At 46.9% G+C, this 144179-nt stretch overlaps 3 protein-coding genes and 1 long non-coding RNA gene across 4 annotated transcripts; 2 read left to right on the forward strand and 2 right to left on the reverse strand.

Annotated features, from left to right (window-relative positions):
* The first annotated feature begins 57615 nt into the window (after positions 1-57615).
* LOC123133712 (uncharacterized) lies at positions 57616-59185 on the forward strand. The gene has a single exon (XM_044553134.1). It carries the CDS (start codon positions 57740-57742, stop codon positions 58973-58975), a length of 1236 nt encoding a protein of 411 aa, XP_044409069.1. The 5' UTR covers positions 57616-57739; the 3' UTR covers positions 58976-59185.
* A 1060-nt stretch (positions 59186-60245) lies between these two features.
* On the reverse strand, positions 60246-85894 carry LOC123133713 (calreticulin-like). The gene is made up of 8 exons (XM_044553135.1): positions 85770-85894; positions 85588-85674; positions 85440-85497; positions 85251-85318; positions 85056-85151; positions 79605-79652; positions 60640-60684; positions 60246-60540 (listed from the first exon to the last, which is right to left on the reverse strand). Exons 1-8 carry the CDS (start codon positions 85890-85892, stop codon positions 60418-60420), a joined length of 648 nt encoding a protein of 215 aa, XP_044409070.1. The 5' UTR covers positions 85893-85894; the 3' UTR covers positions 60246-60417.
* Positions 85895-89379: 3485 nt separating this feature from the next.
* Positions 89380-95008, reverse strand: LOC123136067 (UBX domain-containing protein 4). The gene is made up of 12 exons (XM_044555354.1): positions 94691-95008; positions 94407-94554; positions 94225-94320; positions 93608-93684; positions 92889-92962; positions 92325-92385; positions 91500-91567; positions 91328-91409; positions 91035-91121; positions 90611-90691; positions 89821-89940; positions 89380-89730 (listed from the first exon to the last, which is right to left on the reverse strand). Exons 1-12 carry the CDS (start codon positions 94856-94858, stop codon positions 89557-89559), a joined length of 1236 nt encoding a protein of 411 aa, XP_044411289.1. The 5' UTR covers positions 94859-95008; the 3' UTR covers positions 89380-89556.
* Positions 95009-131318: 36310 nt separating this feature from the next.
* Positions 131319-132160, forward strand: LOC123133714 (uncharacterized). The gene is made up of 3 exons (XR_006465362.1): positions 131319-131360; positions 131477-131695; positions 132112-132160. It is a non-coding gene; the product is annotated as an uncharacterized lncRNA (long non-coding RNA).
* The last annotated feature ends 12019 nt before the right edge of the window (positions 132161-144179 follow it).

Raw genomic sequence — 144179 nt, forward strand, 5'->3', positions numbered from 1 at the left:
TGTTCACTTCCCCTTGAATGACCCCCAATGATGTTGAGGAGATGCCACATTGCGAGTGGTCATGGTAGGATGTGGATCCACATACTCCTTTTGATCATGATACTCCTTCCAAATCTTTGTCCAATAGGTGTTCCCATTCTGCTCGGTGCCGCATATTGGATTCATCGTTGTGGCAAACCAACCTTTGACCAACAAGATGTCCTCAAATCTTGAGAATGCCAGACCTCTTGCCTTCGGCGTCTTGGTCTTCGTCTTCTTCTTGCTCGGATGGGGATCGGATGTTGTTCCAAATTCAAATGCAGTGGTGGCCTCCAATTCATACTCCATTTCGGTCGGATCTTCATTGTCATTGATCATGTTCGACACGAACGCCTCCTACATGATTATAGTTTACAAGCATTGGTCATGAGCGAAATGAAATAGTGGTCTATGCTAAAATCTGATCCGAACTAACTCTTGTTCGGTCATTCCGCCGAACATGTCGAGGGCAGCCCGAGCACTGCCGGAGCCTGTGCTCATCCCTGCCCGAACGAGCTGCGGCGAGTCACACACGTCGATCGTCGGCATCTGCGTGTCGCAAAGCTCTCCGGAATGGCCCAACAGGCGGTCGGATCATCGTCTGCCCCAACATGGTCAGGCAGAGTAATCTGCGTAGGCACTCGGAGGGAAGGGATGTGGGGATCCGGGTGTCGGTGTCAAAACTGGCGGATCTTGGGTAGGGGGTCCCGATCTGTGCGTCTAGGCTGATGGTAATAGGAAGCATGGGACACGGATGTTTACCCAGGTTCGGGCCCTCTCGATGGAGGTAAAACCCTACTTCCTACTTGATTAATATTGAAGATAGGGGTAGTACAAGAGTAGATCTACCACGAGATCGTGGAGGCTAAACCCTAAGAGCTAGCCTATGATGGCATGATTGTAATTGTGATCGGCCTTCTAAGGACCAACCTCTCCGGTTTATATAGACACCGGAGAGGGCTAGGGTTTACATGGAGTCGGTTACAAGGAAGGAAACACAATATCCGGATCGCCAAGCTTGCCTTCCACGCCAAGGAGAGTCCCATCCGGACACGGGCCAAAGTCTTGAGTCTTGTATCTTCACGCTTCAATAGTCCGGACGATGTATATAGTCCGACTGTCCAGATACCCCCTTATCCAGGACTCCCTCAGTAGCCCCTGAACCAAGCTTCAATGAGGATGAGTCCGGCGTGCAGTCTTGTCTTCGGCATTGCAAGGCGGGTTCCATCTCCGAATACTCCAAAGTACCTATTACAACGAATAGTGCCCGGCATCCCGTCAATGTTGTACTCCTCGGCTTTAGTGTCTCAATAATGACCATCTCCACGCGTCGAGCGAATGCAAAGAGTCAAGGCATTTTTGCATTTACCACCCTCGATCCTCCGGGCTGACCGTCTATTTGAAGGGACCGGGATTCTCAGATCCAAACCTCACTCTCCCTCCTTGAGCTAGCATCCAATAGAGCGCTCCGCGAAAAACCATTCCAACATGGCCGGCCGTCGCAGCTCTTCTGCTCGCCCTCCTCCTTTCAACTCGAGGGATTGGGGAGAGTGTTTAGTTCCTCATAGCCGTTTGATAGAGTTACCAACCCAAGGGTTTCTCCCACCGGCGTTCATGGTCCCTGTCCGAGCCGGAATAGCCACTTATGACGGAGGGGAACAAGCGGAGGGATCTCCAAATCCATCTCCAGAGGAGCGTATATGCCTCATCCCGCATATGCTAAGGGGCGTCGGGTTTCCCATCCACCCATTCCTTCACGGGCTCCTGGAGTTCTACGGCCTCCAATTGCACAACCTTACCCCCGCCTCCGTTCTCCATATAGCGGGATACGTCGCCCTTTGCGAGCTGTTTTTAGGCTGCGAACCTCACTTCGGGTTATGGAGGAAGTTGTTCTGCCTTGTCCCCCGCACCCAGGGAGAATCCCTAGGTCAAGTGGGCGTGGCAGAAGTATGGCGCATTGCAGAGACCGGATACCTGTCCGGCACTCCTAAGAAGGCACCAGAAAACTGGCCTTCAGAGTGGTTTTATATTGATGACGTTCCCCTTCCGGATCCAGTCCGGATAGGTCTCCCCAAGTTCAGTAACGCCCCGCCGAGGGCACGCCAAAGCTGGCGCCCTCGGGGCCCTCAAGAAGAGGACACGAGGCAAATACACTTCCTGATGAGCAGGATAAAGTTACTGGCCAAATTCGGACTGACGATAGTCGAGGTCATGGCAATATGCATAATGCGGGGAGTGCAACCGCTTCAATATCGAGGGAAGCCCATGTGGCACTTCAACGGGGAAGACGACGCCACCCGCTGCAGCCGTCCGGACTCCGCCACTGTTTTGGCAAGGATATTGTCCGATTTATACAAAGGGGAAGAGGAGGAATTCCTAAGCATTAAACCGCGGGATAGATTCTCCATGTACAACCCCCCAGAGTGGGTAAGTCGTCACTCCTTTCCCCGTTTTACTTAATTTAGCGTTCTTCTGCTAAGATTACCTGCATCGATGTTTTCGAGCAGGAACTGAGAAGGGCCGTAGAAGGAATCTTCAGCCCCTCCCCGCAGCCAGAGGACCCCGGAAGGGCCCTAGATCCAGGACTCAAAGAAGATCCGGATATTACCGTGGAGCTTGTCAATGGGGTATTTCATCAAGAGAGCTGGGATGGTGCCTCAGTGTCCATTACGGCTGACTGTCCCGGACTGCTCCATGTGTCGCGTGTAAGCCTAACTAAAAAAACCTATCCTCCGAAGAGGACTCCCCTCAGGTATTATGATTTACCCTTGAGGAGTCGTGCCATTTGCAGAGACGATGGTCAGAGCGCGGGCCCGAGCCCCTAGGGAATTGTCGACCACGGGCGTCCGGATCGGACAAGCTCAAGAGAAAGGCGGTGAGGGTCGACACACCGCTGTAGAGGTAAAGTGATAACCTGTCCTGTGATTATAGTATTTAAAATATGACAACGCCCTTTGTGTCTAGCAGGAAGAGGAGCAGCCAGACTATATCCGGGGATCCCGCCAATCACGCCTCCTCCAGCCGGGTTCCAGAACCGGCTTCGAGGGCGGAGGCAGACACAGGGCCAGTACCGCATAGTTCTCCGGCAGAGGATGCGGATATGTTTTCGGCCACGAACTCCGAAGTGGAGAGCGCCATGAATCACCAGCGCCGGAGGGCCGTGCTTCGGAACAACATCTTTTCCGAAGAGGCTTTTAATGTCTTCAATTCGGCGGACACATACGTCCGAGCTGCTCAAGGCGGGCTTGCCCAAGCGACGAACCAGTATACCAAAGATATACGGGTAAGAAATTTTGATAAGTATGTATAGCAGTAGCCCGTGAGACTTGAAATAGTTGGAACAACGGTATGAAGGATCAATTTATGCACAGGTTCTCGCAGATAAGAATGAACAATTGGCTCGGGAGCTGGAGGAATGTAAGGCCCAGCTGAGGGACGCGGTTGCCAAGTTAGAGGGACCCCAGAAGGCCTCCGCTGGTAACATTTGTCTCAATTGTACTAAGATGCACCAGTTAGTAAATGGTTGATATGACAAATCTAACAGAAAATTCTGCAGATAATCCTGGGGTGAATCCGGAGGGCAGAAGAGATGACGACTCGCATCTCAAAGGGCATATAAAGGCTGGCGAGCGCATTCTCACGCAAGTTTGGCAGGAGAAGAACAATCTTCAAGATGCCAATGTCCGGCTGGACATGGAGTTAAAAGACGTCCGCGCCCAGCTGGCGGACTCCGTAAAGGAGAATAAAAGGCTTCGACGCGGCATTTATGGTGAGTGCCTAGACGAACTGTATGATAGTTCGGCGAGGAAGTGCATTGAAATAACTTTGCTTGTAGGAATGTTAATGGGTCGCCCCGAGGAGGAGATGCCCTCATCTACAGGTGATGTACTACAAGAACTTTCACAGTTGCACGAGCGAGCTCGGCAGGTGATGCACGACATTGCTCAGGCCTTGTGGCCATCAAGCCTCCTGCCAAATGGCATGGGGGAGCTTGTGGACCTACTTCAAGGAGCCCGGCGGCGCTTCCGACTGTGGAAGATATCAGCGTGCCCGCAAGGTGCAAGAGAAGCCTGGGCAATGGCGAAGACGCGCTGCACCAAGCTGGACTCGAACCATATTGGCCGAAGTAGGACCGGCAGAGCCCGATGGGCAAGAAATTCCCGTAAGTCGTGTGTATGACCAGGTAACGTTAGCCGCTAAGTATTCTTAACAGGATTGTAAGCTAGATAGCCGGTTGGATGGTATAGAGGAAGAATATAGTCAGTCCAAGTGACTATGTAATTTAATGGGCACAAGTAGCCCCTAGCCGGATTAAAATCATTTGTCATGGCGGACCTTTTCGCTTCAGCCCCCGGATCCTACAGTCCGGGGTGTGTCCGAATACCCGCTCAGTTATACAAAACCGGGGTATGCGTGGAGACCAGGCGTGGGGGTCATAAGTGCTTGAACAGACAAGTACCCAACTAGTTATGTTATATTACATGGATAGCAAGAAACATCTTCTAGGGAGAATAGTTCCGTTAGGGGTTCCTTTCCCTGGGTATGCATGCGGCAATGCACATGTCCGGACTGCGAACGATGACGCAGGATACAAGATTTCTGGGGATTTACATTGTAATAAACGAATACATCTTTTGCTCACCGATTGAATATTCTCTTAAGGAAACTAGCTTTCGGCTTCACCCAGTCTGAGGTACACATCTGGCTGAACCAGCAGTAACAATCGCAGGAGGTGCTCCCCTTATGCCCTAGCCGAATTAACGGGAACGTAGGGCATAAACACAAGAGCCAGGCAACCCAGCTTGGCCACATCTTAAGTCATATCGATGCATATAATGGTGAAGAAAAGGCACATATGGAAAAGAAACTCATATGTGATGGGCAAAAAGCCATTTGAGTAATTATTTTTAGCTTCCGTACGGGAAGCCCCCAGGTATTGCTTACACACATAGTGTGGCTAGAGTAATCCGGGAGTACACACTGTATTAAGTACTTTGTGTGAAGAGAAAAAAGGTCAAGAAAGGAAAAGTGGGGTGGAGCATAAGTAAAAGGGAGGGAGTAAGGAGACGAACACTGAGTTCGGCGTTAGGCGTAGAATCTCTGGAGTCTGGCCGCATTCCATGGGTTCGGCTCGAGTCTGTTATCGGATGCATTACGTAAGCGGTACGCTCCTCCGGTGAGAACTTTGTCAATGACGAAGGGACCTTCCCACTTGGGTTTGAGTTTGTCCTTCTTCTTCTCCGGTAGGCATAGAACAAGCTCGCCAATATTGTAAGTTTTGGCCCGCACTTCTCTGCTTTGATATCATAGAGCCTGCTGCTGATAGAATGCGGAACGGGCTTTTGCGACATCGCGCTCCTCCTCCAGGGCATCCAAGCTATCCTGCCGATCTAACTCAGCTTCCTTCTCTTTGTACATGCGTACGTGTGGCGAATCATGTATTATGTTGCAGGGTAGTACTGCTTCCGCCTCGTACACCATAAAAAATGGTGTATATCCGGTGGTGCGATTCGGTGTGGTCTGCAGCCCCCAGAGTACGGAGTCGAGCTCCTCCACATAGTGTGTATCCGACTCTGTCAAAGATCGCACTAGCCTGGGTTTGATGCCGCTCATGATGAGACCGTTTGCCCGTTCGACCTGGCCGTTTGTTTGGGGATGGTAGACGGAAGCGTAGTCGAGCTTAATGCCCATTTTGCCGCACCAAGTTTTCACTTCATCGACTGTGAAATTTGAGTCATTATCAGTGATGATGTTGTGTGGGACACCATATCGGTGTACAACCTCGGATATGAAGTCTATTACTGGTCCGGATTCGGCCGTTTTGACTGGTTTGGCTTCTATCCATTTGGTGAACTTTGTCCACCATGACCAATAAGTATTTTTTCTTATGGCTTCCCCTTTAAGAGGTCCGACCATATCCAGCCCCCAAACCGTGAAGGGACAGGTTATGGGGATTGTTTGGAGAGCGATAGGGGGCATATGACTCTAATTGGTGAAGAGCTGGCAACCAACGCAATGTTGGACAAGGTCCTGTGCGTCTGCTCAGGCCGTCGGCCAATAGAAGCCTGTACGGAAGGCCTTGCTGACTAGGGCTCGAGTCGCAGCATGGTGTCCACCCAGTCCGGCATGGATTTCAGCCAAGAGTTGCCGCCCTTCCTCTTTGGAGATGCACCTTTGGAGCACTCCGGTCGCGCTTTTCCTATAAAGTTCCCCTTCATGGACTTTGTAAGCTTTAGAACGCCGAACGATGCAGCGTGCTTCATTTTGGTCTTCGGGGAGCTCCTGCCTATTTAGGTAGGCCAAGAAAGGCTCAGTCCATGGGGCGATTACAGCCATGATTTCGTGGGCCGAAGGTGTTATTTCGGTGGCAGAGCCTCCGATTGTGTCTGATGGTTCAGAATCTGGGGGTGTGTTCGGATCCGTGCTATTATTGCCGCACCCCCCTTCCCATACTACGGATGGCTTAAACAACCTTTCCAGGAATATGTTAGGTGGGACAGGGTCACGTTTAGCACCGATGCGGGCGAGGACGTCCGCCGCTTGATTGTTTTCTCGAGCCACATGGTGGAATTCGAGCCCCTCGAACCGAGCTGACATTTTGAGGATGGCATTACGGTAGGCCGCCATTTTCGGATCCTTGGCATCAAAGTCTCCGTTTATTTGTGATATTGTGAGGTTTGAATCCCCATGCACTTCCAGGCGTTGGATGCCCATAGAAACTGCCATCCGAAGACCATGCAATAGAGCCTCATATTCGGCTGCATTGTTGGAGTCTGTGTATAATATTTGGAGGACATACTGGACCGTGTCTCCGGTGGGAGACGTCAGGACTACACCTGCTCCCAATCCGGCCAGCATTTTAGAGCCGTCAAAGTGCATGATCCAGTTGGAGTATGCGCCATACTCTTTAGGGAGTTCGGCTTCCGTCCATTCGGCGACAAAGTCATCCAGTACTTGCGACTTGATGGCCCGCCGTGGTTTGTATATTATGTCGAGCGGAAGGAGCTCGATAGCCCATTTAGCAATCCGGCCCATAGCGTCGCGGTTATTTATTATGTCACTGAGTGGTACTTCGGAGGCTACTGTAATCGAACACTCTTGGAAGTAGTGTCGTAGCTTCCGGGATGCCATGAAGACCGTGTATGCTATTTTTTGATAGTGTGGGTATTGGGATTTGCATGGGGTGAGGACCGTGGATACATAATAAAATGGCTTTTGGAGGGGGAATTTGTATCCGTCACCCTCTCGTTCAACGACGAGCACTGCGCTTACAACTTGATGTGTTGCAGCTATGTACAGCAGCATAGGTTCGCCGATATTTGGCGCTGTTAGGACTGGATTATTTGCCAATAAGGTCCTTATTTCATCGAGTCCGGCAGCGGCTGCATCCGTCCACACGAAGTGTTTTGTGCGCCAGAGAAGGCGGTAAAGAGGTAATGCATTTTCTCCTAACCTGGAGATAAAGCGGCTCAAAGCAACCACGCATCCAGCTAGTTTCTAGATGTGTTTGAGGTCTGCTGGTATAGCCAACTGCGACAAAGCTCGGATTTTTGCCGGATTAGCTTCAATTCCTCTATTGGAAACGATGAAGCCCAGAGTTTTCCAGAGGGAAAACCGAAAATGCATTTTTCTGGATTCAGCTTGATGTCGTATGTTTGGAGGTTATCGAACATAAGCCTCAAGTCATCTATTAGGGTTTCGACGTGTCTTGTTTTTATGACTACGTCGTCCACGTATGCTTCCACTGTTTTGCCGATTTGCTTTTCCAGGCATTGATACATCTCCGTCGTATCTACTTTTCCAAACACTTTTGCCCTTGTTTTGGACTCTAACTTGTATGATTTGAATGGAACTAACCCAGACTGATGTTGTTTTCAGCAGAATTGCCATGGTGTTGTTTTATGTGCAGAAAATAAAAGTTCTCGGAATGAGCTGAAACTCCACAGAACACCTTAGAAAAAACAATAAAAAATCCTCGCCAAAGATGAAGACCAGGGGGCCCACACCCTGCTCACGAGGGTGGGGGCGCCCCCCCTGGGCACTCCCCCTACCTCGTGGGCCCCCTGGTGGCCCTCCGACGCCAACTCCAACTCCATATATTGGCTTTCGGGGAGAAAAAAATTGGAGAGAAGAAATCATCACGTTTTACGATACGGAGCCGATGCCAAGCCCTAATCTCTCTCGGGAGGGCTGATCTGGAGTACGTTCGGGGCTCCGGAGAGGGGGTTTCGTCGCCGTCGTCAATATCAACCATCCTCCATCACCAATTTCATGATGCTCACCGTCGTGCGTGAGTAATTCCATCGTAGGCTTGCTGGACGGTGATGGGTTCGATGAGATTTATCATGTAATCGAGTTAGTTTTGTTAGGGTTTGATCCCTAGTATCCATTATGTTCTGAGATTGATGTTGCTATGACTTTGCAATGCTTAATGCTTGTCACTAGGGCCTGAGTGCCATGATTTCAGATTTGAACCTATTATGTTTTCATGAATATATGTGTGTTCTTGATCCTATCTTGCAAGTCTATAGTCATCCAGCAACCCCGAAGTGACAATAATCGGGACCACTCCCGATGATGACCATAGTTTGAGGAGTTCATGTATTCACTATGTGTTAATGCTTTGTTCCGGTTCTCTATTAAAAGGAGGCCTTAATATCCCTTAGTTTCCAATAGGACCCCGCTGCCACGGGAGGGTAGGACAAAAGATTTCATGCAAGTTCTTTTCCATAAGCACGTATGACTATATACGGAATACATGCTTACATTACATTGATGAACTGGAGCTAGTTCTGTGTCACCCTATGTTATAACTGTTACATGACGAACCGCATCCGGCATAATTATCCATCGCTAATGCGGTGCCTACGAGTTTTCCATATACTGGTTCTCGCTCATTTACTTTTCCATTGCTACTGTTACAATCACTACAAAATACCAAAACATTACTTTTGCTGTCTTTACTTTTGTTACCGTTACCACCACTATCATATTACTTTGCTACTAAACACTTTGCTGCAGATACTAAGTTTCCAGGTGTGGTTGAATTGACAACTCAGCTGCTAATACTTGAGAATATTCTTTGGCTCCCCTTCTGTCGAATCAATAAATTTGGGTTGAATACTCTACCCTCGAAAACTGTTGCGATCCCCTATACTTCTGGGTTATCAAGACCTTTTTCTGGCGCCGTTGCCAGGGAGCATAGCTCTATTCTTTGAGTCACTTGGGATTTATATCTGCTGGACACTATGAAGAACTTGAAAGATGATCGAACTACTATTTTTCCCTCAACTACGAGGGGAGGTAAGGAACTGCCATCTAGCCTTGCACTAGATTCTCCTTCTGTTATAAGTAAGCTTGCGACACCTAAACCTGCTACTGCTATGAATTCTGATATGTCGCATGTTATTGATGATGCCACTTCTGCTATGCATGATACTTATGATGAAACTACTTCTATGCTTGATACTACTGTGCCCCTTGGTGAATTTCTTGATGAGAAAATTGCTAGGTCTAGAGAAAGAGAAATTATTGAATCTGAATACGATGATGATAGTGATGATGAGAATATGCCTGCTATTCCTGAGGGTTATCTTTTTGATGCTGAATCTTCTGCAGCTATTTTTGCTCGTCAGGATAGATATGAACTTAAGAGGTTGCTAGTTAAATGGAGTAAAGAATCTTTTAGAGATAGTGAGGGAGTCCTGGATTAGGGGGTGTCCGGATAGACGAACTATCACCGTTGGCCGGACTCTTAGACTATGAAGATACAAGATTGAAGACTTCGTCCCGTGTCCGGATGGGACTTTCCTTGGCGTGGAAGACAAGCTTGGCGATACGAATATGTAGATCTCCTACCATTGTAACCGACTCTGTGTAACCCTAACCCTCTCCGATGTCTATATAAACCGGAGGGTTTTAGTCCGTAGGACGAAAAACAATCATACCATAGGCTAGCTTCTAGGGTTTAGCCTCTCTGATCTCGTGGTAGATATACTCTTGTACTACCCATATCATCGATATTAATCAAGCAGGAGTAGGGTTTTACCTCCATCGAGAGGGCCCGAACCTGGGTAAAAACATCGTGTCCCTTGTCTCCTGTTACCATCCGCCTAGACGCACAGTTCGGGAACCCCTACCCGAGATCTGCCGGTTTTGACACCGACATTGGTGCTTTCATTGAGAGTTCCTCTGTGTCGTCACCTTTAGGCCCGATGGCTCCTTCGATCATCAACAACGACGTGGTCCAGGGCGAGACTTTTCTCCCCGGACAGATCTTCGTATTCGGCGGCTTCGCACTGCAGGCCAATTCACTTGGCCATCTAGAGCAGATCGAAAGCTACGCCCCTGGCCATCAGGTCAGATTTGTGAGTTTGAACTACACGGCTGACATCCGCGGAGACTTGACCTTCGATGGATTCGAGCCACAGCCAAGCGCGCCGCACTATCTCGATGGGTATGATCTAGCTCTGCCGCCGAACAGTGCCCTGGAGGCCGCACCAGCGTCCGCTCAGACCCTTAGCTCGGAGCCGACTTTGTCGATCGAGGACGAGTGGCTGGACACCGCCTCGGGGGCTACTATCTCTATGGCGATTGAGCCGAACACCATCCCTGCCCTTTGCAAAGCCCGTGACTCCAAGGTGCCGGACTCCTCTCCGGACTCTGAACCTCCCGCGCCCCTGCCAATCAAATCCGATTGGGTGCCGGTTATGGAGTTCACTGCCACGGACATCTTTCAGCACTCGCCCTTTGGCGACATCCTGAATCTACTAAAGTCTCTCTCTTTATCAGGAGAGCCCTGGCCGGACTGTGGCCAGGAAGGTTGGGATGCGGACGACGAAGAAATTCAACGCCCACCCACCACCCACTTTGTAGCCACTGTCGATGATTTAACCGACATGCTCGACTTCGACTCCGAAGACATCAACGGTATGGACGACGATGCAGGAAACATCCAAGAACTAGCGCCTACAGGGCACTGGAAGGCCACCTCGTCAGACGACATATACATGGTGGACACCCCAAAAGATGGGAATGGCAATGGAACAGCGGAGGATGACCCCTCCAAGAAACAGCCCAAGCGCCGGTGTTAGCGGCGCCGCTCTAAATCCCGCCACAGCAAAAACGGTGATTCCGGCACGGGAGATAATAACACCCCGGACAATGCCGAAGACAACCCCCTCCAGCAGGATTCAGCATAGGAGGAGGGAGAAGCCAGCCCTCATGATAGAGCGGCAGACAGAGAGGTAGAGGACGATAATTATATGCCTCCCTCCAAAGATGAAGCAAGCCTCGACGACGACGAATTTGTCATGCCCGAGGATCCCGTCGAACAAGAGCGTTTCGAATGCAGGCTTATGGCCATGGCAAGCAGCCTCAAGAAAAGGCAGCAGCAGCTTAGAGCTGACCAAGACTTGCTAGCTGACAGATGGACCGAAGTCCTCGCAGCCGAAGAGTATAAACTCGATCGCCCCTCCAAGAGCTACCCAAAACTCAGGTTGCTACCCCAATTAGAGGAGGAAGCACCCAAACCTACATCACCAACGCATGACGCGGCCGACCGGCCACCTCGTGGCCGCGACAGAGAGGCCTCTAGGCCCTCCACTAAAGCCGCACCCCGGCGTCGCTCGAAAAGTACAAAGCCGCGAGGAAATGCGCCTAACTTGCGAGACATATTGGAGGATAAGGGAAGGCAAATAAGATCAATCTATGGATCGCGTGGGCACCCCACGACACGTGATGACAACCGTCACGCCGGATACAGCAATTCTGGCCAGGCCGAACACAGTAGACAAAGCTCATTTGAGCTGCATCGTGATATAGCCCAATATAGAGGCTCCGCACACCCACTATGCTTCACAGACAAAGTAATGGATCATCAAATCCCCGAGGGTTTCAAACCCGTAAACATTGAATCATACGACGGCACAACAGATCCTGCGGTTTGGATCGAGGACTATCTCCTCCACATCCACATGGCCCACGGTGATGATCTACACGCCATCAAATACCTCCCACTCAAGCTTAAAGGACCAGCTCGGCATTGGCTCAACAGCTTGCCAGCAGCGTCAATTGGTTGTTGGGAAGACCTGGAAGCCGCATTCCTTGATAACTTCTAGGGCACATATGTGCGACCACCAGACGCCGATGACCTAAGCCACATAATTCAGCAACCAGATGAATCGGCCAGACAATTCTGGACACGGTTCTTAACCAAGAAAAATCAAATCGTTGACTGTCCGGATGCAGAGGCCCTTGCAGCCTTCAAACATAACATTCGCGGCGAGTGGCTTGCCCGGCACCTAGGACAGGAAAAGCCGAAATCCATGGAAGCCCTCACATCACTCATGACCCGCTTCTGCGTGGGAGAGGACAGCTGGCTAGCTCGCAGTAACAACCTGACCAAAAGCCCTGGTAGTTCGGATACCAAGGACAGCAATCGCAGGTCACGTCGCAACAAGCACAAACGCCGCATTAACAGCGATAATACTAAAGATACGGCAATCAATGCCGAATTCAGAGGCTCTAAACCCGGTCAGTGGAAAAAGTCATTCAAAAGAAATACTCAGGGCCCGTCCAATTTGGACCGCATACTCGATCGCTTGTGTCAGATACATGGCACCCCCAAAAAACCAGCCAACCACACCTACAGGGATTGTTGGGTATTCAAGTAGGCAGGCAAGTTAAGTGCTGAACACAACAACAAGGGGCTCCATAGCGATGACGAGGAGGAGCCCCGGCCGCTGAACAATAGAGGACAGAAGGGCTTTCCCCCACAAGTGCGGACAGTGAACATGATATACGCAAGCCACATACCCAAAAGGGAGCGGAAGCATGCACTAAGGGACGTATACGCGATGGAGCCAGTCGCCCCAAAGTTCAACCCGTGGTCCTCCTGCCCGATCACTTTTGATCGAAGAGACCACCCCACTAGCATCCGCCACGGCAGGTTTGCCGCATTGGTTCTTGACCCAACCATTGATGGATTTCACCTCACTAGAGTCCTAATGGACATTGGCAGCAGCCTGAACCTGCTTTACCAGGATACAGTGCGCAAAATGGGCATAGACCCCTCAAGGATCAAACCCACAAAAACGACCTTTAAAGGCATCATACCAGGTGTAGAGGCCAACTGTACAGGCTCAATTACACTTGAAGTGGTCTTCGGATCCCCGGATAATTTCCGAAGCGAGGAATTAATCTTCGAAATAGTCCCATTCCGCAGCGGCTATCACGCACTTCTCGGACGAACCGCATTTGCAAAGTTCAATGTGGTGCCGCACTACGCATACCTCAAGCTCAAGATGCCAGGCCCTCGAGGAGTAATACGGTCAATGGAAACACCGAATGCTCTCTCCGTACGGAGGAGCACACGGCGGCCCTTGCGGCGGAACTACAAAGCAGCCTATTAAGGCAATTCTTGAGTCCGACTACTAAACATCCGGACACCGTCAAGCGCGCCCGGAGTAACCTACAACAAGACCGCCTGGCACATTCCGAGCACGCGTAGCAATGCGGCCCCAACCCCAGCCCTCGCGAAATCGCGAGACCAGTGCCACGCGTACATAACTATGCTCTGGAGATACCATGGGCATAGAGGGAGGGGCACGACCACGACATGCCCAGAGTGCGGCTCAACCGCACAAGGGGCTCCCAATTGTGTCGTTCCTTTTTCTTTTTTTTCTTCTTATTCGCAGGACTTCGTTTTCCAGAAGCCCTGTCCGGCAGTAGAATCACCGAACTCAAGATGCAATATCTAGGGAAGCAGAAAAGCTACGTCGAGTGTCCAGGTGGTCTCTATTACGAGCAGTATACCTGTTTTACATACTATCCTGTAGCCTACCCCTGGAGGGGGACATGTTAAATAGTCCCATCCCTTGCTTATCGCACTATCTGTATCGTTCTGCTTTCATTGCAGTATCTTTTGAATAAACAATACATAGCTTCTGCTTATTATTGCTTTTCCTTTTTCTTTATACATGTTCATCTATGACATGTTGCACCCGTACAATTTGGTACGGTCAATACACCAGGGGCTTAAGTACCCCAAAACATGGTGTGATAAGTCTGAACACTTTCACAAGTGCGGCACCCCGAACTTATAGCATTATATGAATCGGCTCTGAATCATGTCTTGGGTCAATAGTTGGGTTTGCCCGGCTCCCATGTTTTGGTACCTTACGTTCCATTATATCGGCTAAGGTAGCGCTAGGAGAACCACTGCGATTGTGCCCCGGTTGAGCTGGGTTGAGCACCTCAGTGGAGAAAGCTAAAACTGACCGTCATGATAGGGCGAGAGCCGGTCGCTGTTCGAGAGGTTTTTCGGGTCCCTAAAGACTCATGCCGCTTAGAGCAAAGAGTCGGCATTGTCCGGCCAAGGCGTGGATAGCGCCCCGAATTCGGTCTTCCGAATACCAGGGGCTTCGCCAAAATTTAAAATTATAGAATTCTATGGCTAAGTGAGAGTGTTCAAGCATTATAGTCCGGTTGCCTCGTTCGTTGTGTTGAGCGCCTCCCTCGAAAGGACCCAAGAATGGGAACAAGAGCGCTCAAGTTTATCCCGAACACCCCAGCACTCGTGGCATGGGGGCTGAAGCCAACGACTCGCCATCTCTCAAATTTGATAAACGGCCGCACAGAAGGTAATATTTTAAATTAACAAGCGTTGCTTAGCACATATGAACAAAGTTTTTAGCGTACAGGATAACAAATGCGAGTCTACTCAAAAATTACATCTTTGGAGCATTCACCCGCTATAATGCGGGCACCCTTCAGGGCGCCCTTATAGTACATCTCGGGCTTGCGATACTCCTTGCCCGGCGGTGGCACGTCCGTCACAAGCTTCTCAGCGTCCATCTTGCCCCATTGCACCTTAGCACGGGCAAGGGCCCGACGGGCACCTTCAATGCAGGCGGAGTGCTTGATGACTTCAATCCATGGACAGGCGTCCACCAGCCACCGCACCAGACCAAAGTAGCTCCCAGGCATGGCTTCCTTAGGCCACAGCCAAACTATGAGGCCCTTCATGGCCTATTCGGCCACCTTGTGGAGCTCGACCAGCTGCTTCAGCTGGTCGCTTAGGGGCGCCGGATGTCCGGCCTCATCATATTGAGACCAAAACACCTTTTCCGTCAAGCTCCCCTCCTTGGCTCGGTAGAACGCGGCAGCATCAGACACACTACGGGGCAGATTGGCGAACGCTCCTGGAGAGCTCCGGATTCGGGTAAGTAACATATAATTCACTTTCATATGCTTGCTTTGCATAAAGAATGCCTTACCCGCCGCTATCTTCTTTATCGCCTCGATCTCCTGGAGGGCCTTCTGGGCTTCGGCCTTTGCGGCTTTGCCACTCTCAAGAGCCAAGGCAAGCTCAGACTCTCGAGTCTTCGAGTCACGCTCCAAACCCTCGTGTTTTTCCACAAGAGCCTGGAGCTCTTGCCGCACCTCCGCGACTCGCGCCTCCTGCTTCTCTCGCTCGGTGCGCTCCAAGGCCGCACTGTTTTCGGCCTTGGACACCACTTCCTTCAGGGTTGCCACCTCGTTCGTGGCCCCTATAATACCCACGTTATTCCTGTCATTTTTTGCAACCAAATCCTTTCTATAAGGTATTACTTTAATAAGGTATTACTTACCTTCCTTGTCCTCGAGCTGCTTCTTGGCAAGGCCGAGCTTGTTCTCGGACTGCTCGAGGCTCTGCTTCAATGTGTCGACCTCCGCAGTCAGTGCGGCAGAGGTTAGCAGCGCAGCCTGCATTCCCATATTGACATATTTATGTTAGACTCCTGCGTATATCTTTTTGGATCCTCAGCTCGGCTTTTCTTTCCGAACAACGAACTAAGCATCAGGGCTACTGTCTATGCGGTAATATTCTTACATATCTTGAAAACTTACCTCAAAGCCTGTTAGAAGGCTGGTACAGGCTTCAGTTAGCCCGCTCTTGGTGGACTGAACTTTCTGTATCACCGCACTCATAACAGTGCGGTGCGCCTCGTCAATGGAGGCGCTATCAAGCGCCTCCAGCAAGCTATCCGGTGCCTCCGGTTGGACGGAGGCTGCCGGCGTCGCAGTCTTGCCCTTCTTATGAAGGGGTTGCCTGCAAGACTCCGGAACCACTGAAGGTTCCGGTACAGAGTCTGGCACAGGGCCAGACTTAGAGCCCTCTGGGGTTTCCCCCTTTGCGCCCGGAGTCCGGGAGGTCGCCTTGCGGCACCTCCAGGACCACCTCCTCCTGGTTGGGCCCCTTTTGGGACTCCACCACGGTGTCTTCTGCGTCGCGAGGGGAGGAGGCCGTTGGAAGTGAAGTGCTATTCACATCCGATGAACCCAGGGAGCCGCTCGAGGAAGCGGGAAGCTCGTCCTTGGGTGGGCTACATGGTTGTATTCGGCGTTAGAAGACACTATGCGACAAATGAAAAATCGTGAGTTATTCTGGAATCCGGACACTTACGATCTCGCCAGGGGCTTGGCCCTCGAGGGCCACTCCTCTTCGTCATCGTCGGCGTTGGTGGAGTAGTCCGGAGGAAGGGTCCTTCCCTTCTTGGACCCTCCGGCCTCCCCAGTTGGGGAGGCCTTCCTTTTCTTCTCTCCCCCCATTGGGGGGGAAGCCTCTTTCTTCTCCTCCTCGCCTTCGTGGGAGGAGTCCGCCTCGGAGTCATCGGATGATGAGTCTGATAACACCTGACGCCGAGAACTCTTTCGAGTTCCCGTGGCCTTCTTCTTGGCCTTCTTCTCCGGCACCACGTGAGGTGCCGGAACCAGCAGCCCTGTTAAGCGGGCGTCCGCTGGATCTTCTGGCAAAGGAGCCGGACAGTTAACCTGCTCAGACTTCTTCAGCCAGTCCTGTCAAAGGCAAGGGAGTTTAGATCCCACATAGAGTCAAACTATGAAAAAGTGTCCTGTAAAGGGTAAAATAGCTTATCTCGTCGGCTTGACGCCGCGAGCTGAATCCGCGATCTTCGGTAGAGGATGCGGGAGCCTCGGCGTCCTTGAACAGCACCTTCCAGGCATCTTCGTACGTAGTGTCAAAGAGCCTGCTCAAGATTTGGTGTTGTGCCAGATCAAACTCCCACAATTTGAAGGCCCGTTGTTGGCACGGGAGGATCCGGCGTATGAGCATGACCTGGACTACGTTGACAAGCTTGAGATTCTTGTTCACCAGCTTTTGGACGCAGGCTTGAAGTCCGGTCAGCTCTTCCGAATCTCCCCACGTTAGGCCCGTCTCTTTCCAGGAGGTGAGCCATGTGGGGAAACCAGATCGGAATTCGGGGGCCGCCACCCATTTGGGGTAGCGCGGCTTGGTGATGTAGAACCACCCCGATTGCCACCCCTTTATTGTCTCCACAAAGGAGCCCTCGAGCCATAGGACGTTCGCCATCCGGCCCGCCGTGGCACCTCCGCACTCCGCTTGGCGGCCGCCCACTACCTTCGGCTTGACATTAAAAATCTTCAACCATAAGCCGAAGTGGGGATGGATGCAGAGGAAGGCCTCGCACACGACGATGAACGCCGAGATGTTGAGGATGAAGTTCGGGGCCAGATCGTGGATATCGAGGCCATAGTAGAACATGAGCCCCCGGACAAATGGGTGAAGTGGAAAACCTAGTCCGTGGAGGAAGTGGGTGAGGAACACCACCCTCTCATGGGGCCGGGGGGTAGGAAGGAGCTGCCCCTTGTCGGGGAGCCGATGCGCGATGTCGCTAGATAAGTATCCGGCCTTCCGTAGCTTTTTGACTTGTTCCTCCGTTACGGAGAAGACCATCCACTTGCCTCCCGCTCCGGACATGGCTGCGTAAGGTTGAGGCGAGATGTGCGGACTTGGGCGCTGGAGCTCGAGTGCGCGAAAATGGATAAGCAAAGGAGGAAGAAGGCGTAGGTAAAAAGGTGGATCCTTATCCCCTTATATGGACGGACGAAACTATGCGTCCCCACCAGCCTGATAAAACTCGCTTATCTCCCAAGCGCCGTAATCAATGGCACGGTTGGGTTACCCACGCCCGTATTGATGAGAATCCCGGAATAAGGGGACACGATCTCTGCTTTGACAAGACGTGCCAAGGAAACCGCCTCGCTAAACGCGCTGAGGTGGGACAGTAAAAACGATTGCAGTAAAGGCTTGGCCGTGATGTGACGTCACGCCGTAAAATACGTCAGCAGATTGAATTTGTGTAAAGATTATTCTCTCTACGGTGGTATGTGGAACTTATTTTGCAGAGCCAGACACTATCCTTGTGTTCAAAATCTTCTATGAAGTATTCGGAGGAGGAACCTGCCTTGCAATGCTGAAGACAATATGCTCGCCGGACTCGTCGTCATTGAAGCCTGGTTCAGGGGCTACTGAGGGAGTCCTGGATTAGGGGGTGTCCGGATAGCCGAACTATCACCATTGGCCGGACTCCTAGACTATGAAGATACAAGATTCAAGACTTCGTCCTGTGTCCGGATGGGACTTGCCTTGGTGTGGAAGACAAGCTTGGTGATATAGATATGTAGATCTCCTACCATTGTAACCAACTCTGTGTAACCCTAACCCTCTCCGGTGTCTATATAAACCGGAGGGTTTTAGTCCGTAGGACGAAAAACAATCATACCATAGGCTAGCTTCTAGGGTTTAGCCTCTCCGATCTCGTGGTAGATCTACTCTTGTACTACCCATATCATCGATATTAATCAAGCAGGAGTAGGGTTTTACCTCCATCGAGAGGGCCCGAACCTGGGTAAAAACATCGTGTCCCTTGTCTCCTGTTACCATCCGCCTAGACGCACAGTTCGGGAACCCCTACCCGAGATCCGCCGGTTTTGATACCGACAGATAGAATGAGACCCAACCCTGCTTTTGCTACTTCACCTATATGTGTTCCCGACAAGGATTATTATGATTTTTCTGTTGATCCAGATATAATTACTTTGGTTGAATCTGATCCTTTTTATGGCTATGAATCTGAAACTGTTGTGGCACATCTTACTAAGTTAAATGATATAGCTGCCCTGTTTACTAATAATGAGAGATTGCGCTACCTTTATTTACTCAAAATATTTCCGTTCTCATTAAAGGGTGATGCTAAGATATGGTTTAATTCTCTTGATCCTGGTTGTGTGCAAAGTCCCCAGGATATGATTTATTACTTCTCTGCTAAATATTTCCTTGCTCATAAGAAACAAGCTGCTTTGAGGGAAATATACAACTTTGTGCAAATTGAAGAAGAGAGTCTCCCACAAGCTTGGGGGAGGCTTCTCAAGTTACTTAATGCTTTGCCTGATCATCCTTTTAAGAAACCTGAAATACTTGATATCTTTTATAATGGACTAACTGATGCTTCCAGAGATTACCTGGATAGTTGTGTTGGTTCTCTTTTCAGGGAAAGAACACCGGATGAAGCTGAAATTCTATTGAATAATATGTTGACAAATGAAAATAATTGGGCACCTCCTGAGCCAACTCATGAGCCAGTTCTAGAGCCAATTACTGAGCCTATTCCTAAACCAACTCCGAAAAAGGGAGGTGTTCTATTTCTCAGTCTCGAAGATATGCAAGAGGCAAAGAAATCTATGAAAGAAAAAGGTATTAAAGCTGAAGATGTTAAGAATTTACCTCCTATTGAAGAAATACATGGCCTTAATTTACCGCCTGTTGAAGAAGTATATGATCTCAATTACTTATTTACTGAAGAACCTCCCGATAACCCGACATAGGTAGTGAAGGTAAGTTCTCTCTATAGATATGATAAAGCTGAAGTCCCCCCTACTAAAATTGCTAGTCAGTGCTTGGATGAGTTTGATGACTTTATGTTTAAGCAAGATGACTTTAATGCTTATTTTGGTAGACAATTAAAACAGAATACCTTTATGATTAAATGCTTGGGTGATTATATGGCTGATATTAGAGGTGAACTTAAACTTGTTAGCAAACATGCTCTATGGTTACCACTCAAGTAGAACAAGTACTTAAAGCTCAGAAAGAAGTGCTTGATGAAATGAATAGTAAGAAAAATGATTATGCTGTTAGAGCGGCTACTAGAACTGGTAGAATGACTCAGGAACCTTTGTATCCTGAAGGCCACCCTAAGAGAATCGAGCAAGATTCTCAGAGAAATAATATTGATGTACCTAGTTCTTCTAAGAGGAAGAAAAAGAAAAATGATAGGACTTTGCAAACTTCTAGTGAACCTATTGCTGAACCACCTGAGAATCCAAATGATATCTCTATTTATGATGCTGAGACACAATCAGGTGATGAACATGAACCTAGTGATAATGTTAATGATAATGTTCATGTTGATGCTCAACCTAGTAATGATAATGATGTAGAAGTTGAACCTGTTGTTGATCTTGATAACCCACAATCAAGGAATCAACATTATGATAAAAGAGACTTCGTTGCTAGGAAACATGGTAAAGAAAGGGAACCATGGGTTTAGAAACCCATGCCTTTTCCTCCGAAACCATCCAAGAAAAAGGATGATGGGGATTTTGAGCGCTTTGCTGAAATGATCAAACCCATCTTTTTGCGTATGCGATTAACTGATGTGCTCAAAACAAATCATTATGCTAAGTATATGAAGGATATCATTACTAATAAAAGAAAGATACCTGAAGCTGAAATTTCCACCATGCTTTCTAATTATACTTTTAAGGGTGGAATACCAAAGAAACTTGGAGATCCAGGAGTACCTACTATACCATGCTCCATTAAGAGAAATTATGTTAAAACTGCTTTATGTGATCTTGGAGCCGGTGTCAGTGTTATGCCTCTTTCCTTATATTGTAGACTTGACTTGAATAAGTTGACACCTACTGAAATATCTTTGCAAATGGTTGATAAATCAACTGCTATACATGTCGGTATTTGTGAGGATGTGCCTGTTGTGGTTGCAAACGTTACTATTTTAACGGACTTTGTTATTCTTGATATTCCCGAGGATGATAGTATGTCTATTATTCTTGGAAGACCTTTCCTTAATACTGCAGGGGCTGTTATTGATTGCAACAAAGGCGATGCCACTTTTCATATTAATGGCAATGAGCACACGGTACATTTTCCGAGGAAACAACCTCAAGTTTATAGTATCAATTCTATTAGAAAAATTCCATCGATTATATTTGGAGGTTTTGAATTTCCTCTCCCTACTGTCAAGAAAAAGTATGATATTTTTATTGTTGGGGATTTTCATATCCCCGTTGAGGTAACTTAGTGTTATTCAAAATTTCTCCGGTTCCGTGATTATTCGGAATGAGTTTGTTAACAAGACTTGATCAACCTTGTTAGTGGGTTCATTTTGATGATCAGGAGATGGATGAAACTAGAAGCACAACCTTCTGTACCCTTTTTATATTTTCTGTTATTTAGTAGAAATAAAGTAAAATAGTATTTTTCTATCTGTCTCCTCACTTATCCGTGCAATATAAAAATATCCCGAAAATAAAAGTCCTCAGAATGCCATGCCAATTTAATATGATTTTTTCGGAAATATTTGAGAATTTACTGTGCAAAAATTACCGCGTGGGGAGCTGCCACCTGGCCACAAGGGTGGAGGGCGCACCCTACCCCTTGGGCACGCCCCCTACCTCATGGGCCCACGGTGGCCCTCCTCCACTTATCCCTGCACCCATCTTCTTCCTCTGCCTTACACAAACATGAAAAACCAACTCAAGCACGAGTTCCAGCCCCCGTTGCTGTGATTTTTGTGTTGGGGAACGTAGCAAAAATTCAAAATTTTCTACGCATCACCAAGATCAATCTATGGAGAGACTAGTAACGAGGGAAAGGGGCGTGCATCTACATACCCTTGTAGATTGCTATGCGGAAGCGTTACAAGAACGCGGTCGGTGGAGTCGTTCACGAAGCGATTCAGATCGCGGCCGAATCCGATCTAAGCACCAAAGAACGGTGCCTCCGTGTTCAACACACATGCAGCCCGGTGACGTCTCCCGTGCCTTGATCCAGCAAGGAGAGAGGGAGAGTTGGGAAGACTCCGTCCAGCAGCAGCACAACGGCGTGGTGGTGATGGAGGAGCGTGGCACTCTAGCAGGGCTTCGCCAAGCACTGCGAGAGACGGGGAGGGAGAGGGGTAGGGCTGCGCCAGGGAGAGGGAAAACTCATGTCCATGGCAGCCCCAAAAAACCCCACTATATATAGGGGAAGGGGAGAGGGGGCCGCCCCCCTCCAGATCCCATCTAGAGGGGAGGGGTGGCGGCCAGGAGGGGAAAACTTGACCCCCAAGCAACATGGAGGCGCCCCCTCCCTTAGGGTTTCCAACCCAAGGCGCCTTGGGACCTGGTGGAGGGGCGCACCAGCCCACCTGGGGCTGGTCCCCTCCCACACTTGGCCGACGCAGCCCTCTGTGGACGGTGGCCCCACCTGGTAGGCCCCCGGGACCCTCCCAATGGTCCCGGTACGTTACCGATAGCACCCGAAAGTTTTCCCGTGACCAAAACAGGACATCCCATATATAAATCTTTACCTCCGGACCATTCCGGAACTCCTCGTGACGTCCGGGATCTCATCCGGGAGTCCAAACAACATTCCGTAACCACATACAAACTTCCTTTATAACCCTAGCGTCATCGAACCTTAAGTGTGTAGACCCTACGGGTTCGGGAACCATGCAGACATGACCGAGAAGCTCTCTAGTTAATAACCAACAGCAGGATCTGGATACCCATGTTGGATCCCACATGTTCCACGATGATCTCATCGGATGAACCACGATGTCAAGGATTCAATCAATCCCGTATACAATTCCCTTTGTCTACCGGTATAGTACTTGCCCGAGATTCGATCGTCGGTATCCCGATACCTTGTTCAATCTCGTTACGGGCAAGTCTCTTTACTTGTTCCGTAACACATCATCCCGTGATCAACTCCTTGGTCACATTGTGCACATTATGATGATGCATTACCGAGTGGGCCCAGAGATACCTCTCCATCTCACGGAGTGAGAAATCCCAGTCTCGATTCGTGCCAACCCAACAGACACTTTCGGAGATACCCGTAGTGCACCTTTATAGCCACCCAGTTACGTTGTGACGTTTGGCACACCCAAAGCATTCCTACGGTATCCGGGAGTTGCACAATCTCATGGTCTAAGGAAATGATACTTGACATTAGACAAGCTTTTAGCAAACGAACTACACGATCTTGTGCTATGCTTAGGATTGGGTCTTGTCCATCACATCATTCTCCTAATGATGTGATCCTGTTATCAATGACATCCAATGTCCATGGTCAGGAAACCATGACCATCTGTTGATCAACGATCTAGTCAACTAGAGGCTTACTAGGGACATGGTGTTGTCTATGTATCCACACATGTATCTGAGTTTCCTATCAATACAATTCTAGCATGGATAATAAAAAATTATCATAAACAAGGAAATATAGTAATAACCATTTTATTATTGCCTCTAGGGCATATTTCTAACATTTTGATCTCCTTTCTCAAAGCACCTCCCGCAAAACTGCTTAGGGAGATTGTTCCTTGGTATGTGACTCCTCCATTGGTCCAATTAGTTTTTGTTCTAGTGCTTTATTCATTGCAAATTTGTGTTGCATAGGTGACCATGTTCTTGAGCTTTCATGTCAAATTTATATGGTTCCAAGTAGTTCCAATGCTTTATATAGGCTCTAGGCACTTGTTGGAGTTGTTGCTATCAATTTTATTGAAGTTGGTTCACTTTTATTTGAAGTTACTAAAAATTTCAGAAATTTTTTAGAGGAAATAATATGTTTAGGAGGATGTTCCAAGGTGGTTCTTCGAGGAAGCAAGGTCCCAGACTTGCAATACGTGATGCTGACGAGGAACCACCAAGAGACGCTCCTATGAGGCCCTATGAATGGCCTTCGGAAAATTTTATGAATCAAGTGGGAATCAAAGAAGAATTTAGTGCATATTTGAGTAACGCTGGTCTTGAGGAGTTTGAAGCTGACAAATGCCCCCAGTGTCATGATCTCACAAGTTCATTTGTGAGGAGGTTTGAGTTTTCATCTTCGCGTAATTCTCCTTCAGTCATGTTTGACCTTTATGACAAATCTTATACCATGGACTTAGAGGATTTCACTTCTTCTTGCAAACTTCCATCTTGGGGTAATGTCAAGGATCCCCCTAAATCTGAATATAGAGACTTTCTTGCTAGAATAACTGTGAGGGAGTCTAGAGATATAACACAAGCCACTATAGGGAGCGTTCACTTTCCTGCTATACATTATTTTGCTCTCTTCGTAGGTAGATGCATAAATGCTAAGGATGAAGCATGTCACATGTGTGTCCCTGATCTCAGCATTCTCAGGAGTGCTGTGTTAGGAGACCAATCTTATCATATGGGAGCCATTGTGGCTCGCAGGTTGCATCAGAATAGACATAACGGAGATTTCTTTGGAGGAATTTATGCAACCCGCTTAGCTAATTTTCTTGAGATAGACATTCGTGAGGGTGATATGGAGTTACCCCCTTCTTATTTAGATTTTGATTCTATGGTTTCCCACCAGTTTGTTGAGAGGACTGAACCACCTCTCGAGTATCGACTAATCTTTAACAAACGTCATGTAGTCCATATTGCTCTTCCTGCTCCTGCCTTCTTTGATTTTCAGACAAACGGAAGATATATTATTACCATAGAGGAGGTAGATGAGTACGAGAGGAGAGCGGAGGCTGCTCAACGCCACACTATAGCTCAGGCGGCGATAGCCGCTGCGTCACAATATGACCCCAGCTTCACCTACGGGTATCCGCCAGGCTATCCCTGGCAATAGACCAACTTAGGCCAAAAGCCTAAGCTTGGGGGAGTACGTATTTTCCACCGACATTACATTTATGTTCACACACACTTACTGCTAGATGTCGGTGCTCATACTCTTTCACTGTAATATCCATGCTAGTTTATTTTCTTTTTCCTGCTTTCTTCTTGTGTGTTTAATAAACCTTAAGAAAAAACCAAAAAAATTAGTAGTATTTTATTTCTCTGTTGTAGTAATTAAAAAGAAAACCCAAAAATATTTCCCGTTCTTCTTTTGCTTGTTGGGAGCTTTCCCGTGTAAATAGTTTCTTTTCCTTTCTTTGGGGGTCAAGAAGACTATATTGAAAATGCTTAGTGGCTCTCATATGCATGACTGCTTATTTAACTTAGAGCCCATATTACTTGTCTTCTCTCTTGAGTTGAATGCTTGCAGATTCCAGCTTAGTCCCATGCACGTGCACTCTTATTATTATACACATCGTTCGGTCGTGCAAGTGAAAGGCAAAAATGATGATATATGATGGACTTATTGAGACGAGAAAAGCTGGTATGAACTCGACCTCTCTTGTTTTTGTAAATATGATGGTTCATCGTTCTTGAGTCAGCTATTATGAAGTGAACATATTTGCAATGACATTTAGAGATTATAGTTGCTTGTGCCATGCTTGATTAGCTATGAGTTATAATGGTTTACCTTGCGTGCCAACATGCTATTAGAATGATTATAATGTGCTATGATGGGATGGTATCCTCCTTTAAATGAATTGAGTGACTCGACTTGGCACATGTTCACGCATGTAGTTGAATCAAATCAACATAGCCTTCATGATATTTATGTTCATGGTGGATTATATCCTACTCATGCTTGTATTCAGTGTAAATTAATTTTAATGCATGTTTACGACTGTTGTCGCTCTCTCAGTTGGTCGCTTCCCAGTCTTTTGCTAGCCTTCACCTGTACTAAGCGGGAATACTGCTTGTGCATCCAAAGTCCTCAAACCCCAAAGTTGTTCCATATGAGTCCACTATACCTACCTATATGCGGTATTTACCTGCCGTTCCAAGTAAATTTGTATGTGCCAAACTCTAAACCTTCAAATAAACATTCTTTTTTGCATGCTTGATTAGCTCATATGTCAACTAGAGCTGCCCTTATCTTCTGTGTTAGGCGGGTTATTCTCAAGAGGGGTGGACTCCGCTCCTCATTCATGAGAAAATGGCTGGTCTTCGGGATGCCCAGTCCCATGCTTTATGCAAACTAAATCAAAATAACTGCAAACAAAACTCCCCCTGGGACCCATTGAATGTTGGAGGCACTCGTTGTTTCGAGCAAGCCATGGATTGATGCTTGTGGAGGAGGGGGAGTATAAAATTTACCATTCTGTTTGGGAACCGCCTATAATCTGTTTAGCATGGAAGATATCGTCGTCTTTTAGTTGTTATGTTGACAATGAAAGCATGCTGCTCAAAATATAATTTATATCTATTTCAAAACCGAGCTCTGGCACCTCTACAAATCCCTGCTTCCCTCTGCGAAGGGCCTATCTATTTACTTTTATGTTGAGTCATCACCCTTCTTGTTAAAAAGCACCCGCTAGAGAGCACACTATCATTTGCATTCATTATAATTGGTTTATATTGGGTATGACTTGACTGGATCTCTTTTACCATGAATTACAATGTTTAGTCAGTCCTTGATCTTTAAAGGTGCTCTGCATTTATGTTTTGCGGTCTCAGAAAGGGCTAGCGAGATACCATTTTGTTATATCATGTTATGATTATTTTGAGAAAGTGTTGTCATCCGAGTTTTATTATTATGGCTCGCTAGCTGATTATGCTATTGATATGAGTAATTGTGAGACCTACGTGTTATTGTGAGTATGGTTAGTTCATAATAATTGCTGAAACTTGAATGTTGGCTTTTCATGTTTACAACAACAAGAGTAAACAGAGTTTGTAAAAGTTTTTCTTTTTCTCTTTCAGTTTGTCAACTGAATTGCTTGAGGACAAGCAAGGGTTTAAGCTTGGGGGAGTTGATACGTCTCCGTCGTATCTACTTCTCCAAACACTTTTGCCCTTGTTTTGGACTCTAACTTGTATGATTTGAATGGAACTAACCCAGACTGACGTTGTTTTCAGCAAAATTGCCATGGTGTTGTTTTATGTGCAGAAAATAAAAGTTCTCGGAATGACCTGAAACTCCACGGAACACCTTAGAAAAAACAATAAAAAATCCTCGCCAAAGATGAAGACCAGGGGGCCCACACCCTGCTCACGAGGGTGGGGGGCACCCCGCCCCCCTGGGCGCGCCCCCCTACCTCGTGGGCCCCCTGGTGGCCCTCCGACGCCAACTCCAACTCCATATATTGGCTTTTCGGGGAGAAAAAAATCGGAGAGAAGAAATCATCGCGTTTTACGATACGGAGCCACCACCAAGCCCTAATCTCTCTTGGGAGGGCTGATCTGGAGTCCGTTCGGGGCTCCGGAGAGGGGGATTCGTCGCCGTCGTCATCATCAACCATCCTCCATCACCAATTTCATGATGCTCACCGCCATGCGTGACTAATTCCATCGTAGGCTTGCTGGACAGTGATGGGTTCGATGAGATTTATCATGTAATCGAGTTAGTTTTGTTAGGGTTTGATCCCTAGTATCCATTATGTTCTGAGATTGATGTTGCTATGACTTTGCTATGCTTAATGCTTGTCACTAGGGCCCGAGTGACATGATTTCAGATCTGAACCTATTATGTTTTCATGAATATATGTGTGTTCTTGATCCTATCTTGCAAGTCTATAGCCACCTACTATGTGTTATGATCCGGCAACCCCGAAGTGACAATAATCGGGACCACTCCTGGTGATGACCATAGTTTGAGGAGTTCATGTATTCACTATGTGCTAATGCTTTGTTCCAGTTCTCTATTAAAAGGAGGCCTTAATATCCCTTAGTTTCCAATAGGACCCCGCTGCCACGGGAGAGTAGGACAAAAGATGTCATGCAAGTTCTTTTCCATAAGCACGTATGACTATATACGGAATACATGCCTACATTACATTGATGAACTGGAGCTAGTTCTGTGTCACCCTATGTTATAACTGTTACATGACGAACCGCATCCGGCATAATTATCCATCGCTAATCCGGTGCCTACGAGTTTTCCATATACTGGTTCTCGCTCATTTACTTTTCTGTTGCTACTGTTACAATCACTACAAAATACCAAAAACATTACTTTTGCTGTCTTTACTTTTGTTACCGTTACCACCACTATCATATTACTTTGCTAGTAAACACTTTGCTGCAGATACTAAGTTTCCAGGTGTGGTTGAATTGACAACTCAGCTGCTAATACTTGAGAATATTCTTTGGCTCCCCTTCTGTCGAATCAATAAATTTGGGTTGAATACTCTACCCTCGAAAACTGTTGCGATCCCCTATACTTGTGGGTTATCAGGCATGTTTGAATCATGCGTTGATAGGTTGCGCCGGCATTCTTAAGCCCGAAAGGCATAGTGTTGAAGCAGAAAGGGCCATATGGCGTTATGAAAGCTGTTGCAGCTTGGTCGGACTCTGCCATCTTTATTTGATGGTATCCGGAGTATGCGTCGAGGAAACACGGCGAGTCATGTCCTGTTGTGGCGTCGATGATTTGATCGATGCGAGGGAGGGAAAGGGATCCTTGGGGCAAGCCTTGTTGAGGTCTTTGAAGTCGACGCACAGGCGCCAGGATTTGTCCATCTTTGGTACCATTACCAAGTTCGCCAGCCAATCCGGATGCTTGATATCTCTGATGAATCCGGCCTCAAGTAGCTTGGCTAGCTCTTCCCCCATGGATTGTCGTTTGGGCTCTGAAAATCGCCTTAGGGTCTGTTTAACAGGTTTGTATTCCTTTAGTATGTTGAGGCTATGTTCGGCCAATCCGCGCGGGATACCCGACATGTCCGATGGGTGCCAGGCAAAAATGTCCCAATTCTCGCGTAAGAAGTCTCGCAGTGCGGCGTCCATAGCGGGGCTCAACTGTGTCCTGGTGGAAGCTGTCTTCATGGGGTCCGTTGGATGGACTTGGAATTTGACTATCTCATCTGCGGGTTTAAATGAGGTGGACTTGGGTCGCTTGTTGAGTATCACGTCGTCCCTGTCCACGGTGGCGCGCAGTGTTGTTAATTCTTCTGCTACTAGGGCTTCGGATAATGCTTCCAAGGCTAGTGTTGCGGTTTTGTTTTCGGCGCGGAGTGCGACGTCCGGATCACTAACTAGAGTGATGATTCCATTGGGTCCGGGCATTTTAAGCTTCATGTACCCGTAATGGGGTATAGCTTGAAAGCTTGCAAACATGTCCCACCCTAGAAGGGTGTGGTATCCGCTGCTGAAAGGAGCCACTTGGAATGTGATTTCTTCGGACCTGTAATTCTCTGGGGTGCCGAATACCACATCGAGTGTGATTTTTCCCGCACACCGTGCTTCCCGACTAAGGATGATTCCCCTGAAGGTGGTGCCGCTTTGCTCAATGCGGCCTTTATCAATTTCCATCTTGTTGAGCGTTTCTTCATAGATAAAGTTTAATCCGCTTCTGCCGTCCATGAGTACTTTAGTGAGCCGGAAGCCGTCCACGATTGGGCTAAGGACCAGAGCGGCCGGTGCCCGGACTGTCTGGGATCGAGGTTCGTCACTGGCATTGAAAGTTATAGCAGTGTCATTCTAGGGGTTTATCTTTGCCACATGGCAAATTTCGGCAGAGCGGAGCTTCGATAAGCTCGCTTGCGCCTATTGTTTGAGGCGAAAGCCTTGAAGACTGTTAATACCGCATTGTGTTTGTTGGCGGGACATTGTTCTGCTTTATGGCTTGCAAGAAGATCCTTGCCACTTTTTGCAACCTGCCGGAGTATCCAACATGCTCTAAGGCTATGACTTGGTGTCGTGTCCGAAGTGTTGTGGAGTTTACATGGTCCATTGAGCCATTCTTCCAATACGGTTCCCCGCCCTGGGGTGTGTTTTGGCTTCTTGGGGACAGGATCAGCCGACTTACGAGAGTTCGTCCGTTTAGTTCGGACAAAGGTCTTGGTGAGAGCCGTACTGTCCCAAAATTCTGTTTGGATTTTCCAGGCGCTTTCCATCGCACAGTACTTTTGTACTATGATTGCCAAATCCGCGAAGTGTACTATGTCACGGCGGCTTATAGCATTAAGGAGTCCTTTGTCCATGCAGTTTTTGCAGAAGAGTAAGACTATGTCCTCCTCGCGGCAGTCCTGGACCTTGTTAAGCGCAAGGAGGAATCTGGCCCAGTAGCGATGTACAGCCTCTTAGGGCTCTTGCCTGATGCGGGATAGACGGTTTAAGTCCTGGTGGGTGTTGTTAGCTGAATCCGGATTCTGATCCGATCTAACACCAAGGGGCGTGGGAGGTTCCGAGCCTGACAGCTCGGGATCCGGAGTGCCGTCCGATTTCTTCGGCCCAATGCCCGGTTCTAAGTCCGGGACTTGGGTCATGTCTTCCTTTGAGCAGGTATTCGGCTCAAGGAGTTCGGTGATCCGGACATAGTTCGTCCTCAAAGTCGAGGGGCAGTCTGTGTGTGGTTCCTCCACTACCGCTATCTCATGGGTGGCCGGCGGGGATCTGATGTCCCTTTGGTCGGGTTTAAGCCCGATCCGGTTATAGTCTGTAGCGACTCCCAGAGCGGCGATGCGATCCAAGAGCTCATTAAGGGAGGAGAGCTCCATCGGATCTATCTGTTCGGTGAGTTCCGAACTAACGTGAAGGTTACGATTGATGACCCGAGAGGCCATCGTCAGTGCTGCCGCCGATGGGGCGGCCATGATAAAGCCGCCAAGTCGGAGAGTTTGGCCTACAGCCAGAGCTCCCCCCGAGGTGATGTTGTCCTTGACGACGAGACGAGCCATCGAGCCTTGCTGCGACGACACAGAGGAACTCTCAATGAAAGCACCAATGTCGGTGTCAAAACCAGTGGATCTCGGGTAGGGGGTCCTGATCTGTGCGTCTAGGCTGATGGTAACATGAAGCAAGGGACATAGATGTTTACCCAGGTTCGGGCCCTCTCGATGGAGGTAAAACCCTACTTCCCGCTTGATTAATACTGAAGATAGGGGTAGTACAAGAGTAGATCTACCACGAGATCGTAGAGGCTAAACCCTAAGAGCTAGCCTATGATGGTATGATTGTAATTGTGATCGGCCTTCTAAGGACCAACCTCTCCGGTTTATATAGACACCGGAGAGGGCTAGGGTTTACATGGAGTCGGTTACAAGGAAGGAAACACAATATCCGGATCGCCAAGCTTGCCTTCCATGCCAAGGAGAGTCCCATCCGGACACGGGCCGAAGTCTTGAGTCTTGTATCTTCACGCTTCAATAGTCCGGACGATGTATATAGTCCGGCTGTCCGGATACCCCCTTATCCAGGACTCCCTCACCAGGCGCGGCGGAGGAGACAGCTGCTCCACCATGTCCTAACCTTCCTGCCCCGCTGCCGCCCCCCTCTCTCAATGTCGGCGTCGCCACAACTTGCGAGCGACATTATCCGCCTTGCAAATTACCGCAGACGAAATCACGCCGCCGACGGATGAGGCGGACTGCATCTCCGTCACGGCAGTGTGGGTCGGGCTGGATGACATCTCCGGCAGTGGATCAGGACCAGAGGTGAGGATTGGGAGCAAGGGTGGAGACCGGCGAGGGTCCGGGCGCGGGAATGGTTGGAGAGCAGCGGGAGGAGGAGGAAGGGTTTGATGGATTTGGTGCAATTTGGGGTGGGGTCGGGCTATCAGGTCCGATGTGGCGGGCGTGCCCAGGCGCCCTCATATCCGCCTCATATTTGTGCTGAATATAGGGGGTGCCGGTCAGCTCGAGCGTTTGAGGGTCGTTTGAGAGGTATGTGTGGGTCAAAAAAATGGTGACCGGTCGGCCCACCTGGACGTATGAGTTTGAGATGGGTTTGAAACGTCTGGTTGTAGATGCTCTTATAAAAGAGTTAATTACTCCCATGCAGTGTGTGTCTTTCTAGACGAAAGGGATGATGATACTACCCCCCCCCCCCCTCAATCTCAACCCTGGTGCTCTCACCAAATTTGCCAAACAATGCCATTATTATGGGTCCGAACATATGCTAATTCTAAGCTAACTAAAGTAACTAGGTATGTAAGGGCATCTCCAACGGCAACCCGCAAATTTTCTCCCGCATCCATCCGCGGACTGGGGGATCAGTCCATGAACACGAATACGGGAGGACGACATCCACCTCTAGCGGCATACATTTCAAACTCTTTTTCAATTAACTGGATAAAATTCGTGCAAACAAGGCCGGATTACATATAAACATGACTGATTTCATATAACTCGGATGAAAACGGTTTTTTGGACATATTTCCAACTGTAAAAACGCAACGGGAGTAATCTATGGCCGGCGCGGAGGGTCTCCAACGTCGTCCCCATGATCGGCAGCGGTGTGCCCCGGAGGTGCTTCAGTGCAAAGGACAGCTCGCTTCTCCACTGCTCATCGGAGTGGAACCGCCGCTTGGTGCTTTAGCCAGAGGGGAAGGGTCCCTACGCTGCACGGATCGAAGTTGGTTCTTGGGTAAGGGGCCGACAGTGGCCGGCAAGAGGGCAAGACACTGGTTGTGTACGCCGGCGGTGCCTCGGCGGTGGCCTTCATGGGACCCAAGCGACGGCGGTCTCCCGTGTTCTACTTCTCCTCGATGATGGCGGCGGATGCGGATGCGCTGGCTATCGACTCGTCGACCTTCGCGCACCCGGCTTCTGTCTCCGCCTACACGGCGCGGTCGCGGGCGCGGGAGGCACGATCGCAGACACGGTACAACGCAGCATAGACAAAAGCGTTGGTGCCCGAGCCACCGTGCTCCCCGTCGTGTCGATGTGGAGCAACTCGCCACTCCTCCTCGAGCTGGCCTAGAGCGACGAGTTGCTGAACCACACACCAGCTTGGGGCGAAAACTGGCTCCATCGGGATAGGCGGGGGAGATGGAGTAGCGAGTTTCCTCGCTCGTATCCCGCCGGCTCGGCGGGCCACCCAACTGTTTTTTATGCCGGGAAACTGCTCTTCCGGCTCGTCGGATGCCATCGAAAGATTAGAGAAATGGTGGAAGGAGGAGATAAGGAGCAACGGAATGATGCGATTCTTGCGTGGCGTCTGGCCTGGTTTACACAGAGGGCGGACTGGAGGAGCCTGCCCGGCGTTGCGTTTAATGTTGACCTGTTCTTGAACGGACGTGTGGCTGGAGTAGGTTTCTCGGCTTCCACGAGGGGTTAATGGAGGCGTTTGAATGCGGCAAGGAGGTGTGTTTAGCCGGGCGTGCAGCGAGCGGCACCCTCGGCTGGCGCGCCGCTTCAATTGCGGAGACAGTGACAAGTCGTGTCCGTCCTGAGCCGTCTTCAACGTTAAGCGGCGCACTTTACAGCGGCATGAATGAGGCTAGCTGGCACTGAGCGGGAACACGCGCGGCGAGGGAGGAAGGGTTTGGATGGGCCAGTTCGATCAAAAGCGGGCGTTAGAGGGGTCCAGACTCTCGCAAACCTCCTCACATTTATCTCCGATTTGCGAATAAAACACGTCTGGACTGCGCCGCGGACCGATACAGAACCGCGTTGGATGACTTCTGCGGTCTGAATGGTTGCGGGATACTAGGCGTTGGAGATGCCCTAAAGACATGTATGCAATTATGCATAGAAGGATGTGAGCATATACATAGATTAACATGAGACTGTCAGTCAGCGTATCCAAATAGTGGTAGTGCTACTAGATTAACCGGTGACATGCAACAGGAGAAAAAGTCGCATGATTCGGACCCACGATTTGCAGGACACGCATCATGCATGTGGCGCGCAGCCAAATCCAAGGAAGGAAAAAACTACTACACAATTGCCAGGCACAGACAGGCTGCCATGCCATGACCACCGCCATGAATGGATGAATCAGTGGGGGGGCAGCTAGCCCGATAAAGAAGAAAGGAATGAGGTGTGTGCAAAGCCTTCTCTTGCCCCGATGGAAGAGGGATGTGCACACGAGGGAGGAGAGGTGCATGCATGCCAACTGCTGTTGTACCACCATTAATAATCTACTTATTCATTTCGTCTCATGGCTCCCTTGAGATTCTATGGGGCCGGAAGAGACAAACGCAAAGCGAGCAGGGTATGGACGAATGGTGGACTCGTCGTCGTTGGACGCAGCGCAGCCCAGGCGAAACGAAAAATGGGAAAAAAATTGAGCTGAAGGCGCATTTGCATGGGAGCTCGCAGCAGCAGCAGCAAACATACACTCCAAGGTTGATGCAGCCTTCCGTTTAAAAAATTGGTGGTTGGTGCGCTGCTTCCCTTATGAAGTACTCCTAGTGAAGTGTGGTGTGGCAATGGCATGCACCGATACACGGTGTTCTCTCAGTGCTCCCACTACGGCCAGATTCCCACCAGCATCGAGTTCAGGGAGATGGCTAGGAGTTAACACGTGTACGCACCGCCTGACCAGCTAGCAGCTAGCAGGTGGATGCACGATGATGGATCGACCAACGAATTACTCCTAGCGGGTTTTCAGTTTTCACCGATGGGCTCTAGCTATGAACAAGCACTCTCTGGATGATGTGTCTCATGATTCAACGACGGCCACCTCACCGGCCAGTTTTTTCTTTTTCTTTTTTCACCGTTCTGTTGAAGTACGTGCCAAGCTCAAACAGCCAGGGTGCTTGCAGGCCGCTGCTGGCATATCATGCACCACACCACATCGATTCTCCCGTGCACAAGTGACCGCAAGGATCAAACAAAACGTTTACATGTGACACTAGTCAGTAGTCACTAGACATAGGGGCTGCATTGCATGCACGAAACTGCTCTGTTAACCCCCCTGACGGCCCGGCTCCACCTGATGGCCCGGCCCCACCCACCAACGGGGCGACGACTCGGCCCAGCCGCACCCGACGCTGCAATCCACGCTACTGTGTGAAGGAAATATGCCCTAGAGGCAATAATAAAGTTATTATTTATTTCCTCATATCATGATAAATGTTTATTATTCATGCTAGAATTGTATTAACCGGAAACATGATACATGTGTGAATACATAGACAAACATATAGTCACTAGTATGCCTCTACTTGACTAGCTCATTAATCAAAGATGGTTATGTTTCCTAACCATAGACATGTGTTGTCATTTGATTAATGGGATCACATCATTAGAAGAATGATGTGATTGACATGACCCATTCCGTTAGCCTAGCACTTGATCATTTAGTATATTGCTATTGCTTTCTTCATGACTTATACATGTTCCTATAACTATGAGAAATATGCAACTCCCGTTTACTGGAGGAACACTTTGGGTACTACCAAACGTCACAACGTAACTGGGTGATTATAAAGGAGTACTACAGGTGTCTCCGAAGGTACATGTTGAGTTGGCGTATTTCGAGATTAGGTTTTGTCACTCCAATTGTCGGAGAGGTATCTCTGGGCCCTCTCGGTAATGCACATCTTTATAAGCCTTGCAAGCAATGTGACCAAATGAGTTGGTTGCGGAATGATGCATTACAGAACGAGTAAAGAGACTTGCCGGTAACGAGATTGAACTAGGTATTGGATACCGACGATCAAATCTCGGGCAAGTAACATACCGATGACAAAGGGAACAACATATGTTGTTATGCGGTTTGACCGATAAAGATCTTCGTAGAATATGTAGGAACCAATATGGGCATCCAGGTTCCGCTATTGGTTATTGACCGAGAATAGTTCTAGGTCATGTCTACATAGTTCTCGAACCCGTAGGGTCCGCACGCTTAACGTTACGATAACAATTTTATTATGAGTTTATAAGTTTTGATGTACCAAAGTTTGTTCAGAGTCCCGGATGTGATCACGGACATGACGAGGAGTCTCGAAATGGTCGAGACATAAAGATTGATATATTGGACGACTATATTCGGACACCGGAAATGTTCCGGGTGATTTCGGAGAAAACCGGAGTGCCGGAGGGTTACCGGAACCCCCCGCCCCCCCCGGAGAGTTAATGGGCCACATGGGCCTTGGTGGGAAGAGAGAGGGGCGGCCAGGGAGGGCCGCGCGCCCCCTCTCCCTCTGGTCCGAATTGGACTAGGAGGGGGGTGGCGCCCCCCTCTTTCCTTCCCCCCTCTCCCCCTTCCTTTCCCCTCCTAGTAGGAGTAGGAAAGGAGGAGTCCTACTCCTACTAGGAGGAGGACTCCTCCTCCTGGCGCGCCCACAAGGGCCGGCCGGCCTCCCCCTCCCTCCTTTATATACGGGGGCGGGGGGACACCCCATGAACAACAATTGATCCCTTGGATCTCTTAGCCATGTGCGGTGCCCCCCTCCACCATAATCCACCTCGATAATATCGTAGCGGTGCTTAGGCGAAGCCCTGCGTCAGTAGTACATCAAGATCGTCACCACGCCGTCGTGCTAACGGAATCATCCCCGAAGCTTTGCTGGATCGGAGCCCGGGGATCGTCATCGAGCTGAACGTGTGCTAGAACTCGGAGGTGCCGTAGTTTCGGTGCTTGATCGGTCGGGCCGTGAAGACGTACGACTACATCAACCGTGTTGTTCTAACGCTTCCGCTTACGGTCTACGAGGGTACGTGGACAACACTCTCCCCTCTCATTGCTATGCCATCACCATGATCTTGCGTGTGCGTAGGAATTTTTTTGAAATTACTACGTTCCCCAACAGTGGCATCCGAGCCTAGGTTTTATGTGTTGATGTTATATGCACGAGTAGAACACAAGTGAGTTGTGGGCGATACAAGTCATACTGCTTACCAGCATGTCATACTTTGGTTCAGCGGTATTGTTGGATGAAGCGACCTGGCCCGACATTACGTGTACGCTTACGGGAGACTGGTTTTACCGCCGTGCTATGCACACAGGTGACTAGCGGGTGTCTGTTTCTCCAACTTTAGTTGAACCGAGTGTGGCTACACCCGGTCCTTGCGAAGGTTAAAACAGCACTAACTTGACGAACTATCGTTGTGGTTTTGATGCGTAGGTAAGAATGGTTCTTGCTCAGACCGTAGCAGCCATGTAAAATTTGCAACAACAAAGTAGAGGACGTCTAACTTGTTTTTGCAGGGCATGTTATGATGTGATATGGTCAAGACGTGATGAGATATAAGTTGTTGTATGAGATGATCATGTTTTGTTGAAGTTATCGGCAACTGGTAGAAGCCCTATGGTTGTCTCTTTGTTGCATAAGATGCAAGTGCCAAATAATTGCTTCACTTTATCGCTATGCGATAGCAATAGTTGCAAGAGCAATAGTTGGCGAGACGACCATGTGACGACACATTTATATAGATCAAGATGATGAAGATCATGGTGTCATGCCGGTAACGATAGAGATCATAACAGTACTTTAGAGATGGAGATCAAAGGCGCAAGATGATAATGGCCATATCATGTCACATATTTTGATTGCATATGATGTTTATCTGTTATACATCTTATTCTGTTTTGTTTGACGGTAGCATTTTAAGATGATCTCTCACTAATTATCAAGAAGTGTTCTCCCTGAGTATGCACCGTTGTGAAAGTTCTTCGTGCTGAGACACCACGTGATGATCGGGTGTGATAGGCTCTACGTTCAAATACAACGGGTGCAAAACAGTTGCACACGCGGAATACTCAGGTTAAACTTGACGAGCCTAGCATATACAGATATGGCCTCGGAATACGGAGACCGAAAGGTCGAACGTGAATCATATAGTAGATATGATCAACATAGTGATGTTCACCATTGAAACTACTCCATCTCACGTGATGATCGGACATGGTTTAGTTGATTTGGATCACGTGATCACTTAGATGACTAGAGAGATGTCTGTCTAAGTGGGAGTTCTTAAGTAATATGATTAATTGAACTTAAATTTATCATGAACTTAGTCCTGGTAGTATTTTGCAAATTATGTTGTAGATCAATAGCTTGCGTTGTCGCCTTCATATGTTTATTTTGATATGTTCCTAGAGAAAATTGTGTTGAAAGATGTTAGTAGCAATGATGCGGATTGGATCCGTGATCTGAGGTTTATCCTCATTGCTGCACAGAAGAATTATGTCCTTAATGCACCGCTAGGTGACAGACCTATTGCAGGAGCAGATGCAGACGTTATGAACGTTTGGCTAGCTCAATATGATGACTACTAGATAGTTTAGTTCACCATGCTTAACGGCTTAGAATCGGGACTTCAAAGACGTTTTGAACGTCATGGACCATATGAGATGTTCCAGGAGTTGAAGTTAATATTTCAAGCAAATACCCGAGTTGAGAGATATGAAGTCTCCAACAAGTTCTATAGCTAAAAGATGGAGGAGAATCGCTCAACTAGTGAGCATATGCTCAGATTGTCTGGGTATTACAATCGCTTGAATCAAGTGGGAGTTAATCTTCTAGATAAGATAGTGATTGACAGAATTCTCTAGTCACCATCACCAAGTTAGTAGAACTTCGTGATGAACTATAATATGCAAGGGATGATGAAAACAATTCCCAAGCTCTTTGAGATGCAAAAATCGGCGAAGGTAGAAATCAAAAAATAACATCAAAGTGTTGATGGTGGACAAGATCACTAGTTTCAAGAAAAAGGGCAAAGGGAAGAAGGGGAACTTCAAGAAGAACAGCAAGCAAGTTGCTGCTCAAGTGAAGAAGCCCAAGTCTAGACCTAAGCCTAAGACTAAGTGATTCTACTGCAAAGGGACTGGACACTGGAAGTGGAACTACCCCAAGTATTTGGCGGATAAGAAGCATGGCAAAAGTGAACAAAGGTATATTGGATATACATGTTATTGATGTATACTTTACTAGTGTTTATAGCAACCCCTCGGCATTTTGATACTGGTTCAGTTGCTAAGAGTAGTAACTCGAAACGGGAGTTGCAGAATAAACAGAAAATAGTAAAAAGGCGAGGTGACAATGTGTGTTGGAAGTAGTTCCAAGATTGATATGATCATCATCGCACACTCCCTATACTTTCGGGATTAGTGTTGAAACTAAATAAGTGTTATTTGGTGTTTGCGTTGAGCATGAGTATGATTTGATCATGTTTGTTGCAATACGGTTATTCATTTAAGTAAGAAAATAAATTGTTGTTCTGTTTACATGAATAAAACCTTATATGGTTACACACCCAATGAAAATGGTTCGTTGGATCTCGATCGTAGTGATACACATATTCATAATATTGAAACCAAAAGATGCAAAGTTAATAATGATAGTGCAACTTATTTGTGGCACTGCAGTTTAGGTCATATTGGTGTAAAGCGCATGAAGAAACTCCATGCTGATGGGATTTTGGAATCACTTGATTATGAATCACTTGATGCTTGCGAACCATGCCTTATGGGCAAGATGACTAAAGACTCTGTTCTCCGGAACAATAGAGCGAGCAACTAACTTATTGGAAACAATACATACTGATGTATGCGATCCGATGAGTGTTGAGGCTCACGGCAAGTATCATTATTTTCTGACCTTCACAGATGATTTGAGCAGATATGAGTATATCTACTTGATGAAACATAAGTCTGAAATAGTTGAAAGGTTCAAAGAATTTCAGAGTGAAGTGGAGAATCATCGTAACAAGAAAATAAAGTATCTGTGATTTGATCGCGGAGACAAATATTTGAGTTAGGAGTTTGGTCTTCAATTAAAACAATGTGGAATAGTTTCACAAAATCACGCCACCTGGAACACCACAATTTAATGGTGTGTCCGAACATCATAATCGTACTTTACTAGATATGGTGCGATCTATGATATCTCTTATTGGTTTACCACTATCGTTTTGGGGTTATGCATTAGAGACAGCTGCATTCACGTTTAATAGGGCACCATCTAAATCTGTTGAGACGACACCGTATGAACTATGGTTTAGCAGTAAACCTAAGCTATCGTTTTTTAAAGCTTGGAGTTGTGATGCTTATATGAAAAAAAGGTTTTCAACCTGATAAGCTCGAACCCAAATCGGAGAAGTACGTCTTCATAGAATACCCAAAGGTAACTATTGGGTACACCTTCTATCACGGATCCGAAGGCAAGTTATTCGTTGCTAAGATGGATCCTTTCTAGAGAAGAAGTTTCTCTCGAAAGAAGTGAGTGGGAGGAAAGTAGAACTTGATGAGGTAATTGTACATTCTCCCTTATTGGAAAGTAGTTCATCACAGAAATCAGTTCCAGTGATTACTACACCAATTAGTGAGGAAGTTAATGATGATGATCATGAAACTTCAGATCAAGTTGCTGCCAGACCTCGTAGGTCTTCCAGATTAAGATCCGCACTAGAGTGGTACGGTATTCTTATTCTGGAAATCATGTTACTAGACCATGATGAACCTACAAACTATGAGGAAGCGATGATGAGCCCAGATTCCGCAAAATGGTTTGAGGCCATGAAATCTGAGATGGGATCCATGTATGAGAACAAAGTGTGGACTTTGGTTGACTTGCCCGTTGATCGGCAAGCCATTGAGAATAAATGGATCTTTAAGAAGAAGACTGACGTTGATGGTAATGTAACTGTCTATAAAGCTCGACTTGTTGCAAAAGATTTTCGACAAGTTCAAGGTGTTGACTACAATGAGATTTTCTCAACTGTAGCCATGCTTAAGTCTGTCCGAATCATGTTAGCAATTGTCACATGTTATGAAATCTGGCAAATGGATGTCAAAACTATATTATTTAATGGATTTATTAAAGAAGAGTTGTATATGATGCAACCAGAAGGTTTTGTTAATCCTAAAGGTACTAACAAAATATGCAAGCTCCAAACGATCCATCAATGGACTGGTGCAAGCATCTCGGAGTTGGAATATACGCTTTGATGAGTTGATCAAAGCATATGGTTTTATACAGACTTTTGGAAAGGCCTGTATTTACAAGAAAGTGAGTGGGAGCTCTGTAGCATTTCTAATATTATATGTGCAACACATATTGGTGATTGGAAATGATATAGAATTTCTGGATAGCACAAAAGGATACTTGAATAAAAAGTTTTTCAATGAAAGACCTCGGTGAAGTTGCTTACATATTGAGCATCAAGATCTATTGAGATAGATCAAGACGCTTGATAAGTTTTTCAATGAGTACATACCTTGATAAATTTTTGAAATAGTTCAAAATGAAACAGCCAAAGAAGGAGTTCTTGCCTGTGTTACAAGGTGTGAAGTTGAGTAAGACTCAAGACCCGACCATTGCAGAAAATAGAAAGAGAATGAAAAGTCATTCCTATGCCTCAGTCATAGGTTCTATAAAGTATGCTATGCTGTGAACCAGACCTATTGTATACCTTGCTCTGTATTTGGCAAAGGAATACAATTTTGATCTAATAAGTATATCACTGGACATGGGTCAAGAATATCCTTAGTGAGGACTAAGGAGATGTTTCTCGATTATGGAGGTGATAAAAGAGCCCGACGTTAAAGTTACAACGATGCAAGCTTTTACACCAATCCAGATGACTCTAAGTCTCAGTCTGGATACATATTGAAAGTGGGAGCAATTAGCTAGAGTAGCTCCGTGCAGAGCATTGTGGACATAGAATATTTGCAAAATACATACGGCTCTGAATATGACAGACCCGTTGACTAAGCTTCTCTCACAAGCAAAACATGATCATACCTTAGTACTCTTTTGGGTGTTAATCACATAGCGATGTGAACTAGATTATTGACTCTAGTAAACCCTTTGGGTGTTGATCACATGATGATGTGAACTATGGGTATTAATCACATGTAGATGTGAATATTGGTGTTAAATCACATAGCGATGTGAACTAGATTATTGACTCTAGTGCAAGTGGGAGACTGAAGGAAATATGCCCTAGAGGCAATAATAAAGTTATTATTTATTTCCTCATATCATGATAAATGTTTATTATTCATGCTAGAATTGTATTAACCGGAAACATGATACATGTGTGAATACATAGACAAACATATAGTCACTGGTATGCCTCTACTTGACTAGCACATTAATCAAAGATGGTTATGTTTCCTAACCATAGACATGTGTTGTCATTTGATTGATGGGATCACATCATTAGAAGAATGATGTGATTGACATGACCCATTCCGTTAGCCTAGCACTTGATCGTTTAGTATATTGCTATTGCTTTCTTCATGACTTATACATGTTCCTATAACTATGAGAAATATGCAACTCCCGTTTACTGGAGGAACACTTTGGGTACTACCAAACGTCACAACGTAACTGGGTGATTATAAAGGAGTACTACAGGTGTCTCCGAAGGTACATGTTGAGTTGGCGTATTTCGAGATTAGGTTTTGTCACTCCAATTGTCGGAGAGGTATCTCTGGGCCCTCTCGGTAATGCACATCTTTATAAGCCTTGCAAGCAATGTGACCAAATGAGTTGGTTGCGGAATGATGCATTACAGAACGAGTAAAGAGACTTGCCGGTAACGAGATTGAACTAGGTATTGGATACCGACAATCAAATCTCGGGCAAGTAACATACCGACGACAAAGGGAACAACATATGTTGTTATGCGGTTTGACCGATAAAGATCTTCGTAGAATATGTAGGAACCAATATGGGCATCCAGGTTCCGCTATTGGTTATTGACCGAGAATAGTTCTAGGTCATGTCTACATAGTTCTTGAACCCGTAGGGTCCGCACGCTTAACGTTACGATGACAGTTTTATTATGAGTTTATAAGTTTTGATGTACCGAAGTTTGTTCAGAGTCCCGGATGTGATCACGGACATGACGAGGAGTCTCGAAATGGTTGAGACATAAAGATTGATATATTGGACGACTATATTTGGACACCGGAAATGTTCTGGGTGATTTCAGAGAAAACTGGAGTGCCGGAGGGTTACCGGAACCATCCCGGAGAGTTAATGGGCCACATGGGCCTTGGTGGGAAGAGAGAGGGGCGGCCAGGGAGGGCCGCGCGCCCCCTCTCCCTCTGGTCCGAATTGGACTAGGAGGGGGGGCGGCGCCCCCCTCTTTTCTTCCCCCCTCTCCCCCTTCCTTTCCCCTCCTAGTAGGAGTAGGAAAGGAGGAGTCCTACTCCTACTAGGAGGAGGACTCCTCCTCCTAGCGCGCCCACAAGGGCTGGCCGGCCTCCCCCCTCCCTCCTTTATATACGAGGGCGGGGGGGCACCCCATGAACAACAATTGATCCCTTGGATCTCTTAGCCGTGTGCGGTGCCCCCCTCCACCATAATCCACCTTGATAATATCGTAGCGGTGCTTAGGCGAAGCCCTGCGTCGGTAGTACATCAAGATCGTCACCACGCCGTCGTGCTGACGGAACTCATCCCTGAAACTTTGCTTGATCGGAGCCCGGGGATCGTCATCGAGCTGAACGTGTGCTAGAACTCGGAGGTGCCGTAGTTTCGGTGCTTGATCGGTCGGGCCGTGAAGACGTACGACTACATCAACCGCATTGTTCTAACGCTTCCGCTTATGGTCTACGAGGGTACGTGGACAACACTCTCCCCTCTCGTTGCTATGCCATCACCATGATCTTGCGTGTGCGTAGGAATTTTTTTGAAATTACTACGTTCCCCAACACTGTGGCCCAGAGTGGGTCAACCGGCCCGGTCCATCTAGTTCCACTACTTAAGCGTCCCTGCCTCTCCGTTCCCCTCATCCAGTGGATCACAAACGGCGGCGGCGGCAAGAACCCTAGATACCTTCGATCTCCATTCGTGTAATCAAGTCTGTATCCAAACTAAATCGCCACTGAGTGACTATAGATCGATTCCCTCTTGCCAGTCCCTTACATCTGGTATCAGTCGCCACAACACCTCCACTCTTCCGCCCGATCTAGCTCATCTCATCGAAACCCGAGGGATCCGCCACGGTCGTTTTCTCGTCGAAGCCATGGATCCGTCTGCGAAGGCCTACCTCGACAAGCTGACCTCAACGATGGAGGCCAACACCACGGCCCTCACCGCGGTCACTGTCCGCCTCGACGATCTCGTCGCATGGCGGCTGAATCTGGAGCGCCGCGTCTCCGATCTGGGCGACGCGGTCACCGCTCTCCAACAGGCGTGCCTGCTTCCCTCCACCGACACCAACGGGAGTGCGCCACCCCTTCCCACTATGGCGCCACCGCCCGTGCTGCCCACCGACAGCGTGGGCCTAGCCGGAGGCAATGAGGACGCCCCTCCCGGCCAACGGTCAGATCGAAACCCTACGTTCTTCTTTTGCGCATGCTAGTCAGATGCTTGCGGGTTTGGGACAAGCCCACCCTTCCATTTCGTTCCCACAATTCACGGACGAGAACCCGAACATGTGGAAAACAATGTGCGAGCAATATTTTTCCATGTTTGGCATTCATAAAACCTTCTGGGTTCCCATGGCTGCCCTCAACTTCTCGGGGGCCGCGGCCATTTGGTTACAGTCAGTCCAAAAGAAGCTCAATAACTTCGATTGGGAATCATTCTCTGCCCTGTTAACTACGCGATTTGGTCGTGATAGACATCAATTGCTCATTCGGCAGTTTTATACCATTAAACAAACATCCACTGTAGCTGATTATATCGAACGATTTGAATTGATCATTAAAGATTGGGCTCTTATTCGGACTCTATTCACCCGTTTTATTTCCTCACCCGTTTTGTGGAAGGATTGAGGGCGGACATTTGAGCGATGGTCATGGTTCAGCAACCGCCCGACCTGGACACGGCCTGTGCCTTGGCGCTGCTTCAGGAGGAGGTGGCCGACAACGCGCGTGCGGATGTACTTCATCCCGCACCTATGCGCCCTCCAGACGCACCATCGAAGCTCACCGTGCCACTTCCTCTGCCTCTTCCACCGGCACGTGCGACACCACCAGCTCCAGCTGCAGATCGCCGCGGCACCGACGCGGCACGAGCTGACTCCACCAAGCTCAAGGCTCTGTGCGACTACCGCAGAGCGCGTGGGCTGTGCTTCAAGTGCGGCGAGCGGTGGGGACCCGACCACACCTGCCCGACGTCGGCCCAGATCCACGTCGTTGAGGAACTTCTGGAACTCTACGGCATCGACGCTACATCAACACCACAACAGCCGGAAAACACTCAAGATGAAGTGGTCATGGCCATCTCCAAGCCGGCCCTGACAGGGGGCGTATCGAGCAAGGCATTCCAATTAAGAGCGTGGATCCAGGGGCGTGAGGTCGTAATGCTAGTGGACTCCGGCAGCACCACGTCCTTCATCAACGAGCGCCTGGCAGCGGCCATCCAAGGCGTCCAACCCCTCCCACGTGCGTACCAAGTGCGCGTCGCCGATGGGGGAGCACTCGCCTGCTCTGCCAGTGTGCCACAGTGCTAATGGTGCACTCAGGGGCACCAATTCATGACGAATATGAAGGTGTTGGCGCTCGGGACGTACGACGCAATCTTGGGCATGGACTGGCTCGAGGAGCACAGTCCCATGACCGTGGATTGGCACGTGAAACTCATCGAAATCCCGTCGACTGCGGGGGCAATTCGTCTCCAAGGGCACGAAGCTACTTCTTCAACTTGCTCCGTCATCAACGCACTCCAACTCCAACAACTCTGCAACACGAATGCCATCACACACATGGCGCTGATCTACGCGACGACCAGCGAGGACAGCAGCAACACCACTTCAACAGAAATTCAAGCTGTTTTGGAGGAATTCTCGGATGTATTCAAAGAACCAGAAGGGTTACCGCCTCGGCGCGACTGTGATCACAAAATTCCTCTCATACCAGGGGCCCAACCGGTGAATATCCGACCCTATCGGCACAAGCCAGAGCACAAGAAGGAGATCGATGCTCAGGTGGAGGAGCTTCTCTGCAAGGGCATTATCCAGAAAAGCAGCAGTTCCTTTTGTTCGCCAGCCATTCTCGTCAAGAAGAAGGACGGGAGTTGGAGGCTCTGTATCGACTACAGACACCTCAATGCCATCACTTACGTCGCCAAGTATCCCGTGCCTATCATCGAAGAGTTGTTGGACGAGCTGCATGGTGCAGCCTGGTCCTCCAAACTGGACCTGCGCTCGGGCTATCACCAGATCCGCTTGGCAGAAGGGGAAGAGTACAAGACCGCATTCCAGAGACACTCAGGCCATTACGAATTTTTGGTGGTTTCTTTCGGACTAGCAGGGGGGCGGCCACGTTCAACGGAGCTCTGACAACCACTCTGAAACCAGTCGATCGCAAGTGTGTGATCCTCTTCTTCGATGACATCCTCGTGTTCAGCAAGACTCTGAGAGACCACATCAACCATTTGCGGCAAGTGCTGCAGCTTTTGCGCCGGAATCAATGGCACGTGAAGATGTCCAAGTGCGAGTTCGGTCAGCACAGCCTGTCATACCTGGGACACGTCATCAGTGATCAAGGAGTATCCACGGAACCAACCAAGATACAAGCAGTATCCAACTGGACGACCCCAACTGACATCAAAGCAGTCCGCAGTTTCTTGGGACTAGCAAGGTACTATCGAAGATTCGTCAAGAACTTTGGAGTCATAGCCCGGCCACTGTTCAATCTTCTGAAAAAAGGAGCACCGTTTGTTTGGACACCAGCCACGGATACAACATTCCAGCTCCTCAAGCAGCATCTTATCGAAGCGCCAGTGCTGGCACTCCCCAATTTCGCCAAACCATTCGTGATCGAGACCGACGCATGTGACAAAGGGATCAGAGCGATACTGCAGCAGGATGGCCACCCTATCGCTTATATGAGCAAAGCCTTGAGTCCTCGATACCAAGGACTCTCAACCTACAAGAAGGAATACTTGGCAGTCATTGTGGCAGTAGACCAGTGGCGTCCCTACCTCCAGCATGCCGAATTCACCATCCTGACTGACCAGCGCAGTTTGACGCACCTGACAGAGCAGAGGCTATCAACGCCATGGCAACAAAGAGCCTTTACGAAGCTGCTGGGACTCCGTTACGTCATCAAGTACAAGAAAGGAGCTGAGAACACGGCAGCGGATGCATTATCCAGAGCGAAGGCAACTGAAGTCCTGCACACCATCAGTGTGTGCCAACCAGCGTGGCTCGAAGACATTGTCAACAGCTACAACACCAACCCACAGGTGCAAAAACTCTTGGAGCAGTTGGCTGTTAGAGAGGATCCAAAAGGACGATTTCAGTTACAGAACGGGTTGCTCCACTTTCGTGGACGCATCTGGCTGGGAGGAACCACAGCGATGCAGCTGTTGGAAATATGCCCTAGAGGCAATAATAAATTGGTTATTATTATTATATTTCCTTATTCATGATAATCGTTTATTATCCATGCTATAATTGTATTGATAGGAAACTCAGATACATGTGTGGGTACATAGACAACACCATGTCCCTAGTAAGCCTCTAGTTGACTAGCTCGTTGATCAACAGATGGTTACGGTTTCCTGACCATGGACATTGGATGTCGTTGATAACGGGATCACATCATTAGGAGAATGATGTGATGGACAAGACCCAATCCTAAGCCTAGCACAAAGATCGTAGTTCGTATGCTAAAGCTTTTCTAATGTCAAGTATCATTTCCTTAGACCATGAGATTGTGCAACTCCCGGATACCGTAGGAATGCTTTGGGTGTACCAAACGTCACAACGTAACTGGGTGGCTATAAAGGTGCACTACAGGTATCTCCAAAAGTGTCTGTTGGGTTGGCACGAATCGAGACTGGGATTTGTCACTCCGGTTAACGGAGAGGTATCTCTGGGCCCACTCGGTAGGACATCATCATAATGTGCACAATGTGACCAAGGGGTTGATCACGGGATGATGTGTTACGGAACGAGTAAAGAGACTTGCTGGTAACGAGATTGAACAAGGTATCGGGATACCGACGATCGAATCTCGGGCAAGTACAATACCGCTAGACAAAGGGAATTGTATACGGGATTGATTGAATCCTTGACATCGTGGTTCATCCGATGAGATCATCATGGAACATGTGGGAGCCAACATGGGTATCAAGATCCCGTTGTTGGTTATTGACTGGAGAACGTCTCGGTCATGTCTGCATGATTCCCGAACCCATAGGGTCTACACACTTAAGGTTCGATGACGCTAGGGTTATAAAGGAAATTTTTATGTGGTTACCGAATGTTGTTCGGAGTCCCGGATGAGATCCCGGACGTCACGAGGAGTTCCGGAATGGTCCGGAGGTAAATAATTATATATGGGAAGTCCTGTTTTGGTCACCGGAAAAGTTTCGGGTTTTATCGGTAATGTACCGGGACCACCAGGAGGGTCCCGGGGGTCCACCAAGTGGGGCCACCATCCTCGGAGGGCTGCATGGGCCAAGTGTGGGAGGGGACCAGCCCCAGGTGGGCTGGTGCACCCCCCCAAGAGGCCCATGCGCCAAGAGATAAGGGAAAGGGAGAGTCCTAAAGGGGGAAGGCACCTCCTAGGTGCCTTAGGGAGGATGGACTCCTCCCTGGCCGCACCCTTCCTTGGAGGAAGGGCCAAGGCTGCGCCCCCCCCCCCCTCTCCCTTGCCCCTATATATAGTGGAGGGGAGGGAGGGCAGCCGCACCTGAAGCCCTGGCGCCTCCCTCCCTCCCGTGACACCTCCTCCTCTCCCGCAGGTGCTTGGCGAAGCCCTGCAGGATTGCCACGCTCCTCCGCCACCACCACGCCGTTGTGCTGCTGCTGGATGGAGTCTTCCTCAACCTCTCCCTCTCTCCTTGCTGGATCAAGGCATGGGAGACGTCACCGGGCTGTACGTGTGTTGAACGCGGAGGTGTCGTCCGTTCGGCACTAGGATCTCCGGTGATTTGGATCACGATGAGTACGACTCCTTCAACCCCATTCTCTTGAACGCTTTCGCTTAGCGATCTACAAGGGTATGTAGATGCACTCTCCTTCCCCTCGTTGCTGGTTTCTGCATAGATAGATCTTGGTGATACAGAGGAAAATTTTGAATTTCTGCTACGTTCTCCAATAGTGGCATCATGAGCTAGGTCTATTGCGTAGATTCTTTGCACGAGTAGAACACAAAGTAGTTGTGGGCGTTGATTTTGTTCAATATGCTTACCGTTACTAGTCCAATCTTGATTCGGCGGCATTGTGGGATGAAGCGGCCCGGACCGACCTTACACGTACACTTATGTGAGACAGGTTCCATCGACAGACATGCACTAGTTACATAAGGTGGCTAGCGGGTGCCAGTCTCTCCCACTTTAGTTGGATCGGATTTGATGAAAAGGGTCCTCATGAAGGGTAAATAGCAATTGACATATCACATTGTGGTTTTTGCGTAGGTAAGAAACGTTCTTGCTAGAAACCCGTAGCAGCCACGTAAAACATGCAAACAACAATTAGAGGACGTCTAACTTGTTTTTGCAGGGTATGCTATGTGATGTGATATGGCCAAGAAGAATGTGATAAATGATATGTGATGTATGAGATTGATCATGTTCTTGTAATAGGATTCACGACTTGCATGTCGATGAGTATGACAACCGGCAGGAGCCATAGGAGTTGTCTTAATTTATTGTATGACCTGCGTGTCATTGAACAACGCCATGTAATTACTTTACTTTATTGCTAACCGGTAGCCATAGTAGTAGAAGTAATAGTTGGTGAGACAACTTCATGAAGACACGATGATGGAGATCATGATGATGGAGATCATGGTGTCATGCTGGTGACGATCATGATCATGGAGCCCCGAAGATGGAGATCAAAAGGAGCAAAATGATATTGGCCATATCATGTCACTATTTGATTGCATATGATGTTTATCATGTTTATACATCTTATTTGCTTAGAACGACGGTAGTAAATAAGATGATCCCTCATTAAAATTTCATGTTCCCCCTAACTGTGCACCGTTGCGAAAGTTCGTCGTTTCGAAGCACCACGTGATGATCGGGTGTGATAGATTCTTACGTTCACATACAACAGGTGTAAGCCAGATTTACACACGCGGAACACTTAGGTTAACTTGACGAGCCTAGCATGTACAGACATGGCCTCGGAACACAAGAGACCGAAAGGTCGAGCATGAGTCGTATGGTGGATACGATCAACATGAAGATGTTCACCGATGATGACTAGTCCGTCCCACGTGATGATCGGACACGGCCTAGTTGACTCGGATCATGTAATCACTTAGATGACTAGAGGGATGTCTATCTGAGTGGGAGTTCATGAGATGAACTTAATTATCCTGAACATAGTCAAAAGATCTTTGCAAATTATGTCGTAAGCTCGCGCTTTAGTTCCACTGTTTAGATATGTTCCTAGAGAAAATATAGTTGAAAGTTGACAGTAGCGATTATGCGGACAGTAGAAAGCTTATGTCCTTAATGCACCGCTTAGTGTGCTGAACCCCAATCGTCGTCTGTGGATGTTGAGAACATCGGACATACACGTTTTGATAACTACGTGATAGTTCGGTTAAACGGTTTAGAGTTGAGGCACCAAAGACGTTTTTCGAAACGTCACGGAACATATGAGATGTTTCGAGGGCTGAAATTGGGATTTCAGGCTCGTGCCCACGTCAAGAGGTATAAGACCTCCGACGATTTTCTTAGCCTGCAAACTAAGGGAGAAAAGCTCAATCGTTGAGCTTGTGCTCAGATTGTCTGAATGCAACAATCACTTGAATCGAGTGGGAGTTGATCTTCCAGATGAGATAGTGATGTTTCTCCAAAGTCATTGCCACCAAGCTGCTAGAGCTTCGTGATGAACTATAACATATCAGGGATAGATATGATGATCCTTGAGGTATTCGCGATGTTTGACACCGCGAAAGTAGAAATCAAGAAGGAGCATCAATTGTTGATGGTTGGTGAAACCACTGGTTTCAAGAAGGGCAAGGGCAAGAAGGGATACTTCATGAAACGGCAAATCAGCTGCTGCTCTATTGAAGAAACCCAAGGTTGAACCCAAACCCGAGACTCAGTGCTTCTGTAATAAAGGGAACATCCACTGGAGCAGGATTACCCTAGATACTTGGTAGATGAGAAGGCTGGCAAGGTCGATAGAAGTATATTGGATATGCATTATGTTAATGTGTACTTTACTAGTTCTCCTAGTAGCACCAGGGTATTAGATACCGGTTCGGTTGCTAAGTGTTAGTAACTCGAAATAAAAGCTACGGAATAAACGGAGACTAGCTAAAGGTGAGCTGACGATATGTGTTGGAAGTGTTTCCAAGTTTGATGTGATCAAATAGCACACGCTCCCTCTACCATCAAGATTAGTATTAAACCTAAATAATTGGTATTTGGTGTTTGCGTTGAGCATAGACATGATTGGATTATGTCTATCGCAATACGGTTATTCATTTAAGGAGAATAATGGTTACTCTATTTATTTGAATAATACCTTCAGTGGTCTAGCACCTACAAGGAATGGTTTATTGAATCTCGATCGTAGTGATACACATTTTCATGCCAAAAGATATAAGATAGTAATGATAGTACCACTTGCTTGTGGCACTGCCATGTAAGTCATATTGGTGTAAAACGCATGAAGAAGCTCCATGTTGATGGATCTTTGGACTCACTTGTTTTTGAAAAGTTTGAGACATGCAAACCATGTCTATTGGTGTATACGCATGAAGAAACTCCATGCAGATGGATCGTTTGGACTCACTTGATTTTGAATCACTTGAGATATGCAAATCATACCACATGGGCAAGATGACTGAAAAGCCTCGGTTTCAGTAAGATGGAACAAGGTAGCAACCTGTTGGAAGTAACACATTTTGATGTGTGCGGTCCAATGAGTGCTGAGGCATGCAGTGAATATCATTATGTTCTGACTTCACAGATGATTCGAGTAGATGTTGAGTATATTTACTTGATGAAACACAAGTCTGAATTATTGAATGGTTCAAGTAATTTCAGAGTGAAGTTAAAGATCATTGTGACAAGAGGATAAAATGTCTATGATATGATCATAGAGATGAGTATCTGAGTTACGAGCTTTGGCACGCAATTAAGACACTGTGGAAATTGTTTCACAATTAATACCGCCTGGAACACCATAGTGTGATGGTGTGTCCGAACATCATAGTTGCACCCTATTGGATATGGTGCGTACCATGATGTCTCTTATCGAATTACCACTATCGTTCATGGGTTAGGCATTAGAGACAACCGCACTCACTTTAATAGGGCACCATGTAATTCCGTTGAAACGACACCGTTTGAACTATGGTTTGGAGAAACCTAAGCTGTCATTTCTTAAAAGTTTGGGGCTGCGACGCTTATGTGAAAAAAGTTTCATCGTGATAAGCTCGAACCCAAAAACGGATAAATACATCTTCATAGCATACCCAAAATGGTTGGGTATACCTCCTATCTCATATCCGGAAGCAAAAGTAATTATTTCTAGAAACGGGTCCTTTCTCGAGAAAAAAAAGTTTCTCTCGAAAGAATTGAGTGGGACGATGGTGGAGACTTGATGAGGTTATTGAACCGTCACTTCAACTAGTGTGTAGCAGGGCACAAGAAGTTGTTCCTGTGGCGCCTACACCAATTGAAGTAGAAGCTTGTGATAGTGATCATGAAGTTTCGGATCAAGTCACTACCATACCTCGTAGGGTGACAAGGATGCGTACTACTTCAGAGTGGTACGCAATCCTGTCTTAGAGGTCATGTTGCTAGACAACAATGAACCTACGAGCTATGGAGAAGCGATGGTGGGCCCGGATTCCGACGAATGGCTCGAGGCCATAAAATCCGAGAAAGGATCCATGACTTTGGAAGAAATACTTGATGGTCGTAAGGCCGTTGGGTATAGATGGATTTTAAAAGGAAGACAGACAATGATGGTAAGAATCACCATTAAGAAAGCTCGACTTGTCATTAAGATGTTTTCCGACAAGTTCAAGGAGTTGACTACGGTGAGGCTTTCTCACTCGTAGCGATGCTAAGAGTCTGTTGGAAATGGATTAGCAGTTACTGCATTATTTATGAAATCTTGCAGGTAGGATGTCAAAACATTGTTTCCTCGACGATATCCTTGAGGAAAGGTTGTATGTGATACAACCAGAAGGTTTTGTCAATCCTGAAGAACGCTAACGGATATGCAAAACTCCAGCAATCCTTCTAAGGACTGGAGTAAGCATCTCGGAGTTGGAATGTACGCTTTGATGAGATGATCAAAGATTTTGGGTTTATACAAAGTTTGTGAGAAACTTGTATTTCCAAAGAAGTGAGTGGGAGCACTATAGAATTTCTGATGAGTATATGTCGTTGACATATTGATGATCAGAAATGATGTAGAATTTTCTGTAAAGCATATAGGGTTATTTGAAAAGTGTTTTTCAAGTGAAAACCTGGATTAAGCTACTTAAACATTGAGCATCAAGATCTATGAGGATAGATCAAAATGCTTAATAGTACTTTCAAATGAGCACATACCTTGACATGGTCTTGAAGGTGTTCAAGATGGATCAGTCAAAGAAGGAGTTCTTGCCTGAGTTGTAAGGTATGAAGTTAAGAGTTAAAGCTCGACCATGGCAGAAGAAAGACAAAGGACGAAGGTCGTCCCCTATGCTTCAGACGTAGGCTCTGTAGTATGCTATGCTGTGTACCGCACCGGAAGTGTGCCTTGCCATGAGTCAGTCAAGGGGTAAAAGAATGATCCAGGAATGGGGATCATTGGACAGCGGTCAAAAATTGTCCTTGGAGTAAATAAGGACATGTTTCTCGATTATGGAGGTGATAAAGAGTTCGGCGTAAAGGGTTACGTCGATGCAAGCTTTAACACCTATCCAAATGACTCTGAGTAGCAAACCGGATACGTATAGTGGAGCAACCATTTGGAATAGCTCCAAGTGGAGCGTGGAAGCAGCATTTACAATATGACATAGAGAATTGCGAAGTACATACAGATCTGAATGTTGCAGACCCGTTGACTAAAACCTCTCTCACAAGCAAAACATGATCAAAACCCAGAACTCATTGAGTCTTAATCACATGATGATGTGAACTAGTTTAGCGACACTAGTAAACTCTTTGGATGTTGGTCACATGACGATGTGACCTGTGAGTGTTAATCACATGGCGATGTGAACTAGATTATTGACTCTTGTGCAAGTGGGAGACTGTTGGAAATATGCCCTAGAGGCAATAATAAATTGGTTATTATTATTATATTTCCTTGTTCATGATAATCGTTTATTATCCATGCTATAATTGTATTGATAGGAAACTCAGATACATGTGTGGGTACATAGACAACACCATGTCCCTAGTAAGCCTCTAGTTGATTAGCTCGTTGATCAACAGATGGTTACGGTTTCCTGACCATGGACATTGGATGTCGTTGATAACGGGATCACATCATTAGGAGAATGATGTGATGAACAAGACCCAATCCTAAGCCTAGCACAGAGATCGTAGTTCGTATGCTAAAGCTTTTCTAATGTCAAGTATCATTTCCTTAGACCATGAGATTGTGCAACTCCCGGATACCGTAGGAATGCTTTGGGTGTACCAAACGTCACAACGTAACTGGGTGGCTATAAAGGTGCACTACAGGTATCTCCAAAAGTGTCTGTTGGGTTGGCACGAATCGAGACTGGGATTTGTCACTCCGGTTAATGGAGAGGTATCTCTGGGCCCACTCGGTAGGACATCATCATAATGTGCACAATGTGACCAAGGGGTTGATCACGGGATGATGTGTTACGGAACGAGTAAAGAGACTTGCTGGTAACGAGATTGAACAAGGTATCGGGATACCGACGATCGAATCTCGGGCAAGTACAATACCGCTAGAAAGAGGGAATTGTATACGGGATTGATTGAATCCTTGACATCGTGGTTCATCTGATGAGATCATCATGGAACATGTGGGAGCCAACATGGGTATCCAGATCCCGCTATTGGTTATTGACCGGAGAACGTCTCGGTCATGTCTGCATGATTCCCGAACCCGTAGGGTCTACACACTTAAGGTTCGATGACGCTAGGGTTATAAAGGAAATTTGTATGTGGTTACGGAATGTTGTTCGGAGTCCCGGATGAGATCCCGGACGTCACGAGGAGTTCCGGAATGGTTCGAAGGTAAAGAATTATATATGGGAAGTCCTGTTTTGGTCACCGGAAAAGTTTCGGGTTTTATCGGTAATGTACCGGGACCACCGGGAGGGTCCCGGGGGTCCACCAAGTGGGGCCACCATCCTCGGAGGGCTGCATGGGCCAAGTGTGGGAGGGGACCAGCCCCAGGTGGGCTGGTGCGCCCCCCAAGAGGCCCATGCGCCAAGAGATAAGGGAAAGGGAGAGTCCTAAAGGGGGAAGGCACCTCCTAGGTGCCTTAGGGAGGATGGACTCCTCCCTGGCCGCACCCTTCCTTGGAGGAAGGGCCAAGACTGCGCCCCCCCCCCCCTCTCCCTTGCCCCTATATATAGTGGAGGGGAGGGAGGGCAACCGCACCTGAAGCCCTGGCGCCTCCCTCCCTCCCGTGACACCTCCTCCTCTCCCGCAGGTGCTTGGCGAAGCCCTGCAGGATTTCCACGCTCCTCCATCACCATCGCGCCGTTGTGCTGCTGCTAGATGGAGTCTTCCTCAACCTCTCCCTCTCTCCTTGCTGGATCAAGGCATGGGAGACGTCACCGGGCTGTACGTGTGTTGAACGCGGAGGTGCCGTCCGTTCGGCACTAGGATCTCTGGTGATTTAGATCACGATGAGTACGACTCCTTCAACCCCGTTCTCTTGAACGCTTCCGCTTAGCGATCTACAAGGGTATGTAGATGCACTCTCCTTCCCCTCGTTGCTGGTTTCTCCATAGATAGATCTTGGTGATACGTAGGAAAATTTTGAATTTCTGCTACGTTCCCCAACAGCAGCAGCACATCATCTCAGCTTTCCATGACAGCCCAATGGGGGGCCACTCCGGATTCCCAGTGACCTACCACCGCTTCCGCAGGCTATTTGCCTGGCCCAAGATGAAGGCGCATGTGCAGCAGTATGTGCGGTGTTGCCAGGTGTGTCAGCAGGCCAAGCCAGACCGCGTTGCGTCACCTGGACTGTTAATGCCATTGCCAATTCCCAAAGAATCGTGGGATCTCATCACCATGGACTTCGTGGACGGATTGCCACAATCAGGTCAATACAACTGCTTGCTTGTGGTGGTCGACAAGAGGACTCGGTTTGCTCATTTCGTTTCCCTGGCGCACCCTTATACAGCATCTAAAGTGGCCAACATCTACATGCAACAACTATACAAGCTGCACGGTTTTCCTGGAGCTATCGTATCTGACCGTGATCCAGTTTTCACCAGCCACTTTTGGCAGGAGCTGTTTAAGTATGCAGGTACGGAATTGCGCATGAGCACAGCGAACCATCCGCAGACTGACGGCCAAACGGAGCGGGTTAACCAATGCATTGAGACGTACCTCCGCTGCTTCGTTCAAGCGTGCCCGAAGCGCTGGAGCTTTTGGGTACCTCTGGCGCAGTTCTGGTACAATTCATCCCACCACCCAGCCATCGGAATGACGCCATTCAAGGCCATGTTTGGGAGAGAGCCAAGGCACTGGGGAATCACTGCATCTACATCATAGTAAGTGCCAGCGCTGCAAACCTGGCTTGAAGAACGAGAGGTTATGCAAGATCTCATCCAACAGCAACTCCACCGCGCGCGCCAGATCATGCAGGACCAGGCGAACAAGAAGCGATCCTTTCGCCAGTTCCAGGTCGGTGATCAAGTCTTCCTCAAATTGCAGCCTTACATCCAAACCTCAGTGGCTCCTCGGGCAAACCACAAGCTCAGCTACAAGTACTACGGCCCGTTCAAGATCATCGGCAAGGTCAATGATGTGGCCTACAAGCTGCAACTTCCTCCTCATGCAACAGTCCACCCAGTTTTCCATGTTTCACAGCTCCGACAAGCTCTGCCACCAGGCACCATAGCATCCACAACTCTGCCATCAGAAGCAGGTGACACGGCGATCCCGATCAAGATCCTCCAAACAAGATGGCGCAAGAAGAACGAGACCATGATCGAGCAAGTCCAAGTCCAATGGTCGGCAGGCGTGACGCTCAACACCACCTGGGAGGACAAGCAGGCGCTTCAAGCTCGCTTCCCCCATGCGGAGGCTTGGGGGCAAGCCTCATCTCAAGGAGGAGGGGATGTTAACCCCCCTGACGGCCCGGCTCCACCTGATGGCCCGGCCTCACCCACCAACGGGGCGACGACTCGGCCCAGCCGCACCCGACGCTGCAATCCACGCTACTGTGGCCCAGAGTGGGTCAACCTGCCCGGTCCATCTACTTCCACTACTTAAGCGTCCCTGCCTCTCCGTTCCCCTCATCCAGTGGATCACGAACGGCGGCGGCGGCAAGAACCCTAGATACCTTCGATCTCCATTCGTGTAATCAAGTCTGTATCCAAACTAAATCGCCACTGAGTGACTATAGATACTCGTGCCCGACGTAGACTGCTCCATGGAGGATGCATGCAAGAGGCGAGAGGAGACGAGCACTTGTCTCCTAGGAAGTAGGAGTAGGAACTAGGAACAACCGGCATGTGGTAGCAGTACGTCCAAAGGCAGAGGAGATTACGCGGAAATTTCGGTGCATCCATCCGTCCCTATCTCCAAGTCAGGGCAAAGCACATCCCATACGTACGTAGGTACGAGCTCGTCAGACGTTGCTTTCCAAAAAAGCAGTTGCTGTTGCCTCTAGCGCGAGTCAGCGAGCGTCCCAACACTTTGAGGAAAGCGCGCGCGCTGTTGCTAACTTGCTAGCGGAGCCTGAGCATCTAGAATCAGATGCCCATCAATCCCACAATCTGAATTCCATGCTGTCTGTCTGTCAATTTCTTGAGCTAGATAGGCGCCCGCACTTGACGGGACGGGGCAGAAAGAAGCGAGAAAGAAAACTCCTCTCTGCTATACCTGGAGAGATGCTCTAAGCGATCCTGGTCCGACTCAAAATGGACCTCCCGTCCCCATCGTGGTCCGGCCCGTAGACGAACCCCGTAGGATTTATAAATTGATAACAATCCTGTAGATGTAGCGAAGCCCTTTCCCACAGACAACCCAAACCCAGCGACCACCATGGCATCAGCACCGCCGCCGCAGCGACGCCGCGCATCGCCGCCGGCGATCCCGGACGAGCTCGTCGAAGAGATCCTCCTCCGCCTCCCGCCCGACGAACCGGCCTGCCTCCTCCGCGCCTCCCTCGTCTGCAAGGCCTGGGGCGGCATCGTCTCCCACCCCGTCTTCCGCCGCCGCCTCCACGAGCTCTACCTCGCACCCCCCGTGCTCGGCTTCCTCCACGGATCGGAAGAAGACGACTCCCCGCACTTCGTCTCCACCACCGCGTCGCCCTTCTCCCTCGCCGCCCCGGACTGGCGCTCGTGGCGGGCCGTCGACTGCCGCCACGGCCGCGCCCTCTTCCTCTCCAAGCGCAATCATACTCGTACATGGGAGCTGCTCCTATGGGAGCCAATCACGGGCGCCCAGCAGCGCATACCGGTGCCCGCGGCGTTCAACGGCAGCTGGCCGACCGCGGCCGTGTTCTGCGCAGTGGACGGGTGCGACCACCACGACTGCCTTGGGGGTCCATTCCGCGTGGTCTTCGTCTTCGTCGTCGACAACGAAGACGTTGACTACGACGACAATGTCATATCGGCCGGCGTATACTCGTCGGAGACCGGCACGTGGGGCGAGCTGACCTCGATGTACAGCGAATTCATGATGTTCTTTGGAAAATATTCCAGCCTGCTCGTTGGGAGGTCTCTGCTCTACTTCATGTCCGATGCTGGGTTGATCCTGGAGTACGATTTAGTGAGGCATGGCCTGACCGTCTTCGACACACCTGACTGCCAGCCCGGCTACAAGTCCGACTGTGGGTCGTCGTCCTCGGACGACAACAGATTTAAACTCATGCTTGCGGAGGATGGTGGGCTGGGAGTTAGTGAAGAATCGGGTCTGCGCCTCAAACTGTGGACAAGGAAGGCGAGTGACACCAATGATGCACGATGGGTAGTCAACTGCATCTTCTGCTTGGGAAACTTGCTTCCAGCTAGCGATCTCTTGGTCCCGGGCATAAATTATAGAGTGACCGTGCTGGGCTTTACTGAGGAAGCACAAGTCATTTTCGTTGACACGATTGATAGCCTCTTCACAATCGATCTGCAATTAGGGTTGGTGACGGAGGTGCCGGATGATCGTGGCTTCTGCAATCTGATTCCAGTTGTCGGCTTCTACGCTCCTGTGCCCCGACGCGAGAACCAGAATCTGCTGGCGTTGAAACCTTGTGAGGAGGCAAGTGGTGAGCTACTTGTATAGTTCAGGCACATCGGCTGTTTGACAAATAATTTGCAAAGTAGCTACTTGTATACCAATCAATGCTCTGAAAAGACTGCCATTGTTTCGCCCTTTGCTAAGCAACAGGCTTTGTATTAGTCTTGGAGGGTTGTATAAACAATTTTGCATGTGTGAATGTTGCTTTTTTATGTGAAATCCATATGTATAAATGTATTACATCTTGTCTCAGCCCATTCTGCTAGCATACATGCCTTTTGAAGGAGTTAAGCTTTCCATATATATCTGACATACTAACATCTCAATCTGTTGTGTGCTGCTTAGTGCTACTCTGATGGTCAGTCATCAGTGCCATGAGTAGGATCCTTTTTTTCTCCGCGGTCGGGAAACACTTCTTTTCATGGTATTGTAGTTTAGGTTCCAGATCAAACTTTGACAAGAATTAAGGCACGAAGAAGTGAAGTAACGGATGATGTTGAAGACTTGTTCTGAAGATAGCGTCGCAACTAGGACTTGAAAACTATTTGTAACTGCTAAACCTGATAGTTGTATGATGATGCCTTAGCACTCGGTATGTTTGTTGTTCTATACGACAATGTTTCTATTACGTGAAGACTTTAAGAAATGGGATAAACATCGTCGACATATTTCATCAGTTGCAAGATTCCCTCCCCTCTCTGTATGAATCTGTTTTTTCTACTCTTGCCAGCAGTTTTCTGTTTGTGCTTGGTTTAACTATATACTAGTAGTAGCATGCATATAGCTAATTCGAAGAGGCTGGCTATTCGAGACAGGTAGTGTTTATCTTCCAAATCAACATTTCTACTGTAGTTTGCACATCTCTTCTGGAACATAACAATATAGTTTTTCTGAAGACTGCTGAGCTGCAGTGTCTTCAATCAGAAAACTACAGCGACATACACGGGTAGTTTGGAATTGGGTCTGGGTTTAAGATAGTGATCATCATTTTTTTCTCTTGAAAAAACAATTTCAAAATTTTCTGAAACGAGGCAAAAACATTTAGGGCTTGATTGAGACTCTTCCTTCCCTCTTAATCAGGCCGTTGATGAGTAGGATGAACCTATTGTGCTGCAAGCACTTTGGCTTGTTTTGTGGGTCCTGTTTCTCTCAATAAGTTAACTTTATTGAGTGGACAGTTCGTCTTCTATTTTTTAGCTGAATTATTTCTTCTGCTTTTTTTGACAGGTAAATTATATCTTCTGTACTTAATTAGAAGGTTGACCTCCAATGGGATGCTCCAAAAATAACGCGATGAGGCACCGAGACAGATTCATGACTACGGTATATTTCCTATGACCGACAAAAAACACATAACAAATTACAAGAGCCGAGATTGCATTACTCCTTCTGTCATCTTTCAGAGAAAATGTTCTTCCAATTGATGAATGGGAAGCTCTACTGCCTCAAGAGGAAAAAGTTTAGATACAGAGCCTGCCTGCCACACTCTAAAGCTCGTCCTTCTTGTCGGAAGAAGAAGAAGCATCCTTGCTAATTTCCTCCACCTTCTCATCGCCGGAGGCATCCTTGTTCTCCTCATCGCCGGCGCCGGCAGCTTTGCCATCATCCTCCTGCCACAGGTAAGAGAATGTAGTTTTGTGTTAAGATGAGACACATCATATAAGCAGTTAGAAACGTTGAGGATAAAATTAAATTCATTTGCAGCTTACATCAGCTGCATCGTCGTTGTCTTCGGACTTAGCGTTTGCGGATTCCTGACAAGGAGAAAACAGTGTAGTTAGTACTGGATTTAGCGTAGAAGGCAGTATAACAAACAGAGTAAATAGGTTGCGGTAAACGTGTGCTTCGATAGCAGGGACGTATTCGTGTTATATAGGCAATACAGAATACATTGGGCGCAGGTTGTTAGGAGTCTTTTCCCCTACTCCAAGCTACATAGGATGAGGATCAACTCAAACTAACAACCTGCGGATATACACGTACAACACACGCCAATTACATCATCGTGACACATATGTCACGTTACACAACTAGCCTATCATCTAACATCCTCCCTCAATCTCAACATGTGAAGGTTTAGATTGTTCTTGAAGGCTTGAAGTTGTCGAGCTTGCAAGGGTTTTGTAAAACCATCAGCAACTTGATCTCCAGTTGGAATGAACCGTACTTCCAACAACTTTTGTGCAACTCTTTCTCGAACAAAGTGATAGTCAATTTCTATATGCTTTGTTCTTGCATGGAACACAGGATTTGCAGAAAGATAAGTTGCTCCAAGATTATCACACCATAGTTGTGAAATATGTGATCTCCCAATACCCAATTCATTGAGTAGTGTTTCTATCCACATCACCTCAGCAGTTGCATTTGCCAGAGATCTATATTCAGCTTCTGTACTTGACCGAGACACAGTTGCTTGCTTCTTTGCATTCCAGGATATGAGGTTTGAGCCAAGGAAGATAGCAAAGCCGCCAGTGGATCGCCTGTCATCAAGACATCCAGCCCAATCTGCATCTGAAAAAGCACTTACTGCTGTTGAGGAGGACTTACACAATTTTAGCCCTGTTTCAACACTTCCTTGAAGATACCTCAAAATTCTCTTTACAGCTGTCCAATGCACTGTGGTAGGAGCATGTAGAAACTGACAAACCTTATTAACAAAGAAGGAAATATCTGGTCTTGTTAAAGTTAAATACTGAAGTGCACCAACCACACTTCTGTATCTTGTCCCTTCCTCTGGACTCAATAACACTCCTTCATGCAAAGACAACTTATCAGTTGTAGACATGGGTGTGTTAGAGGGTTTGCAGTCTTTTCATACCTACACACTTGATTACATCTCTGGCATACTTTTCTTGAGTCAACACTATACCATCATGTACCTTTTTAACCTCAATACCTAGGAAGTAATGTAACTCTCCTAGATCCTTAAGAGCAAACTCATGTTTTAACTGTTTTAGCAATGCTGAGGTGGCCTCTTGAGATGAACTAGCAACAATTATGTCATCAACATAAATTAACATGTATATCATCACCTTTCCTTTTTTAAAGAAGAACAAGGAAGTATCTCCCTTGGAAGCTCGAAACCCAAGTTGTTGCAGCTTTGCACTTAGCCTTGAATACCAAGCTCTAGGGGCTTGTTTAAGACCATACACAGCTTTGTCCAGTTTGCACACATGATTTGGTTTTGAACCATCTTTAAACCCAGGTGGTTGTTTCATGTAAACTTCCTCTTCGAGAACGCCGTGTAAGAGCGCATTCTGTAGATCCAATTGGCGAAGATTCCATCCCCTGGAGATAGCAACAGACAAAACAAGTCTGATAGTAGCAGCTTTAACAACTGGACTAAAGGTGTCCTCATAATCAATGCCGTATCGTTCTTTAAAGCCTTTGGCTACCAACCTAGCTTTGTATCTCTCTATTGTGCCATCAGGTCTTCTCTTGATTTTATAAACCCATTTGCAATCTATAACATTCCTCTCTTGCTTGTGAGGAACTAAGCGCCACGTTTGATTTTTTATGAGTGCATCATACTCAATATTCATAGCATTTTTCCAACTTACGTTATTTAGAGCTTCAGTTAGGTTCTATGGTTCTCCAGTAGATGCAAAATTTGCAAACTTAAAGTTCCTTTCATACCTGACCGTCCCATCCTTGTATGTTGTGGGCTTTAAAATACCTTTCTGAGACCTTGTTGTTACTCGCTTTGGTGCAGCATCGATGGCCACAGAGAATCCCGATCCGCCACCTCGTACTGGCCTGCCCGTCCCAGGCGAATCTCCCTTGTCTGTCGCACGCCTGGGCTGGCTCGGATCCCGCGCCTGTGGGCCTGGCAAAAGCGACCCGCTGTCGTCGCTGGACGGCGCGTGATCCACGGACCGACCGCCATCATTGCTTCGGGCCCGCTCCGCCCTATCCCCACTCGGCACGCAACGGCTGTCACATGCAGCCGGGGAATTGTAACACCCCGGATGTAACTTTCCTTCTTTGTAATTCCAACTCTTGCCATTTTCGGCCATGCGATATGATTATTCCCTCCGTGGTTGGGTTTTGTCTTTTGTTTTCCATTTTATTCATGTCATGCATATCATATCATGTCATCATGTGCATTTCATTTTGCATGCGTGTTCGTCTCATGCATCCGAGCATTTTCCCCGTTGTCCGTTTCGCAATCCGACACTCCCACATGCACCGGCGCACCCCTCTTGTCTCTTTTCGTGTGCGGGTGTTGAACGTTCTTGGAATGGACCGAGCCTTGCCAAGTGGCCCTGGTATAGCACCGGTAGACCACCTGTCAAGTTTCCGATCATTTGGAGCTCGTTTGGGACTCCAACGGTTAACCGCACTCCCGCAAAGGCCTCTTTTGAGTTGCAGCCCAACACCCCTTCAAAACAGCCCAATAACCCATCTAAGTCACTTCCATGCTCTCCGTCGTCGGATCACGATCGTGTGGGCGAAAACCGCACCTCATTTGGACACTCCTAGCTCCCTCTACCTATATATATGCCTCCCCTCCGAAATTCACGGGCAAACCCTAGACGAAATCCCTCCTTCCGCCGCGGACACATCCGGGTGGAAGCCGGACACGTCCGTCCCGTCGCCCCAGGCCACTCAGGGCGCGCCACGTGGCAGGCCGCGCCCCACATCGCCGCCGGCCGCGCCAGGCCCGCCAGCCCGTCCCCAGCCCCCGTAGCCGCGCCGCCCCCCGCGCTCGGCCCGCAGCCCCGCGTCGCCGTGGATCTCCTCCGCCGCTGCTGCGGATCTCCTCCGCCGCCTCGCTCGAGCGCTCCGGCCGACCGCCTCCCGCGCCGCTCGCCCGCGGTCGCCGCCGTCGCCGGCCTCCGCAGCCCCAGCGCCCTCCTCCGACAGCCTCGCTCCGGCCGCCGCCCCGGCCATCTCCCTCCTCCGACGAACCTCGAACCCGCGCGTGCAGCCAGATCCGATCGGGACAAGCAAGGGTTGACTCCCCCCCCCCCCGTTTTTCGTTAAGTCCTTAATCTGTGATAAAATTGTTGCATCTTCATTGCATCACATCTTCGCACCCGTGGCTCCGTTTTGGGCGTGTAGCATACCGAATTGTTCGCCTCGAAGAGTACATCATTTCATCTCATTGCATCATTTACATTTGAGCTCATCTTGATGCCCGAAATGCTGTTGGAAGAGGGCTTCATAATGTTAGTTTCAGATTCTTATCAGAACGAGCTCTTTTGTCATTTTTGCCATGATTGATGTGTGCATCCTATGGACTTGGTCCCTAAGTGTGTTTTGAACTAGGCTATGTCTTCTTTACAGAGGTGCTTACCATGTATTTTTGTGATCAATGTGGTGACTAGCACAAGCATGCAAACTAGGCTTCGTGATATTGCTGATTTTAGTCCCTGTTCTGCTGTAATTTTGATGCCATGTAAACATGTTGCTACAGAGAGATCCATGCATAATTTGAGATACTTCAGTAAGGGTGTTTTGAAAACATGGTTTTGCTCTATCCATCCATGGTCCTGGTTGCAATTATGGAGTAGTCTAGCATGTCATTTTCGTGCTCTACTTTTGCTTCAAAATGTTTCCTGGCAGATTGTTTACATGTTATTCAATTTGGCCAAGGTTGTTGTAGTTGATCCGTGTATGCTATGATGTTGTTTCTTGCCATGTATAGCTTCTATGACATGTCTTCTTGATGGATGTATGCTTAGTTTATCATGAATGCTCTGTAGTGAGTGCATCGAGCTCACGAAGGTGCCTTCGTAATTATGTCAATGCCATGCTTTGTTTGCTGAATCTGTTAACGAAACTTGCTATGTTTACGTGGGTGCCATCATATTTTCTGATCCTTTTTGGCTTATGGTCAGTAAGGGACTTTTGATCTATGCTTTGAGTAGATTCATGCCATGTCTTGTTTTGCTATTATAAGTTCCTGTAGCATGTTGATAACCTGCTCTGAACATTGCTTCGTGATGCTGTTTATGCCATGTCCAACCTGATATTTTTTGCGCTTTCTCCATGCTTGTTTGAACCTGTTATGATGTGATTTAGCCATAGCTCAGTGTTCCTCGTTTGTAAAGAATCTCCTGTAGATCACTGCCATATGCTTTGTTTTTATGTTGGGGTGCTGTAGCATAGTTTCTTGTTGCATGCTAAGTAGCATCGTGCTGTTAATCGCAGCTTTGTGCCATTCTTGTCTTGTTTGCCATTTGCAAACCATGCATCCGAATCCGGTGATCTTTATATCGATTTCAACCGAAATCATCTCATATTTCCAGCGGCATACTTGGTTTGCTAAGTTGATGCCTTGTTCATCATCTTTCCTTCCGAAGCACGCATAAGCATTGCATATCACATCTCGCATATCATGACATGTATTGCATCATGTTGTTTGTGCATTGCACCGTGATTTATTGTGGTTCCTTGCTTGTGTTCTTGCTTTGGATAGAGCCAAGAGACAAGTACGTGCACGAGGAACCTGTTGAGAACGCTTACGAGGATCAAGCCTTCGACAACTCTGAGAACCTTGCAGGCAAGATGACCATACCTTCGATATCACTTCTATCTTTGCTTGCTAGTACTCGCTCTATCGCTATGTTAGCTCTACCTGCCACTGTTTACTAGGACTACCTATTGCCATGTTAAACCTCTAACCAACCTGTCCTAGCAACCGTTGTTTTGGCTATGTACCCGCTTTTGCTCAGCCCCTCTTATAGCATTGTTAGTTGCAGGTGAAGATGAAGTTTGTTCCTGGTCAGAACATGGATATTTTGGGCTATCACAATATCTCCTGTTTAAATTAATGCACCTTATATACTTGGTAAAGGGTGGAAGGCTCGGCCTTATGCCTGGTGACTTGTTCCACTCTTGCCGCCCTATTTTCTGTCATACCGGTGTTATGTTCCTTGATTTTGTATTCCTTACACGGTTGGGTGATTTATGGGACCCCCTTGACAGTTCGCTTTGAATAAAACTCCTCCAGCAAGTCCCAACCTTGGTTTTACCATTTGCCACCTAAGCCCTTTTCCCTTGGGTTTTCGCGAGCCCAAGGGTCATCTTTATTTAACCCCCCCCCCCGAGCCAGTGCTCCTTCGAGTGTTGGTCCGAAATGAGTAGACTGCGGGGCCACCTCGGGGAAACTTGAGGGTTGGTTTTACTCGTAGGATGTGTCATCCGGTGTGCCCTGAGAACGAGATATGTGCAGCTCCTATCGGGATTTGTCGGTGCATCGGGCGGCTTTGCTGGTCTTGTTTTACCATTGTCGAAATGTTTTGCGAACCGGGATTCCAAGACTGATCGGGTCTTCCCGGGAGAAGGTTTATCCTTCGTTGACCGTGAGAGCTTGTGATGGGCTGAGTTGGGACACCCCTGCAGGGTATATAATCTTTCGAAAGCCGTGCCCGCGGTTATGAGGCAGATGGGAATTTGTTAATGTCTTGTTGTAGATAACTTGACACTTGACCTCTTTAAAATGCATCAACTGTGTGTGTAGCCGTGATGGTCTCTTCTCGGCGGAGTCTGGGAAGTGAACACGGTTTGAGTTATGCTTGACGTAAGTAGTTTCAGGATCACTTCTTGATCACTTTTAGCTTCTCGACCGCCGCGTTGCTTCTCTTCTCGCTCTCACTTGCGTATGTTAGCCACCATATATGCTTAGTGCTTGCTGCAGCTCCACCATATTACCCCTTTGCCTACCTATGAGCTTAAATAGTCTCGATCTCGCGGGTGTGAGATTGTTGAGTCCCGTGGCTCACAGATTCTACCAAAACAGATGCAGGTGCCGAGGATACTGGCGCAGATGGCGCAACTGAGCTGAAGTGGGAATTTGATGAGGCCCTTGGTCGTTACTATGTATCGTTTCCAGATGATCAGTAGAGGAGCCCAGTCGGGGCGATCGGGGATCTAGCATTTGGGGTTGTCTTCTTTTCATTTGAACTTGACCGTAGCCGGTCTATGAGTGTATTTGAATGATGTATGATCTTAATTATGTATTGTGTGAAGTGGCGATTGTAAGCCAACTCTCTTTATCCCATTCTTGTTCATTACATGGGATTGTGTGAAGATGACCCTTCTTGCGACAAAACCACCATGCGGTTATGCCTCTAAGTCGTGCTTCGACACGTGGGAGATATAGCCGCATCGTGGGTGTTACAAGTTGGTAATCAGAGCCATCCCCGACTTAGGAGCCCCCTGCTTGATTGTTTGCTGGCGATGTTGAGTCTAGAACAAAAATGTTTTGAGTCTTAGGATTATATATATCGGAGAGTAGGATTCTTTTTACTCCTCAGTCCCTTCGTCGCTCTGGTGAGGTCTCCTGACGTAGATGTTTTGACTTTCCTCTCCTCAAATTTCACTAAAAAATTTTAGGATCACGCGGGTATCTTGGAATCGTTCCGATGGTTTTGTGACGAGAACATTGTTCTTGGTGCCTCCTGTCTATTTAGGTTGTGGCTTTGACCCGGGGAGTCGAGCTCTGAGGTGTTGTCGTCACAATTTTATCGTTGCAGTTCTGGAATACCTGAGCTTTGCCGACATCGAAAATCTCTTTTGTACAGTTGTTGGTGAGATAACCCCGATAACCCAGTACTGGGGCGAGCTCGGGAGTATTGCCATAACTCGTATAACGGATGCTTTTCGAAGGTTGAGGTACACGATTTCCGAAGGTTTCTTGGTTATGTGTTGACGGATGGATACAGCTGGATGTAGGGATTGTTAGTTTGGGTGAGATATATTGCTTCCCCTGTATCCCCAACACCTGATTGCATAACCAGAAAGTTTCGGGAGTTTATAGGTGGGATTCAAGTAGCTCTAGCATTTCTTCCCGCAGATATTTGGTTTGTGATTGGGTAATCCTTACCACTTATTTGTTCCAGTTGTACCTTGTTTATTTCATTCATCAATCTCTTATCAAGTGGCTTCTCACCTTTATGGACGTGTGATGTTTGCTTTGGAATTCATTCGTTCATCCTTGTTCGAATGTTTATTGTGAAGACTATATGTTGCAATTTCTATCCGTTGATTCAACTTGTCTATCTGTCTATCAAGATGCTAACGGATGTCACCCTCTTCAGGATGGCTCCGCCAACGCGTCAGAATCCGGAACGCAATGATGGGAGTCAGGCGAACCCTCCACCTCCACCTCCGCCTCCGGAGGCATGGCAAGCTTTGATGGCAGCCTCTAACGCCCATGCTCAGATGATGATTCAGCTCATGCAAGAGCGCAACCAAGGCCAAGGCAACCAAGGGAATCAAGGTCAAGGGCAGTTCAATCATCAGCCTCTATTTCCTACCCTCAACCAATTCCTTGCAAATCAGCCGAAGTCTTTCAGCTACTGTGTCGAGGCCACAGACGCCGATGATTGGCTCGTGGATATCAACAAGCATTTTGAATGCAGCAATGTCAGGCCTGAGGACTATGTCAAGTTCGCTTCTTTTCAGCTCAAGGATCAGGCAGCTGATTGGTTCCAGCAATACAAGGATTCCAGAGGTGGTCGAGTGATTACTTGGACTGATTTCTGTCGGGACTTTAAAGCTCACCATATTCCTACCAGTGTTGTTGAGAGCAAGCGTGAGGAGTTCCGCAATCTCAAGCAAGGCAACATGTCAGTGTACGAATACAACAAGCAGTTTCAGAAACTTGCTCGCTTTGCTAAGCAAGATGTTCCAGATGAGAAGAGTATGATCTATCAGTTCAGAGGTGGCCTTAGAGAGGATCTGCAGTTAGCTCTCGTTCTTGTTGAGCCTACTCAGTTTGATCAATTCTACAATATGGCACTCAAGCAAGAAGGTGCTCAGCTCAAGTGTGAGGCTTCTAAGAAGAGAATCAGGGATGCAGTGCAATCTTCTTCTTCCTCACAAGTGGCAGCTAAGCAGCAGAAGTTCTATCTTCCTCCTCCTCCGTTTCGTCAGCCCTACCAGCAGAAGAACTCAGGTGGTCGTGGATCCTCCCACCCACCCAACCCAAGCTATCAGAACAAGTCTCAGCCTCAAGCTTCAAAGTCGAATGCTCCTTATCATCGTCCGCTCTCAGAAGTGACTTGCAACAAGTGCCAGCAGAAAGGTCACTACGCGAACAAATGCTTTAATCAAAGGCGCCTTCCTCCTCCTCCTCCTATGAGATCTTCAAGCAATGCAGTGGTCAAGCATAATTCCAAGTTTGCAAAGGCGAACATGACGAATGCAGCTCAGGCAGAGGATTCTTCAGATGCGATCATGGGTAATCTCTTAGTTAATGATATTCCTGCAAAAGTCTTATTTGATACTGGTGCATCGCATTCTTTCATGTCATACCCATTTGCATCCAAGCACAATGTGGGCACAGAGGTCTTGTCCAAAGTAATGCAAGTTGTTTCTCCGGGAAGACTTATGACTTCCAATTTAATTGCTCCTGATGTTTCTATTAAGATGGGTGACTATAAATTTCTGTCTTCTCCAATTGTTCTTGGCGACTCTGATATTGATCTAATTCTCGGGATGGACTGGCTTTCTAAGCACAAGGCTCAGCTTGATTGTGCTGCCAGGCAAATTCAATTGACACGCCCTTCTAAGGATGTTATCATCTATGCCGCTCGTGATGAAACCATTCGGTTGTTTTCTCTCAATGAGAAGGGCGAGTTGGATGCTATTTCTCAAATTCCAGTCGTTTGTGAGTACCAAGATGTCTTTCCAGAAGAGCTTCCAGGTATGCCTCCTCATCGGCTAGTCGAGTTCGTTATTGATCTTGAGCCTGGAACAGAACCCGTTTGCAAGCGTCCATACAAGCTTGGACCCAAGGAGCTGAAGGAATTGAAGAAGCATCTCGATGAACAAGAGCGTCTGGGTTTGATCAGACCGAGTTCTTCCCCATGGGGTTGTGGAGTTCTTTTTGTCCAGAAGAAGGATGGCACGGACCGACTTTGCGTCGATTACCGTCCATTGAACAAGAAGACAATCAAGAACAAGTATCCACTTCCCAACATCAATGAGCTTTTCGAGCAACTCAAAGGTGCTAAAGTATTCTCCAAGCTTGACCTTCGTATGGGTTATCATCAGATTCGCATTCGTGAACAAGATATTCCCAAGACAGCATTCAGAACAAGCTATGGTTCTTATGAATATACTGTCATGTCTTTCGGCCTTGTCAATGCTCCTCCAACGTTCTCTCGCATGATGAACTTTATCTTCAACCCCTACACCAATGAATTCGTTCTGGTGTATCTCGATGATATTTTGGTCTTCTCCAAGAATAAGCAGGATCATGCCAAACATTTGCGATTGGTGCTCGACAAGCTCAGAGAGCATCAATTCTATGCGAAGTTTTCCAAATGTGAGTTCTGGCTTGATGAAGTTCTTTATCTTGGTCATATCATCTCTGCCAAGGGCATTGCTGTTAATCCCGCGAAGGTTTCTGCAGTTCTGAATTGGGAACCTCCTCAGAATGTCAAACAGCTCCGCAGTTTTCTTGGTCTTGCAAGCTATTGCCGAAGATTCGTTGAGAACTTCTCTAAGATTGCAAAGCCTCTTTCCAACCTCCTCCAGAAGCATGTCAAGTATGTCTGGACGCCTGAGTGTGACGTCGCTTTCAACACCCTCAAAGAGAAGCTAGTCACAGCTCCTGTTTTGACTCCTCCTGATGAATCCAAGCCATTCGAAGTTTTCTGTGATGCTTCCCTTCAAGGTCTCGGTGCTGTGTTGATGCAAGAGAAAAAAGTTGTGGCCTATACCTCTCGTCAGTTGAAGCCCAACGAAAAGAACTACCCCACTCACGATCTTGAGTTGGCGGCAGTTGTCCATGCATTGATAACATGGAGACATCTCTTATTGGGAAGGCAAGTGGACATTTTCACCGATCACAAGAGCCTCAAGTATATCTTCACTCAACCCAACCTTAACCTCAGGCAAACTCGATGGGTCGAAATGATTCAAGAGTACAATCCGAGTATCGAATATACTCCTGGCAAGGCGAATGTGATTGCAGATGCTCTGAGCAGAAAGGCTTATTGCAACAGTCTAATTCTCAAGCCGTTTCAACCGGATCTTTGTGAGGCTTTCCGCAAGCTGAATCTTCAAGTTGTTCCTCAAGGCTTTCTTGCCAACCTCATAGTCTCTCCTACTTTGGAAGATCAAATTCGTGAGGCACAACTCCTGGATACCATGGTGAAGAAGGTGAAACGTGGTATTGACAAGGGCATTCCCAAATACAAGTGCTATCGCTTGGATGACAAAGATACTCTTTTCTTCGAGGATCGAATTGTGGTTCCAAAAGGTGATCTGAGAAAAGTCATCATGAATGAGGCACACAATTCCCTCCTATCCATTCATCCTGGAAGTACAAAGATGTACCATGACCTCAAGCAGTCATATTGGTGGACTCGAATGAAGCGAGAGATTGCTCAATTCGTGAATGAATGTGATGTCTGCAGAAGAGTGAAAGCAGAACACCAAAGACCAGCTGGTCTCCTCCAACCTCTTGCTATTCCGGAATGGAAGTTTGACCATATCGAGATGGACTTCGTGACTGGTTTTCCTAAGTCCAAGCGTGGAAATGATGCTATCTTCGTTGTCATTGACAAGCTTACCAAAGTGGCTCATTTTCTTCCTATCAAAGAATCTATCACAGCAGCTCAGCTGGCAGAGCTATACACCTCCAGAATTGTCTCCTTGCACGGCATTCCACAATTGATATCTTCAGATCGTGGAAGCATCTTCACTTCTAAGTTCTGGGACTCCTTTCAGACGGCCATGGGCACCAACATTCGTTTCAGCACAGCTTTCCATCCTCAAACAAGTGGCCAAGTCGAGCGAGTAAATCAAATCCTTGAAGATATGCTCAGGGCTTGTGTCATCTCTTTCGGTATGAAGTGGGAAGATTGTCTTCCATATGCCGAGTTCTCCTACAACAACAGCTTCCAAGCGAGTTCGGGCAAGGCCCCATTCGAAATTCTCTATGGCAGAAAGTGCCGTACTCCTCTCAATTGGTCTGAGACAGGTGAACGCCAACTTCTTGGCAATGACTTGATCACAGAAGCCGAAGAAATGTGCAAAGTCATTCGTGAGAATCTCAAAGCCGCGCAATCGCGCCAAAAGAGTTACTATGATAGCAAGCACCGTGACTTGGCTTTTGAAATCGGAAGACCATGTCTACCTCCGCGTCTCTCCAATGAAAGGCACTCGTCGCTTCGGTATCAAAGGGAAGCTTGCCCCTAGATACGTGGGTCCTTTCAAGATCATTGGCAAAAGAGGCGACCTCGCCTATCAACTTGAGCTTCCATCAAACTTTGCAAACGTGCACGATGTGTTTCACGTGTCACAGCTTCGCAAGTGCTTCAAGACTCCTGAGCGCACTATCAACTTCGAAGAGATCGACCTCTAAGAAGATCTTTCTTATCATGAGCACCCCGTTGCTATTCTCGAAGAAACCGAGCGCAAGACTCGCAACAAGTCAATCAAATTCCTGAAAGTGAAGTGGTCACACCATTCCGACCGAGAAGCCACCTGGGAGCGCGAGGATCACCTCCGTTCTGAATATCTGGAGTTCTTTCAGTCCTAGATCTCGGGACGAGATCCTCTTGTAGTGGTTGAGTGTTGTAACACCCCGGATGTAACTTTCCTTCTTTGTAACTCCAACTCTTGCCATTTTCGGCCATGCGATATGATTATTCCCTTCGTGGTTGGGTTTTGTCTTTTGTTTTGCATTTTATTCATGTCATGCATATCATATCATGTCATCATGTGCATTTCATTTTGCATGCGTGTTCATCTCATGCATCCGAGCATTTTCCCCGTTGTCCGTTTCGCAATCCGACACTCCCACATGCACCGGCGCACCCCTCTTGTCTCTTTTCGTCTGCGGGTGTTGAACGTTCTCGGAATGGACCGAGCCTTGCCAAGTGGCCCTGGTATAGCACCGGTAGACCACCTGTCAAGTTTCGGGTCATCTGGAGCTCGTTTGGGACTCCAACGGTTAACCGCACTCCCGCAAAGGCCACTTTTGAGTTGCAGCCCAACACCCCTCCAAAACAGCCCAATAACCCATCTAAGCCACTTCCATGCTCTCCGTCGTCAGATCACGATCGTGTGGGCGAAAACCGCACCCCATTTGGACACTCCTAGCTCCCTCTACCTATATATATGCCTCACCCTCCGAAATTCACGGGCAAACCCTAGACGAAATCCCTCCTCCGCCGCCGGACACGTCCGGGCGAAGCCGGACACGTCCGCCCCGTCGCCCCAGCCACTCAGGGCGCGCCATGTGGCGGGCCGCGCCCCACATCGCCGCCGGCCGCGCCAGGCCCGCCAGGCCCGTCCCCGGCCCTCGTAGCCCGCGCCGCCCCCGCGCTCGGCCCGCAGCCCCGCGTCGCCGCGGAACTCCTCCGCCGCCGCCGCGGATCTCCTCCGCCGCCTCCGCTCGAGCGCTCCGGCCGACCGCCTCCCGCGCTGCTCGCCCGCGGTCGCCGCCGTCGCCGGCCTCCGCAGCCCGGCGCCCTCCTCCGCTCCGGCCTCCCCGAGGCTCCTCTCCGGCAGTCGCGCCTCCGGCAGCCTCGCTCCCGCCGCCGCCCCGGCCATCTCCCTCCTCCGACGACTCGCTCTAGCGACGAACCTCGAACCGCGCGCGCAGCCAGATCCGATCGGGACAAGCCAAGGGTTGACTTCTCCCCCCCCCCCCCCCCCGTTTTTCGTCTAAGTCCTTAATCTGTGATAAAATTGCTGCATCTTCATCGCATCACATCTTCGCACCCGTGGCTCCGTTTTGGGCGTGTAGCATACCGAATTGTTCGCCTCGAAGAGTACATCATTTCATCTCATTGCATCATTTACATTTGAGCTCATCTTGATGCCCGAAATGCTGTTGGAAGAGTGCTTCATAATGTTAGTTTCAGATTCTTATCAGAACGAGCTCTTTTGTCATTTTTGCCATGATTGATGTGTGCATCCTATGGACTTGGTCCCTAAATGTGTTTTGAACTAGGCTATGTATTATTTATAGAGGTGCTTACCATGTATTTTTGTGATCAATGTGGTGACTAGCACAAGCATGCAAACTAGGCTTCGTGATATTGCTGATTTTAGTCCCTGTTCTGCTGTAATTTTGATGTCATGTAAACATGTTGCTACAGAGAGATCCATGCATAATTTGAGATACTTCAGTAAGGGTGTTTTGGAAACATAGTTTTGCTCTATTCATCCACGGTCCTGGTTGCAATTATGGAGTAGTCTAGCATGTCATTTTCGTGCTCTACTTTTGCTTCAAAATGTTTCCTGGCAGATTGTTTACATGTTATTCAATTTGGTCAAGGTTGTTGTAGTTGATCCGTGTATGCTATGATGTTGTTTCTTGCCATGTATAGCTTCTATGACATGTCTTCTTGATGGATGTATGCTTAGTTTATCATGAAATGCTCTGTAGTGAGTGCATCGAGCTCACGAAGGTGCCTTCGTAATTATGTCAATGCCATGCTTTGTTTGCTGAATCTGTTAACGAAACTTGCTATGTTTACGTGGGTGCCATCATATTTTCTGATCCTTTTTGGCTTATGGTCAGTAAGGGACTTTTGATCTATGCTTTGAGTAGATTCATGCCATGTCTTGTTTGGCTATTATAAGCTCCTGTAGCATGTTGATAACCTGCTCTGAACATTGCTTCGTGATGCTGTTTATGCCATGTCCAACCTGATATTTTTTTGCACTTCCACCATGCTTGTTTGAACCTGTTATGATGTGATTTAGCCGTAGCTCAGTGTTCCTCTTTTGTAAAGCATCTCCTGTAGATCACTGCCATATGTTTTGTTTTTATGTTGGGGTGCTGTAGCATAGTTTCTTGTTGCATGCTAAGTAGCATCGTGCTGTTAATCGCAGCTTTGTGTCATTCTTGCCTTGCTTGCCATTTGCAAACCGTGCATCCGAATCCGGTGATCTTGATATCGATTTCAACCGAAATCATCTCATCTTTCCAGCGGCATACTTGGTTTGCCAAGTTGATGCCTTGTTCATCATCTTTCCTTCTGAAGCACGCATAAGCATTGCATATCACATCTCGCATATCATGACATGTATTGCATCATGTTGTTTGTGCATTGCACCGTGATTTATTGTGGTTCCTTGCTTGTGTTCTTGCTTTCGGTAGAGCCGGGAGACGAGTACGTGCACGAGGAACCTGTTGAGAACGCTTACGAGGATCAAGCCTTCGACAACTCTGAGAACCTTGCAGGCAAGATGACCATACCTTCAATATCACTTCTATCTTTGCTTGCTAGTACTCGCTCTATCGCTATGTTAGCTCTACCTGCCACTGTTTACCATGCCTACCTATTGCCATGTCAAACCTCTAACCAACCTGTCCTAGTAATCGTTGTTTTGGCTATGTCACCGCTTTTGCTCAGCCCCTCTTATAGCATTGTTAGTTGCAGGTGAAGATGAAGTTTGTTCCTGGTTGGAACATGGATATTTTGGGCTATCACAATATCTCCTATTTAAATTAATGCACCTTATATACTTGGTAAAGGGTGGAAGGCTCGGCCTTATGCCTGGTAACTTGTTCCACTCTTGCCGCCCTAGTTTCCGTCATACCGGTGTTATGTTCCTTGATTTTGCGTTCCTTACACGGTTGGGTGATTTATGGGACCCCCTTGACAGTTCGCTTTGAATAAAACTCCTCCAGCAAGGCCCAACCTTGGTTTTACCATTTGCCACCTAAGCCTTTTTCCCTGGGGTTTTCGCGAGCCCGAGGGTCATCTTTATTTTAACCCCCCCCCCCCCGGGCCAGTGCTCCTTCGAGTGTTGGTCCGAAATGAGTAGACTGCGGGGCCACCTCGGGGAAACTTGAGGGCTGGTTTTACTCGTAGGATGTCTCATCCGGTGTGCCCTGAGAACGAGATATGTGCAGCTCCTATCGGGATTTGTCTGCGCATCGGCGGCTTTGCTGGTCTTGTTTTACCATTGTCGAAATGTTTTGCGAACCGGGATTCCGAGACTGATCGGGTCTTCCCGGGAGAAGGTTTATCCTTCGTTGACCGTGAGAGCTTGTGATGGGCTGAGTTGGGACATCCCTGCAGGGTATATAATCTTTCGAAAGTCGTGCCCGCGGTTATGAGGCAGATGGGAATTTGTTAATGTCCGGTTGTAGATAACTTGACACTTGACCTCTTTAAAATGCATCAACTGTGTGTGTAGCTGTGATGGTCTCTTCTCGGCGGAGTCCGGGAAGTGAACACGGTTTGAGTTATGCTTGACGTAAGTAGTTTCAGGATCACTTCTTGATCACTTTTAGCTTCTCGACCGCCGTGTTGCTTCTCTTCTCGCTCTCACTTGCGTATGTTAGCCACCATATATGCTTAGTGCTTGCTGCAGCTCCACCATATTACCCCTTTGCCTACCTATGAGCTTAAATAGTCTTGATCTCGCGGGTGTGAGATTGTTGAGTCCCCGTGGCTCACAGATTCTACCAAAACAGATGCAGGTGTCGAGGATACTGGCACAGATGGTGCAACTGAGCTGAAGTGGGAGTTTGATGAGGCCCTTGGTCGTTACTATGTATCGTTTCCAAATGATCAGTAGAGGAGCCCAGTCGGGGCGATCGGGGATCTAGCATTTGGGGTTGTCTTCTTTTCATTTGAACTTGACCGTAGCCGGTCTATGGGTGTATTTGAATGATGTATGATCTTAATTATGTATTGTGTGAAGTGGCGATTGTAAGCCAACTCTCTTTATCCCATTCTTGTTCATTACATGGGATTGTGTGAAGATGACCCTTCTTGCGACAAAACCACCATGCGGTTATGCCTCTAAGTCATGCTTCGACACGTGGGAGATATAGCCGCATCGTGGGTGTTACAGGAATCCATCGCGCCGCCCGACCGGATGGCAGACCCAGCTGATGTGTCATTCGCTGAGTGGCCAGCCGCGGAATCTGGGGAAGGCGGCGTCTGCGGCGCCTCTAGATCCTCCTCGGGATCGCTTTCCGCACCAGAACTGTCAGGTTCAGAATCAGCAGGCGGATCCACCTCATGTCCTGCGCCTGGCTGAGCAGCGCCCTGTTGCTGCATAAAATCACGGTGGTTTGGGGCTGCATTTTTTTATTTTTGCCACCATTAGTAAGGCTATTACTACACAATTGATCATCAGCAATATTCTCACCCCCTTGATCAGTTGGGTTCAAGAGTTCTGGAGATAACAAAAGTATTTCAGAATGTAATCTTGCTCCGGCATTGGGATGTAGAGTAGAGAAAGGAAAGATATTTTCATCAAAAACTACATCCCTCGAAATATAAACACGTCCTGTAGAGATATCAAGACATCTGAAGCCTTTGTGAAGATTACTGTACCCAAGGAAGGCGCACTGTTTGGATCTAAATTGGAGTTTGTGCTTATTATATGGCCGAAGGTTAGGCCAACAAGCACAACCAAAGATTCTGAGGGCTGAGTAGTTGGGTTTTTCATGATATAATCGTTCAAGCGGGGTTTCAAAGTTGATAACTTTACTAGGTAAACGGTTGATCAAATATGTGGCAGCAATGAAGGCTTCATCCCAAAACTTGAGAGGCATGCAAGCTTGGGCAAGAAGAGATAAACCAACCTCAACTATGTGCCGGTGTTTACGTTCTGCTGAGCCATTTTGTTGATGAGCATAAGGACAAGAGACATGATGAGAGATGCCAATTTTTGTGAAGAAGGAGTTGAGTTTTTCATACTCCCCACCCCAGTCTGTTTGAAGAGCAAGGATTTTGCGATTGAACTGTCTTTCAACAAGGTTTTGAAAGTCATGAAATTTTTGGAAAACTTCAGACTTATGTTTAATGAGATAAATCCAAGAACTTGCTAAAGTCATCTATAAAGCTCACATAAAATTTTTTCCTTCCTACTGTTTCAACAGCAGGACCCCAAACATCGGAGAAGACAAGTTCTAAAGGAAACTTTGATTCATTTATTGACTTTGGATATGGTAGCTGGTGACTTTTGCCCTTTTGGCAAGCGTCACATACAAACTCATTGTTGAAAGAAATATCACATGGGAGGTTATTGTTGCTAACAATTTTCCTAACGATGACTGAAGAAGGATGACCTAAACGCCGGTGCCATCTATCTGAAGATATCTTGATGGCACTTAGCACTTGCTTCTTGGCGTTTCCCCCCACGTGTTTGATAGGATAGAGACCTCGTCTACCCTTGCCTCGAAGTAGAACCTTCCTCGTTCCCTGTTCCTTGACAAGAAAAAATCGAGGATGAATTTCAACGAAGGTGTTGTTGTCGGTGGCAAGCCGACTGGCTGAGATTAAGCTTTTATCAGCTTCAGGGACATGAAGAATTTTGTTTAGGTGAAGATCGCGATCAGGGGTGTGTATAGCTGAATAACCAACGTGTTGTATAGCCATACCTGAACCGGATGCAGTGTGGATCTGTTCACCGCCGGTGTACCTATCACGCACCGTCAGTTTCTCCAAGTCGCCGGTGATGTGGTCGGTGGCGCCGCTATCCAGGTACCAATTTGTGTCTACCCCATATTGAGGCGTCACCATATTGGCGGACTTCTCTTCTTCTCCCTGGTAAGACTCGTCGTAGCGCTTCCAGCACTTCCAGGCCGGGTGGCCTGGCTTGCCACAGATCTGGCACACCACCTTGGGTGCAGAGGCGGAGTTGTTGTAGTTGCCCTTGCCACCTCCGCCGCGGCCGTTTTGCTTGGTGTAGGGACGGCCGCGATCACCACCAGAATTGCTGCTGCCTTGCCTGCCACGGCCGCGGTCACCGCCGCCACGACCACGCCCGCGCGTCGCCGCATTCGGCGAAGACTGCGATCCCCCATGGCAGAGGTTCATCCGTGTCTCGAAGCTGACGAGCTGCGAGTACAGCTCTGGCACGGTGACTGGCTCCACTCGGGAGCACATGGCGGAGACCACCGGGTCGAAGTCTTCTTCAAGCCCGGCCAGGATGTGGGAGACGACGTCCTCCTCGTCCACCCTCTTTCCTGCTGCGGCAAGTTCATCACAGAGAGTTCGGATCTTGCCAACATACTCGGTGATGGAGTTGTTTCCCTTCTGAAGATTGGCGAGGGCGATCCGGACATTCACTGTCGCGGCACGGGTCTGCGAGGCCAGCATCCCCTGAACCGTGTTCCATAGCTCCGCCGAGGTGTGGCAGGTGGCAACCTGAATTGCCATCTCACGGGGCAGCGTTGTCAGAAGATATGAGAAAACTTGCTGATCTTGTGCATACCAGGTTTGAAACTCCGGGTTGGGCGCCTTCTTCTTGGTCTTCCCGTCGGAGTCCGTGACCTCCAGCTCCATGGGCGGCACTGGATGATCGACGTTGAGGTACTTCTGCATCTGAGCACCTCGGATGGCAGACAGAACCGTCGCCCGCCATAGCGCCTGGTTGCCCTTGGTGAGTTTCTCTGAGGCGACGTGAGCGAATGGAGAGGATGGGAAGGTATTTGAAGATGTTGCCATGGATGAGCTCGAGAGGGGCTCTGATTACCATGTAAGAGTAAATAGGTTGCGGTAAACGTGTGCTTCGATAGCAGGGACGTATTCGTGTTATATAGGCAATACAGAATACATTGGGCGCAGGTTATTAGGAGTCTTTTCCCCTACTCCAAGCTACATAGGATGAGGATCAACTCAAACTAACAACCTGCAGATATACACGTACAACACACACCAATTACATCATCGTGACACATATGTCACGTTACACAACTAGCTTATCATCTAACAGTTTGCATATATACCTCCTCAAGCCTCTTCTTCTCGGCCTCATCAAAGGCAGCCTTCTCAGCCTGCAAGGCAGAGAGCCATTGACTTAGCTCTCTACATCAAACATCTAAAACGAAACAAAACTTAAACTGCTCGTGATAAGATGGCATACTGTAAGACAATAAGTTTTGGGGAACCAGCATAACCCTCTAGGGGTGGCTTATCTCATTATATATAATGGTTGTGTTACAATATGTACCATATACGTACATAGGTACAGAAGCTATACATAGTCTAACACCCTCCCTCAATCTTAGCCACTTTCTAAAGAACTGAGAAGGGTAAGATTGCGCCTACAAGCCTCAAACTGTGGCAGCGGTAAAGGCTTAGTGAAGATGTCTGCAAGTTGATCCTTAGATGAGATAAACTTGATCTGGAGTTGCTTCTGTGATACACGTTCCCGTACAAAGTGATAGTCAACTTCAATGTGTTTCATTCGGGCATGAAATACTGGATTTGCAGAAAGGTATGTAGCACCGATGCTATCACACCAAAGAATAGGAGGCTGTGGTTGAGACAAACCCAACTCCTGAAGCAAAGACTGCACCCAAATAATCTCTGCAGTAGCATTAGCCACAGCCTTGTACTCAGCTTCAGTACTGCTACGTGACACAGTAGCCTGTTTCCGAGCACTCCAGGCGATCAAATTAGAGCCAAAGAATACTGCATAACCCCCCGTGGATCGCCTGTCATCTGGGCTACCAGCCCAATCTGCATCAGAGAAGGCCGAAAGGACCCGAGAGGAAGTCGGCCGAATATGCATACCAAATGTCAGGGTGAACTGAACATAACGAAGAATGCGTTTAACAGCAGCCCAATGAGTATCTCTGGGAGCCTGAAGATACTGACAAACCCTGTTAACAGCATAAGAGATATCTGGTCTCGTGATCGTCAAGTACTGAAGTCCACCAACAATGCTCCTGTACTCTGTGGCATCCGCAGGAGACAAAAGCTCACCATCAACAGCTGTTATCTTGTCGGTAGACGACATGGGTGTGGTGGTCGGTTTGCACTTCAGCATGCCAGCTTTCTGTAACAACTCCAAGGAGTACTTCTTCTGCGTAAGGACAAGACCAGTAGCACGAGAAGTGACCTCAACTCCAAGAAAGTAGTGAAGCTTCCCAAGATCTTTGACCGCAAAATCAGCACCAAGAGAGCAGACAAGAGCATCAGCAGCATACTGAGAAGAGCTGACAAGGATAATATCATCGACATATACCAAAAGATACATAGTGACTTCTGACTTCTGTAGAAGAAATAACGAAGTGTCAGCAGTAGACGGCACAAACCCATGAGCACGAAGGGCAGAGGCAAGGCGGGCATGCCAGGCACGAGGAGCTTGCTTCAAACCATATAGTGCTTTGGAAAGACGACATATATAGTCAGGACGATCAGGATCAGAGAAACCTGGCGGCTGTTTCATATAAACCTCTTCCTCGAAAAATCCATGTAGAAAAGCATTCTGCACATCAAGTTGACGAAGTGACCAACCACGAGAAACAGCAATGGAGAGAAGAAGCCGAATAGTGGTAGGCTTGACGACAGGACTGAAGGTGTCCTCATAGTCAAGACCATGACGCTGCCGAAAACCGCGAGCAACAAGTCGCGCTTTGTAACGCTCAATAGATCCATCCGAATGCTTCTTCACTTTGAATACCCATTTTGAGTCAATAACATTTACCCGTGGTGGTGGAGGAACGAGAGTCCATGTCTTGTTACGAAGAAGAGCATGAAACTCCTGCTCCATAGCCTCTCGCCAATGTGGAATGCGCAGGGCAGCCTAATATGAGCGAGGCTCGGAAGATGGATCCGCAACAGCAGCAGCCAAACAAGCAGCCAACCAAGCAACCGTACCATCCTTACGTTCCTTAGGTTTGAAAATGCCACTGCGACTGCGTGTATGTGGTCGGGACACAGGAACCACCGAGGTCGACGGAGCAGCCTGCAACGGGCTGGAGGACGGCGACGTTGACGAGTCAGCCGGTGACGAGGAGCCAGTCACGGTAGCCTCGGACTCGGTTGGCGAAGAAGGCCGACCCACCGGCGAAACCGGTAGAGCAGATGAAGCAGCTGGCGACTCCGGCATCACAGACCGGGCCGATGGCGAGCTCGGCATAGTGGGCCGTGGCACGGCCGGTGTCGCGGGCCGATCCGCTGATGAAGGCGACGTGAGGACCCGAGCCGCGGGCGAAGACGGCGTGACGGGCCGAGCTGCAGGCGAAGACGGCGTGACGGGCCGAGCCGCGGGCGACTCGGCGGCCGCTGGCGAAACGGACCGAGCAGTGGAGATGCTCGGCGCGACGGGCTCGTCGGGTGACCATGCATGGGCACACGAATCGATGCCATGCAACATAGGGCGATCGACGTGCCCACCAGAAGACGACGATGATGATGGTGAATCCTCCAACAGCTCCAAACGAGCTCCACGTCCGGTTCCTGCACCATGGTTAGGTAACAGCAAAGGAGAGTATGCAACATCATCAAATTGGTCAGAAGCAACAGAGGATGAATGCAGGGATGGTGGTTCGACAGTGGACACAGGAAGGTTGGCAAAGGGAAAAACATGCTCATCAAACACGACGTCCCGAGATATATAGACACGATTAGTGGGAACATGAAGACATTTGTAACCTTTATGAAGAGAGCTATAGCCAAGAAAAACACACTTCTTAGAACGAAACTCAAGCTTGCGCTTGTTATATGGACGAAGATGCGGCCAGCAAGCACACCCAAATACCTTGAGAAAGGTATAATCAGGTTGTTCATTAAGGAGAACCTCAATGGGAGTCTTCATGTTTAAAACACGAGTAGGAGTACGGTTGATGAGAAAGCATGCAGTGGTGAAAGCATCACTCCAAAACCGAAACGGAACAGATGCATGGGCCAAAAGAGTAAGACCAGCTTCAACAATATGACGATGCTTACGTTCGACTGAACCATTCTGCTGATGTGTATGTGGACATGCTAAACGATGAGCTATCCCAAGCGACTGAAAGAAAGAGTTGAGGTTGCGATACTCGCCCCCCCAGTCTGACTGGACATGAACAATTTTGTGCTTGAGAAGACGTTCAACATGTTTTTGAAACTGAACAAAAATATCAAACACATCAGATTTGCGTTTAATAAGGTAAAGCCAGGTAAAGCGACTATAAGCATCAACGAAACTGATATAGTAATTATGACCACTGACAGAAGTCTGAGCAGGACCCCATACATCTGAAAACACAAGTTCTAAAGGATGTTTCACCTCACGACTGGACTCCGAAAAAGGAAGTTGATGACTCTTCCCCTGCTGACAAGCATCACACACTGCTATATCTTTATGACTAGACAAACTAGGAAGCTCATGACGACGCAAAATATGACGGACAATAGGTGTGGCCGGGTGACCAAGACGAGCATGCCACTGTGACGGAGAGACCCGAACTCCACTGAAAACACGAGCGACACCAGGATGCTACAGACGGTAGAGGCCCTGGCACAACCGCCCACTAAGAAGAATGTCCCTCGTGCCCCGATCCTTAATAAAAAGATCAAAAGGGTGAAATTCACAAAGCACATTATTATCACGTGTGAGTTTAGGAACTGAAAGAAGATTACGGGTCATAGATGGAACTCGAAGAACATTGCGAAGCTGAAGACTCCTATTGGCATGTCTAGTGAGAAGAGATGCTTGACCAATATGAGAGATGTGCATACCTGCTCCATTGGCGGTGTGGATCTTGTCGGAGCCATGATAGGGTTCACGAGTGTGAAGCTTCCCCATCTCGCTAGTTAGATGCTCTGTCGCCCCAGAGTCCATGTACCAGTGTGGATCGATGGAGTAGGACTGAGTGTGTCCCTGTTGCTTCTGCGGCGCGGGACGATCAGCCATGGCGACCTGACGGGCATTGTTGCGTGTATCTTTGCCGTCATTGCCAAGACCAAGGAAGCTTCGCTGGAAGCGCTTATGACACTTGGAGGCCCAGTGCCCATCGCGGCCACAAAGCTGACACACACGTGGACCGCCAGCCCCCGGTAAGGTCGCAGTAGGTGGGGGGGCCGAGGCGGGCGACGGTGGCAGCCCCAAGGGAGACCGGGGTGATGAAGAAGAGCGGCCACCCTTGGTGGCGGCGTTGGACGAGAGGGAACCAGTGCCCCTGGTGCGGCGAGTCTCGACCCGTTGCTCAGTGAGAAGGAGCCGAGAGAAAACCTCGTGTGCCAGCATGGGTGTCGATCGTTGATGATCTCGACTAAGGCATCATACTCCTCATCAAGACCATTGACAATAAACGAGTTGAACTCGGAGTCGGTGAGGGGCTGTCCAATGGAGGCCAATGTGTCGGCGAGGCCCTTGACCTTGTTGTAGAACTCAGTGGCAGTGGAGTCAAGCTTCTGACACTCTCCAAGCTGACGACGGAGTGCAGAGACACGAGCCTGGGACTGCGCTGCAAAGGTGCGCTCAAGGATGGTCCAGGCCTCATGAGACGTCTTCGCGAAGACAACAAGGCCGGCAACTGCCGGCGAGAGCGACCCCTGGATGGAGGAGAGGTTCGCCTGGTCCTGCTCCGTCCAGACGCGATGGGCCGGATTGTAGACCGGACCGTGCACGCTGTCTACCAGCGCGGGTGGGCAGGGAAGCGATCCGTCGACGTAGCCTAGCAGGTAGTGACTCCCCAAGAGCGGGAGAACCTGCGCACGCCAGAAGATGTAGTTGTCGGCGGAGAGCTTGATGGTGATGAGATGACCGAAGTGAAACGGCGGCGGCGAAGACAATCCCATCGAGGAGGCTGCCTGGGGTGCAAACACCATGGAGGCAGCCGGAGGCACCGAAGCCGATGCGGGAGGAGGCGGGACCGCAGCCAGGGCGGGCGCCGCAAAGCTCGCGGCCGGTGCGGACGCCGCAAGGCCCGCGGCCGGGGCAGACGCCGCCAACCCCGCCAGCGGGGCAGTGTGATCCGCTTGCGGCAGGAGCGGCGGGACGACGCCTGCGGAGTCCGCAGCGGACGGCGGCGCCGCGGTGTGGACCACGAGGTCACGCCCAAGCGAGGGTGCCGGCGGCGTGGAGAAGACGGAGCCGATGCTCCTTGTCCCGATCGGAGCCGGAACAGAGACGGCATCGAGCGGGAGGTTGAGCAGAGCCGCAAGAGAGGCCGGGAGGAAGCCCGCAGCAGTGGAACCGGTGGTGGCGGCGCTCGACATGGCGGCGGCGCGATCGGTGGCGCGGCGGCGGCGGTGAAGGCGGCGGCGGCTGCGGCGGCGGTGCGGGTATTAGGGTTTAGAAGCGGAAGCGATCGTAACCTAGCGTGATACCATGTAAGACAATAAGTTTTGGGGAACCAGCACAACCCTCAGGGGTGGCTTATCTCATTATATATAATGGTTGTGTTACAATATGTACCATATACGTACATAGGTACAGAAGCTATACATAGTCTAACACATACATCCTTGTGCTTGCCCCAGGTCTCCTCCGCGAACTTCTTGGCGTACTCGGGGTCATCAGTGATCAGGATGTTGTCGAACAGAGTTCCTGATTTAACCTAGTGCCGGTCCAAGGAGAAATCAATATCAGTGGTCCCAACAAAAGCTTCACAATGTGCTATGCTAACCATGCTTCACAGAACTTGTGAAGCACTAACCTGCCACAGCTCAATGGCAATGTGCTTCAGGCTGTCAAAAGCGTAGATGTAAGGATCATCCTTGTACTCTGCACGAACAAAGGAAAAGAAGATCATATGAGCTTTGATGTTTCACTGAATTAGTTGAGCAAAAAAGATAACTACACAGCAGTTAATCTGAATGTACAACAGTGGGCAAGCTCAGCTTACCTGGGTTGTCGATCAAAGGTGCCTTCCATTTGCCCTTGAAATTAGGGTTCTTGATTTTCTGAATACAGTCTCATGTCAGAACTTGTAAAGCACATTGCTACCTGTCTAGAACAATTAAGTAACTAGTCATGCTATCATATAGTTATACCTTTTGGATCCATGGTCCCTTGTACTCATGATTTGGGATGGTTGGAGCTGTCCATTCACCATCTTCCTCATCATCCCAGTCCTCAGGCTGCCATATATGTAATATTGACCAATGTGAGAAATTGCATACATGAGGCAACAGAGCATAAAGTAAAACTGTTTTAAGAATGGGGAAATGTGCACCTTCGTTGCATCAGGTTCAGTGATTTCCTTGGGAATGTCATCATGGCCCTGCAAACAATCTGAAAGAAGAACGGCAATCAACCCATGCGGCAGGTAAGCATCAATCATCGCATCATGCACCATGCATCAATCATGGCCGTGGGCACTGCGGGTCATCGGCCACCTGCACCACCTGGCCAGTGTCCTCCCGCACCGTGCTCACGCCACAGCCCGCTCATGATGCTTCGCCTCGGCAAGCTCGATGCGGTCGTCCCCTGACGACACACGCAAGATCATGAAGGCCCACGACGCGTCCTTCGCGTCGTCCAGGCCTCTGACATTCATGCGGCAGAAGGCGCAAGGCGATGCAGAGGGCCTCGTCGTCGTGTCCTACCGTGACGCATGGCGGCAACTTTGCAAGATATCCCCCGTCGAGATTGCCCTCCGCTCCGCCCACGTCCAGTCCAGTCCTTCACCCTGCCCGCGAGGAGGAACTCAGCCACCTCCTCTACTCCGTCTCGGCGGCGTCGGCCTCGTCTTCGGCGGAGAACCTCACTGAGCACACATAGGCCTACGTCACGGACTACATGTGCGCGCCATCGTCGGGGCCGGTTCAAGCGCAGGACACGTACTGGAGGAGAGAAGGGAGCCGAGGCATGAGTAGTCCCTTGGTCTTGACGGCATCAGCAAGCGCAGGCCGGTGGTCGGCGTCCATGACGGCGGCGGCGCTGCGTGCAAGGCGCCCGCCGCTAGGTAGAGAAAGAATGGGGCTACTTCCAGCTCCAGGTGGACCTAGGGCATGGTCGACGCGGCGAAGTCGGGCATCTGATCGAACGACCTACAGGCAGCTCCATGGCTAGGTGGAGTAGGGGAGGGCGGCCGCCACCGGAGTGAGCTGAAGAGTTGTCGGGCCGGGGAAAGGCGGAGGTGGAGCGGGCATCATGCAGTGAAGAGCAGCGAAGGTGATCTATATAGAGAGGCATACGGCAATGCAGATACATACGGACTTTTTGAGAGAAAACTGGATAGGCGGCGACCGCTCATTGGAAAGAGACACGTCATGTGAATCACCCACCGCCCATGCATGCATGCACTAAGCAGTGAAAATCAATCACGTCACGCATCTATGCCCCCTGCCATGCAGGCCCAACTCCACCGCCCAGCAGACTGCTCGGTTGACTTGGTACAAAATCCTGAAGAAAATCTCTAGGTGCACCCCAATGTGCATCCCATCAAAACCCCCAGTAAATAACGTGTCACATGCCTATTGGTCGGTTTTTTACTAATAGAAAAAAGTCAAAAAAATCAGGTAAAAGAAACCTAGCTAGGTTTAGTATATTTAGAATTCCTACCGACTGAAAAGCAAAACTAATACTAGAGTTTGTTTTGATTTTGCAGCGGCGCCAAAATGGCGATTCTTTTCTTGCTCCGGTCTGGTGGTGCATGCGGCATGCAGAGCATCGCAGGCTTCGCAGATCCCAGTCGTCCACATATACAGTTGCACACGACTTTCTCCATCAAAGGAATCCGGTAGCATGTAGACGCCTTTTGAAGGAGTCAAGGGCATCTTCAAAGGGCAACGGCAATCCGTTCATGGACATGGATCAGTCCATGGACACGGATGCGTGAGGCAACCATCCGAGGCTAGCCGCATAAATTTCAAACCGCATTTTAACAAAGCAGACGAAATTCATGCAAAACCGGCTGATATTCATCACAGTTTGAATAGAAAATAGCGCACCATCCACACACATAAAATGCAAATTAAGTCAAGTACAAATAAGGTCTCAAATACGACTAGATCCTGAATGTCCAACACTTTTTCGTGAACAGATCATGTCCTCTACTGTCACACATACTTTCCCTTCAGCTTCATCCAACAGTGTGTGCACATAAATGACCGTCCCTCTGACCTGTGATACACCACGGCGGCGCGTGCGGGGTACATATAATGTGTAGACCAACATTGAGGAAAGGAATCAATCAACAAGTTGAGCAAGAGAAATTAAAGTAAAACTTACCATCTTCATGTACGCGTGCAATGGCCACCTTGCCTCGAGCTGACTAACCAAGTTGCAAAACTTGATGATGCTGACCTGGATAGCGCGCCAATGATACGACAACGACCTCACGTTGCATCGTTAAATGATGTACATGTCGTAGGGCGCAATGTGCTTTCCTGCATGAAACTTCTCATGCACTTGCTCCAGACGTCCAACAATGCCTCTGTGGCGGCCGGAGACGAACAACAGCGGAGGCAGAGGTGGAGGGTGCGGATGCAAAGCAAGAGGGGAAGGGGCGGAGTGGAAGAAAATGGGACCGGGAGGGGGATTGAGTGGGCTGGGGTGTCGTGTCGGAGTCCTACATTTCGGGTGTCCGGACTCCCGCAAACCTCCCACACTTTTGTCTCCAATTCACGGGAGAAATCGCGTCCGGACCACCCCACGGACTGATACAGGTCGGCGTTGGATGGTTGTCGTGGTTCGTACGGTTGCGAGAGGTCTAGGGGTTTGCCTTGGAGATAGAAGCGGACTATATGGAAAAAAAAATAGCAATTCAATAAAAAGTCAAAAATTTCTGAAAATATTTTTGAAATAAACTTCCATCGTACTCGTGAGAACAGTTCCACAAAAAGAAAAGTCCACTTTGACTTCTTTTCCAAAAAGACAAATTTTTGGCAAAATGCCAACTCCTGTAGCTCTCCTCCTTTCTCACCATCGACGTAGAGCAGCACATCGACCTCTGGTTCGATCCTACTGCCGACTTCCATACCTATGCCATAGACGCCGACCTCTAGCATGTAGACGCTTTTTTGAAGTGTATGTTACATACTAGCATATGTTAATTTTTGAGTCTTTTTTTTCTCCTGAGGGATCGTTAATTTTTGATTCGAGAAGTAGCTTCATTTTTTATTTTTTTACTTTTGAGGGATACATGCTACACTTCCGGTAATCCGTTGTTTCTGTTGTGAGGTCAAGGCGTGTGGGGCCGTGGAAATCGTTTTGGGCCGTACTAACGGCCTGTTTGCAAAGCCGTATTTTTTTTTCTTTTTTGCGGAACGTATTTTTTTTTCTTGGAAGAAGACAGAAGCTTTGCGACTTGTTTTAGTTTTTTTTTTGAACTTGTTAATTTCCAAATTCATCATTTTATAAAAAAAGTTAACAACTTTTTAGAAATTTGCCAAAGCCAAAGAACCTAACCTCCATCCAGTAGAGGGTTCACAACTTATTCACAACGGAGGAGGGTCCTCGCAAAAAAAGCAGAGGAGGGGGCGCCGACTCAGGTAAAGAGCACTTCGCACATGTGCTACATGTGTGGATATACCTTCGTGTGCGCATGCAGCAGAAATTTGTTTCTTGTGATATACTCCATCCATCTGAAAATACTTGTCATCAAAATGGATAAAAAGAGATGAATGTAGAAGTAAAATACATCTAGATACATCCCCTTTTATCTATTTTGATGACAAGTATTTTCGGACGGAAGGAGTACTGTATAAGTAGGCTACTTTTATTTTGCTGCATCACCTGTTGGATTCAATGACCCCCCACGTTGTTGATCTTTACATGAGGCAAAGGACTTCTATTTTGCTGGCAGTAATAAAGTTAAACTGAGGAGTGGAAGCCTAGACTTTGGAAAGATCTTCTTTGGATAGAACCAGTTCACCTGTGTAAAAATTTCCCCGTGTTGTCCGATATTTCTCATAAGCAAGATCACACTATTTTACAGTTTAATTCGACAATTGTTCGCCACATTCCCGATTCAGACGACGGATTTTCAGGAGGGAATACAACGGGGACTCCCCGATTTAGAGGACTCCAAAGAAAGGGTTGGTGATGGCGGAATTGAGCTCGGCTCCAGCGACATTCAGGACGGCCTTGTCAACCTTGTCCCTTGCCAGAAACAAGATCTCCTCGCCTTCCGGTTTCTCAAACCCGCACAGCACGAGGAACTCTATGCCCCCAAGGCTCCCAACTCTCTCCTGCAAGGAACAGAAGACATACCATCAGTCTCGGGTTATTCGGCAGGTTAGGGGCGTCGTTTTTACCAGTCCAGGGAAAGGGGAACTCACCTGGAATGTAGCATTGGTAAGTCTGATCTTCCTGAATTTCTCCTCGTCGGGATTTTTAACCACGTTTCCGATGTAGGTGAGGAGCGTCTGAAAAGCCCTCTTTACTTTAGCGTCCTCCTCCTGTCACAACAGTAGTCCCGTGTAGGTAAGTATGATCAAATCGATTATAATATCCAGACTTATTTTATATGTAAGTATGTAAAAATCAGCATCATATAACTAGTACAGTTTATATTAATTATTAAGGTTTGTGAATATACTGGACTAGCATAGAGAAAGCGCACATCACTGATTGAGTTGTTACCAAATGATAGCAAGGTTCAAAACAAAACAGGAAACCAAACTGGACAAGTCATTCACTACAAGACAGTGAGTCCATGCAAGAAATATCATAGTCCCGATAGTATGCAAACACACTCGAGACAAATATGACCCTGCACAAGTCATATCAGGCATCAAAGAGAAACTGGACACAAAGCAATGTATATCAGGAGATCCCAAACTGTGCTGAGCCTATTTTCACCACAATTTTCTTTTCACCGGGTGCAGATGAGCCTGGGCTCAGAAATGGATATTTGGGTTATTATGCACGTTACTTTTCTTCTATGATTGCTACTTCTAGGAAGATAGCAGGATAGAGACCTTCAAAACCTGCAGCTAGCCACTCTAACTTAGGTCCCTCAACCTCATAAACTAATGTCTATGTTCGTTACAACTGCCATTATATGTGTATGTGTCAAACTGCTCCCATACCGTGATCCATAGTTCACATCAAATTAACGGACAATACCTTGTTCTGCTGCTTGATATTTCGTAAGCAATCCCTCATCCGCTCTGCCTTTGTGGCTGGTCTGACAGGTAAAAATGCACTCTGCAAAATTTAAGGCCACAGTTAAAGAATTAACCAATATTAAACATATCTTATCAAAGGTAAAATGAACTCTGGCCTCTCCAGACGGTTCTAGAGGGCCCATCACAGGCTGCCCAACCAGAAAACAAAGTAGGATTCACATGGAAGAGGAGTCCTCTATTTGTTCTGAGAAGTGAGAGGTTCAAAAGTACACGAAAATCTTGTCCATCTCACATGTTAGATTTTTGGGAAGGCAACTTAGGTGCTCAAAATAGTGTAATGTCGTGTTTAAATTGACAATGGTGCACAAAATCTGGATCAACAGGTTACAATGGCAAGGTCAATCGGATTAAAAAAAGGGTACCTTCTTCTCTTCAACAGGCGGTGGTGCACTTGGCTTGGATGCAGCTGGGGCTTCTGCCGGCAATCCAAGTTTTCTTCTACGTTCAGCCTGAGAATAAAAATATGAGAAACTGTTTGAGGCTTAATGACTACAGCTAGTTAGCAACCAAATAAAATTGCATTCAGTTGAATAACTCCAGGTTAAATCAAAGTAAAACATTCCTTTCCTACACAAAAGGTAAATATATACTAGTAACTGAAACCAAACTAGCAGCATATGAATATTCCTGAAATTGAGATGGATGAATAAGAAACCTTGTCCTCTTCAAGTTTTTGGCGAATCTTTTCTCTGGCTCTCTTCTCCTCCTCTTTCTCAAGCCTTCTCAATTCTATAATGCTGCCGATGGCAAGGAAAAATTAAGCAAAACTTGATATTACCAGCATAAGTCTAGTAAAATAAATAATAATAATAAAATAAAGAACCAACCGTTTCCTTTCATTTAACTCCTCCATTTTTTTGGCTTCAAGAAGCTCCTTACCAATCCTTATGCGCTCCTACAAAAAAGCCTAATCCGTGAGGCAAAATAATAATAAAAACTTTAAAAAATGCATACTAGATATAGAGCTAAGAAATAGTATGCTAAGGCCATTACTTTCTAATGTTGAGCCATAGTGTAACTTGTAAATGATGAGATGTTATCACATGAAACATAAACTAGCATTGAGATAACATGGATAAAATTTTGTGTTTGGTATCCTCACATAAACAATGTAGTATAGCTTGTAAACATTGTCTTGCTGATAGTACTGCAGAGTAAAGACTAACATGAAAAAAGGAAAATGTGTGTACCCTAAAAACCTCCAACAAACAATCTGTTGGGGATATACATAATAACATATTCAGAAGATGAACAAGAAAATAAAATAAACTCCTTCCACTTGCAAATACACATCAGCAGACAAATTTGAGACTAGAGGTTAAATAAAATAAAATGAAAACCATAGGAAGCTTTTGTACTGAAATATTAACATAAAGAGCTATCGAAAATATATTTGTTCAGCAAATATTCTTCCAATTTGGATTGTATGGTCCAAGACACATGATTGAACAATTATAAAATGGAGTGAAAAAAATGATCATCTGTCCAGAAGAAGCCAGATGGAGATATATGTTACAGGTTATGCTGATGTCGTCCTCTGTTTATTCTGATTAACAAATTTATATACATTTAAAGTACATAAGTAGGCATATATTACAAATCAAGAAAGTAAAAAAAGACATTTTTACAGGGGAAAATGAAAGTTGACATACCTTTTCCCTTTCTCTCTCCATCCTTTTTTCTTCTTCTTCTTTCTTTTTACGAGCACGCTCCCTACAGGAGGGATGGATACTCTCAGTACGAGGTGTCTTGGAAGAAAATATTATATTCCACAAAAAGATACATACTGAGTTCAAGACAAGTGCTCTTCATCTCAGAAATTTCTCGTCCATAACCTATGGCTACTAGTATATGTTACTATGCCCTTTATTCTGAATCAAAACTCTAAGATTTGTGCACAATTAAGGAGAAATGGCACCTTTCAAAAGCAGTGTTGTAAAAACTGCACATTTTCTCTACTAAAGCTATCATTCCCCAAAGCGCATGCTTAGGGCACTGCATGTTCACAAAAGTATAAAGGCACCATACTTATGTTGTGTATTATGGTTATTTATTAAAGTTAAAGGTAGAAAATAAAGAAAATAATAAGTATCCAAATGTCAACGAATTGATTTAGTACAACGAAAAATAGCCCGACAAACAGACAAATATCTGCTACTTCTAAAGAGAATTATTTAATCACCAGCCCATGATTCAAGAATGGTTTATAAAAGCACCTCAGCTCTTGTGCCTTAATCTTCTTCTCTTCCTCAGTTAGAGAGGGCTTGTTAGCCTCGGTGTTGGCCGGCACCTGAGAGGTGAAATAAGATACCTTAAATAAGAAACCTGCAGATGATATGCACTGGAGAGAAATATTGTTCTAGCCAAAAGTGTCAGCAACATCTATTCAGCGACCATTGAACACACTGCTAATAGATGCTCAGTGGACAAAACTAAATCAAGCAAGCAAGTTGGTCCTTGTGCATGGGCAGTTGGGCACACATGGAAGCAGCAATAAGTGGAGTAGCTTTGGCAGTTGAATTCAGCATCAGCTATAGTTTAAGCTGATAATGTTAATTTCAAAGTAGCATTTCACCATAAAGTGAACACATCCAATTAAAGCTTTTTTTTATACAAAACCCCTTAAATGTTGCATGCTTATATTGTGTAGACACTTCTTGAACCATGGAATTCCAAAGTGGTGAAACCATGTCATTTGGGAAAAGTACAACACCCTCATACATTCATATGAATAAACCATTGCTTCTGGAAGAAGCATGGATAACATATCAAAGAATGAATTTGCTACTAACTGCAATTAATTAAAATATAACCGTGATGAAAAGACTACCAAAACAATACTTACTGGCAAACATGGGACCAAGCACCATCAGAAATCAAAATGAGCAAATCTCTACTCTAACAAACAATGAAGAATAAAATAAAAACTTCATACCATAGGCATTTCATCAATATCTGGATCCTCCTGATGCTCAGAGAGCCAATTAATGGCGCCTTCAATGGTGCTATTACCTATGTAAAAGTACACAGGTTCAGAAAATTTGCAGCTGCATGAGATAATATCAAAAAAGGACCTATAAAATATGACTGGAGAGTGGAGATGGTAAAAGAATATTTCTATACACTGTTTATGCTGGTCCATTCAGGTAATTTAGTCATTTGATAAAAAGAGATTATAGTTTGATATAGTCGGTTATTCAGTATTATCACCCCCGTTCATATTTGTAGGTTATCCAATAATTAAACTATCAACATTTTCTTTCATTTACATGGTTTTCTTTGGCTAAGTAATCTGATATCTTATGCCATTCAGAACCCAATAGTATATCCTAGCGTGACACAGCACTTTGAGTAAGTTTATTCTTTATTCGATGAGTATGAAGTAAATTAAGATATGGCTCTCAATAAATCACAGGCAATGTTATGTTTGAGATATTCTGACAAGGGCCACAGTAAAATGATCTTATTATCATAGGCAATGTTATGTGCAGTGGCATCATCAACCGATAACATGACAGTCAAAGGAGTCAGAGGCTGTAGCTATATACATACCGGAGAAGTGAAGTGCCCTAGTGGCACGCGCAGTCGAAAAGCCCATGGATTCGAGTTCCCCAAGCATCTCCTTGTTCACCTCTGGCGCCACCAACTCTGCCAGAATCAAAACATGCCGTCAGCATTCGAAATCTGTCACATATGAAACAAGCCCTTTGCCTATCTCAGATTGGAAACCGCACCTTGCGGCTCCGCACTCCCCGACGCGTCCACATCCATGGCCTCCAAGGCCGGCTTCGGCGGCGCCTCGAGATCGATGGGCTTGGCCGCCTCCATGGTCTTGTCCGTGAACTCGGCGTGGCCCGTGCGCTTCCTGTGCAGGTCCACCTCCTACACACACCGAATCGACAGACGGAACTGGATCAGGCACCGACGGAGATGTAAATCTAGAAGGCAGGATCAACGAAAACCACCAAATCCGGCCGGGTCCCGTCGGGGGGGCGGAGATGGGGAGGCGAGATCTTACGGTCTGGGAGCGGCATGGCTTTCCGCAGTCGGCGCAGACGAGGTTGAGGACGGCCTCGGTGGACTCGGCGAAGTTGGTGTGGGAGGTGGCCTCGGCGTGCGCCTGCGCCTCCTCCACGCTCCTCAGCTGCACGCCGCAGTCGCCGCACCGCAGGGACAGCCCCGCCATTGCTGCTTTCGACGGCGTCGCTTCCGATCGAGCGAATTTGGGGGCGAAAGTCGAAAGCTGCTTCCTTTGCGAGGAGGTTTAGGGTGTGCTCGGTGAAGAGAAGAAGAGGAGACGGTCAAGCAAGTTTATCAGGATGCGCCCGCAAACGGGGTCGTCCAGGAGAGGACACCCAGTTCGGATTCATCAGTTGGGAGTATTAGTATTAGATTCGTATTCGTATTCGTATTCAAAATAATTTTTCAATTGTATATTTTTTCCAAAAACTTCTTTGATCTATTGATAAGATATAACAGCAGTACACAACCACATATATATATAAGTAAAAAAAAGTGAAGTCGTGAAGTTGGATCTAATTCTCGCATTATTCTGTTTCAGATTTTTTTTACGATGTGCGTTCAGTAAGAGGAGACATCCCATCATCTACGAAGAACAAATTCCGAAGTAATTACACATAATAGAAAAATAGACTCAGATTCAAGTTCCGAAGTAATTACACACATAGAAATTCAAAAAGAAATCGATGTGATCCACGTCATAATTCATATTGGATTCCCAAATTTATTAATGAAAAAAAGAAGCAATCGCAGAATTAGAGAAAGGTCTACAAAAGGAAATTAGCTTTGTAAACCCGAGATTTAATATTTTTATTGGAAAAGTTAAAGAACCTTATAGACAACCTAATATATTGACTTCATCAATCTCAACATATTATGCCAGCTTAATTTCTCAAAAGTGCACATCCAAAAAACCCTTTTTTTAGAGCATTTGGGCCCGAAAACATTGCTCCAACAGCTGCCCTGCCCTATCTGTATTTTTTGTGGTCCGCTATTAGGTGGCCCAAGCAGCCCCTAGTGCTGCAAATTTGCAAAAACCAAATCGCTACACACATTTACCCAACCGCCACGCTGAAGCTTCCTGCGCGCGACCGCCGCACCGCCTCCCTCCCGCACGCGATCGCCGCCGCAGCCATGGGCGACACCTCCTAAGGCCACGGTGGTTTTTCGTGACAATGTTTTGGCCACCTATCTCGCCGCTAATCCGGTGTAGCATAAGCGCACCAAACACATTATGTTTATGCATCTTGTTTACTTAGGACGACGGTAGTAAATAAGATGATCCCTTATAAAATTTCAAGAAGTGTTCTCCCCTAACTGTGCACCGTTGCTACAGTTCGTCGCTTCTAAGCACCACGTGATGATCGGGTGTGATGGATTCTTACGTTCACATACAACGGGTGTAAGACAGTTTTACACAGCGAAAACACTTAGGGTTAACTTGACGAGCCTAGCATGTGCAGACATGGCCTCGGAACACGGAGACCGAAAGGTCGAGCATGAGTCGTATAGTAGATACGATCAACATGAAGATGTTCACCGATGATGACTAGTCCGTCTCACGTGATGATCGGACACGGCCTAGTTGACTCGGATCATGTAATCACTTAGATGACCAGAGGGATGTCTATCTGAGTGGGAGTTCATAAGATGAACTTAATTATCTTGAACATAGTCAAAAGACCTTTTGCAAATTATGTCGTAGCTCGCGCTTTAGTTCTACTGTTTAGATATGTTCCTAGAGAAAATTATAGTTGAAAGTTGATAGTAGCGATTATGCGATCAGTAGAAAGCTTATGTCCTTAATGCACTGCTCAGTGTGCTGAACCCCAAACGTCGTTTGTGGATGTTTCGAACATCGAACATACACGTTTTGATAACTACGTGATAGTTTAGTTAAATGGTTTAAGTAGAGGCACCAAAGACGTTTTCGAAACGTCGCGGAACATATGAGATGTTTCGAGGGCTGGAATTGGGATTTCAGGCTCGTGCCCACGTCAAGAGGTATAAGACCTCCGACGATTTTCTTAGCCTGCAAACTAAGGGAGAAAAGCTCAATCGTTGAGCTTGTGCTCAGATTGTCTGAGTGCAACAATCACTTGAATCGAGTGGGAGTTAATATTCCAGATGAGATAGTGATGTTTCTCCAAAGTCATTGCCACCAAGCTGCAAGAGCTTCGTGATGAACTATAACATATCAGGGATAGATATGATGATCCTTGAGGTATTCGCGATGTTTGACACCGCGAAAGTAGAAATCAAGAAGGAGCATCAATCGTTGATGGTCAGTGAGACCACTAGTTTCAAGAAGGGCAAGGGCAAGAAGGAATACTTCATGAAACGGCAAATCAGCTGCTGCACCAATGAAGAAACCCGAGGTTGAACCCAAACCCGAGACTAAGTGCTTCTGTAATAAGGGGAACAACCACTGGAGCAAGATTACCCTAGATACTTGGTAGATGAGAAGGCTGGCAAGGTCGATAGAAGTATATTGGATATACATTATGTTAATGTGTACTTTACTAGTACTCCTAGTAGCACCAGGGTACATGATACCGGTTCGGTTGCTAAGTGTTAGTAACTCGAAATAAAAGCTACGGAATAAAACGGAGACTAGCTAAAGGTGAGCTGACGATATGTGTTGGAAGTGTTTCCAAGTTTGATGTGATCAAACATCGCACGCTCCCTGATACGGTCATGGTTCGAGCTAAAGATGTCAAAGAAGCGAACGCCAATTTAATTTCCAAGTCAGGTTATTTTGTTGCAAAACGTGTCATGGGCGTGATGCAGATGAAGGCGGGCATCAGTAACATTATTGCCGAGAAGACTGGTGTTCATTTGCCTAATTTGCGACGATGTAGAGATGGAAAAATGCGCATGGTATGTGGACCTGGTTTTGTGAGCGTGGCAAATCAAGGAGATAACTTGAAACATAATCATATATACCCAAGTGTGATGCGTGTACATGAATTATGTGACCGTAGAGCTGGAGGTGAACTACATAAAATCTCACCAGAAATATCTGCCACTTATCATGGAAATAACCGAACAATCTGGCAGAATCCAGCGCCCATCAAGGTGGTTCCTACTTTCCGTACACCTCCAGAATATATCAAAATCGGCAGCTTCCATTTAAAACTGCATGCGTACAAGAGAAGATCTGTCAAGGGATAAATTCTTTTTTTTTATATTTAATAGATTATCTTTATCTTTTAGGTAGTTGAACGTGAGCTTTTAAATTACTTTCCTAGTTCTTTGTACTAATCGTACTAATAGTACGTACATAGGAGTCTAGGTCGTTTGACCATTAGGTCATGTACGTGCACGTGAGGATCGGCCATATAAAAGGCCTTGCGTCCATGTAACTAGGGCAGTTTTTTTTGATCGGTGAGTTATGAAAAAAGTCAGAAAACGTCCATGTTTCGGACGACCCAATTGTGAGTATTTTCTGTGATTTGTTCCATCGAGAAAATCCACTAGCGACGGAGGGTTGATCATCATATCGGCGCCTACGTGCTGATCCGAGGGGATCGTTATTTTTGTTCGTGTATTTTCGTACACGGGTGAATCTTATTATTGGAGGTTGAGGGACCAGGTGGAAGAACAGTTGAACAAGCATCGCCGTGAAAGATCGGGCCATCTACACGCGCGAATTAGCATCTCGCTAGTCCGTGCTTCATCAAGTGGTATTCAGAGCAAAGGTTAGTCACGGCGATTCAGTTTGTAATATCATCTACGGAGTCGAGCATCAACATGTTGAGCAGGAACATATTGATGGAGGAGGAAGGCATTGGCGAGGTCACTCTTTTTCACACTCGTTGCGTCGTGAACGAACGACGTGTCAATCTGACAATCGATGAGAGTACTGCAGTCAATATGGTGAGCATCGAGGTGGTGGAAAAATTGGGGCTGAAGATGGCGCCTCTTGAAAGACCGTACATGCTGAAGTGGTTCAAAGGTGAAATCAAAATTACGCATCAGATTTTGCTAATTTTTGATCTGGGAAAATATTGTTGTGCGGAATTTTTCATGTTTGTCCTGTGTCCATGGTGTCGTGCCATCTACTACTTGGGCACCCATGGTGCAAGCGTGTTGGGGCTGTTCGGGATGTCAAGAAAAATAGTTATTCTTTATCACGGAAGGGCAAACAATTTTGTTTTATTCCCATGCCAACAGATGTGTTCGCTGCTGATTGGAAAGATCGTTTGCGAGAAAGAAGAGAAGAGGTAGAAGAAATAAAAGAAGTTGATGCACCGATGAAGGGGCTAAATCTTTTGGTGGAGAAGGTGAAAGATGATTGTGGTGCAAAGGGACAGCGGTGGAGTGTTTTTAAAACACAGTGCAAGATCAAGGACCGTGCATGCAAGATGATAATTGACGGTGGCAGTTTTACCAACGCCATTAGCAAAGATCTTGTGCAAGAATTGGGTTTGTCTATGTGGCGGCATCCTCAGCCGCACCATGTGAAGTGGCTATACAACTCTGGAAAACTAAAGATTACACATAAAGTACGTGTGACATTTGCTGTTGGAAATTACATTGACAAGGTGGATTGTGACGTTGTGCCTATGGATGTGTGTCATTTGCTATTAGGAAGACCTTGGCAATTCGATCATGATGCAGTACATGCTGGAAGATCGAACACATACACATTTATGCATGATGGGAGGAAATACGTGCTAAAGCCGATGCCGAATAGTGCAATCGCCAGAGATAAGCCAGTTTTGGAAAGAACGCTTGGACAGAAATTGGATTCGAAACCGAGGACGGTTTCTCTTCAAGGGAGAGAGGATGATACGGTCATGGTTCGAGCTAAAGATGTCAAAGAAGCGAACGCCAATTTAATTTCCAAGTCAGGTTATTTTGTTGCAAAACGTGTCATGGGCGTGATGCAGATGAAGGCGGGCATCAGTAACATTATTGCCGAGAAGACTGGTGTTCATTTGCCTAATTTGCGACGATGTAGAGATGGAAAAATGCGCATGGTATGTGGACCTGGTTTTGTGAGCGTGGCAAATCAAGGAGATAACTTGAAACATAATCATATATACCCAAGTGTGATGCGTGTACATGAATTATGTAACCGTAGAGCTGGAGGTGAACTACATAAAATCTCACCAGAAATATCTGCCACTTATCATGGAAATAACCGAACAATCTGGCAGAATCCAGCGCCCATCAAGGTGGTTCCTACTTTCCGTACACCTCCAGAATATATCAAAATCGGCAGCTTCCATTTAAAACTGCATGCGTACAAGAGAAGATCTGTCAAGGGATAAATTCTTTTTTTTATATTTAATAGATTATCTTTATCTTTTTAGGTAGTTGAACGTGAGCTTTTAAATTACTTTCCTAGTTCTTTGTACTAATCGTACTAGTAGTACGTACATAGGAGTCTAGGTCGTTTGACCATTAGGTCATGTACGTGCACGTGAGGATCGGCCATATAAAAGGCCTTGCGTCCATGTAACTAGGGCAGTTTTTTTTGATCGGTGAGTTATGAAAAAAGTCAGAAAACGTCCATGTTTCGGACGACCCAATTGTGAGTATTTTCTGTGATTTGTTCCATCGAGAAAATCCACTAGCGACGGAGGGTTGATCATCATATCGGCGCCTACGTGCTGATCCGAGGGGATCGTTATTTTTGTTCGTGTATTTTCGTACACGGGTGAATCTTATTATTGGAGGTTGAGGGACCAGGTGGAAGAACAGTTGAACAAGCATCGCCGTGAAAGATCGGGCCATCTACACGCGCGAATTAGCATCTCGCTAGTCCGTGCTTCATCACTCCCTCTACCATCAAGATTAGTATTAAACCTGAATAAGTGCTCTTGCACCTAAAGGAATGGTTTATTGAATTTTGATCATAGGGATACACATTTTCATGCCAAAAGATATAAGATAGTAATGATAGTACCACTTACTTGTGGCACTGCCATGTAAGTCATAATGGTATAAAACGCATGAAGAAGCTCCATGTTGATGGATCTTTGGACTCACTCATTTTTGAAAAGTTTGAGACATGCGAACCATGTCTATTGGTGTATATGCATGAAGAAACTCCATGCAAATGGACCGTTTGGACTCACTTGATTTTGAATCACTTGAGATATGCAAATCATACCACATGGGCAAGATGACTGAAAAGCCTCGGTTTCAGTAAAATGGAACAAGATAGCAACTTGTTGGAAGCAACACATTTTGATGTGTGCAGTCCAATGAGTGCTGAGGCATGCAGTGAATATCGTTATGTTCTTACTTCACAGATGATTCGAGTAGATGTTGAGAATATTTACTTGATGAAACACAAGTCTGAATTATTGAATGGTTCAAGTAATTTCAGAGTGAAGTAGCAGATCATTGTGACAAGAGGATAAAATGTCTATGATATGATCATAGAGATGAATATCTGAGTTACGAGTTTTGGCACACAATTAAGACATTGTGGAAATTGTTTCGCAATTAATACCGCCTGGAACACCATAATGTGATGGTGTGTCCGAACATCATAGTTGCACCCTATTGGATATGGTGCGTACCATGATGTCTCTTATCGAATTACCACTATCGTTCATGGGTTAGGCATTAGAGACAACCACATTCACTTTAAATAGGGCACCACGTAATTCCGATGAGATGACACCGTATGAATTATGGTTTAGAGAAACCTAAGTTGTCGTTTCTTAAAAGTTTGGGGCTGCGACGCTTATATGAAAAAGTTTCAGGTTGATAAGCTCGAACCCAAAGCGGATAAAATGCATCTTCATAGGAAACCCAAAACAGTTGGGTATACCTCCTAATTCAGATCCGAAAGCAATATGGATTGTTTCTAGAATCGGTTCCTTTCTCGAGGAAAAGTTTCTCTCGTTAGAATTGAGTGGGAGGATGGTGGAAACTTGATGAGGTTATTGAACCATCTCTTCAACTAGTGTGTGACAGGGCACAGGGAGTTGTTCCTGTGGCACCTACACCAATTGAAGTGGAAGCTTATGATATTGATCATGAAACTTCGGATCAAGTCACTCCCAAACCTCGTAGGACGACAAGGACACGTACTACTTCGGAGTGGTAAGGTGATCCTGTCTTGAAGGTCATGTTGCTAGACAACAATGAACCTACGAGCTATGGAGAAGCGATGGTGGGCCCGAATTCCGACAAATGGTTAGAAGCCATGAAATCCGAGATAGTATCCATATATCAGAACAAAGCATGGACTTTGAAGGACTTGCCCGATGATCGGCAATCCATTGAGATAAATGGATCCTTTAAGAAGAAGACGGACGTGGATGGTAATGTCACCATCTATGAAGCTCGACTTGTGGCAAAGTGTTTTCCGACAAGTTCAAGGAGTTGACTACGATGAGATTTTCTCACTCGTAGCGATGCTTAAAGTCCGTCGGAATCATGTTAGCATTAGCTGCATTTATGAAATCTGGCAGATGGATGTCAAGACAAGTTTCCTTACTAGTTTTCGTAAGGAAAGGTTGTATGCAATACAATCAGAAAAGTTTTTGTCGATCCTAAGGATGCTAAAAGGTATGCTAGCTCCAGCGATCCTTTTAAGGACTGGAGTAAGCATCTCGGAGTTGGAATGTACGCTTTGATGAGATGATCAAAGATTTTGGATTTATACAAAGTTTATAAGAAACTTGTATTTCCAAAGAAGTGAGTGGGAGCACTATAGAATTTCTGATGAGTATATGTTGTTGACATATTGATGATCAGAAATGATGTAGAATTTCTAGAAAGCATATAGGGTTATTTGAAAGGTGTTTTTCAATGGAAAACCTGGATTAAACTACTTGAACATTGAGCATCGAGATCTATAAGGATAGATCAAAATGCTTAATAATACTTTCAAAATGAGCATATACCTTGACATGATCTTGAAGGTGTTCAAGATGGACCAGTCAAAGAAGAAGTTCTTGCCTGAGTTGTAAGGTATGAAGTTAAGACTTAAAGCTCGACCACGGCAGAATAGAGAGAAAGGACGAAGGTCGTCCCCTATGCTTAAGACGTAGGCTCTTCAGTATGCTATGCTGTGTACCACACCTGAAGTGTGCCTTGCCATGAGTCAGTCAAGGGGTACAAGAGTGATCCAAGAATGGCTCACAGGACAGCGGTCAAAGTTATCCTTAGTAACTAGTGGACTAAGGAATTTTCTCGATTATGGAGGTGGTAAAAGAGTTCGTCGTAAAGGTTACGACGATGCAAGCTTGACACCTATCCGGATAGCTCTGAGTAGAGATACCGGATACGTATAATGGAGCAATTATTTAGGATAGCTCCAAGTAGAACAGTTGTTTGGAATAGCTCCAAATAGAGCGTGGTAGCTGCATCTAGGAGATGACATAGAGATTTGTAAAGCACACACGGATCTGAAAGGTTCAGACCCGTTGACTAAAACCTCTCTCACAAGCAACATGATCAAACATAAAACTCATTGAGTGTTAATCACATAGTGATGTGAACTAGACTACTGACTCTAGTAAACTCTTGGGTATTAGTCACATGGCGATGTGACCTGTGAGTGTTAATCACATGGCGATGTGAACTAGATTATTGACTCTAGTGCAAGTGGGAGACTGTTGGAAATATGCCCTAGAGGCAATAATAAAAGTATTATTATTATATTTCCTTGTTCATGATAATTGTCTTTTATTCATGCTATAACTGTATTATCCGGAAATCGTAATACACGTGTGAATACATAGACCACAATATGTCCCTAGTGAGCCTCTAGTTGACTAGCTCGTTGTGATCAACAGATAGTCATGGTTTCCTGGCTATGGACATTGGATGTCGTTGATAACGGGATCACATCATTAGGAGAATGATGTGATGGACAAGACCCAATCCTAAGACTAGCACAAAAGATCGTGTAGTTCATTTGCTAGAGCTTTGCCAATGTCAAGTATCTCTTCCTTTGACCATGAGATCGTGTAACTCCTGGATACCGTAGGAGTGCTTTGGGTGTATCAAACGTCACAACGTAACTGGGTGACTATGAAGGTGCACTACAGGTATCTCCGAAAGTATCTATTGTTTTATGTGGATCGAGACTGGGATTTGTCACTCCGTGTAAACGGAGAGGTATCTCTGGGCCCACTCGGTAGGACATCATCATATGCGCAATGTGACCAAGGAGTTGATCACGGGATGATGTGTTACGGAACGAGTAAAGTGACTTGTCGGTAATGAGATTGAACAAGGTATCGGTATACCGACGATCGAATCTCGGGCAAGTAACATACCGATAGACAAAGGGAATTGTATACGGGATCGATTGAGTCCTTGACATCGTGGTTCATCCGATGAGATCATCGTGGAACATGTGGGAGCCAACATGGGTATCCAGATCCCGCTGTTGGTTATTGACCGGAGAACGTCTCGGTCATGTCTGCATGTCTCCCGAACCCGTAGGGTCTACACACTTAAGGTTCGATGACGCTAGGGTTATAAAGGAAGCTTGTATGTGGTTACCGAATGTTGTTCGGAGTCCCGGATGAGATCCCGGACGTCACGAGGAGTTCCGGAATGGTCCGGAGGTAAAGATTTATATATAGGAAGTCCTGTTTCGGCCATCGGGACAAGTTTCGGGGTCATCGGTATTGTACCGGGACCACCGGAAGGGTCCCGGGGGCCCACCGGGTGGGGCCACCTGCCCCGGGGGGCCACATGGGCTGTAGGGGGTGCGCCTTGGCCTACATGGGCCAAGGGCACCAGCCCCAAGAGGCCCATGCGCCTAGGGAACCCTAGAGGGAAGAGTCCTCGAGGGGGAAGGCACCTCCGAGGTGCCTTGGGGAGGATGGACTCCTCCCCCCCTCTTGGCCGCACCCTTTTCTTGGAGTAGGGGGCAAGGCTGCGCCTCCCCCCTCTCCCCTGCCCCTATATATAGTGGAGGGAAGGGAGGGAATCCATACCTGAGCCCCTGGCGCCTCCCTCCCTCCCGTGACACCTCCTCCTCTCCCGTAGGTGCTTGGCGAAGCCCTGCAGGATTGCCACGCTCCTCCATCACCACCACGCCGTTGTGCTGCTGCTGGATGGAGTCTTCCTCAACCTCTCCCTCTCCCCTTGCTGGATCAAGGCATGGGAGACGTCACCGAGCTGTACGTGTGTTGAACGCGGAGGTGCTGTCCGTTCGGCACTTGATCATCGGTGATCTGAATCACGACGAGTACGACTCCATCAACCCCGTTCACTTGAACGCTTCCGCTTAGCGATCTACAAGGGTATGTAGATGCACTCATCCTTCTACTCGTTGCTGGTCTCTCCATAGATAGATCTTGGTGATTCGTAGGAAAATTTTTGAATTTCTGCTACGTTCCCCAACAGTAACATGTCTGTGTATATCACCAATTGATCCCTCTCTTATCTCTAGCTTTGTATAGTCTAACTACTAGAGATTTGGTAGGGTTAGTTGACTTGTCACTACTAGAGATTTGGTAGGGTCAGTTGGCTTGTCACGCAGGACATCTCCTGTATGTATTGCAACGACTCCGATGAATACAATTGAGTTGTGAAAGCACAAGTGCTCCCTTGGTGTTTTTGGTAATTAATGTCAACATATATTTTGTTGGACTAATAGTTCTATCTAGTATATTATAGACAAGTTCAACAGTGGCATGGCAAGGACAAGAGGATGTGGACTCTTTCAAAATGCTAAGGACAAGGATTGGCAAAAGCTCAAGACTCTACATTTTTTGTTAAGTGATCCAAGATCACATTGAGTCCATAAGAAAACCAATACTATTAAAAGGGGATGAGGTTTTGATAATGATCTGTTTGCTCAAGTGCTTAGTGATATTGCTCAAAAACCCTCGGGCACTTCCTCTATCCAAATTTGTCCTAAACCCTACATTCCAACTCGGTCCCATTGAAACATACCTATATGGACCCACCGAGTTCATCTGGACACTGCGACAGCCAAACCCTAACAAATCGGATCCACCGATAAGGATCTCGATCTCACCGAGATGGCCTTGCCAACTCTCTATTGCCTGTTGCAATTATTTCGATCTTACCGAGTTTTGCAATCGGTGCCACCGAGATGGCTTGCCAACTTTCTATTGCCTTATTGCTTCACTTCGGTCCTACCGAGTTGATGCAATCGGTGCCACTGAAACGAGGTTTGCCTTTACCATTGCACATCGGTCCATCCGAAATGTTTCCAGTCGGTCCCACCGAGACCTCCAACGTTCATATCTTTTACACAGGTCGATGCCACCAAGATTTCTAATCGGTGCCACCTAGTTGAGTCAAAAGTGTGAATGGTTGGATTTCGTGTGGAGGCTACATATACCCCTCCACCCCCTCTTACTCAGTAAGAGAGCCATCAGGACGTGCCTACACTTCCACTACTCATTTTCTGAGAGAGAGCTACCTACTCATGTGTTGAGATCAAAAGTTTTCATTCCTACCATTTGAACCTTGATTTCTAGCCTTCCCCAAATTGCTTTCCACTCAAATCTTTCTTCCACCATAGCCAAATCTGTGAGAGATGGTTGAGTGTTGGGGAGACTATCATTTGAAGCACAAGAGCAAGGAGTTCGTCATCATCGTCTATTAGCTTTTGGAGAATGGTGTCTCCTAGATTGGTTAGGTGTCGCTTGGGAGCCTCCGACATGATGTGGAGTTGAACCAAGAAGTTTGTAACGGTAAGGAGATCGCCTATTCATGAAGATCTACCCGAGTGAGGCAAGTTCTTCGCGGACGATGGCCATGGTAGGATAGACAAGGTTGCTTCATGGACCCTTAATGGGTGGAGCCATCCGTGGACTCGCGCAGTCATTACCCTTCGTGGGTTGAAGTCTCCATCAACGTGGACGTACGATAGCACCACCTATCGGAATCACGCCAAAAATCTTCGCGTCTCCATTGTGTTTGCACTTTTCAATTCCCATCCCTTTACATTCTTGCACTTGCATGCTTTACTCTTTCCGCTACCCATACTCTTGCTATGCTTGTGTAAAGTGTATCGTATGCCTATTAACATGTGCTAAACTCAACCTTAACTTGAAGAATTCTAAAAACGGTCACTTTTACTTGAAGAACTCTAATCACCCCCCTCTAGACCCACTACTGATATGACCCATACTCTTGCTATGCTTGTGTAAAATGTATCGAAGCCTAGAAGTAGTGCGGGTCAAAGGACTATCAATAGCGCGAGATGTCGCGCTACTGATACAATGCTACAGCTAACTTTTAACAGTAGCGCGTTTTGATCAGCGCTACTACTAACTTTACGTAGTAGTAGCATTCTTCATGAAATGTGCTGCTGCTAATAGTAGCAGCGCCTCTCTACAAAGCGCGCTGCTGATAAAAGCACGCTCCTGCTACCTACATACTCACGCTACCGCTAACTTTTCCTGTATTTTTTTATGCAGCATATTTGCACTGTATTTGTACAGCTTTTATACAGTAGTCTCATCTAAAGGAAATATGCCCTAGAAGCAATAATAAAGTTTTTATTTTATATTTTCTTATTCATGATAAAGGTTTATTATTCATACTAGAATTGTATTGATCAGAAACTTAAATACATGTGTGAATACATAAACACATATTGTGTCCCTAGTAAGTATCTACTAGACTAGCTCGTTAATCAAAAGATGGTTAAGGTTTCCTAACCATAGACATGAGTTATCATTTGATAATGGGATCACGTCATTAGGAGAATGAGGTGATGGACAAGACCCATCCATTAGCTTAGCATATTGATCGTTCAGTTTATTGCTACTCTCTCTTCATGTCAGATACATATTCCTTTGACTATGAGATCATGCAACTCCCGGATACCGGAGGAATGCCTTGTGTGCTATCAAACGTCACAACGTAACTGGGTGATCATAAAGATGCTCTACAGGTATCTCCGGAGGGGTTTGTTGAGTTGGCATAGATCGAGATTAGGATTTGTCACTCCGAGTATCGGAGAGGTATCTCTGGGCCCTCTCGGTAATACACATCATAAGAAGCCTTGCAAGCAAAGTGACTAAGGAGTTAGTTGCAAGATGATGTATTACAGAACGAGTAAAGAGACTTGCCGGTAACAAGATTAAACTAGGTATGAAGATACCGATGATCGAATGTCGGGCAAGTAACATACCGATAAAGGGAAATACATATGTTGTCATTGTTGGGGAACGTTGCAGAAAATTAAAATTTTTCCTACGATTTCACCAGGATCCATCTATGAGTTCATCTAAGCAACGAGTCAAGGGGAAGAGTTTGCATCTACATACCACTTGTAGATCAAGTGTGGAAGCGTTCAAGGGGATGGTGATGATGGAGTCGTACTCGTCGTGATTCGGATCACCGATGACCAAGTGCTGAACGGACAGCACCTCCGCGTTCAACACACGTACGGGACGGACGACCTCTCCTCCGTCTTGATCCAGCAAGGAGGAAGGAGAGGTTGAGGAAGGCAGCTCCAACGGCAGCACGACGGCGTGGTGTAGTTGGTGCAGCAGTACTCCGACAGAGCTTCGCCAAGCACGTACGGAGGAGGAGAGGTGTTGGGGAGGGGAGGGGCTGAGCCTTGAGTTGTCTGTTCAGCAGCCCCCCCTCATCCCTCTATATATAGGAGGAGAGGGGCAAGGGGGCCGGCCCTCTAGGGGAAACCCTAGAGGGGGGCGGCGGCCAAAGGGTGGGGGGCTTGCCCCCCAAGCAAGGGGGGTGCGCCCCCTTTAGGGTTTCCCCCCCAACCCTAGGTGCATGGGACCAAGGGGGGGCGCACCAATCCCACTAGGGGCTGGCTGCTATCCCTATGCAGCCCAAGTGGCCCCCCGGGAGGGGTGGTCCCTCCCGGTGGACCCCCGGAACCTCTTCGGTGGTCCCGGTACAATACCGGTATGACCCCGAAACTTTCCGGTGTCCGTTTAACAACTTCCCATATATAAAACTTTACCTCCGGACCATTCTGGAACTCCTCGTGACGTCCGGGATCTCATCTGGGACTCCGAACAACATTCGGTAATCACATACTTGTCTTCCTGATAACCCTAGCGTCACCGAACCTTAAGTGTGTAGATCCTACGGGTTCGGGAGACATGCAGACATGACCGAGACTCTCCGGTCAATAACCAACAGCGGGATCTGGATACCCATGTTGGCTCCCACATGCTCCTCGATGATGTCATCGGATGAACCACGATGTCGAGGATTCGACCAAACCCCGTATACAATTCCCTTTGTCAATCGGTACGTTACTTGCCCGAGACCCGATCGTCGGTATCCCAATACCTTGTTCAGTCTCGTTACCGGCAAGTCACTTTACTCGTACCGTAATGCATGATCCCGTGACCAAACACTTGGTCACATTGAGCTCATTATGATGATGCATTACCGAGTGGGCCCAGAGATACCTCTCCGTCATACGGAGTGACAAATCCCAGTCTCGATCCATGTCAACCCAATAGACACTTGCGGAGATACCTGTAATGCACCTTTATAGTCACCCAGTTACGTTGTGACGTTTGGTACACCCAAAGCACTCCTACGGTATCCGGGAGTTACACGATCTCATGGTCTAAGGAAGAGATACTTGACATTGGAAAAGCTCTAGCAAACGAACTAACCGACCTTTGTGCTATGCTTAATGTTGGGTCTTGTCCATCACATCATTCTCCTAATGATGTGATCCTGTTATCAACGACATCCAATGTCCATAGCCAGGAAACCATGACTATCCGTTGATCACAACGAGCTAGTCAACTAGAGGCTCACTAGGGACATATTGTGGTCTATGTATTCACACGTGTATTACGATTTCCGGATAATACAGTTATAGCATGAATAAAAGACTATTATCATGAACAAAGAAATATAATAATAACACTTTTATTATTGCCTCTAGGGCATATTTCCAACAGTCTCCCACTTGCACTAGAGTCAATAATCTAGTTACATTGTGATGAATCGAACACCCATAGAGTTCTGGTGTTGATCATGTTTCGCTCGCGAGAGAGGTTTAGTCAAGGATCTGCGACATTCAGATCCGTATGTACTTTGCAAATTTCTATGTCTCCATCTTGAACATTCTCACGGATGGAGTTGAAACGACGCTTGATGTGCCTGGTCTTCTTGTGAAATCTGGGCTCCTTCGCAAGGGCAATAGCTCCAGTATTGTCACAGAAAAGTTTGATCGGCCCCGACGCATTGGGTATGACTGCTAGGTCGGTGATGAACTCCTTCACCCAAATAGCTTCATGCGCTGCCTCCGAGGCTGCCATGTACTCCGCTTCACATGTAGATCCCGCCACGACGCTCTGCTTGCAGCTGCACCAGCTTACTGCTCCACCATTCAACATATACACGTATCCGGTTTGTGACTTAGAGTCATCCAGATCTGTGTCGAAGCTAGCGTCGACGTAACCCCTTATGACGAGCTCTTCGTCACCTCCATAAACGAGAAACATGTCCTTTGTCCTTTTCAGGTACTTCAGGATATTCTTGACCGCTGTCCGGTGTTCCTTGCCGGGATTACTTTGGTACCTTCCTACCAAACTTACGGCAAGGTTTACATCAGGTCTGGTACACAGCATGGCATACATAATAGATCCTATGGCTGAAGCATAGGGGATGGCACTCATCTCTTCTATATCTTTTGCCGTGGTCGGGCATTGAGCCGAGCTCAATCTCACACCTTGCAATACAGGCAAGAACCCCTTCTTGGACTGATCCATTTTGAACTTCTTCAAAATTTTATCAAGGTATGTGCTTTGTGAAAGACCTATGAGGCGTCTCGATCTATTTCTATAGATCTTGATGCCTAATATATAAGCAGCTTCTCCAAGGTCCTTCATTGAAAAACACTTATTCAAGTAGGCCTTAATGCTGTCCAAGAATTCTATATCATTTCCCATCAAAAGTATGTCATCTACATATAATATGAGAAATGCTACAGAGCTCCCACTCACTTTCTTGTAAACGCAGGCTTCTCCATAAGTCTGCATAAACCCAAACGCTTTGATCATTTCATCAAAGCGAATGTTCCAACTCCGAGATGCTTGCACCAGCCCATAAATGGATCGCTGGAGCTTGCATACTTTGTTAGCGTTCTTAGGATCGACAAAACCTTCTGGCTGCATCATATACAGTTCTCCCTTAAGATAACCGTTAAGGAATGCCGTTTTGACGTCCATCTGCCATATCTCATAATCATAGTATGCGGCAATTGCTAACATGATTCGGACGGACTTAAGCTTCGCTACGGGAGAGAAAGTCTCATCGTAGTCAATCCCTTGAACTTGCCGATAACCCTTAGCGACAAGTCGAGCTTTATAGATGGTGACATTACCATCCGCGTCCGTCTTCTTCTTAAAGATCCATTTGTTTTCTATCACTCGCCGATCATCGGGCAAGTCAGTCAAAGTCCATACTTTGTTTTCATACATGGATTCTATCTCGGATTTCATGGCTTCTAGCCATTTGTTGGAATCTGGGCCCGCCATCGCTTCTTCATAGTTCGAAGGTTCACCGTTGTCTAACAACATGATTTCCAGGACAGGGTTGCCGTACCACTCTGGTGCGGAACGTGTCCTTGTGGACCTACGAAGTTCAGTAGCAACTTGATCTGAAGTACCTTGATCATCATCATCATTTTCCTCTTCAGTTGGTGTAGGCATCACAGGAACATTTTCTTGAGCTGCACTACTTTCCCGTTCAAGAGGTAGTACTTCATCGAGTTCTACTTTCCTCCCACTTACTTCTTTCGAGAGAAACTCTTTTTCCAGAAAGGATCCGTTCTTGGCAACAAAGATCTTGCCCTCGGATCTTAAGTAGAAGGTATACCCAATGGTTTCCTTAGGGTATCCTATGAAGACGCATTTTTCCGACTTGGGTTCGAGCTTTTCAGGTTGAAGTTTCTTGACATAAGCATCGCATCCCCAAACTTTTAGAAACGACAGCTTAGGTTTCTTCCCAAACCATAATTCATACGGTGTCGTCTCAACGGATTTAGACGGTGCCCTATTTAAAGTGAATGTAGCTGTCTCTAGAGCGTATCCCCAAAATGATAGTGGTAAATCGGTAAGAGACATCATAGACCGCACCATATCTAATAGAGTGCGATTACGACGTTCGGACACACCGTTACGCTGAGGTGTTCCAGGCGGCGTTAGTTGTGAAACGGTTCCACATTTCCTTAAGTATGTACCAAATTTGTGACTTAAGTATTCTCCTCCACGATCTGATCGTAGGAATTTTATCTTTCGGTCACGTTGATTCTCTACCTCATTCTGAAATTCCTTGAACTTTTCAAAGGTCTCAGACTTGTGTTTCATTAAGTAGACATACCCATATCTACTCAAGTCATCAGTGAGAGTGAGAACATAACGATATCCTCCGCGAGCCTCAACGCTCATTGGACCGCACACATCGGTATGTATGATTTCCAACAAGTTGGTTGCTCGCTCCATTGTTCCGGAGAACGGAGTCTTGGTCATCTTGCCCATGAGGCATGGTTCGCACGTGTCAAACGATTCATAATCGAGAGACTCCAAAAGTCCATCAGCATGGAGCTTCTTCATGCGCTTGACACCAATGTGACCAAGGCGGCAGTGCCACAAGTATGTGGGACTATTGTTATCAACTTTACATCTTTTGGTATTCACGCTATGAATATGTGTAGTATTACGCTCGAGATTCATTAAGAATAAACCATTGACCATCGGAGTATGACCATAAAACATATCTCTCATATAAATCGAACAACCATTATTCTCAGACTTAAATGAGTAGCCATCTTGTATTAAACGAGATCCAGATACAATGTTCATGCTCAAACTTGGCACTAAATAACAATTATTAAGGTTCAAAACTAATCCCGTGGGTAAATGTAGAGGTAGCGTGCCGACGGCGATCACATCGACTCTGGAACCATTCCCGACGCGCATCGTCACCTCGTCCTTTGCCAGTCTCCGCTTATTCCGCAGCCCCTGCTGTGAGTTACAAATATGAGCAACGGCACCGGTATCAAATACCCAGGAGTTACTACGAGTACTGGTAAGGTACACATCAATTACATGTATATCAAATATACCTTTAGTGTTGCCGGCCTTCTTATCCACTAAGTATTTGGGGCAGTTCCGCTTCCAGTGACCCTTCCCCTTGCAATAAAAGCACTCTGTCTCAGGCTTGGGTCCATTCTTTGACTTCTTCCCGGCAACTGGCTTACCGGGCGCGGCAACCTCTTTGCCGTCCTTCTTGAAGTTCTTCTTACCCTTGCCCTTCTTGAACTTAGTGGTCTTATTGACCATCAACACTTGATGTTTTTCTTGATTTCAACCTCTGCTGACTTCAGCATAGAAAATACTTCAGGAATGGTCTTTACCATCCCCTGCATATTGTAGTTCATCACAAAGCTCTTGTAGCTTGGTGGGAGCGACTGAAGGATTCTGTCAATGACTGCCTCATCAGGGAGGTTAATATTCAGCTGGGTCATACGGTTGTGCAACCCAGACATCTTGAGTATGTGCTCATTGACAGAACTATTTTCCTCCATCTTACAACTATAGAACTTGTCGGAGATGTCATATCTCTCGACCCGGGCGTGAGCTTGGAAAACTAGTTTCAGCTCTTCGAATATCTCATATGCTCCGTGATGCTCAAAACGCTTTTGGAGCCCCGGTTCTAAGCTGTAAAGCATGCCGCACTGAACGAGGAAGTAATCATCAGCACGAGACTGCCAAGCATTCATAATGTCTTGGTTCTCTGGGACGGGAGCGTCACCTAGCGGTCCTTCTAGGACATATTGTTTCCTGGCAGCTATGAGGATGATCCTCAGGTTCCGGACCCAGTCCGTATAGTTGCTACCATCATCTTTCAGCTTGGTTTTCTCTAGGAACGCGTTGAAGTTCAAGTTGACATGAGCGTTGGCCATTTGATCTACAAGACATATTTGCAAAAGTTTTTAGACTAAGTTCGTGATAATTAAGTTCATCTAATCAAATTATTGAATGAACTCCCACTCAGATTAGACATCCCTCTAGTCATCTAAGTGTTACACGATCCGAGTCGACTAGGCCATGTCCGATCATCACGTGAGACGGACTAGTCATCGTCGGTGAACATTCTCATGTTGATCGTATCTTCCATATGACTCGTGTTCGACCTTTCGGTCTCCGTGTTCCGAGGCCATGTCTGTACATGCTAGGCTCGTCAAGTTAACCCTAAGTGTTTTTGCATGTGTAAAACTGTCTTACACCCGTTGTATGTGAACGTAAGGATCTATCACACCCGATCATCACGTGGTGCTTCGAAACGACGAACTTTAGCAACGGTGCACAGTTAGGGGGAACACTTTCTTGAAATTGTTATAAGGGATCATCTTATTTACTACCGTCGTTCTAAGTAAACAAGATGCATAAACATAATAAACATCACATGCAATTATATAAAGTAGTGACATGATATGGCCAATATCATATAGCTCATTTGATCTTCATCTTCGGGGCTCCATGATCATCTTGTCACCGGCATGACACCATGATCTCCATCATCATGATCTCCATCACCGTGTCTTCATGAAGTTGTCACGCCAACGACTACTTCTACTTCTATGACTAACGCGTTTAGCAAATAAAGTAAAGTAGTTTACATGGTGTTCTTCAATGACACGCAGGTCATACAAAATAAAGACAACTCCTATGGCTCCTGCCGGTTGTCATACTCATCGACATGCAAGTCGTGATTCCTATTACAAGAACATGATATCATACATCACAATATATCATTCATCATTCATCACAACTTCTGGCCATATCACATCACATGGCAATTGCTGCAAAAACAAGTTAGACGTCCTCTAATTGTTGTTGCATCTTTTACGTGGCTGCAATTGGGTTCTAGCAAGAACGTTTTATTACCTACGAATAACCACAACATGATCTTGTCAACTTCCATTTACCCTTCATAAGGACCCTTTTCATCGAATCCGCTCCAACTAAAGTGGGAGAGACAGACACCCGCCAGCCACCTTATGCAACTAGTGCATGTCAGTCGGTGGAACCGGTCTCACGTAAGCGTACGTGTAAGGTTGGTCCGGGCCGCTTCATCCCACAATACCGCTGAAGCAAGATAAGACTAGTAGCGGCAAGCAAGTTGAAAAGATCCACGCCCACAACAAAATTGTGTTCTACTCGTGCAATAGAGAACTACGCATAGACCTAGCTCATGATGCCACTGTTGGGGAACGTTGCAGAAAATTAAAATTTTTCCTACAGTTTCACCAGGATCCATCTATGAGTTCATCTAAGAAACGAGTCAAGGGGAAGAGTTTGCATCTACATACCACTTGTAGATCAAGTGCGGAAGCGTTCAAGGGGATGGTGATGATGGAGTCGTACTCGTCGTGATTCGGATCACCGATGACCAAGTGCTGAACGGACAGCACCTCCGCGTTCAACACACGTACGGGACGGACGACGTCTCCTCCGTCTTGATCCAGCAAGGAGGAAGGAGAGGTTGAGGAAGGCAGCTCCAACGGCAGCACGACGGCGTGGTGTAGTTGGTGCAGCAGTACTCCGACAGAGCTTCGCCAAGCACGTACGGAGGAGGAGAGGTGTTGGGGAGGGGAGGGGCTGCGCCTTGAGTTGTCTGTTCAGAAGCCCTCCCCTCATCCCTCTATATATAGGAGGAGAGGGGCAAGGGGGCCGGCCCTCTAGGGGAAACCCTAGAGGGGGCGGCGGCCAAAGGGTGGAGGGCTTGCCCCCCAAGCAAGGGGGGTGCGCCCCCTTTAGGGTTTCCCCCCCAACCCTAGGCGCATGGGCCCAAGGGGGGGGGGCGCCAAGCCCACTAGGGGCTGGCTGCTATCCCTACGCAGCCCAAGTGGCCCCCCGGGAGGGGTGGTCCCTCCCGGTGGACCCCCGGAACCTCTTCGGTGGTCCCGGTACAATACCGGTATGACCCCGAAACTTTCCGGTGTCCGTTTAACAACTTCCCATATATAAAACTTTACCTCCGGACCATTCCGGAACTCCTCATGACGTCCGGGATCTCATCCGGGACTCCGAACAACATTCGGTAATCACATACTTGTCTTCCTGATAACCCTAGCGTCACCGAACCTTAAGTGTGTAGACCCTACGGGTTCGGGAGACATGCAGACATGACCGAGACTCTCCGGTCAATAACCAACAGCGGGATCTGGATACCCATGTTGGCTCCCACATGCTCCTCCATGATGTCATCGGATGAACCACGATGTCGAGGATTCGATCAAACCCCGTATACAATTCCCTTTGTCAATCGGTACGTTACTTGCCCGAGACCCAATCGTCGGTATCCCAATACCTTGTTCAGTCTCGTTACCGGCAATTCACTTTACTCGTACCGTAATGCATGATCCCGTGACCAAACACTTGGTCACATTGAGCTCATTATGATGATGCATTACCGAGTGGGCCCAGAGATACCTCTCCGTCATACGGAGTGACAAATCCCAGTCTCGATCCGTGTCAACCCAACAGACACTTTCGAAGATACCTGTAATGCACCTTTATAGTCACCCAGTTACGTTGTGACGTTTGGTACACCCAAAGCACTCCTACGGTATCCGGGAGTTACACGATCTCATGGTCTAAGGAAGAGATACTTGACATTGGAAAAGCTCTAGCAAACGAACTAACCGACCTTTGTGCTATGCTTAATATTGGGTCTTGTCCATCACATCATTCTCCTAATGATGTGATCCCGTTATCAACGACATCCAATGTCCATAGCCAGGAAACCATGACCATCTGTTGATCACAACGAGCTAGTCAACTAGAGGCTCACTAGGGACATATTGTGGTCTATGTATTCACACGTGTATTACGATTTCCGGATAATACAATTATAGCATGAATAAAAGACTATTATCATGAACAAAGAAATATAATAATAACACTTTTATTATTGCCTCTAGGGCATATTTCCAACAGTCATAACAGTTCGACCGATAAAGATCTTCGTAGAATATGTAGGAACCAATATGGTCATCCAGGTTCTGCTATTGGTTATTGACCAGAGAGGTGTCTCGGTCATGTCTACATAATTCTCGAACCCGTAGGGTCCGCACGCTTAACGTTCATTGACGATAGTGTGTTATATGAGTTATATGATTTGGTGTCCATATGTTGTTCGGAGTCTCGGATAAGATCACAGACATGACGAGGAGCTCTATAATGGTCTGGAGGTAAAGATTTATATATAGGATGATACTATTTGGACACTAGAAGAGTTTCGGGGTACCGGGTAGCCATCGGGTCACCGGAAGGGGTTCCGGTAAGCCTCGGGAGGTTTATGGGCCATATGGGCCAAGATAAGGGAGCACACCAGCCCACAAGGGGCTGGTGCACCCCTCTATGGCAGCCGGCCCTAGGGGAGATAAGGAAAGAGGGGAGTAGGACTCCTCCTTCCTTCCCTTTCCTCCTCTTTCCTTTCCCCTTAGGGGAATTATGGCAGGGGGCGCAAGAGCCCTAGGGCTGGCCGGCCACCTATGTGGTGCGCCTGGCTACCTCCCCTCTTCTCCACCTATATATATGTGGGAGGGGGCACCACACAAGGGACACACCATTGTCTTAGCCGTGTGCGACATCCCCCTCCATCGTGCATTTACACCCTCGGTCATATTTTTATAGTGCTTAGGCGAAGCCCTGCGGAGATAGCATCACCATCATCGTCACCACGCCGTCGTGTTGCCGGAACTCATCCACTACTTCACCCGTCTTCCTGGATCAAGAAGGCGAGGACATCACCAAGCTAAACGTGTGCTGAACGCGGAGGTGCCGTACGTTCGGTACTTGATCGGCTGGATCACGAAGAAGTTCGACTACATCAACCGCGTTGTCAAACGCTTCCTCTTACGGTCTACGAGGGTACGTAGACACACTCTCCCCCTCGTTGCTATGCTTCTCCATGGATAGATCTTGCGTGTGCGTAGAATTTTTTTTGTTTTTCATGCAACGTTCCCCAACATCATCATCATATATATAGGACGCCAGTTTGGGACACCTAGGTGCCTGGGCACCTCGCCTAGAAACCGTTGGATGACTCTAAGATGTGTGCACGTATGATTAGTATTATCATTAATGGGTAAATCTTATTAGGAAATAATTATTATTTGCTATAGACACTTAATACCCGCTCATATTAGATAGGATAGAGAAAATTAGTAATAAATGGTCATGTTTTAAGTCCATGCATGCCTCATCGTACGTGCACCTTTTTGCATATAATGGAGGTCATTTTTTTATGCGTTATGGTTAGCCCTTCTCTCTTTCTTATATATGCTCTGCTTTATCACCGAGTATCTAATATCTCGAATAAATCACTAGGTATATATGTACATAGTCCAAAATATCTTAGGTATGTTTTGTACTCGAAATATGTTCGGTATATATTACATACCCATACTTCACGTAGCCGGATATATATGTAGCCATATTTTACTTTACATACGGGTATGTACAATATTTTTTAAGCTTTTTGCACACAACTGAGTATATAAGTGTGTAGATACATTGGGTATTTTTATTTGAGGTATATACGTCGATCGAGTATGTACAATATTTTTCTACTTTTATTCATATAGCCGGTTATATACGTCGACCGAGTATGTACAATATTTTCCTACTTTTATTCATATAGCCGGTTATATACATCGACCGGGTATTACAATATTTTTGTCAGTAGGTATTGAATACCCGTATTGGATAGTTAGTAAACGAAAATAAAATACAATGAGTCAACAAAATAAATTCTTGGGTATATACATACCCGCGTATGTACATACTTTCATTTCTAAATATAAGATACCATTTAGACAATTAGGAAACAAATAAATGTAATAGTTGAAAAAATAAATTATTGAATATATATGTACCTGCGTATGTATATAATTTCGTTGGTATGTATTAGATACCCGCATTAGATAGTTAGGAAATAAAAATATGTGTATTAGATACCCACATCAATTCAAACAAAGTCAATATGAATATGTTTTATTGTATGGCAAGTCTTGCATGCCTAATAATTAGAATAAATAAATAAAACGTAAGCAGGGAAAGTCTTGCATGAAGAATAGTTAGGAAACAAATTAAATATACGACGGTTGCCAAAACAACCAAGGTGCCCCATCTATTTTACCTATACTAGTAAGCGTGCACGTGCAATGCACGTCTCGACTAATATTATATTCGCGTTACTCTACTCGGGTGACATGGGAAAAACCCTACCTGCACCGCAAGACCACCCCCTCCTCCCTCGCTTCACCGTTGTCGGAGGGGGCGCCGACAAAGCCCACCTGTGCCCCAGGGAAGGTGGACGGAGGGCATCCTTTTCTGCAGGCTGTTATTTTGGCACAGGTCTCAGGTGATCGGTGGAGCGTGACGGTCCGATGGTGTGTGCCGCGTGTTGCTCATAGGGAGGCGTCCCTCTCAGCAACAGTGCCACCCCTAGACAATGATGGGTGGCGGTGGTGGTCGCGCGACTCCATGTGGGAGGGTCGTGGCAGCACCTATGTTGTCTGTGGGGGCGCAGTCCCAGGAAGGCCTAGCCCCAGTGGTGCCCGTCAGGACGCCCATTGGCGGTTGTCTGCTTCTTCTCGCGCAGGTTGGATCCGCGTCTGGTGTGGGTGAGGCGACATTGGTGTGTCTGGAAGTGATGGTTTGGCGGAGGTAGGCAGGCGTTGGTCAGACTCAGATCTCCACTCCGGTCAACGATGATGCTTGATTGTTTCACCTTCTGTTTTTTAAATAAATGGTAATGAAAATAATACAGGTCCGCTTTTTCCTACCTTGGTCACCGACAAAAATAAGAATTCCCATAGAAAAGATATTCTAATACTAATAAAGATATTACAAATCGACCTATCATTTAAATGAATCATTGTATGCATAGAGCACTGGCACCAAATTATCTCAGTTTTTTATATGTTTAATCAATTGTTATAAAGCGTAGGCATCTTCAGTCTCGATGTAGTTGAGAAGGTGAACAAAAAAAAGACTTCATTCAATTTATTTATTTTTTGCGAAAAGGCCTAGGATTATTGAGTATTAAGCAACACACGTCCTTACAAACCCAAGTTGTAAAAACAGGAATGCTTGTAAGGAAGTAGAAGAAAGAACCATGAAAATGTTCGGCATTGTTTGGAGAGGAGCGATACTCTCGATGATATTCCGAGCAAGGTATGGCAGATCCCAACGACGTTTCTTCTGCTCTGCAGAGAACCGGCTCAGGCGCCCACTTCGTCCTTATTTCTTTGACGATGAAATTGAATATGTCGTTGCCGCCACGCTCGCTTCGTCCACAGAAAATGATTCCATGCACGTGAAAAGGTCGTGAGGTCTCATGTTGCATGTCCCTATAGAAAACTGAAGAAAAACCAAACCTCGCTCCATCCATACAGTCAATGCATGTGCGTGCGCGCACGAGACATCCACGAAGAGAAGAGGTTATACAGTCAATGCATCGAAGTTGTGTGCATCCTCCTATTTCTGTCCGATGTACTCGCCGTCGGCAGCGCCTTAGGAATGGGCGCATGCGGGCGCCTGCTGCATGCTGACGCAGGTGGACAGGGACCCAGAGCCCATGGACAACGTCAGCGAGTGCAGGAACGCACCAGGGTTGCCGTGGCTGGCCGGCACGATGGCTCCTTCGTCCTCCTTGCCATTGCCGGTGTCCACGTCGTAGACGTCTCTTGCAGGCGCCATCCATGGCCTCCTGCCGCCATGCGCCGCCGCGACAGTCGCCGTGGCCTCCTGCCGTCGTGCGCGCTCGTCATGGTCTCCTGCCGCCAATCATCGTCGCCACTTGCCGGTCTGCTCGGTCCGCTCGGTCCGGCCCGGCCTGTCTGGAGTGCAGTCGTTCTAGTCACAGAAAACAGGACTGTCAGGCTGGTCAGACCGGCACAGACCGTCTCCACCCTGATCTGGTAGCGCGTCGAATCATAGGTTGCGGCAACTCCGGTATCCCAGACGGCGGCGACATAGGTGGTGTGTGTAGCGTTGCAGAGGCAATGGCGGATAGTGCGAGGGATTAAAGAAGATATGTTTTCAGCCGAGGTATAACAGGAAGGGACGATGACGTAGATAGGGAGGGCACATGGAGGGATGAAGGGGCATGTTTCGACGCTGATAGCATCAGACGCGGGGTAGGAAGAGATCAATTAGGTTGAGTGGCTTCCTCTTTTAGTTGATACTAATAATTAGATGCTCCGGCAACAAAAAGGATAATAATAATTAGATGGCAATTATATATGGTACAGGAGTAATAATTATCGAAGATTTGGTGGGATGCTTGAGCGGAAGTTGCCGAAGCAGGCGTAGAAAAATTTCGTCCGCCGGTGGAGCGGTCCGCCTTCAGTAATTGCTAATTGCACCCTTTGATATCTCATCAGATTAGTTTGATCTGTTAGATTTCATTAATTTAGATGATCAAACACTGATAATTAATTGATGTACATTTAATGGGGTATCTTTAAGAAAGAAAATGTTTGCTTGTTTAATAGTAGTAGAGAAAAGATATGTACGTGTACAACACAGATAGGGGTTGGAGCAAGGAGGTCGACGGCGGCATGAGGGCTGCCTCAGAAATTCGGATCGAGAGGTTTGAGTAAGGACTGGATGGCCCAAGGTGGAGGTCTCCAGTCGGAGCGAGATCGCGGTAATTATTGCGTAATTATTAGATCATGGTAATTATTGCTAATTGATTATGATTAAAATAGACTCAGATTGGTAAGTTTTACGTAATTATGATGGCGTAGATCATGGCAATTATTGGTAATTGATTTTGGTAAATGTTATTGGTAATTGATTTTGGTAAATGATGTGATACAACATTGAGACAATCCGGTCCATTGAGAGATGACGGATGTATGGCTAAGATATAATGTTTCTGCCACAACTCGATTATTTAATAGTAGTATATATATATATATATATATATATATATATATATATATATATATATATATATATATATATATATATATATATTGGGTGAAAGACACATGGATTAGATTCAAGTGGAGGCAACATGCTCATATAGCAACTCAGCATCATTAGCATAATAATAACTCATCATCGTTATCATAATAACAAGTCATGCTCATCATCATCATAGTCATCTAACAACGTCTACTCGTTATCATAATAACACATCATCCTCATCATCATCATAGTCATAACCAACCCTAGTTATTTGTTCTTAGCACATGATCATGAGTATTAGCTAGGACCTGCTACCCCTCTCTAAGGTAAAATAGCATAAAATAACATAGCAGATGACTCTCCATTATGGAGAATGAAGATTATACTGTCTCCAATTCACGGGCTTCGCACAATGTTGCTTCCAAGTACCTCCCTAAATCATTCATAACTTTTTCCAATCTTTGACTAAGAGGTCCTCATCTGTTTGAGAAATCTTCCATGAACAATGGTGACCCGTAGGCAGACTTGGCCGTAAGCTTATTAACAACATCAAGGTGACCTTTCGCAAACATCAGATCAGACACACAATCCTTCAGGATTTTCTGGTGAAGAGCATAATAGTAATGTAGTTAGCAATGTAGTTTAGCTTTAGAAGAATGTATGAAAAAGATGCATTGGTGTCATCCTATATACCTAAGAGATTCACCACCACTATCCTATTTTTCTAAATATGCAAGCTATCCACATCAGCAGAGGGACCCATCATAGATTGACAAGAAATTGTGTGATTAAATGTTTATTTACATGTAGCCATTTCAAGGAAACGGAAGAGACCATCTCTTCCTCTTCAACCTCATGCGTTCTGTTACCAGCGGGAGCCAAAGGGACCGAGCATAAGTTGAACTAATGTATGGAACGACCTATCTCCACATCCCACATCCCACATCCCATTGAGCCTCCTTAAATTCTTTCCCTATCTACATTACTGCCTGGCGGCTCGGCTACCATATGTGCGTGAGGGCGCTCATCCGGCACGACCGCCGGGCCAGCTCGCCTCCGCGGCTCTTAAAGGATTCTCTCTCGCAATTGCCCTGGCTGGCGTCGTGCCTGCTTCGTCGAGGCGGCGTCTGTGGTCCTCATCTTCCTTCTCTCTGCCAATTCCCGCGAAGGTAGCTCTGCCGTCCCACCTCGTAGGTTTGCTCTGGTCCAGAATTCGACCAGCGGCTGAGTCCAGAGTTGGGTTTGTTTTGGTCTTCGGATGACAATCTGGTAGCCACGCTGGTGTTAGTCATGGAGCAGACGTGACGCTGGGTAGGAAATCTTTCTGGCCTGAAAGGGACGATCTATATATTAACGACATTGGTCTGGGACTCCGTTCACAGAGATGACTTGGAGTAGTGCTGGGTCCAGCTCCTCCGATGGGTGGCGCCCCGGCTGATTCAGAGACGAGCTTCTACAAACTTCAAAGTACGGCAACGACAACTGAGAAATTCAAGGTTCTGTACTCTGTTCTCAGATCTGTATTATGTTCTACATGATTTGTATTGGGACATAAGATTAAGTATTTCATCCGTACTCTTCGATATCTATTTTGTTGCCCCCCACTAATTATTTTCCTGCTCCATGGTGAAGCCACGTTATCACATTACCAATTCTCTTGCTGTCATACCATCACAAATACCTTTTTTTTATCTTGGTAGGTTCACCTGTCTATCTCCCTTCGGCCAGTTTCTATTCTCCTAATCGGTAATACAACATTGATTTGATCCTTTCATTGCATCTTAATCTACAGGTAACCTACCAGCTCAACACCACCTCCAAGGTAATTATCTCTCAAATTTCCTGACCATCTCTTGCTTATTTTTTGTGTGTGATTGCCGAAAGGTTAGTATTGATCGTTCATGATCCTAATTTTGTGTGTATGCTTTGTATAAGCTTGGCATCAAGAAGATCTTTGTAGATAATTGTGTTTGTGCAAAACAATCATGTTACTAAAGCCCTTGAGAATACAAACACTCATGGTACCAACCACCGGAGTTGACACTGTTCATCATGTTCCCAGGATTGTAATAGTTTTTCACTATTCTAACCATCATGTATAGCAGAGATCTCTGAAAAATTTACCATACAATACTGCACAAATTAGTTATATTTTATTTGTATACAATTTTTATTTTTGATTTGCTACAAATTCCTGCTGCAACGCGCGGGGTATCACCTAGTAATAATAAAAAAATCTTACCATGCCATTTCTATGGATGTTGGCGTAGTTCAACACGTGCACTTGTGGCATGTATTGACCATAATGTGGCGGAGTTTCATAATTCTTATTGAAAGTCTCAACATCAATAATGAAGGAGACAAAATGATCTTTCTCTTCGTAAATTAGTTTAGAGCCATCAGTTGAGTAGGTTTTGCCTACTAATTTCTGAACATGTTTTGAAGCATGGAAATAAGCTGTCAATGTAAATATATAAGCTGTCAGCTATTTTTATAAAAACAATATGAATTACTTAATAAATATGTTTGAGAAACTCACATAGAAATAGAAGTGGAAGCGTATCAACAAGGACCCAAATGTCCACAATAGCTTCGTCAATATTATCTTCACCGACATTATCTTTGTCGACAATATCTTCGTCGATGTCCTCATCTTCAGGATCACCAAGATCGAAGGTGACATGCATACCCTCCTGAAAATCATACGCCTTGCACAATGCTTCCCAATTCTAGCAACCAAAATAGGAGTAGCTCTCCGCATCTCTACACCTAATGTCTCAGCTGGTAGTCTCCATTCCGGGTTTATTTTCGTCCCACCATTTTTGTCCAGTTTTTTTTCGTCCTTCCTCCCACCTCCCAATTCCCCCGCAGTAACGATCCCACCTCACAGTTTCGTTGGTTTTTTTTCGTCGGTTTTTTCGTCGGGTTTTTATTCGTCCCCGCACGCCATGCCGCCCCTCCTCTCGATCCACCGCTCCCGCTGAGACCTCTCTCTCTCCCTCGTCTCCCGCTCCACCGCCGCCGCCCCATCTCCCGCTCCGCCGCCGCCCCTACTGCTCCACCGGGCCGACCTCTTCTTTGAGCGCGACGGCAGGGGCAACTCCACCTCTCCATTCCCCCACGCGATAATACTCCGGACCCCCACCCCATGCTCGGCCGCCGCTAGGGTTTCAACCTTTGCTGCCCCGCCGCCACCTCTTTCACTTTCCCCCACCGCCGCCCTACTGTGCCCCCTCATGTTTCGATCTGGAAAATGGAAGGGGATGATGAGCAGAGCGGTCAAATCCATGGCGGGCGGTGCCTCCCCAAGCTCCCGTCGGGGCGAGGCACTGGAGGCCGCCACCCTTCCCTCTCGCGTGCATCGCGGTTCTGGACCAGCCGCCGGCATGCTTGAGGTGCAGCCTTGCCCCTTCCCCTATCTCTTCTCTCTCTCACTCCCACCATCCTGGTTTCCTGAGTTCTGGCTGCTTGCGGAGTGGGCATGGAGGGAGCGGTGTTGGGCCAGAAGGGAAGGGAGTGGATCGGCCGCCGGCATGCTCGCCGCCGTGCCATCCGTGTCCCTCCAACAATGCCCTGTATTGCCCACGTCCAGGTCCTCCAGATCCTAATTATGCTATGACATCTGATTTTGCACATGTACGTACCAAAGTTGATTTTGTACACTGTTGTTGCTGAGAACGCTACCCTTATTCTTAGTTTTTGCAAGTAGAAAAATTAAGGGAAATCAAAGTCAGAAGAACTGAAAATTCTATGCATTGTCACAAGTGCAGAACCGGCCTTTAGTGCCGGTTCGACAACCGACACTAAAGAGTGGGGACTAAAGCCCCCCCCTTTAGTACCGGTTTGTCACGAGCCGACGCTAAAGTGACACCACGTGTCACGAGTCAGCCCCGGGTGCGTGTAGGACATTAGTACCGGTTGGTAACACCAACCGGTACTAAATGTTTGGGTGCTTTTTTTAATTTTTCTTTTAATTTTGTGTTTTCAATTTAATTTAGTGATTGTTTTACATTATAATGAGTTGTTAAATCATTAGGTGAAAATACCGCGGATTAGTTTCGACTGGATGCATTGGATCTAGCTACTAGCTAAGTGATCAAGTATATGCCATATCCATTATTAATTTTCTTACTAAAATAAACTAGTTCTATTAAAATCTCATATACCTAAATTTTAACTAGTTCAAATAATCATATACCTAAATTTTCTTACTAAAAATAAACTAGTTCTATTAAGTCAACTAGTTCAACTAAGCATTTACTAAAAATAAACTAGTTATATTAATTCAACTAGTTCAAATAATCTCATATATCTAAACTTTCTTACTAAAAATAAACTAGTTCTATTAATTCAACTAGTTCAAATAATCTCATATACCTAAATTTTCTTACTAAAAATAAACTAGTTCTATTAATTCAACTAGTTCAACTAAGCATTTACTAAAAATAAACTAGTTCTATTAATTCAACTAGTTCAAATAATCTCATATACCTAGATTTTCTTACTAAAAATAAACTAGCTCTAATTCATCTAACACTAACATTCTAAAAATAAACTAGTTATATTAATTAATTCATCTAAACAATAGAAGACAGAAAATAAGTAAAAAAATATGTGTGTGTGTGTAGTACTCTGTGTGTGTATGTGTGTGTAGTGTGTGTATGTGTGTGTGTGTGTGTACGTACGATCGAGCAGGCGTACGGGCGGTGGGGGCGGCGACGACGAGCGGCGGGGGCAGCGACGACGACGGGTGGCGCGGGCGGCGGGGGTGGCGATCGACGATGGGGACGGGGACGACGGGCAGCGGGGGCGGCGGGGACGGCGATGACATGCGGCGCGGGCGGCGATCGAGGGCGGCGGGGGCGACGGCGCGGTGGCGTCGGTGATAGATGTCGTCGCGCGAGAGAAGTTGGAGAAGAAGTGTCGATGGAACTGATTTTTCGTTAGTGCCATATATATTGGAGGGGCCTTTAGTACCGGTTGGAGCCACCAACCGGTACTAAATGCCAATTTTGGCCAGCCCAAGCGGCGGGAAACGAGGGCCTTTAGTACCGGTTGGTGGCTCCAACCGGTACTAAAGGATAACCCATTAGTACTGGTTGGAGCCACCAACTGGTACTAATGGTTGTGCGCTGCCACCCGCGGTGCACTATGTTTAGTCCAACCTCGCCGACCGAAGGGCAGCCGCACTGGTTTATAAACCCAGCCGCGGCTGCTATTTCGAACTCCTCTATATAGCAGGCTTCTGGGTCTAACTAGGGCGCGCTGTGAGCCTGTCGGCCCTTCTGGGTCTGAATTTGCAGACCCTAGGTCTGGCAGGCCCACCGGGCAACGCCCCAACTATTTTTTATATAGTTTTTTTATTTTCTGCATTATTTATTTTTTCTATTTATTTTGGAGTAATTTTTTTATATAGTTTTTTCTTTTCTGCTTTATATTTTTTCTTCTATTTATTACTGAGTAGCTTTCTTTGCAGTATTTAGTTTCTTTGTGAATATTTTTGCTTTATATAGTTTTTTCTTTTCTGCATTATTTATTTTCTTCTATTCATTTTTGAGTATTTTTCTTTGCTGTATTTAGTTTCTTTGTGAATATTTTTTATATAGTTTTTTTCTTTTTTGCATTATTTATTTTCTTCTATTTATTTCTGAGTAGTTTTTTTGCTGTATTTAGTTTCTTTGTGAATATTTTTGCTTTATATAGTTTTTTTTCTTTTCTGCATTATTTATTTTCTTCTATTTATTTTGGAGTAATTTTTTTATATAGTTTTTTTCTTTTCTGCTTTATTTCTGAGTAGTTTTTTTTGCTGTGATTTTTAATTTCACGGTCATTTAGCTCTGATTTAAACAAATCGGTTACTGAAAAATGGCAAATGATGTTAGAACGTGTTGAAAATTGATGACGTCGCGGGGGATTGAGGGGGAGACCGAGTGAGTGGAGAGAGGGCGTAAACATGTAAAAATATACATAAAAAATACATTGATTATCAATGATCTTTTTGTGTACAATCTGAATTGTCAATATGAGTCCTCAACGGCTTAGAAACCGGTGAAGACTCATATTGAGTCCACAAATTATACACATAGAGTTCAATAAAGACCAAATGCTTGTGATTGTTTGAGAAATAATATATTTAAATTGTGCATCTGAACGTAGGAAAAATACATTGATCAGTATCGCCTTTCAGCCAAAACGCGCTACTGCTACAGAGAAGTACATAAAAAATACATTGATCATCAATGATCTTTTTGTATAGAATCTAATTTGTCAATAGGAATCTACCACCGATTTAAGAACCGGCGAAGACTCCTATTGCAGCCATAGATCCTACACATAGAGTTTAATTAAGACCAAATGCTTGTGATTGTTTGAGAAGTAACATATTTAAGGTGGTTAAAATTTTGCTAGGGGAGCAAGGTGGGACTAAAAATAGCCCTGCCACAACCTCTTTACTGCCGGTTCGTGCCACGAACCGGTACTAAAGATGCTGGGACCCGACCAACATCTTTAGTACAGGTTGGTGGCACGAACCGGTACTAAAAATTCGCCACGAACCGATACTAAAGACCTCCTCCCGCGTAGCCATTTGAACCGGCACTAATGGACACATTATTGCGGGCTCATATGCAAACCGGTACTAATGTATCTCAAATTTGACCCTTCTTCTACTAGTGTGTGTCTACAAGAAGTAAAAGCTGCCTATTCCTACAACAAGTATGCATATGAGCATATCACATAAGGATAAGGATCCACGAGTGGGTAACTGGGTATTACTTTCAGAACGTTTGTTATAATCATTCTTTATACGAACTTGATTGTACTTTCAGCCACAGAGCTGCAAATTTCATGGGCTAATGCATGATATGATAGCATAATATAATCTGGAGGACCTTCAGACTTGGCTCTCTGCTGGGATGAAGGTTGTGAAGTGGTTTGCCGCAGATTCAGAGGCCATTTTTCTTACCAATTTGTACATGATCTACAGTTCAGAGCTGGTTTTTATTTTTCCTTAAAGAAATCCGGTTTAATTTTCTGCTATTTTTTTTCTTTATCTTCTTTAGCTCATACTCTTCTATAACATGATGCTTTTTTATCTCTTATGAACGTAAGCAGCACGCATCGCAGTGCTCGACAGTGACAAGCAGGTTCTGCAGGGAACCATGGTGCTATGTGTCAATGGCTTAAAATTGCAGTCAGGAGGATGTTGTCGGGCCTCCTAGGACGGATATATCCTACTAAGTGAAAGTTGCCACAGCGGAGACTGACTTTACTTCTTCTTCAGGTGTTCTATTCTATTTAGTTAAATTAATTGAAGGTGACCTAATTGAAGCATTTGTTTCTCATGATCAGATTGGCCGATACAACATGCACTCCAACCTGGCTTGGCAAGGTACATTAAAATGTATCATTCTGCAGTATGAAAGGTAAGGGAGAAAATCTGAGAGCCTTGCATAAGCTACAACACTTTTTTTTAGAGCAACGACAATGTTGTCGTGAGAGTTATGCTCAACTCTTGCCAGGTACAAAAGGATTTTCTACTTAACACCCCCACTCCGCACCACTAAATATCAAGAGATTTGGTTTATGTGTTTGTCGACATGATGTTTTCAACTGTCTATTCATTTCAAGATATGGAATTAAATTTTAGAAGCAACAATTGTTGTAAGCTAGCAGAATATCAATAGTTTAGACAAGGTTTTTCATCTATTTGTACGATACATGATTACAACAAACATATGCTTTTATTCTTAATTTTTATGGTAGTCTCTACTCCTAAAGAGGGAGTCCGTGAGCAATAATTTCTTTTTTGTGTGTTGAATCACTGGTGTTCTCAAGGCTTTCCAAATTGACCTTTACCAACAAAGCTCGACAAGGCAGTGTTCGAGGGTGTGCCTAGGTGAAACACATGGTCTCCATCACCCTTTCCTTCTAGAATCACTGGTGTTTTAATCAGTATGCCGCATACTTTTTTCATATGTCCTTTGTTGCAAAAAATCGATGTATCATTTAATTTATTTCCCCCTCGTCCCCCTCGTCCCCCTCGTGTCGCCCCCGCGGGCGACCCAGGGGGAACCCTAGCCATCGTCCTCTCGTCCCTCCTACCGCCTCCACCTCCCCTCGCCGCCGTCCGCAGCGCCGCCGGGCAAAGCTTGGACGGCTGGGCGGCGGCGGGGCGTATCTCCCTCTTGTCTATCTCGGCTGGCGCGGGGCAGCCAGATCGGACGGGGCGCCGGACTAGCGCGGGGTTGGGCGGCGTGGCGCGGCAGGTTTCTTGGCGACGTCGTGTGGCGCGGCGGCGGCGGCGGCCTGCTCGCGGCGTGGTGACGGCTGCGTGGTGGAAAGATCTGTGGTCGCGGGCGCTGTCGGGTTCAGATCGGATCCAATCTGGGTCTTGGGCTTGAACGCCATCAGCCGCCGCGGGGTGGTGGTGGTCGTCGCTGACCACGCCGGATCGCTGGATTCGGCGCTTGGAGATCTACGATGGAGTCTTCTCGATCCTCCTTCATGGTGGGTGGGACCCCATGGCTCTTTCATCTCTGCAGGTTCCAGTTCGTGGTCCAGCCGGATCCGGAGCCGATGGAGTTTTGGTGGTATAGGATGGGAACCGGAGGAAACTTTGATCGGCTTGTTCGGTCCGGCATCGGCGACGTCTCTCGACGCTGTTACCCTCCGTGGAGGCGATGTCGAGGTCTCTCCTATCCATCTCCGAACCCCTCCCGGGCGAAAGTCCAAAATTCAGTCTGGATTGGGCGGCGGCGGCGTCCTTCACGTCGTACCCTCCATGAAGGCGCCGTCTTGGGAGGTTCTGATGTTCGGCGGAGAGATGCTGTGGGTGATGGACTCCGGTAGCTCCAGCAGTGGCGATGGTGTGGAGGTTGCCAGGAGGTGCGGCGTTGTTTCTACCGCGTCGATGACGACGAGTATTGGCGGCATGGTGCAGCTGGATATCGGCGATAGATGCGGCTAGATGGACGAGCGCAGGGCGGCGGCGCTGTCTGGCGTCATGGTGGCGTCGACAGCTGACCTAGCAAGGTCTTTGCGTCGGTACCTGCTCTGAAGATGGTTAGGTGGATGACGACTGCGGTAGCCTCGGTGAGTGCGCCGGACCGGTGTGTGACCCATTCCAGGTAAGTGGCTGGGATGGGGCAACCGGCATTAGATGTTAGGTTTTTGTGCGATGTCTGTTTGGTATTAGGCTCGGACATTCGGCACCCCTACATCAAGGGAATAGGAGTAGCGACAGGTGTCGCGAAGATGGTGGCTTCAGGCTTACTGATGTAATGATTTGTAAGGTCTCTGAGAATAATTAATAAAATGGCTGCATGCATCGCTCAGATGTAGAGGCCGGGGGTAATCCTCCTTTTCTAAAAAAATAAATAAAAATTTAATTTATTTCCCAGTTTACATCAACAAATGACGTTCTACTGGCGTCAAATAATGAATGTAAATGATCTAGAACTATTTGCTTTGGTGCTTAATGGATCACATCATGCATCCTATTTAAACTGCAATGCTTTACACCTAATGTTATTTTTTGAGTCATGGAGCAGCGGCGGTGCCTTTCTATACCATGACTAGATATAGAATAAGCTTAAGGTTGATTTTTGTTTCCTCTGGCGACAGGGAGGCAAGCCCAGGATCACATTCTTGGCCCCAATTGAAGGAATGACGATTTTCAGGATTGACGTGGATGGATTTTATTGAACATGACGGCGACATTTTTGTTGCCATTGAACACTATAGATCATTAGTTCAGAGGTTTCCTCTCATTTTTGTTGCCATTGAACACTAAAGAAAATGCCAGGGACAGAAGAATATAATTTGTGTGATTGTGTTAACATAGATTTCTCGCTCTACATATCTCTTTTCTGTAGGAGGCTCGTGATGGCACACAACAATGAAGGGGACGAGATAAAATAGGAGGATGTCCGAGGAGCAGGGCCAAGACTAAACAAAGAACGAAGAATGCCTTTTCATTTCATGATCATAAAACACTACTAAGCTTATTTTTCATATGGCAACTGTCGGAGCTAAGAGGCAGCCCCCGAAGCACCAACACGCCACCACCTGGTCTGCCATCTCCCAAGATATGGGTGAGTTCTCGTGATCCCCACCCTACTCCCTCACCTCCAAATTCCTCGACCCCTAACTTCTTGACCCCTACCAGGCTACCATGATCTAATCCGAAGGCCGATGCAGCTCCGGGCTATTGATAATGGAGGTTCATGATCCTTCCTCTCAGCACCCACTCATGGCAGAATCAGCAGCACGCCACGCGGATGGAACCCGGCCGAGATCACGGGATGCTTCCTTACAGGGCTCGCCAAGATTGCTATTCTGAACTTTTTTGTAAATAAAGTGAAGAATGGGACATGATCTGCACTTGTGCGAATATAAAATATACAGTACTTGTGTAGGTGCAGGTTTTGTTTTAACATTCCAATTCTTGTTTATCCTTTTGTCGCTGAAAATTCTTTACTAATTATGACATTCATTTTGTTTCTTCTAGATGTAACTCGATCCACTGTGTCCGATCATAAGGTGATAATGGCGACACAGCCAGGAGGAGACGGTGGCGAGCCCCCCTCCTCCAACTGTAGCAATACACCAAGCGGCAGCACGAACGACCTTCATCTCTAGATGCTTCCCTGCACACCGATGAGATTCACGCCGATGGTCTTGACTTATGATCAATGTCCTTCAGGCCTGAAGTTCCTGTAGTACCCAAGGTCGAGTGATCACTGCTGTGCCTCGATGTGTCCTAACTCCTGACCAATGTCCTTCAGCCTCCGGTAGCTCATTCACTTTTTAGTGTTCCATCTCCTTCTGTCAAGGTTTAATGTTCTTGTACTATTTTTTTGAGACATGGTCACGGTTTCTTTATGCATGATTTTTTAAAGAAATCAAAATTCTTTTTATGTAATGTTTAGTATCTCTTTGTACCTCTGATTTATGCACCAAACTGTAGGGGGGGGGGCATGAAGGCATGGATGTTCAATATTTTTTCCAATAATATATGGTGAAAAAACAATTTGATTTTCGTATACTTGTGTCTTTCATGTTCACTTGGTCCATTAGTTTAATTTTTCTTGAACTTCTATTTGGAAGGAGGCAAATTGATCAGATGTCACCATCTTACATCTCAGTGCGAGTCTATTGCAACATTGGCACATATTATTATGATATGTAATATTCTGAATAATAATTTGATTATGTCCAAGTGAACAGTAGAAGAATTATCTGTCGTGCATAGAGTATTTTCGACTTTCACCGTCGAGTCTTTGTAGGTAAGTTGTTTTTGTTTAATCTACTGACACATGCATATTTGACATGGAATGCAGGAAGGGCCATGTCGAAGTAATGGGCCACGGATAGCCTAACCCGAGTCCCTGAACCTTTCAAGACTTTGGGCCGGCTGCGCCCCACGAGACTACAGAATGAAGCGCCGCCTTCTGGGGGCCGGCTCGATCAACGACCGGCTGACCGGCTGCCAGAAGACGACCAAGCACCAGCAGACGGCACCAAGGTGAGCCGACTCCTAGCAGACGGCCTCCGGAGAGGCCGACTCCTAGCAGGCGCCCCCCGGCGCCCTCAGAGTCTGCACCCCTCATTAAAAGGACAAGACAAGGTGAGGCTACAGTGAAGCCCATCACCCCCGAATCCTGGGCTTGGCATGGCCACAGTGCCCCGTACAGGCAGAGATCTCCGCACGAGGCGGCAGTGTTGCCACTCTACCCTTGACGTCACCCCTGTCAGGCGGGGCCTATTCCCACGACAACCTGTCGGTACGGCTTGCCGACGGCGGGCCCTACCAGGCAGCGAGGACCCGGAGGGCGGCCAAGCCTGGCCAGTCGGCTCCGTGTGGATCCGGCTCCTGGCGGTCAGCCGGATCCTTCCTCGAGGCCCATGCGCCATTAACGAGACTAGACACGGCGAGGCTACAGTGATCTCCCACCAGGAGGCGGGACTGTAGCCATGCCTTCCCCAACCAAGCATGCGTCATTAGCATCACAGCTACAGTGATCAGCCACCAACCAGACCCGCCAAAGGCAGGGGCGGCCTGTCGGCTCCGTACCAGACCAGTCGGTGGGGCCCACCAGGCGGCGGGCCCCAGCAGCAGGCGGAGAAGCCGGCGACCAGAGACACTGACAGCCGAGTCCGACACCCGGCCAAGTTATCATTGTACCCCTGGGGGTAGGCTTATATAAACCCCCAGGGCACCCACGCAAAGGGTTCCCAACCTGTTATAACTAGACTCATACATAGAGGAAGAAGAGAGCAAGCCCTGCCTTCTTCTACCTCTAGCATGCAGCTCAAGGAGCACCATTGTACCCACTAGTGCCTTAGTGATCATGCGGAGACCCCGCAGAGCAGGACTAGGGGTGTTATCTCCTAGGAGAGCCCCGAACCTGGGTAAAGTGCACCGGCGTTTGTGTCTATGCCTCATCCCGCTTCTAGGCACCGGCGACGTTCTACTCGCTCCCACCATGATAAGCCATCCCTTGGCATATGTCGTACCCAACCCCCGACATTTGACGCCCACCGTGGGGTGAGGTGCACCGTCATCCGGAGACCTGTTCTGGACGGGAACCCTGTTTCTTCCTGGCGAGCGCAGCCAGCCCAGCACGCCCGACGGCGTCAGCGCCGACGCGCTGCACGGTGCGGAGATCGCCTGCGCAGCAAGCTGCCTTGCCGATCTTGTTGACGAGATCTGCCTCTCCGACGAGCCTACATCCGATGCAGGCACAGACTGCCCCGAGAGCCGCCTCGTCAGCCTCCTCGACCAGCTCCATGTCGCCAGCGAGCCTACTGTGGACTTAGAATCTGTTGGCTCCATCGCCCCAATGATCGTCGACTCCGACACGGCGTCACTTGACACGTTCCCCACCAATGTGGTGGTCTACGACGAGCCGCCTCCTTGCGAGCACAACGGCGGGAGCACCGTCACGGAGGTGCTTGTCATTAGCAGTGGCGAGCACTCGGATGGAGGTGTTCGAGACCCACTCGATGCGGCGCTGCGAGACTTGTCAGCGCCCATCCCAGAAGACGCACACGCTGAGACGCTGGAAGCATGCCGCGTCCAGCTCGTCGAAAGCGCCAGCCGACTGGCCAGCATGCGACGCCTCTCGGAAGCCTACCGGTGTGAGATGGACCAAGCCGTTGGCGGCACGCCGGCTCCTGGGGGGCCTAGTCGCATTGGCTCAATCCGACAGCGTGGCGCAACCATCGCCAGCATGTTCGGGACGGATCGTCCCGTCTACGCCACGCCTGCGGAGAACATACGAGCTGCCCAAGCGGCAACAGATGAGCTAGACTAGCTCGAGGGCGATGAGCGACGCCACATGATGGAGCGCGTCCAGCAGCTCCTTGATGCGGCCGCCGAGCAGCAAGAGGCCGGCTGCCGCGCCGAAGCGCCCAACCGGTGAAATGACGATCCGCCCCCTCGCGAGGATCACAGCGCGACATCCCGGACGCCGACTGGTGGCGCCCGTGGTAGAAGAGGCAATGAGCCGGCTGCCAGCCGCAGTCGGACTCACCTCACCATCGAGCGTGACGCAGAAGGCCGTCCCCGATCTGTGGAGCGACAAGGCAATCTGAAGGAAATATGCCCTAGAGGCAATAATAAAGTTATTATTTATTTCCTCATATCATGATAAATGTTTATTATTCATGCTAGAATTGTATTAACCGGAAACATGATACATGTGTGAATACATAGACAAATATATAGTCACTAGTATGCCTCTATTTGACTAGCTCATTAATCAAAGATGGTTATGTTTCCTAACCATAGATATGTGTTGTCACTTGATTAATGGGATCACATCATTAGGAGAATGATGTGATTGACATGACCCATTCCGTTAGCCTAGCACTTGATCGTTTAGTATATTGCTATTGCTTTCTTCATGACTTATACATGTTCCTGTAACTATGAGATTATGCAACTCCCGTTTACCGGAGGAACACTTTGGGTGCTACCAAACGTCACAACGTAACTGGGTGATTATAAAGGAGTACTACAGGTGTCTCCAAAGGTACATGTTGGGTTGGCGTATTTCGAGATTAGGTTTTGTCACTCCGATTGTCGGAGAGGTATCTCTGGGCCCTCTCGGTAATGCACATCACTATAAGCCTTGCAAGCAATGTAACTAATGAGTTAGTTACGGAATGATGCATTATGTAACGAGTAAAGAGACTTGCCAGTAACGAGATTGAACTAGGTATTGGATACCGACGATCGAATCTCGGGCAAGTAACATACCGATGACAAAGGGAACAACGTATATTGTTATGCGGTTTGACCGATAAAGATCTTTGTAGAATATGTGGGAGCCAATATGAGCATCCAGGTTCCGCTATTGGTTATTGACCGAGAATAGTTCTAGGTCATGTATACATTGTTCTCGAACCCGTAGGGTCCGCACGCTTAAGGTTTCGATGACAGTTATATTATGAGTTTATGAGTTTTGATGTACTGAAGGAGTTCGAAGTCCCGGATGAGATCGGGGACATGACGAGGAGTCTCGAAATGGTCGAGACGTAAAGATCGATATATTGGACGACTATATTCGGAGTTCAGAAAGGTTCGAATGATTCGGGTATTTTTCGGAGTACCGGAGAGTTACGGGAATTCGCCGGGGAGTATATGGGCCTTATTGGGCCATACGGGAATAGAGGAGAGAGGCCAAAAGGAAGGAGGCCTGCGCCCCCCCTCTGGTCCGAATTGGACAAGGGGGGCAGCCCACTTTTCCTTCTCCCTGTCCTCCTCTTTCCTTCTCCAACAAGGAAAGGAGGAGTCCTACTTGGGAGTAGGACTCCCCCCTTGGTGCGCCTCCTCCATAGGCCGGCCGCCTCCCCCCTTGCTCCTATATATATGGGGGCAGGGGGGCACCCCAAAGACACAACAACAATTGATCCTTGAGATCTATTAGCCATGTGCGGTGCCCTCCTCCACCATAGTCCTCCTCGATAATATTGTAGCGGTGCTTAGGCGAAGCCCTGCGACGGTAGAATATCAAGATCGTCACCACGCCGTCGTGCTGACGGAACTCTCCCTCGACACTTTGGCTGGATCGGAGTTCGAGGGACGTCATCGAGCTGAACGTGTGCTAGAACTCGGAGGTGCCGTAGTTTCGGTGCTTGATCGCTCGGGCCGTGAAGACGTACGACTACATCAACCGTGTTGTTCTAACGCTTCCGCTTTCGGTCTACAAGGGTATGTAGATTACACTCTCCCCTCTCGTTGCTATGCATCACCATGATCTTGCATGTGCGTAGGAATTTTTTTGAAATTACTACGTTCCCCAACAGTGGCATCCGAGCCAGGTTTTATGCGTAGATGTCATATGCACGAGTAGAACACAAGTGAGTTGTGGGCGGTACAAGTCATACTGCTTACCAGCATGTCATACTTTGTCTCAGCGGTATTGTGAGATGAAGCGGCCCGGAGCGACATTACGCGTACGCTTACGCGAGACTGGTTTCACCGTTACAAGCACTCGTGCTTAAAGGTGACTGGCGGGTGTCTGCCTCTCTCACTTTAGCTGAACCAAGTGTGGCTACGCCCGGTCCTTGCGAAGGTTAAAACAACATTAACTTGACGAACTATCGTTGTGGTTTTGATGCGTAGGTAAGAACGGTTCTTACTAAGCCCGTAGCAGCCACGTAAAATTTGCAACAACAAAGTAGAGGACGTCTAACTTGTTTTTGCAGGGCATGTTGTGATGTGATATGGTCAAGACGTGATGCTATATTTTATTGTATGAGATGATCATGTTTTGTAAACCGAAGTTATCGGCAACCGGCAGGAGCCATATGGTTGTCGCTTTATTGTATGAAATGCAAACGCCCTGTAATTGCTTTACTTTATCACTAAGCAGTAGCGATAGTCATAGAAGCAATAGATGGCGTAACGACAACGATGCTATGATGGAGATCAAGGTGTCGCGCCGGTGACGATGGTGATCACGACGATGCTTCGAAGATGGAGATCACAAGCACAAGATGATGATGGCCATACCATATCACTTATATTGATTGCATGTGATGTTTATCCTTTATGCATCTTATCTTGCTTTGGTTGACGGTAGCATTTTAAGATGATCTCTCACTAAATTATCAAGAAGTGTTCTCCCTGAGTATGCACCGTTGCAAAAGTTCTTCGTGCTGAGACACCACGTGATGATCGGGTGTGATAGGCTCTACGTTCAAATACAACGGGTGCAAAACAGTTGCACACGCGGAATACTCAAGTTAAACTTGACGAGCCTAGCATATAACAGATATGGCATCGGAACACGGAGACCGAAAGGTCGAGCGTGAATCATATAGTAGATATGATCAACATATTGATGTTCACTGTTGAAACTACTCCATCTCACGTGATGATCGGACATGGTGTAGTTGATATGGATCACGTAATCACTTAGAGGATTAGAGGGTCAATCTAAGTGGGAGTTCTTAAGTAATATGATTAATTGAACTTAAATTTATCATGAACTTAGTACCTGATAGTATTTTGCTTGTCTATGTTTGTTGTAGATAGATGGCTCGTGCTGTTGTTCCGTTGAATTTTAATGCGTTCCTTGAGAAAGCAAAGTTGAAAGATGATGGCAGCAATTACACGGACTGGGTCCGTAACCTGAGGATTATCCTCATTGCTGCACAAAAGAATTACGTCCTGGAAGCACCGCTGGGTGCCAGGCCTGCTGCTGATGCAACTAACAACGTTAAGAACGTCTGGCAGAGCAAAGCTGATGACTACTCGATAGTTCAGTGTGCCATGCTTTACGGCTTAGAATCGGGTCTTCAACGACGTTTTGAACATCATGGAGCATATGAGATGTTCCAGGAGTTGAAGTTAATATTTCAAGCAAATGCCCGGATTGAGAGATATGAAGTCTCCAATAAGTTCTATAGCTGCAAGATGGAGGAGAATAGTTCTGTCAGTGAACACATACTCAAAATGTCTGGGTATAATAATCACTTGATTCAACTGGGAGTTAATCTTCCTGATGATAGTGTCATTGACAGAATTCTTCAATCACTGCCACCAAGCTATAAGAGCTTCGTGATGAACTATAATATGCAAGGGATGGACAAGACTATTCCCGAGCTCTTCGCAATGCTAAAAGCCGCGGAGGTAGAAATCAAGAAGGAGCATCAAGTGTTGATGGTTAACAAGACCACCAGTTTCAAGAAAAAGGGCAAAGGGAAGAAGAAGGGGAACTTCAAGAAGAACAGCAAACAAGTTGCTGCTCAAGAGAAGAAACCCAAGTCTGGACCTAAGCCTGAGACTGAGTGCTTCTACTGCAAGCAGACTGGACACTGGAAGCGGAACTGTCCCAAGTATTTGGCGGATAAGAAGGATGGCAAGGTGAACAAAGGTATATGTGATATACATGTTATTGATGTGTACCTTACTAATGCTCGCAGTAATACCTGGGTATTTGATACTGGTTCTGTTGCTAATATTTGCAACTCGAAACAGGGACTACGGATTAAGCGAAGATTGGCTAAGGACGAGGTGACGATGCGCGTGGGAAATGGTTCCAAAGTCGATGTGATCACGGTCGGCACGCTACCTCTACATCTACCATCGGGATTAGTTTTAGACCTAAATAATTGTTATTTGGTGCCAGCGTTGAGCATGAACAATATATCTGGATCTTGTTTGATGCGAGACGGTTATTCATTTAAGTCAGAGAATAATGGTTGTTCTATTTATATGAGTAATATCTTTTATGGTCATGCACCCTTGAAGAGTGGCCTATTTTTATTGAATCTCGATAGTAGTGATACACATATTCATAGTGTTGAAACCAATAGATGCAGAGTTGATAATGATAGTGCAACTTATTTGTGGCACTGCTGTTTAGGTCATATCGGTGTAAAGCGCATGAAGAAACTCCATACTGATGGGCTTTTGGAATCACTTGATTATGAATCACTTGGTACTTGCGAACCGTGCCTCATGGGTAAGATGACTAAAACGCCGTTCTCCGGAACTATGGATCGAGCAACTGATTTGTTGGAAATCATACATACTGATGTTTGTGGTCCAATGAATGTTGAGGCTCGCGGCGGGTATCGTTATTTTCTCACATTCACAGATGATTTGAGCAGATATGGGTATATCTACTTAATGAAACACAAGTCTGAAACATTTGAAAAGTTCAAAGAATTTCAGAGTGAAGTGGAAAATCATCGTAACAAGAAAATAAAATTTCTACGATCTGATCGTGGAGGAGAATATTTGAGTTACGAGTTTGGTTTACATTTGAAACAAAGCAGAATAGTTTCGCAACTCACGCCACCCGGAACACCACAACGAAATGGTGTGTCCGAACGTCGTAATCGTACTTTACTAGATATGGTGCGATCTATGATGTCTCTTACTGATTTACCGCTATCGTTTTGGGGTTATGCTTTAGAGATGGCCGCATTCACGTTAAATAGGGCACCATCAAAATCCGTTGAGACGACGCCTCATGAACTGTGGTTTGGCAAGAAACCAAAGTTGTCGTTTGTTAAAGTTTGGGGCTGTGATGCTTATGTGAAGAAACTTCAACCAGATAAGCTCGAACCCAAATCGGAGAAATGTGTCTTCATAGGATACCCAAAAGAGACTGTCGGGTACACCTTCTATCATAGATCTGAAGGCAAGATTTTCGTTGCAAAATTCGGATCCTTTCTAGAGAAGGAGTTTCTCTCGAAAGAAGTGAGTGGGAGGAAAGTAGAACTTGATGAGGTAACTGTACCTGCTCCCTTATTGGAAAGTAGTTCATCACAAGAACCGGTTCCTGTGACAACTACACCAATCAGTGAGGAAGCTAATGATATTGATCATGAAACTTCAGATCAAATTTCTACTGAACCTCGTAGGTCTACCAGAGTAAGATCCGCACCAGAGTGGTACGGTAATCCTATTCTGGAAGTCATGTTACTTGACCATGATGAACCTACGAACTATGAGGAAGCGATGATGAGCCCAGATTCCGCAAAATGGCTAGAGGCCATGAAATCTGAGATGGGATCCATGTATGAGAACAAAGTATGGACTTTGGTTGACTTGCCCGATGATCGGCAAGCCATTGAGAATAAATGGATTTTTAAGAAGAAGACTGACGCTGATGGTAATATAACTGTCTATAAAGCTCGACTTGTTGCAAAAGGTTTTCGACAAGTTCAAGGGGTTGACTACGATGAGACTTTCTCACCCGTAGCGATGCTTAAGTCTGTCCGAATCATGTTAGCAATTGCTGCATTTTATGATTATGAAATTTGGCAAATGGATGTCAAAACTGCATTCTTGAATGGATTTCTGGAAGAAGAGTTGTATATGATGCAGCCAGAAGGTTTTGTTGATCCAAACGGTGCTAACAAAGTGTGCAAGCTCTAGCGATCCATTTATGGACTGGTGCAAGCATCTCGGAGTTGGAATAAACGCTTTGATAGTGTGATCAAAGCATATGGTTTTATACAGACTTTTGGAGAAGCCTGTATTTACAAGAAAGTGAGTGGGAGCTATGTAGCATTTCTGATATTATATGTAGATGACATATTATTAATTGGAAATGATATAAAATTTCTGGATAGCATAAAGGGATACTTGAATAAAAGTTTTTCTATGAAAGACCTTGGTGAAGCTGCTTATATATTGGGCATCAAGATTTATAGAGATAGATCAAGACGCTTAATTGGACTTTCACAAAGTACATACCTTGATAAAGTTTTGAAAAAGTTCAAAATGGATCAGGCAAAGAAAGGGTTCTTGCCCGTACTACAAGGTGTGAAGTTGAGTCAAACTCAATGCCCGACCACAAGAGAAGATAGAGAGAAAATGAAAGATGTTCCCTATGCTTCAACCATAGGCTCTATCATGTATGCAATGCTGTGTACCAGACCTGACGTGTGCTTAGCAATAAGCTTGGCAGGAAGGTACCAAAGTAATCCAGGAGTGGATCACTGGACAGCGGTCAAGAACATCCTGAAATACCTGAAAAGGACTAAGGATATGTTTCTCGTATATGGAGGTGACAAAGAGCTAGTCGTAAATGGTTACGTCGATGCAAGCTTTGACACTGATCCGGACAATTCTAAATCGCAAACCGGATACGTGTTTTTATTAAACGGTGGAGCTGTAAGTTGGTGCAGTTCTAAACAAAGCATCGTGGCAGGATCTACATGTGAAGCGGAGTACATAGCTGCTTCAGAAGCAGCAAATGAAGGAGTCTGGATGAAGGAGTTCATTTCCGATCTAGGTGTCATAACTAGTGCATCGGGACCAATGAAGATCTTCTGTGACAATACTGGTGCAATTGCCTTGGCAAAGGAATCCAGATTTCACAAGAGGACCAAGCACATCAAGAGACGCTTCAATTCCATCCGGGACCAAGTCCAGGTGTGAGACATAGAGATTTGCAAGATACATACGGATCTGAATGTTGCAGACCCATTGACTAAGCCTCTTCCACGAGCAAAACATGGTCAACACCAAGACTCCATGGGTGTTAGAATCATTACTGTGTAATCTAGATTATTGACTCTAGTGCAAGTGGGAGACTGAAGGAAATATGCCCTAGAGGCAATAATAAAGTTATTATTTATTTCCTCATATCATGATAAATGTTTATTATTCATGCTAGAATTGTATTAACCAGAAACATGATACATGTGTGAATACATAGACAAACATATAGTCACTAGTATGCCTCTACTTGACTAGCTCATTAATCAAAGATGGTTATGTTTCCTAACCATAGAAATGTGTTGTCATTTGATTAATGGGATCACATCATTAGGAGAATGATGTGATTGACATGACCCATTCCGTTAGCCTAGCACTTGATCGTTTAGTATATTGCTATTGCTTTCTTCATGACTTATACATGTTCCTGTAACTATGAGATTATGCAACTCCCGTTTACCGAAGGAACACTTTGGGTGCTACCAAACATCACAACGTAACTGGGTGATTATAAAGGAGTACTACAGGTGTCTCCAAAGGTACATGTTGGGTTGGCGTATTTCGAGATTAGGTTTTGTCACTCCGATTGTCGGAGAGGTATCTCTAGGCCCTCTCAGTAATGCACATCACTATAAGCCTTGCAAGCAATGTAACTAATGAGTTAGTTACGGAATGATGCATTACGTAACGAGTAAAGAGACTTGCCAGTAACGAGATTGAACTAGGTATTGGATACCGACGATCGAATCTCGGGCAAGTAACATACCGATGACAAAGGGAACAGCGTATGTTGTTATGCGGTTTGACCGATAAAGATCTTCGTAGAATATGTGGGAGCCAATATGAGCATCCAGGTTCCGCTATTGGTTATTGACCGAGAATAGTTCTAGGTCATGTCTACATTGTTCTTGAACCCGTAGGGTCCGCACGCTTAAGGTTTCGATGACAGTTATATTATGAGTTTATGAGTTTTGATGAACCGAAGGAGTTCGGAGTCCCGGATGAGATCGGGGACATGACGAGGAGTCTCGAAATGGTTGAGACGTAAAGATCGATATATTGAACGACTATATTCAGAGTTCGGAAAGGTTCTGAGTGATTCGGGTATTTTTCGGAGTACCACAGAGTTACGGGAATTCGCCGGGGAGTATATGGGCCTTATTGGGCCATACGGGAATAGAGGAGAGATGCCAAAAGGAAGGAGGCCTGCGCCCCCCCTCTGGTCCGAATTGGACAAGGGGGGCAGCCCACTTTTCCTTCTTCCTCTCCTCCTCTTTCCTTCTCCAACAAGGAAAGGAGGAGTCCTACTCCTCTTCTTTCCTTCTCCAACAAGGAAAGGAGGAGTCCTACTCCCGGTGGGAGTAGGAATCCCCCCTTGGTGCGCCTCCTCCATAGGCTGGCCGCCTCCCCCCTTGCTCCTATATATATGGGGGCAGGGGGGCACCCCAAAGACACAACAACAATTGATCCTTGAGATCTATTAGCCGTGTGCGGTGCCCTCCTCCACCATAGTCCTCCTCGATAATTTTGTAGCGGTGCTTAGGCGAAGCCCTGCGACGGTAGAACATCAAGATCGTCACCATGCCGTCGTGCTGACGGAACTCTCCCTCGACACTCGGCTGGATCGGAGTTCGAGGGATGTCATCGAGCTGAACGTGTGCTAGAACTCAGAGGTGCCATAGTTTCGGTGCTTGATCGGTCGGGCCGTGAAGACGTATGACTACATCAACCGTGTTGTTCTAACGCTTCCGCTTTCGGTCTACAATGGTATGTAGATTACACTCTCCCCTCTCGTTGCTATGCATCACCATGATCTTGCGTGTGCGTAGGAATTTTTTTGAAATTACTACGTTCCCCAACACAATCTGCCTCCTCCTCTGACTCGCGGAGAAAGACATCCTACTCTGCCGCCTGTCACGCACCCGATAGTCGGCGACCTCCTTGGCCACCGGGAAGGAGTCGGGGAGAACGACACCCGCCACCAGATCGACCACCTCAATCATCCCTGGCACTAGAAGAAAAAGACGCATTGGGCCCGCCCTATTTTGGCCCTCGAATCTGAGATGAGCCTTTCCCTCGAGGGTTCACACTTCCAAGAGATACAC

This window comes from Triticum aestivum, chromosome 6B, assembly GCF_018294505.1.
Source record: "Triticum aestivum cultivar Chinese Spring chromosome 6B, IWGSC CS RefSeq v2.1, whole genome shotgun sequence".
NCBI classification, from domain to species: Eukaryota; Viridiplantae; Streptophyta; class Magnoliopsida; order Poales; family Poaceae; genus Triticum; species Triticum aestivum.

Coding starts and splice junctions, on each gene's coding strand:
- LOC123133712 (XM_044553134.1), top strand. CDS start 57,740: ATGGCATCAGCACCGCCGCCGCAGCGACGCCGCGCATCGCCGCCGGCG.
- LOC123133713 (XM_044553135.1), bottom strand. CDS start 85,892: ATGGTGCATGATGCGATGATTGATGCTTACCTGCCGCATGGGTTGATT. Junction 85,152..85,250: donor TTGCCATTGAGCTGTGGCAG/GTTAGTGCTTCA, acceptor GACCGGCACTAG/GTTAAATCAGGAACTCTGTT. Junction 60,685..79,604: donor AGAAGAAGAGGCTTGAGGAG/GTATATATGCAA, acceptor TCTCCTTGTCAG/GAATCCGCAAACGCTAAGTC.
- LOC123136067 (XM_044555354.1), bottom strand. CDS start 94,858: ATGGCGGGGCTGTCCCTGCGGTGCGGCGACTGCGGCGTGCAGCTGAGG. Junction 94,321..94,406: donor GGGGAGTGCGGAGCCGCAAG/GTGCGGTTTCCA, acceptor TGATTCTGGCAG/AGTTGGTGGCGCCAGAGGTG. Junction 92,386..92,888: donor ATTAAGGCACAAGAGCTGAG/GTGCTTTTATAA, acceptor TCCCTCCTGTAG/GGAGCGTGCTCGTAAAAAGA.